At 45.0% G+C, this 125,005-nt stretch overlaps 1 protein-coding gene and 1 long non-coding RNA gene across 5 annotated transcripts; both read left to right on the forward strand.

The window, feature by feature from the left end:
- Positions 1-42,120: 42,120 nt before the first annotated feature.
- Positions 42,121-111,884, forward strand: LOC110500611 (LHFPL tetraspan subfamily member 3 protein). 4 transcript variants are annotated; one of them, XM_036960170.2, is made up of 5 exons: positions 42,131-42,420; positions 43,006-43,894; positions 105,725-105,961; positions 109,084-109,112; positions 110,903-111,247. In XM_036960170.2, the coding sequence occupies exons 2-4, from the start codon at positions 43,462-43,464 to the stop codon at positions 109,098-109,100; spliced, it is 687 nt and encodes a 228-aa protein (XP_036816065.1). In that variant the 5' UTR covers positions 42,131-42,420; positions 43,006-43,461; the 3' UTR covers positions 109,101-109,112; positions 110,903-111,247. The 4 variants fall into 4 exon arrangements, with proteins under 4 accessions (XP_036816055.1, XP_036816065.1, XP_090069489.1 ...); XM_090213363.1 differs by having other exon boundaries at positions 42,309-42,420; positions 42,645-43,894; positions 109,087-109,112; positions 110,903-111,884; XM_090213367.1 differs by having other exon boundaries at positions 42,332-42,420; positions 109,087-109,112; positions 110,903-111,884.
- Positions 111,885-120,363: 8,479 nt separating this feature from the next.
- LOC110533938 (uncharacterized) lies at positions 120,364-121,283 on the forward strand. Its single transcript, XR_002475063.3, has 2 exons — positions 120,364-120,607; positions 120,768-121,283. It is a non-coding gene; the product is annotated as an uncharacterized LOC110533938 (long non-coding RNA).
- Positions 121,284-125,005: the final 3,722 nt, after the last annotated feature.

The following is a 125,005-nucleotide window of genomic DNA, read 5'->3' on the forward strand; positions in this document are numbered from 1 at the left end:
TCGAGTCTCATAACAATGGGTTTGAATACATATTTAAATAAGGTATTTCTGTTTTTATTTTTAATACATTTGCCAAAAGTTCTAAAAACCTGTTTTCATTTTGTCATTGTGGGGTATTGTGATGTCATTATTGGGTATTGTGATGTCATTATGCGGTATTGTGATGTCATTATGCGGTATTGTGATGTCATTATGGGGTATTCTGTTTAGATTGATGAGGAAAACATTTTATTAGAATATGGCTATAATGTAAAGACATGTCTGCAAACAGACTTAATGATATATAAATAATATTATATGAGGTTATCATAAATCTGTTGCGTAATTTTGCATCTTGTAAGGGAATAAATCAGTAGCTCAGACACACACATACACACACACACCACCTGTTTGTCCTGTGCCGTGATTCAGTGTGCGTAGCTCAGAGCAGGCCCTCATCATTATCCCCCAAGTATCCAGAGCTGTGTGAGAATGAGACAGAATACTGTATGTGACAGGCAGATAGTAGCTAGCGCGCGCGTGTGTGTGTGTGTGTGTGTGTGTGTGTGTGTGTGTGTGTGTGTGTGTGTATTCCTGACAAGGCGAGGGTCGTCACCATTTCACACGACTGACCTTGTCCTTGACCTGACAGATGTTTTTGAAGTTGCTGACAGGTTGTGGAACAGACACACACTGAGGGTGAGAAGGGGAAGCGCAGGTACTGAGTTCTTACAGGTTCACCTGACGCATAGCAAACTAGTCAGCAGGGGAGACGATACACGTACGGCAGGAAAGTTTTAGGAATTCAAATCGTTCCAGGAGTTCAGTGAATATCATTAAGCCACTTTCCTTCCCTACTTCAACAACAGATGAGACAGGCTGTGTCGTCTTCAATGCACATCTACGGATCAACCTGTCCTTCCTCGCTGTTCGCTCCCCGCTCCCTCATCCCCCCCCCCCCCCGTCCTCTCACACTACCTTTTCTCTTTTCTTCAGACACACTTTATTTCAAGGTGGTGATACACCAAGGCATTCATAACATACGGCATAAAACTTACCCTCATGCCTCTCCATCCACACTTTCCTGCACCTCATCTCTCTCCCTCTCCATCCACACTTTCCTGCACCTCATCCCTCTCCCTCTCCATCCACACTTTCCTGCAACTCATCCCTCTCCCTCTCCATCCACACTTTCCTGCACCTCATCTCTCTCCCTCTCCATCCACACTTTCCTGCAACTCATCCCTCTCCCTCTCCATCCACACTTTCCTGCACCTCATCTCTCTCCCTCTCCCCCTCCTTAAACCTTTCTCCTACACCTCATCTCTCTCCCTCTCTCCCCCCCTCCCCTTAACCCTTTCTCCTGCACCTCATCTCTCTCCCTCTCCCCCCCTAACCCTCTCTCCTGCACCTCATCTCTCTCCCTCTCCCCCCTCCTTAAACCTTTCTCCTGCACCTCATCTCTCTCATTCTCTCCCCCCCTAAACCTTTCTCCTGCACCTCATCTCTCTCTCTCCCCCCTAAACCTTTCTCCTGCACCCCATCTCTCCCTCCTCCTAAACCTTTCTCCTGCACCTCATCTCCCTCTCTCTCTCCCCCCTAACCCTTCTCCTGCACCTCATCTCTCCCCCTCTCTCTCCCCCCTAACCCTTCTCCTGCACCTCATCTCTCCCCCCTCTCTCTCCCCCCCTTACCCTTCTCCTGCACCTCATCTCTCTCCCTCTCTCTCTCCCCCCTAACCCTTCTCCTGCACCCCCATCTCTCTCCCTCTCTCTCCCCCCTAAACCTTTCTCCTGCACCTCATCTCTCTCCCTCTCTCTCTCCCCCTAAACCCTTCTCCTGCACCCCATCTCTCTCCCTCTCTCTCCCCCCCCCCTAAACCCTTCTCCTGCACCTCATCTCTCTCCCTCTCTTCCCCCCTAAACCTTTCTCCTGCATGGGAGTTTTTCCATCACTGATATTATGCTGGTCTACTTGTCATCTGGTCACCTGTCTGTCCACTTGCACTCTCATCTCTCTCCGTCTAATCTATCATCTCGTTCCTTTGTCTTCTACCTCTCCACCTCCCTTTCATCTCTGAGGTCAGGCTGTTTGGGTCTCTCTCTTCTTTCTCGTGACTCTTGAGTGTTGTACCCTTCGAAAGGTTTACCAGTTGGTTCAGCCACAGAATGACTGATGATACATATTTGATGTGTGGTATTAAAAATTAAAACGATCCGTTCTCCTTCTTTATTGTCAAGGGGGGGAAAAAGAAGTTTCAATAATGGATGAGAGAAAGATTTGCTAAGAAAAGACAGAAAAGAGAAGCCAGGGCGAGGAGATTGAGCTGAGGGAGATAAGGGGGAGGAAAAAAAACAGAGAGGATGGGGTTTTGAGCAATGAAGAGAGGAGAGAGGGAGAGAAGGGGGAGTTAAAAAACAGAGAGGGTGGGGTTTTGAGCGATGGAGAGAGGAGAGAGGGAGAGACAGAGGTACAGAGATGGATAAATGGAAAGAGGAGAGGGCAGGGAGAGAAAGGATAATGTATGGATGGACAGATTTAGAGAGAGAGGGGGGCAGAGAGAGGTATGCAGAGAGAGAAAGTTAGAGAGTGAGGGAATAGAGTCAGTGTGGTTCAGTGGGGTTGCTTGTTGGTGAAGGTGGTGGTGGTGGTGGGGGTGATGGTGGTGGGGTGATGGGGGGTTGATGGTGGTGGTGGTGGTGGTGGTAGTGGTGGGGGTGGTGGTAGTGGTAGGGTGGTGGTGGTAGTGGGGGTGGTGATGGTGGTGGGGGTGGGGGTGGTAGTGGGGGTGGTGGTAGTGGGGGTGATGGTGGTGGTGGTGGGGGTGGTGGTAGTGGGGGTGGTGATGGGGGTGGTGGGGGTGGTGGTGGGGGTGGTGGGGGTGGTGGTGGGGGTGGTGGGGGTGGTGGTGGGGGTGGGGGTGGTGGTAGTGAGGGTGGTGATGGGGGTGGTGGGGGTGGTGGGGGTGGTGATGGTGGTGGGGGTGGTAGTAGTGGGGGTGGTGATGGTGGTGGAGGTGGTGGTAGTGGGGGTGGTGATGGGGGTGGTGGGGGTGGTGGTAGTGGGGGTGGTGATGGGGGTGGTGGGGGTGGTGATGGGGGTGGTGGGGGTGGTGATGGTGGTGGGGGTGGTGGTAGTGGGGGTGGTGATGGTGGTGGAGGTGGTGGTAGTGGGGGTGGTGGTGGTGGTGGTGGGGGTGGTGATGGTGGTGGGGGTGGTGGGGGTGGTGATGGTGGTGGGGGTGGTGGTAGTGGGGGTGGTGATGGTGGTGGAGGTGGTGGTAGTGGGGGTGGTGATGGTGGTGGAGGTGGTGGTAGTGGGGGTGGTGGTGGTGGTGGTGGGGGTGGTGGTGGGGGTGGTGGTGGGGGTGGTGATGGTGGTGGGGGTGGGGGTGGTAGTGGGGGTGGGGGTGGTGGTAGTGGGGGTGATGGTGGTGGAGGTGGTGGTAGTGGGGGTGGTGATGGTGGTGGAGGTGGTGGTAGTGGGGGTGGTGGTGGTGGTGGTGGGGGTGGTGGTGGGGGTGGTGGTGGGGGTGGTGATGGTGGTGGGGGTGGGGGTGGTAGTGGGGGTGGGGGTGGTGGTAGTGGGGGTGATGGTGGTGGTGGTGGGGGTGGTGGTAGTGGGGGTGGTGATGGGGGTGGTGGGGGTGGTGGTGGGGGTGGGGGTGGTGGTAGTGAGGGTGGTGATGGGGGTGGTGGGGGTGGTGGGGGTGGTGATGGTGGTGGGGGTGGTGGTAGTGGGGGTGGTGATGGTGGTGGAGGTGGTGGTAGTGGGGGTGGTGATGGGGGTGGTGGGGGTGGGGGTGGGGGTGGTAGTGGGGGTGGGGGTGGTGGTAGTGGGGGTGATGGTGGTGGTGGTGGGGGTGGTGGTAGTGGGGGTGGTGATGGGGGTGGTGGGGGTGGTGGTGGGTTGGGGGTGGTGGTAGTGAGGGTGGTGATGGGGGTGGTGGGGGTGGTGGGGGTGGTGATGATGGTGGGGGTGGTGGTAGTGGGGGTGGTGATGGTGGTGGAGGTGGTGGTAGTGGGGGTGGTGATGGGGGTGGTGGGGGTGGTGGTAGTGGGGGTGGTGATGGGGGGTGGGGGTGGTGATGGGGGTGGTGGGGGTGGTGGTAGTGAGGGTGGTGATGGGGGTGGTGGGGGTGGTGGGGGTGGTGATGGTGGTGGGGGTGGTGGTAGTGGGGGTGGTGATGGTGGTGGAGGTGGTGGTAGTGGGGGTGGTGATGGGGGTGGTGGGGGTGGGGGTGGGGGTGGTGATGGGGGTGGTGGGGGTGGTGATGGTGGTGGAGGTGGTGGTAGTGGGGGTGGTGGTGGTGGTGGTGGGGGTGGTGATGGTGGTGGGGGTGGTGGGGGTGGTGGGGGTGGTGGGGGTGGTGATGGTGGTGGGGGTGGTGGTAGTGGGGGTGGTGATGGTGGTGGAGGTGGTGGTAGTGGGGGTGGTGATGGTGGTGGAGGTGGTGGTAGTGGGGGTGGTGGTGGTGGTGGTGGGGGTGGTGGTGGGGGTGGTGATGGTGGTGGTGGTGGGGGTGGTGATGGTGGGGGTGGGGGTGGTGATGGTGGTGGGTGTGGTGGTAGTGGGGGTGGGGGTGGGGTGGTGGTAGTGGTAGTGGGGGTGGTGGTAGTGGGGGTGGAGGTAGTGGAGGTGGTGGTAGTGGGGGTGGTGGTAGTGGTGGTGGTGGTGGTGGTAGTGGGGGTGGTGGTAGTGGGGGTGGAGGTAGTGGGGGTGGTGGTGGTAGTGGTAGTGGGGGTGGTGGTAGTGGGAGTGGAGGTAGTGGGGGTGGTGGTGGTAGTGGTAGTGGGGGTGGTGGTAGTGGGGGTGATGGTGGTGGTGGTGGGGGTGGTGATGAAGGTGGGGGTGGTGATGGTGGTGGGGGTGGTGATGGTGGTGGTGGTGGGGGTGGTGGTAGTGATGGTGGTGGTGGTGGGGGTGGTGGTAGTGGGGGTGGTGGTAGTGGGTGTGATGGTGGTGGTGGTGGGGGTGGTGATGGTGGTGGGGGTGGTGTTGGTGGTGATGGTGGGGGTGGGGGTGGTGATGGTGGTGGGTGTGGTGGTAGTGGGGGTGGGGGTGGGGGTGGGGGTGGTGGTAGTGGTAGTGGGGGTGGTGGTAGTGGGGGTGGAGGTAGTGGAGGTGGTGGTAGTGGGGGTGGTGGTAGTGGTGGTGGTGGTGGGGGTGGTAGTGGGGGTGGTGGTAGTGGGGGTGGTTGATAGTGGGGGTGGAGGTAGTGGGGGTGGTGGTGGTAGTGGTAGTGGGGGTGGTGGTAGTGGGGGTGGAGGTAGTGGGGGTGGTGGTGGTAGTGGTAGTGGTAGTGGGGGTGGTGGTAGTGGGGGTGGAGGTAGTGGGGGTGGTTGTAGTGGTGGTGGTAGTGGTAGTGGTGGTGGTGGTAGTGGGGGTGGTGGTGGTGGTGGTGGTGGTAGTGGTAGTGGGGGTGGTGGTAGTGGGGTGGGGGTAGTGGGGGTGATGGGGGTGGTGGTGGTGGTGGTAGTGGTAGTGGGGGTGGTGGGGGTGGTGGTGGTGGTAGTGGGGGTGGTGATGGTGGTAGTGGTAGTGGGGGTGGTGGTAGTGGGGGTGGGGGTGGTAGTGGTGGTGGTGGTAGTGGGGGTGGTGGTAGTGGGGGTGGTGTTGGTAGTGGTAGTGGGGGTGGTGATGGTGGTGGTGGGGTGGTAGTGGTATTGGTGGTGGGGGTGTTGGGTTTGACCTGGTGGTACAGTGAAACGTGTCTTTGTCCCTGGGTAGAGGAGAGGTACACACAGCTGGCTGCTTATGATGCTATGTTCTCATTCAGTCACGCACAGCAAGCTAACGCAGAGAATCAGACTGGCCCATACAGTTGCAATGTCAGCCAACAACACACACACAACCATGACCACAATTCAACCTCTATCTAGCTTTGTGTGTGTGTGTGTGTGTGTGTGTGTGTGTGTGTGTGTGTGTGTGTGTGTGTGTGTGTGTGTGTGTGTGTGTGTGTGTGTGTGTGTGTGTGTGTGTGTGTGTGTGTGTGTGTGTGTGTGTGTGTGTGTGTGTACTACTGATGTCACCAACTCACTTTAGCTCTGCACACACGCACACTCACGCGAACGCGCTCACACACACCTCACCTCCATTCCCTATACATGACCAAGACACTGTATCATTGTCCCAATGCCTGTTGAACCTTACATAGTCTACATCAATCACTGTCATTTTACATTTGATAGGAAGGCTCTTCAACCATCTGTTTGGCTGGGATTTGTCAATGGCCCAGCTTCACAATCACCGGCAGTGAAGAAAACAAGAGCACATTTACTCACTGTAGTGTGGTGTGGTGTGGTGTAGGGTAGTGTGGTGTGGTGGTGTGGTGTGGTGTGGTGTGGTGTAGTGTGGTGTGGTGTGGTGTAGGGTGGTGTAGGGTGGTATGGTGTGGTGTAGGGTGGTGTAGTGTGGTGTGGTGTGGTGTAGGGTGGTGTAGGGTGGTGTAGTGTGGTGTAGGGTGGTGTAGGGTGGTGTAGGGTGGTGTAGTGTGGTATAGTGTGGTGTGGTGTGGTGTAGTGTGGTGTAGTGTGGTGTGATGTGGTGTAGGGTGGTGTAGGGTGGTGTAGGGTGGTGTAGTGTAATGTAGTGTGGTGTGGTGTAGTGTGGTGTAATGTGGTGTAGGGTGGTGTAGGGTGGTGTAGTGTGGCATAGTGTGGCGTGGTGTGGTGTAGTGTAGTGTGGTGTAGTGTGGTGTGGTGTGGTGTAGTGTGGTGTGGTGTGGTGTGGTGTGGTGTGGTGTGGTGTGGTGTAGTGTAGTGTGGTGTGGTGTGGTGTAGGGTAGGGTGGTGTAGGGTGGTGTAGGGAGGTGTAGTGTAATGTAGTGTGGTGTGGTGTAATGTAGTGTGGTGTAATGTGGTGTAGGGTGGTGTAGTGTGGTGTGGTGTAATGTAGTGTGGTGTAATGTGGTGTAGGGTGGTGTAGGGTGGTGTAGTGTGGTATAGTGTGGTGTGGTGTGGTGTAGTGTGGTGTGGTGTGGTGTGGTGTAGTGTGGTGTGGTGTGGTGTGGTGTGGTGTGGTGTGGTGTAGTGTGGTGTGGTGTGGTGTGGTGTAGGGTAGGGTGGTGTAGGGTGGTGTAGGGAGGTGTAGTGTAGTGTAGTGTGGTGTAATGTGGTGTAGGGTGGTGTAGGGTGGTGTAGTGTGGTGTAGTGTGGTGTGGTGTGGTGTGGTGTGGTGTGGTGTAGTGTGGTGTGGTGTGGTGTGGTGTAGTGTGGTGTGGTGTGGTGTAGGGTGGTGTAGGGTGGTGTAGTGTGGTGTAGTGTAATGTAGTGTGGTGTGGTGTAATGTAGTGTGGTATAATGTGGTGTAGGGTGGTGTAGGGTGGTGTGGTGTCATGTAGTGTGGTGTAATGTGGTGTAGGGTGGTGTAGGGTGGTGTAGTGTGGTATAGTGTGGTGTGGTGTGGTGTAGTGTGGTGTGGTGTGGTGTGGTGTGGTGTGGTGTGGTGTAGTGTAGTGTGGTGTGGTGTGGTGTGGTGTAGTGTGGTGTGGTGTAGTGTGATGTGGTGTGGTGTGGTGTGGTGTGGTGTAGTGTGGTGTGGTGTGGTGTTGTGTAGTGTGGTGTAGTGTGGTGTAATGTAGTGTGGTGTAGTTTAATTTCATGTAGTGTAGTTTAATGTCATGTAATGTAGGGTGGTGTTGTGTAGTGTGGTATAGTGTTCCGTAGTGTGGTGTGGTATAATGTAGTGTGGTGTGGTGTATTGTAGTGTGGTGTGGTGTATTGTAGTGTGGTGTATTGTAGTGTGGTGTAATGTGGTGTAGTGTAATGTAGTGTGGTGTAATGTGGTGTAGTGTAATGTAGTGTGGTGTAATGTAGTGTAGTATGGTGTAGTGTAATGTGGTGTAGTGTGGTGTGGTGTAGTGTTATGTAGTGTAGTGTGGTGTTGTGTAGTGTAGTGTGATGTAGTGTAGTGTGTTGTGGTGTAATGTGGTGTGTTGTGTAGTGTAATGTACTGTAGTGTGGTGTAGTGTAGTGTGGTGTGGTGTAATGTAGTGTGGTGTAGTGTGGTATAGTGTAATGTAGTGTGGTGTAGTGTGGTATAGTGTAATGTAGTGTGGTGTAGTGTAGTGTGATGTAGTGTGGTGTGGTGTAGTGTAATGTAGTGTGGTGTGGTGTAGTGTGGTGTGGTGTGGTGTAGTGTAATGTAGTGTAGTGTGGTGTAGTGTGGTGTGGTGTATTGTAGTGTGGTGTAGTTTAATTTCATGTAGTGTAGTTTAATGTCATGTGCTGTAGTGTAATGTAGGGTGGTGTTGTGTAGTGTGGTATAGTGTAATGAAGTGTAGTGTGTTATAATGTAGTGTGGTGTGGTGTATTGTAGTCTGGTGTGGTGTATTGTAGTGTGGTGTGGTGTATTGTAGTGTGGTATAGTGTAATGTAGTGTGGTGTGGTGTATTGTAGTGTGGTGTGGTGTATTGTAGTGTGGTGTGGTGTATTGTAGTGTGGTGTGGTGTAATGTAGTGTGGTGTAATGTGGTGTAGTGTGGTGTGGTGTATTGTAGTGTGGTGTGGTGTAATATTGTGTCATGTTGTGTGGTATAGTGTAATGTAGTGTGGTGTGGTACAGTGTAATGTAGTGTGGTGTAGTGTGGTGTGGTGTAATGTAGTGTGGTGTGGTGTATTGTAGTGTGGTGTGGTGTATTGTAGTGTGGTGTGGTGTATTGTAGTGTGGTGTGGTGTATTGTAGTGTGGTGTGGTGTAATATTGTGTCATGTTGTGTGGTATAGTGTAATGTAGTGTGGTGTGGTACAGTGTAATGTAGTGTGGTGTAGTGTGGTGTGGTGTAATATTGTGTCATGTTGTGTGGTGTGGTGTAATGTAGTGTGGTGTATTGTAGTGTGGTGTGGTGTATTGTAGTGTGGTGTGGTGTATTGTAGTGTGGTGTGGTGTAATGTAGTGTGGTGTAGTGTGGTGTGGTATAGTGTAATGTAGTGCAATGTAATGTGGTGTGGTGTAATATTGTGTCATGTTGTGTGGTGTGGTGTATTGTAGTGTGGTGTAGTGTGGTATAGTGTAATGTAGTGTGGTGTAGTGTGGTATAGTGTAATGTAGTGTAATGTAGTGTGGTGTGGTGTAGTGTAATGTAGTGTGGTGTGGTGTTGTGTGGTGTAGTGTAATGTAGTGTAGTGTGGTATAGTGTGGTGTGGTGTAATGTAGAGTACTGAGTGTAGTTTGGTGTGGTGTGGTGTAATGTGGTGTGGTGTGGTGTAATGTGGTGTGTTGTGGTGTGGAGTAATGTAGTGTGGTGTAGTGTAGTGTGGTGTAGTGTGGTGTAGTGTAGTGTGGTGTCGTGTAGTGTAGTGTGATGTAGTGTGGTGTAGTGTAGTGTAGTGTGATGTAGTGTAGTGTAGTGTAGTGTAGTGTAGTGTAGTGTAGTGTGGTGTGGTGTAGTGTAGTGTAGTGTGATGTAGTGTAGTGTAGTGTAGTGTAGTGTAGTGTAGTGTAGTGTGATGTAATGTGGTGTAGTGTAGTGTGATGTAGTGTAGTGTAGTGTGATGTAGTGTGGTGTAGTGTAGTGTGGTGTAGTGTAGTGTAGTGTGATGTAGTGTGGTGTAGTGTAGTGTGATGTAGTGTAGTGTAGTGTAGTGTAGTGTAGTGTAGTGTAGTGTGATGTAATGTGGTGTAGTGTAGTGTGGTGTGGTGTGGTGTAGTGTAGTGTGGTGTAGTGTAGTGTAGTGTGATGTAGTGTAGTGTAGTGTGATGTAGTGTGGTGTAGTGTAGTGTGGTGTAGTGTAGTGTAGTGTAGTGTGGTGTAGTGTAGTGTGGTGTAGTGTAGTGTAGTGTGATGTAGTGTGGTGTATTGTAGTGTGGTGTGGTGTAATGTAGTGTGGTGTGGTGTAATGTAGTGTGGTGTGGTGTATTGTAGTGTGGTGTGGTGTAATGTAGTGTGGTGTGGTATATTGTAGTGTGGTGTGGTGTATTGTAGTGTGGTGTGGTGTATTGTAGTGTGGTATAGTGTAATGTAGTGTGGTGTGGTACAGTGTAATGTAGTGTGGGGTAGTGTGGTGTGGTGTAGTGTAGGGTAGTGTGATGTAGTGTGGTGTATTGTAGTGTGGTGTGGTGTAATGTAGTGTGGTGTGGTGTAATGTAGTGTGGTGTGGTGTATTGTAGTGTGGTGTAATGTAATGTGGTGTGGTGTAATATTGTGTCATGTTGTGTGGTATAGTGTAATGTAGTGTGGGGTAGTGTGGTGTGGTGTAATATTGTGTCATGTTGTGTGGTGTGGTGTAATGTAGTGTGGTGTAGTGTGGTGTAATGTGGTGTGGTGTATTGTAGTGTGGTGTGGTGTATTGTAGTGTGGTGTGGTGTATTGTAGTGTGGTGTGGTGTAATGTAGTGTGGTGTAGTGTGGTGTGGTATAGTGTAACGTAGTGCAATGTAGTGTGGTGTGGTGTAATATTGTGTCATGTTGTGTGGTGTGGTGTATTGTAGTGTGGTGTAGTGTGGTATAGTGTAATGTAGTGTGGTGTAGTGTGGTATAGTGTAATGTAGTGTAATGTAGTGTGGTGTGGTGTAGTGTAATGTAGTGTGGTGTGGTGTTGTGTGGTGTAGTGTAATGTAGTGTGGTGTGGTATAGTGTGGTGTGGTGTAATGTAGAGTACTGAGTGTAGTTTGGTGTGGTGTGGTGTAATGTGGTGTGGTGTGGTGCAATGTGGTGTGTTGTGGTGTGGAGTAATGTAGTGTGGTGTAGTGTAGTGTGGTGTAGTGTGGTGTAGTGTTGTGTAGTGTGATGTAGTGTGGTGTAGTGTAGTGTAGTGTGGTGTAGTGTAGTGTTGTGTATTGTAGTGTAGTGTGATGTAGTGTGGTGTAGTGTAGTGTAGTGTAGTGTAGTGTGGTGTGGTGTGATGTAGTGTAGTGTGGTGTAGTGTGGTGTGGTGTAGTGTAGTGTAGTGTAGTGTGGTGTGGTGTGATGTAGTGTAGTGTGGTGTAGTGTGGTGTGGTGTAGTGTAGTGTAGTGTAGTGTGGTGTGGTGTGATGTAGTGTAGTGTGGTAGTGTGGTGTGTTTTGTTGTAGTGTGGAATAACGTTGCGTGGTGTAGTGTGGTGTGGTGTAGTTTGGAGTAATGTAGTGTGGAATTAAGTGGTGTTTTGTGGTGTGGTGTAGTGTAATGTGGTGTGGTGTATTGTGATGTGGTGTATTGTGATGTGGTGTGGTTTAGTGTGGTGTAGTGTATAAACCAGAATGCAGGGCAAACCACCTCATAATTACATATATATAGTCCCTAATTATATATATATAACAAGACATCTAATTAGCACACCACTATGTATTATCAGTCTAATGAGGGACATCCACACTACATTACTCCAAACTACACCACACCACACTACACCACGCTACATTACTCCACACCACAACAAATCACAACACAATACCACACTACACTACATTACTCCACACCACTACATTACTCCACTACACTACATTACTCCACACCACAACAAATCACAACACAATACCACACTACACTACATTACTCCACACCACTACATTACTCCACACCACTACATTACTCCACACCACTACATTACTCCACACCACTACATTACTCCACACCACTACATTACTCCACACCACTACATTACTCCACTCCACTACATTACTCCACACCACTACATTACTCCACACCACTACATTACTCCACACCACTACATTACTCCACACCACAACAAAACACAACACAATACCACACTACACTACATTACTCCACACCACTACATTACTCCACACCACTACATTACTCCACACCACTACATTACTCCACTACACTACATTACTCCACACCACTACATTACTCCACACCACTACATTACTCCACACCACTACATTACTCCACACCACTAAATTACTCCACACCACTACATTACTCCACACCACTACATTACTCCACACCACTAAATTACTCCACACCACTACATTACTCCACACCACTACATTACTCCACACCACTACATTACTCCACACCACAACAAAACACAACACAATACCACACTACACTACATTACTCCACACCACTACATAGTCCATAATTATCCCACTGAGTAAAAAATGACAATGTTGAAGCAATGTAATATTTTGTCATGTTTCAATCTGACATTAGTACAGACAGCTTTTTGGTTCCTTTGGTTTGTTGTTATTTTTTGTTGTTTTTGTGCCCACGTTTATTTCGTCATGAGACAGGAACACGTGGATGTTTAATCGTACAGTTAATAATATAAACCTGTAGATATTATACATACTTTCAGGAGCTGTTGCTGTTTATGATTTGATTTGAGCTGTCGCATATCAATGGTTAAGCACTGCCAGTGTCCAAACAAGACTACTCTGCCATCTAGTGGCACAAAAGAAAACATTCACTCAAATCTTATCTCAGGTTTACCCATAACTGAAGTCTTGCATCATTGACCAGACGCTCGATTGAGTTCTGGGTCCATACATCATGACGAGATGAGATGGAGAGATGCTCGAACGAGGAGTGGAACCGGATCGAGGAGTTTCACCCACTCTCCTTGCAAGCTACGAGCACGTTTTATTGGGCCAAATGTCCCTTCTCCTTCCGAAATTCGAAAGATACTAACAAGAGGCAAAATGGGGATTTGTCAAGATAATCAGTAAAGAAAAATCCCAAGCAGTGGAACTATTGCTGCTCGTTATCAATCGGTGCCCGTAGCATATCGACAGATCTACATTAGCATTTATGTTTACGTAGTCTGTCCACAAAGAGATGAACTCAGTACACATCGTGCTCAATAGCTTTAAAAACTGCAAAAAAATATCTCCAATATCTCTTTTAAGTGTATAAATATTTCCAAAACATGTGAGGCGTTTATGATAATGGACTACATGGTTTTGTGAAGTTATGATACTGGAGGGGGGTGGGGGGGGGGGACCCAGCGAAAATAGTGATGGAAAATAATATCTGGCCTCAAGCTAATAATGTCCTGGATATTTCTTAGCTGGCAGAATAAGCCCCCACTAACCTCCAAAAAAGCCAAGGCATTAAGGGTAGAGACCATAGAGACTATGTCAGTGTTAGAGACAGGCGGGGGGAGGGAGGGGGGGGGGGGGGTAAAGGGGCTGAAACTAGGACAAGTGAGAAAGAGGTATGCTGAGTCCACCACTAATTCCAACCACAGCCATTCAATTCTCTGGTTCGCTCCAAGGCAGAACACGTTGTACAGACAAAGAGCGACACACACACACACACACACACACACACACACACACACACACACACACACACACACACACACACACACACTCATAGGAAAACAAGACATCTAATTAGCACACCACTATGTATTATCAGTCTAATGAGGGACATCCAGCAGTAAACAGAAGACAGTCTGAGATAACTAGAGAGGGTCAGAGGGTCTGGAGAGGAGACCGAGACAGTAACACTTCCCAACCGGGAGGAGACAGACAGTAGACTAGAAACAGGCAGGCAGTCAGGCAGGCAGACAGACACAGACAGACATACACTTCAACACTCTCTGGAACACGATACTGTATCAGAGTCAGCGATGGGAACACGATACTGTATCAGAGTTAGTGATGGGAACACGATACTGTATCAGAGTTAGTGATGGGAACACGATACTGTATCAGAGTTAGTGATGGGAACACGATACTGTATCAGAGTCAGCGATGGGAACACGGTACTGTATCAGAGTTAGTGATGGGAACACAATACTGTATCAGAGTTAGTGATGGGAACACGATACTGTATCAGAGTTAATGATGGGAACACGATACTGTATCAGAGTTAGTGATGGGAACACGATACTGTATCAGAGTTAGTGATGGGAACACGATACTGTATCAGAGTTAGTGATGGGAACACGATACTGTATCAGAGTTAGTGATGGGAACACGATACTGTATCAGAGTTAGTGATGGGAACACGATACTGTATCAGAGTTAGTGATGGGAACACGATACTGTATCAGAGTTAGTGATGGGAACACGATACTGTATCAGAGTTAGTGATGGGAACACGATACTGTATCAGAGTTAGTGATGGGAACACGATACTGTATCAGAGTTAGTGATGGGAACACGACACTGTATCAGAGTTAGTGATGGGAACACGATACTGTATCAGAGTTAGTGATGGGAACACGATACTGTATCAGAGTTAGTGATGGGAACACGATACTGTATCAGAGTTAGTGATGGGCCTTTGACATCCTCCCTTCATACCTACAGTTGATACTGTATCAGAGTTAGTGATGGGAACACGATACTGTATCAGAGTTAGTGATGGGAACACGAAACTGTATCAGAGTTAGTGATGGGAACACGAAACTGTATCAGAGTTAGTGATGGGAACACGATACTGTATCAGAGTTAGTGATGGGAACACGATACTGTATCAGAGTTAGTGATGGGCCTTTGACATCCTCCCTTCATACCTACAGTTGGCCACAATGAGGTTCCTCTTACACATCCAAATTACTGTAAGTTCTGTCATTTAAACATAGTGTCATTTGAGGTCTCAGTTGCAACATCATAAAGCTGACTTACAGTAAATGTATGACAGTGTATCAGATGGTTCTGATTGACCTTTGACATGCTAACTCCCTCCACAACTTACTAGGGGGTATCGTGAGGTGACTGGTACTTTACTTACCCAAATCACTGTAATGTCTGTAATAGATTGGGCTTTTCAGTTGCAACTTCTAAAACTGACTTACCTTTAAACATTGACTATTTGACATCTCATAGCATCGTTTAACCAAACAAAGCAGACAGTTCCACGAAAGGCAGGCCCAAACCCCCATAACCACGGAGGCAGGCCCAAACCCCCATTACCGCGAAGGCAGGCCCCAAACCCCCATTACCACGAAGGCAGGCCCCAAACCCCCATTACCACGAAGGCAGGCCCAAACCCCCATAACCACGAAGGCAGGCCCAAACCCCCATAACCACGAAGGCAGGCCCAAACCCCCATTACCACGAAGGCAGGCCCCAAACCCCCATTACCACGAATGCAGGCCCCAAACCCCCATTACCACGAAGGCAGGCCCAAACCCCCATAACCACGAAGGCAGGCCCAAACCCCCATTACCACGAAGGCAGGCCCAAACCCCCATAGCCACGAAGGCAGGCCCAAAGCCCCATTACCACGAAGGCAGGCCCAAACCCCCATTACCACGAAGGCAGGCCCAAACCCCCATAACCACGAAGGCAGGCCCAAACCCCCATTACCACAAAGGCAGGCCCAAAGCCCGATAACCACGAAGGCAGGCCCAAAGCCCGATAACCACGAAGGCAGGCCCAAAGCCCGATAACTAGCCCATGTAGTTCTTCACCAAAGATGAGAAAGACTCAAGATTTACACACTCTAGTCCTTTAAGATAATCAAGAAGCACAGCAGCACACACACACACACCGACAGTCAGCACAGCATCCATCCTACAGACCTTTCATTGTGTTGACTTTACTCCTCTCCTCTCCCCTCCCCTCCCCTCTCTTCTCCTCTCCTCTCCTCTCCTGTTTCTATTTATCTTTTGTTTACTACTGGGTTTATTCTCCTCGGCTCGGGAGTCAGGAGAGTATCGCAACCGCAACCGCACTCACACACACACACACACACACACACACACACACACACACACACACACACACACACACACACACGCACACACGCACGCACACACACGCACGCACGCACGCACGCACGCACGCACGCACGCACGCACGCACGCACACACACACACACACACACACACACACACACACACACACACACACACACACCAAACTTTTGGCAGCCTCTCTGTATGATCTTCAAGTCACAGATGAAAGGAACCGGGGGGGGGCAAAACGAACGACAGGGCTTTAGGATATAATGAACACACTAGCTAGCCTTGCGCTAATATCAATGAAAATACATAACGATGAGAGAGAATGACAGTTACAGTGAGGGAAAGTGCCAGAGCCAGTATTGTGATGATAAACAGGACTGTGAGAGAGGGGTTCTGGGTAACTGTAGGGGTCACCTCTACTATAGAACAGAATGTTTTCATAAACAATACACTAATACACACACACACACACACACACACACACACACACACACACACACACACACACCACACACACACACACACACACACACACACACACACACACATACACTCTAGGGGTCCCCCTACAATAGACCAGTCTGTTTTCAACATCAAGGCTGGAAAGTCACTCTCTCTCGACTAACAAGAAAACTCACTTGAAAAACGTTCTGCCTTCTAGGCTTCGTTCTCTGAGTTGTTGTTTTTATATCTAACAATTGAGAAGATCAACGTTACGAGTGATCCTCTTATACAGTGCATTTGGAAAAAATTCATACCCCTTGACTTTTTCCCAAATGATGCTGCGTTACAGCCTTATTCTAAAATGGATTAAATTAGATTTTTTTCCCTCATCAATCTACACACAATATCCCACAATGATATCACAATACCTCATAATGACATCACAATACAATATAATGACATCACAATACCCCAATACCCCACTGTTTTAAGAACTGTTCTAAGAATCCTCTCTTCTTAGAGCTCAGTGATGGTAGAATGTAACTTAATGACATCACAATACCCCATAATGACATCACAACACCCCATAATGTCAAAACAAAAACAGGTTTTTAGACATTTTTGCACATTTATTTAAAAAAATACCCCCAGAAAGAACAAGAACACAGTGGCCTCCATCATTCTTAAATGGAAGAAGTTTGGAACCACCAAGACTCTTCCTAGAGCTGGCTGCCCGGCCAAACTGAGTAATCGGGGGAGAAGGGCCTTGGTCAGGGAGGTGACCAAGAACCAGATGGTCACGTTGATATCAAGGCAGGTTCAGATTGCACCAAAATAAATGTTACAAAAACTATGCGGCCGGTCCAGACAAGACCCAAAAATGTGCTTAGTGGGTTGACTCTTGGAGCTAGTGGACAAAATGTTAATCAACAACTGACCAAACTAAGAATTCTACCATTCTACCATCACTGAGCTTTAAGAAGAGAGGATTCTTAGAACAGTTCCTAGAACAGTATTTTTCAAGACAGAGGATTCTTAGAACAGTTCTTAGAACAGTATTTACAAGACCAAGGATTCTTAGAACAGTTCCTAGAACAGTATTTTTCAAGACAGAGGATTCTTAGAACAGTTCCTAGAACAGTATTTACAAGACCGAGGATTCTTAGAACAGTTCTTAGAACAGTATTTACAAGACCGAGGATTCTTAGAACAGTTCTTACGATGTCAGAAGAGTGATTAAAGTGTGCCAACACCATAACAAACATGTAAACAGGCACCAGACCGAGCGAACACAAGATAAGAGACGCTTTAAGCAACAAGAAAAAAGGGGCGTGCATCAGGAAAAAAAACTAATCACAAGGTCCACTTTAAGAGAAGAAGAAACAGACATCTGGACGAGAGAGAGAAAGATGGAGAGAGAGAGGGAGAGAGAAAGAGGGAGAGTGAAAGGGAGAGATGGCGAGAGGGTGAGATGGAGAGAGTGAGACACGCTTATCGAGAATGGCGCCATTGAGTTCTGACATTTCAAAGAGGACTGTGCGGTCCCAAATCACCAATCAACAAACCAGCCGTCCCACTTCAACCACACACATCAACACACACACACACACCACACACACACACACACAGAAAACAAAACAAACCTCCCCGCGACCTCTCCCTTATCTCTCCACACCCAGGCATTCTGTCTCTGGCACTCACTTGTACACACCAACACACACACACACACACACACAGCACACACACACACATTATGCTCAGCAATACACTGCCACTGCTTTCCCAGCCAAGTGTCGTCAATGGCTGTTTACTGGCTATCTTTCATAACCTAAAATTGTCGAGGCAGATGCCCCCAAATCTCTCTCATCCTCTCCCAGCCATTTCTCACTAACGCTCACAGTCCCCATCTCTGTCCTCTTCTTCTCTCTAATTCCATCCCTCTTTTTTTTTCTCCTGTCTATTCATTGCCTTCTCCCAGATCTGGGTTCAAATTGTATTTTATTTTGAGGTGTTTGCTTGACACTAGAATAACATATGAGCAGGGGTTGCCCTTTTGGGACTATTCTATTAGTTCCATTTTGCCATGCAAGCTCAATCTTACGGTACTATTTGAATATTTCAACCTTGTCTGTTGTCTCCATCCTTTGTCTCATTGCTGTGAACCCAGTCTGTCTGTAATACCTGGGTTTCTGTCTGTTATACCTGGGTTTCTGTCTGTTGTACCTGGGTTTCTGTCTGTTATACCTGGGTTTCTGTCTGTTATACCTGGGTTTCTGTCTGTAATACCTGGGTTTCTGTCTGTTATACCTGGGTTTCTGTCTGTAATACCTGGGTTTCTGTCTATTATACCTGGGTTTCTGTCTGTTATACCTGGGTTTCTGTCTGTTATACCTGGGTTTCTGTCTGTTACACCTGGGTTTCTGTCTGTAATACCTGGGTTTCTGTCTGTTATACCTGGGTTTCTGTCTGTAATACCAAATCAAATCAAATCAAATGTATTTATATAGCCCTTCGTACATCAGCTGATATCTCAAAGTGCTGTACAGAAACCCAGCCTAAAACCCCAAACAGCAAGCAATGCAGGTGTAGAAGCACGGGTCCCTGGGTTTCTGTCTGTAATACCTGGGTTTCTGTCTGATATACCTGGGTTTCTGTCTGTAATACCTGGGTTTCTGTCTGTAATACCTGGGTTTCTGTCTGTAATACCTGGGTTTCTGTCTGTTATACCTGGGTTTCTGTCTGTTATACCTGGGTTTCTGTCTGTAATACCTGGGTTTCTGTCTGTTATACCTGGGTTTCTGTCTGTTATACCTGGGTTTCTGTCTGTTATACCTGGGTTTCTGTCTGTAATACCTGGGTTTCTGTCTGTAATACCTGGGTTTCTGTCTGTTATACCTGGGTTTCTGTCTGTTATACCTGGGTTTCTGTCTGTTATACCTGGGTTTCTGTCTGTTATACCTGGGTTTCTGTCTGTTATACCTGGGTTTCTGTCTGTAATACCTGGGTTTCTGTCTGTAATACCTGGGTTTCTGTCTGTAATACCTGGGTTTCTGTCTGTAACACCTGGGTTTCTGTCTGTAACACCTGGGTTTCTGTCTGTAATACCTGGGTTTCTGTCTGATTAGACCACTTTTCCTTAAACCTTGCTCCTATTCCTAGCAAGCTGTAGTGGGACAATCCCAGAAGTTGAATGAAACCTGTCTCTTCAAGACAAAACAGCGGTGTAAGTTACTGACACGGCAGCTCTCTCTCTCCAGGAAGAAGGTTTCGTGCAAGACACAACATGGTTTAGACTAAAACAACATGGTTTAGACTAAAACAACATGGTTTAGACTAAAACAACATGGTTTAGACTACAACAACATGATTTAAAGTACACCTTTTCTATCGGTTTAAACCATAATTCCATTAATCATTCACTAAACCCTAAACCTCAACTAAATCTTCTAATGAATAATGTGGAAATTGAGCAGGTTGAGGAGACTAAACATCTCAGAGTAACCCTGGATTGTAAACTGTCATGGTCAAAACATGCTGCTAAGATCTCTTCACAAGCCCCAAGTCCAGAACAGACTACGGGAGGCGCACAGTACTACATAGAGACATGACTACATGGAACTCTATTCCACAGTACTACATAGAGACATGACTACATGGAACTCTATTCCACAGTACTACATAGAGCCATGTCTACATGGAACTCTATTCCACAGTACTACATAGAGCCATGACAACATGGAACTCTATTCCACAGTACTACATAGAGCCATGACTACATGGAACTCTATTCCACAGTACTACATAGAGCCATGACAACATGGAACTCTATTCCACAGTACTACATAGAGACATGACTACATGGAACTCTATTCCACAGTACTACATAGAGACATGACTACATGGAACTCTATTCCACAGTACTACATAGAGCCATGACTACATGGAACTCAATTCCACAGTACTACATAGAGCCGTGATTACATGGAACTCTATGCCTTGGCTAATGGGGATCCATAATAAACCCCAGGAAGAGTAGCTGCTGCCTTGGCGGGAACTAATGGGGATCCCTAATAAACCTCAGGAAGAGTAGCTGCTGCCTTGGCTTATGGGGATCCATAATAAACCCCAGGAATAGTAGCTTCTGCCTTGGCTAATGGGGATCCCTAACAAACCCCAGGAATAGTAGCTGCTGCCTTGGCTAATGGGGATCCCTAGTAAACCCCAGGAACAGTAGCTGCTGCCTTGGCTAATGGGGATTGCTAATAAACCCCAGGAATAGTAGCTGCTGCCTTGGCTAATGGGGATCCCTAACAAACCCCAGGAATAGTAGCTGCTGCCTTGGCTAATGAGGATCCCTAATTAAAACACAGATACAATTCATTCAGCTACTGACTGCAACACCAAAGCGGTGTTACTTTGTCTAGTTGCTGATGTTCTAAGAATTCTGATGTTCTATGAGAATGTGTCTGTGACATCATAATATACTCATGATGACACTGTGTTCCTCTGTAATTACTTACCTGATGTTTAGTTTATTTATTTAAAATGATGGACTGTCCCTGTTTGGAAATGTATCATTGTTGTATTTGTATTTTCTTTCACCTTTATTTAACCAGGTAGGCAAGTTAAGAACAAGTTCTCATTTACAATTGCGACCTGGACAAGATAAAGCAAAGCAGTTCGACAGATACAACAACACAGATTTACACATGGAGTAAAACAAACATACAGTCGATAATGATGTGAGCAAATGAGGTGAGATAAGGGAGGTAAAGGCAAAAAAAGGCCATGGTGGCGAAGTAAATACAATATAGCAAGTAAAACACTGGAATGGTAGATTTGCAGTGGAAGAATGTGCAAAGTAGAAATAAAAATAATGGGGTGCAAAGGAGCAAAATAAATAAATAAATACAGTAGGGGGAGAGGTAGTTCTTTGAGTTAAATTATAGATGTGCTATGTACAGGTGCAGTAATCTGTGAGCTGCTCTGACAGCTGGTGCTTAAAGCTAGTGAGGGAGATAAGTGTTTCCAGTTTCGGAGATTTTTGTAGTTTGTTCCAGTCATTGGCAGCAGAGAACTGGAAGGAGAGGCGGCCAAAGGAAGAATTGGTTTTGGGGGTGACCAGTGAGATACACCTGCTGGTTCTAAATTTCTTGAATGTGGCTTATTTAAGATGGTGAGGAAGGCATTATTTTTTATTTTTTATGATTATAGTATTAAAATAAATATATATATATTATAGTGTTATCGTTGTAAATAAAGTGTTAGTATCTATGAATCAAATCCAGACAGTAAAATAAGAATCTCTAGATGATATGTCCTTTACTGGTCCTTAATCCAGAACATTCTCCAAGGTGGAGCTTGGGCTCTCTCTAGTGTGAGTCTTATACTGCCCCTAACTGGCGAACTAGGAGTACTGCACCTTTGTTAACAGAGCCTTCATAACAGGAGCAATAGCACCATCTAGAGAATCATTTGGGAGACTAGTTCCAGCACACAGTAACCCTTTGAGAGAGAGAGAGAGAGAGAGGGACAGAGACAGAGAGACTGAGGAAACAGAGAGACTGAGGAGGCAGAGAGAGAGAGACTGAGGAGACAGAGAGACATAGAGACTGGGGAGACAGAGAGAGAGAGAGAGAGAGAGAGAGAGAGAGAGAGAGAGAGAGAGAGGAGACAGAGAGACTGAGGAGACAGAGAGAGAGAGAGAGAGAGACTGAGGAGACAGAGAGAGAGAGAGAGAGAGAGAGACTGAGGAGACAGAGAGAGACAGAGAGAGGGAGAGAGAGAGAGAGTGACAGAGAGAGAGAGAGAGAGAGAGGGAGAGAGAGAGAGAGACAGAGAGACAGAGAGACAGAGAGAGAGAGAGACTGAGGAGACAGAGAGAGACAGAGAAAGAGAAAGAGAGAGAGACTGAGGAGACAGAGAGGGGAAACCTACACTGCTGCCCCCACTAGAGAATTAGATCTAATCAAAGTGTAGCATCATTCACTAAACACAGCACTCCAGTGTCTGCACAGAGATGACAGCACATGATCAACGTCACTTTGAGAGGCAGTAGCATCCTACACACTTCCCTAAGTCAGAAGGGGGGAGGGTAGGGGGGGTAGAAACCACAATGCTGTACAGGCTGTACTATCCTTCACCATACCATCACAATCACTCACAATATGTGCTGGGGTACACTGTGCAGATAATGACAATTTCGTTTTAGTACGTAGGTCTGCTTTTATTGTCATAATTCTTGCCCTGGAGGCAGAACAGAGTGATTGAGGTTTAAAATCAGATAGTGGAGCTAGTGACCAGGAATGCCTCCAGAACAAGATTAAACCACTAACCTTTAATACTGTCAGCTCTGTGATCTTTCTCCTGACACGTTAGTGGTTTAAGGTTCGGAAACAAGACGCCGCTGTGAATGTGAAAATTCCATACTCACAGAAACATCACTGCTGTTGAGGGTGAACAACTCCTGTACCCCCAGGTGGATGGCCCCTGGTGAAAGATCAGGTAACAGATTCTGCTTCATGGTCTGACATCAACATAACTAATCCGCACTTGTTAATATGGGGTCTAATATGTTTTTTTCAAAATACCTACCACATAGAGAGGCATGGATGGTCGATTATAGATTTTCTTTTTACATACATTTTAACCGATGTCATTACCATCAATCAAAATGGGGCCAGTGCCTTTGGCGTAGGCTAGCGAATTGTCGCCACCATTTGGTTCAGTTTGGTATAGCCTTTCCAACAAGGACAAGGTTTCCCTCGGGTTTGTTAAAACCCTTAACTAGGACTTAAGTCCTTTCCTAGTTACATCAAAAACACACAAAATGACAAAGAAATTCTAAGACCAAGGACAGATTATAATGACTAAGATAAACCTACTTACTCCGTTAGTCCATTTCGAAGTTCCCCTTTCATCATCAATGTAAGACCGAAGCAAAAACACATCGAACACAACATGCCTAACCAGTCAAATATCACCTGGCATGAGAGGCAAGTCAATAATGGCAGAAAAGAAAAGAGGCCTCACGGTAGCCAAAGATGTAATATCTCATAATATACAGTACCAGTATACCTACTCAATTAAGTTTTTATTTTACTATATTTTCTACATTGTAGAACAATAGTGAAGACATAAACACCATGAAATGACACATATGGAATCATGTAGTAACCAACAAAGTGTTAAACTAATCAAAATGTGTTTTATACTTGAGATTCTTCAAAGTAGCCACCCCCCCCCCCCCCCCCCTTTGCCTCGATGACAGCTTTGCACACTCTTGGCATTCTCTTAACCAGATTCACCTGGAATGCTTTTCCAACAGTCTTGAAGGACTTCCCACATATGCTGAGCAGTGCCCACTCCTACTATTTTAAAGTCAACAGCCTTCTGTCCCTGCTCTGGATGGAACGGGCCATCTTCATCTGAAACGTGGGAGTGGGCAGATTTCCTCGTCCTTCTCGACCAGCCGAGATTTTGGGCAGCTCCGTGGTAATAAATGTGACCGTTCCTGGTACAAAAACAATGTCTTATCCCGGATCTCGAGTAAATGACATTACTAAGCTGCACCCGAATGTACTACGTCAGGACATGGAAAAAGATTCTATTGTAGTCCATGTGGGTTTAAATGACATTATGAAGGGCAACTCTGAACAGTTGAAACTGGATTTGGGTTGGCACCCCCCCCCCCCCTTGGGCTGTGCCGTGGTGGAGATCTTTGTGGGTTATACTCGGCCTTGTCTCAGGATGGTAAGTTGGTGGTTGAAGATATCCCTCTAGTGTGGGGGCTGTGCTTTGGCAAAGTGGGTGGGGTTATATCCTTCCTGTTTGGCCCTGTCCGGGGGTGTCCTCTGATGGGGCCACAGTGTCTCCTGACCCCTCCTGTCTCAGCCTCCAGTATTTATGCTGCATTAGTTTATGTGTCGGAGGGCTAGGGTCAGTTTGTTATATCTGGAGTACTTCTCCTGTCTTATTCGGTGTCCTGTGTGAATTTAAGTGTGCTCTCTCTAATTCTCTCTTTCTTTCTCTCTCTCGGAGGACCTGAGCCCTAGGACCATGCCTCAGGACTACCTGACATGATGACTCCTTGCTGTCCCCAGTCCACCTGGCCGTGCTGCTGCTCCAGTTTCAACTGTTCTGCCTTATTATTATTGGACCATGCTGGTCATTTATGAACATTTGAACATCTTGGCCATGTTCTGTTATAATCTCCACCCGGCACAGCCAGAAGAGGACTGGCCACCCCACATAGCCTGGTTCCTCTCTAGGTTCCTTCCTAGGTTTTGGCCTTTCTAGGGAGTTTTTCCTGGCCACCGTGCTTCTACACCTGCATTGCTTGCTGTTTGGGGTTTTAGGCTGGGTTTCTGTACAGCACTTTGAGATATCAGCTGATGTACGAAGGGCTATATAAATAAATTGGATTTTGATTTGATTTTAAAGAGCTGATTGACTCTCTGCTAGACACTAATAAAAAAAACATTATATCTGGCCCTGGGCCCTCTCTGAATCTACTAGACACTAATAAAGACCCATTATATCTGGCCCTGGGCCCTCTCTGAATCTACTAGACACTAATAAAGACCCATCATATCTGGCCCTGGGCCTTCTCTGAATCTACTAGGCACTAATAAAGACCCATTATATCTGGCCCTGGGCCCTCTCTGAATCTACTAGACACTAATAAAGACCCATTATATCTGGCCCTGGGCCCTCTCTGAATCTACTAGACACTAATAAAGACCCATTATATCTGGCCCTTGGCCCTCTCTGAAACGTGGCCTCTCCGAAACGTGGCCTTGAAGGATGTAGCATGATTCTTTCTCTTCACAACTGGCTACGTGATTATTGCAGCTGAATGAGTGTAACCTTTGTTGACAATTTCAATACATTTTGGAAACAAAACACGTTTTTATAAGGAGGATGGGATCCACCCAAAATCATTTGGGTTCCTGGATCCTTTCACAGCATTATAAGGCTGCGTTGAGACAATGACTTATCAATGTCAAATCAGCTATTGTATGCAGTAATCATGTGTCTATGAACCAGAGTTATACTGTTAGTACTGAGGTGGTGTGCCCTAGGAGGAAGTCTACTGTGTGCAACTCACCCTGCACTAACATAAATAACATCAGCATGTCTACTTCTGCTAAGATTCCCAGTAAAGCAATGAAAACAAGTAAGCATCTCATAAAAGTGCTCAAATTAGCCCACGTTAACACATATAGCTTAAGAAACAATGTTCATGAAATCAATAATTTGCTAGTAACAGATGACGTTCATATTCTGACTATCCCTGAAACTCACTTAGATAATACTTTTTGATTATACAGTGGTAGCAATACATGGTTATAACATCTACAGAAAAGACAGAAATTCCAAAGGTGGAGGTGTTGCTGTTTTATATTATGTTATATATACATATATATATAACATAATATAAAACATATATATATATGAGTTATATGTTAGACTGTAAACTCTCCTTCCAGACTCACATTAAGCATCTCCAATCCAAAATTAAATCTAGAATCGGCTTCCTATTTCATAACAAAGCATCCTTCACTCATGCTGCCAAACATACCCTCGTAAAACTGACCATCCTATTGATCCTCGACTTCGGCGATGTCATTTATAAAATAGCCTCCAACACTCTACTCAACAAATTGGATGCAGTCTATCACAGTGCCATCCGTTTTGTCACCAACGCCCCATATACTACCCACCACTGCGACCTGTATGGTCTGGTTGGCTGGGCCTCGCTTCACTCCCGTCGCCAAACCCACTGGCTCCAGGTCATCTACAAGTCTCTGCTAGGTAAAGCCCCGCCTTATCTCAGCTCACTGGTCACCATAGCAGCATCCACTCGTAGCACGCGCTCCAGCAGGTATATCTCACTGGTCACCCCCAAAGCCAATTCCTCCTTTGGCCGCCTTTCCTCCCAGTTCTCTGCTGCCTATGACTAGAACGAGCTGCAAAAATCACTGAAGCTGGATACTCATATCTCCCTCATTAACTTTAGGCACCAGCTGTCAGAGCAGCTCACAGATCATTGCACCTGTACATAGCCCATCTGTAAATAGCCCATCCAACTACCTCATCCCCATATTGTTATTCATTTATTTTTTGCTCCTTTGCACCCCAGGATCTCTACTTGCACATTCATCTTCTGCACATCTATCACCCCAGTGTTTAATTGCTAAATTGTAATTATTCGCCACTACGGCCTATTTATTTCCTTACCTCCCTAATCTTACCTCATTTGCACACACTGTATATAGACCTTTCTATTGTGTTATTGACCTTATGTTTGTTTATTCCATGTGTAACTCCGTGTTGTTGTTTGTGTCGCACTGCTTTGCTTCATCTTGGACAGGTCGCAATTGTAAATGAGAACTTGTTCTCAACTAGCCTACCTGTTTAAATAAAGGTAAAATAAATAAAAATGTTAATAAAAAAAGCAGGAATTCCCCAGGGTAGCTGTCTAGGCCCCTTAGTTTTTTCAAGCTTTACTAACGACATGCCACTGTCTTTGAGTAAAGCCAGTGTGTCTATGTCGGCGGACACCCATGCATACCCCACAAGACATGCCACCAGAGGTCTCTTCACAGTCCCCAAGTCCAAAACTGACTATGGGAGGAGCACAGTACTACATAGAGCCATGACTACATGGAACTCTATTCCACATCAAGTAACTGAAGTAAGCAGTAAAATTTGATTTAAAAAACATATACAAATACACCTTACGGAACAGCGGGGACTGTGAAGTAACACAAACATAGGTGCAAACACATACATATACGCGCACTATACACATAAGTACACATGGATTTTGCTGAGTAGATATGTGGTAGTGGTGGAGTAGGGTCCTGAGGGCTCACAGGTGTGAAATAATGTATGTGATATCAACAGAGAATGTATTGTAATGTTTTTAAAATTGTATAACTGCCTTAATTTCTCTCACTAGGCAGTAGTGGGCCTTTATGGATCTCACTAGGCATTTGTGGGCCTTTATTGATCTCACTAGGCAGTAGTGGGCCTTTATGGATCTCACTAGGCAGTAGTGGGCCTTTATGGATCTCACTAGGCAGTAGGGGGCCTTTATGGATCTCACTAGGCAGTAGGGGGCCTTTATGGAACTCACTAGGCAGTAGGGGGCCTTTATGGATCTCACTAGGCAGTAGTGGGCCTTTATGGATCTCACTAGGCAGTAGTGGGCCTTTATGGATCTCAAATTGGGCAGTCTGTTTACATTAGCCTCTACAGAATACATCACACTGTAACTAGTTATCATGGGTGGACCTAGGCTAGACTGTGGTAATGCGGTTCTCCCTCTCGTTTGGACTGTAGATATTTTGTGGACTGGCCATAATAATGGTCCAATGAAACAATGTGAAAAGTATCAGATAATTCCAGCAGCTGGCATAAGTGTCTTTTTACATTGTTTATCTCTTCCTACACTACTTGATCAAAAGTATGTGGACACCTGCTCATCGAACATCTCACTCCAAAATCATGGGGATTAATATGGAGTTGGTCCCTCCTTTGCTGCTATAACAGCCTCCACTCTTCTGGGAAGGATTTCCACTAGAAATGGGAACATTGCTGCAGGGACTTGCTTCCATTCAGCCACAAGAGTATAGGCGACTAGAGAGGTCGGGCACTGATGTTGGGTGATGTTGGGTGATTAGGCCTGGCTGGAAGTTGGCGTTCCAATTCAAGTTGGCGTTCCAATTCATCCCATGGGTGTTTCGATGGGGCTGAGGTCAGGGCTGTGTGCAGGCCAGTCCAGTTCTTCCACACTGACCTTGACAAACCATTTCTGTATGGACCTCAATTACTGCACTGGGCCTTGTCATGCTGAAACAGGAAAGGGCCTTCCCCATATTTTCCATGTTTTTTCCACAAAGTTGGAAGCACAGATTCATCTAGAATGTCACTGTAGCGTTAAGATTTCCCTTCCCTGGAACTAAGGGGCCTAGCCCGAACCATGAAAAACAGCCCCGGACCATTATTCCTCCTCCACCAAACTTTACAGTTGGCACTGTAGTGTTCTCCTGGCATCAACCAAACTCAGATGCATCCGTTGGACTGCCAGATGGCGAAGCGTGATTCATCGCTCCAGACAATGCATTACCACTGCTCTGGAGTCCAATGTCGGCGAGCTTTACACCACTCCAGCCGACGCTTGGCGTTACATATGGTGATCATAGGCTTGTGTGCGGCTGCTCGGCCATGGAAACCCATTTCATGAAGTTGCCAACGAACAGTTCTTGTGCTGACGTTGCTTCCAGAGGCAGTTTGAAACTCGGTAGTGAGTGTTGCAACCGAGGAAATACCATTTTTACCGTTACGCGCTTCAGCACTCAGCGCTTGTGTGGACTTCACGACCGAGTCGTTGTTTTTTTTTTGTTGTTTTTTTTATTATTTATTGAATATTCAAAACATACAGTCAATATACTTGCAGTGAAGCCGCTCAACAACTACATCATACCAGTCATCCAACAGATTCCCATTCAGAGCGACACACAGAAGCATCCAGGGTCAATGCCCTGCTCCAGGGCACGTTGACAGATCTCCCACCAGGCCAAAAAACGTGACCCGAACCCTCCAAGATCCCCCCCACAGTTCCCCAATAGCTGTCCCTCAACCATTCGAGACCCCTCCCACAGAACCCCCCCCCCCCCAGGAATCAAAATAAAATGAAAAATCGAATTAATTCCATTCCCCACCCCCAAGAAACCCCCAATGCACCAACAACCAAGAGAACTAAAGAGAAAAAAGGAAAAGACAGAAACAGCAAACAACAATGCAAACTAAAATATAATAATAATACATTTAAAACAAAGGACATCAAGAACAACTGAAATCATAACAGCAATGCCAACTGTATATGTTTGTGTGCATGTCTGGTACTATTACATGTATGTGTGTGTTCTTGCATGTGTTTATTTGAATGAGAGTGTGTGTATATGCATGTGTACAAACACCTGCACGGCCTCAGCCTCAGGCAAACCGGCATTAGATTGTGTTGAGGAACAGATTTGGGGAAGGGTACCAAAACATTTCTGCGGCATTGAAGGTCCCCAAGAACACAGTGGCATCATTCTTAAATGGAAGAAGTTTGGAACCAGCAAAACTCTTCCTTGAGCTGGCCGCTCGGCCAAACTGATCAATTTGGGGAGAAGGGCTTTGGTCAGGGAGGTGATCAAGAACGCGATGGTCACTCTGACGGAGCTCTAGCGTTCCTCTGTGGATATGGGAGAACCTTCCAGAAGGACAACCATCTCTACACCACTCCACCAATCAGGCCTTAATGGTAGAGTGGCAAGACGGAAGCCACTCCTCAGTAAAAGGCACATGAAATCCCGCTTGGAGTTTGCCAAAGGCCACCTAAATGACTATCAGACCATGTGAAATAAGATTATTTAGCCTGAATGCCAAGCATCACATCTGGAGGAAACCTGGCATCATCCCTACGGTGACGCGTGGTGGTGGCAGCAGCATCGTGCTGTGGTGATGTTTTTCAGGGACTGGGAGACTAGTCAGGACCAGTGGTGACCTGTCATTCAGGGCAGGTGGGGCAGCTAGAAAGCTCAGTGCTTTCTGTCGTGGTCTGGTAGCCAGCTGAAAATATGTATCGTAGGGGTTGGTAATGTTCTCTAGTTGCGCCGTCATTGGTTCAGTGTTCTGTCACTCGTGGGGACTCTACGTCACCGAAAAATCTACGGGAAGAGCTTGAAAAATTCAAGACCCTTGGGCGCTGCCATAGAGTTTCATTAGAAGTGCCCATCCAAGAAGGCTCATGATCATTGGCCACAGATAAAAATGATGTTAAATCACGTTATACAGTGCCTTGCGAAAGTATTCGGCCCCCTTGAACTTTGCGACCTTTTGCCACATTTCAGGCTTCAAACATAAAGATATAAAACTGTATTTTTTTGTGAAGAATCAACAACAAGTGGGACACAATCATGAAGTGGAACGACATTTATTGGATATTTCAAACTTTTTTAACAAATCAAAAACTGAAAAATTGGGCGTGCAAAATTATTCAGCCCCTTTACTTTCAGTGCAGCAAACTCTCTCCAGAAGTTCAGTGAGGATCTCTGAATGATCCAATGTTGACCTAAATGACTAATGATGATAAATACAATCCACCTGTGTGTAATCAAGTCTCCGTATAAATGCACCTGCACTGTGATAGTCTCAGAGGTCCGTTAAAAGCGCAGAGAGCATCATGAGCTCGAGCTGTTTTGCAAGGAGGAATGGGAAAAAATGTCAGTCTCTCGATGTGCAAAACTGATAGAGACATACCCCAAGCGACTTACAGCTGTAATCGCAGCAAAAGGTGGCGCTACAAAGTATTAACTTAAGGGGGCTGAATAATTTTGCACGCCCAATTTTTCAGTTTTTGATTTGTTAAAAAAGTTTGAAATATCCAATAAATGTCGTTCCACTTCATGATTGTGTCCCACTTGTTGTTGATTCTTCACAAAAAAATACAGTTTTATATCTTTATGTTTGAAGCCTGAAATGCGGCAAAAGGTCGCAAAGTTCAAGGGGGCCGAATACTTTCGCAAGGCACTGTATCTACCGTAGCTTTGATTGGACTGATCATGTCAACATCATACTTTCAAAATCTTAGCTAGCAAGCGAGCAGTCATCATCATGAATCAAGTCAACAATCTACTGGCAAATGATTTTTAATCCTTGTCATCTGAAGAGAAATTATGAAGAGAAATTATAGATAAACGTATCAGTGCTCATCGGTCAATGGACATAATCATTACAGAACAAGTTGGAAATTGCAAATTCAACAATGAGTGGTTTGGAAGGAATCTGTGGCTAACTGCAAGCATTGCAAAGCAATCACTCGTCTGCTATTCAGTGGAGTGGGTGTGTGGTCCAAGTCTGGGTTAAAGGGTTTATTTTCCAAGTTTTAAAGGATAAACATTCAACATTGGCCATGCTGTCAATCCAGCATGACTTCTGCCGCGCTCAAACAACTGGAAACTAGGAACAGGGAAACCTCAGATTTCAGTGAGTTCAAGACAACTGGGAACTCTGAAAAAGAACAAACTCAGACTGTGAAAATACGTGTTGAACAGTCATTCAACTCGGAATTGCAATTCGAAAATGCTGGCCTCTCTCTAGAGCTCCGACTTGAAGATCACTGATGTCATCATGATTCGAACCTTGTTTTTTTTTCCAGATTCCCAGTTGTCTTGAAAGCACCATAAATCCAGAGAAAGACAGAATTTGATGACAAAGTTTAATGACAAAATTTGCCCACGAAGGATTTGCCGCACCACCTTCCTGTTCAAGTGAGCACGGCACAACAAGGTGAGTCCAAAAATGTCTTGTATGCTGCTGCATTAATGATGTATTATGCTTACTAAACTGTTAGTAGCCTCACCCTAATAATTTGGTCATTTTTCCACTCATTATTTAGCCTACTGTTCTGACTTGGTGATGCACATGTAACCTATAGCCTGTTTTAGATAAATGTCATCATTTAATATTTTAAGAGCTTTCATTGTCTGCTTATATGCCTGCTTTATTTATCCCACAGTTCTGACTTGGTGTACAGGGAGAATACTGTAAGAACGGCCCATGTTCTGAATTCTGTCGCTGTACATTTCAAATAACTGTATTGACTACATCCGCTCGCTCATTAATGTCTTAATCGAAATTACTGATTGCCTCTTATCCACTCATCATTCCCTTATGCCATAGTTTGGACATCTCAATTGCCAGTAGAAACCACATTTGTTTAAGCAAGTCAGCCGTATCAGCTATGTTTTTTTTAAAAAGGCAATAAATGAGGCTGAAAAAACTGTTGCCAGACAAGGCTCCGCTGATAGCCAGGTGTAGCAGTGGTAAGGTGTTGGGACTCTGCTGTTGGGACAGCTTTATGTAGGCACTAACAGTTTGTGGGCACCGTTTGTCACCGTTATAGTGCAATTAATGTATTGTTTAGTATTGTGTTGTGTAGCTTTTTTAAAAATGTATTTCACCTTTATTTGTGTTGCTTTGTGTTGTGTAGTGGATTTGCTGGCATGCATCAACAACAACAAAAATAATGTGTTTACCCCACCAAGATTTACATGCTAAAATTGCCACTGGTCAGGATCAAAGGAAAGATGAATGGAGCAAAGTACAGAGAGATCTTCATGAAAACCTGCTCCAGAGCGCTCAGGACCTCAGACTGGCTGTAATCGCTGCCAAAGGTGCTATGTATGTATCGTAGGGGTTGGTAATGTTCTCTAGTTGCGCCGTCATTGGTTCAGTGTTCTGTCACTCGTGGGGACTCTACGTCACCGAAAAATCTACGGGAAGAGCTTGAAAAATTCAAGACCCTTGGGCGCTGCCATGGAGTTTCATTAGAAGTGCCCATCCAAGAAGGCTCATGATCATTGGCCACAGATAAAAATGATGTTAAATCACGTTATACAGTGCCTTGCGAAAGTATTCGGCCCCCTTGAACTTTGCGACCTTTTGCCACATTTCAGGCTTCAAACATAAAGATATAAAACTGTATTTTTTTGTGAAGAATCAACAACAAGTGGGACACAATCATGAAGTGGAACGACAGTTATTGGATATTTCAAACTTTTTTAACAAATCAAAAACTGAAAAATTGGGCGTGCAAAATTATTCAGCCCCTTTACTTTCAGTGCAGCAAACTCTCTCCAGAAGTTCAGTGAGGATCTCTGAATGATCCAATGTTGACCTAAATGACTAATGATGATAAATACAATCCACCTGTGTGTAATCAAGTCTCCGTATAAATGCACCTGCACTGTGATAGTCTCAGAGGTCCGTTAAAAGCGCAGAGAGCATCATGAGCTCGAGCTGTTTTGCAAGGAGGAATGGGAAAAAATTTCAGTCTCTCGATGTGCAAAACTGATAGAGACATACCCCAAGCGACTTACAGCTGTAATCGCAGCAAAAGGTGGCGCTACAAAGTATTAACTTAAGGGGGCTGAATAATTTTGCACGCCCAATTTTTTAGTTTTGGATTTGTTAAAAAAGTTTGAAATATCCAATAAATGTCGTTCCACTTCATGATTGTGTCCCACTTGTTGTTGATTCTTCACAAAAAAATACAGTTTTATATCTTTATGTTTGAAGCCTGAAATGCGGCAAAAGGTCGCAAAGTTCAAGGGGGCCGAATACTTTCGCAAGGCACTGTATCTACCGTAGCTTTGATTGGACTGATCATGTCAACATCATACTTTCAAAATCTTAGCTAGCAAGCGAGCAGTCATCATCATGAATCAAGTCAACAATCTACTGGCAAATGATTTTTAATCCTTGTCATCTGAAGAGAAATTATGAAGAGAAATTATAGATAAACGTATCAGTGCTAATCGGTCAATGGACATAAACATTACAGAACAAGTTGGAAATTGCAAATTCAACAATGAGTGGTTTGGAAGGAATCTGTGGCTAACTGCAAGCATTGCAAAGCAATCACTCGTCTGCTATTCAGTGGAGTGGGTGTGTGGTCCAAGTCTGGGTTAAAGGGTTTATTTTCCAAGTTTTAAAGGATAAACATTCAACATTGGCCATGCTGTCAATCCAGCATGACTTCTGCCGCGCTCAAACAACTGGAAACTAGGAACAGGGAAACCTCAGATTTCAGTGAGTTCAAGACAACTGGGAACTCTGAAAAAGAACAAACTCAGACTGTGAAAATACGTGTTGAACAGTCATTCAACTCGGAATTGCAATTTGAAAATGCTGGCCTCTCTCTAGAGCTCCGACTTGAAGATCACTGATGTCATCATGATTCGAACCTTGTTTTTTTTTCCAGATTCCCAGTTGTCTTGAAAGCACCATAAATCCAGAGAAAGACAGAATTTGATGACAAAGTTTAATGACAAAATTTGCCCACGAAGGATTTGCCGCACCACCTTCCTGTTCAAGTGAGCACGGCACAACAAGGTGAGTCCAAAAATGTCTTGTATGCTGCTGCATTAATGATGTATTATGCTTACTAAACTGTTAGTAGCCTCACCCTAATAATTTGGTCATTTTTCCACTCATTATTTAGCCTACTGTTCTGACTTGGTGGTGCACATGTAACCTATAGCCTGTTTTAGATAAATGTCATCATTTAATATTTTAAGAGCTTTCATTGTCTGCTTATATGCCTGCTTTATTTATCCCACAGTTCTGACTTGGTGTACAGGAAGAATACTGTAAGAACGGCCCATGTTCTGAATTCTGTCGCTGTACATTTCAAATAACTGTATTGACTACATCCGCTCGCTCATTAATGTCTTAATCGAAATTACTGATTGCCTCTTATCCACTCATCATTCCCTTATGCCATAGTTTGTACATCTCAATTGCCAGTAGAAACCACATTTGTTTAAGCAAGTCAGCCGTATCAGCTATGTTTTTTTTAAAAAGGCAATAAATGAGGCTGAAAAAACTGTTGCCAGACAAGGCTCCGCTGATAGCCAGGTGTAGCAGTGGTAAGCTGTTGGGACTCTGCTGTTGGGACAGCTTTATGTAGGCACTAACAGTTTGTGGGCACCGTTTGTCACCGTTATAGTGCAATTAATGTATTGTTTAGTATTGTGTTGTGTAGCTTTTTTAAAAATGTATTTCACCTTTATTTGTGTTGCTTTGTGTTGTGTAGTGGATTTGCTGGCATGCATCAACAACAACAAAAATAATGTGTTTACCCCACCAAGATTTACATGCTAAAATTGCCACTGGTCAGGATCAAAGGAAAGATGAATGGAGCAAAGTACAGAGAGATCTTCATGAAAACCTGCTCCAGAGCGCTCAGGACCTCAGACTGGCTGTAATCGCTGCCAAAGGTGCTATGTATGTATCGTAGGGGTTGGTAATGTTCTCTAGTTGCGCCGTCATTGGTTCAGTGTTCTGTCACTCGTGGGGACTCTACGTCACCGAAAAATCTACGGGAAGAGCTTGAAAAATTCAAGACCCTTGGGCGCTGCCATGGAGTTTCATTAGAAGTGCCCATCCAAGAAGGCTCATGATCATTGGCCACAGATAAAAATGATGTTAAATCACGTTATACAGTGCCTTGCGAAAGTATTCGGCCCCCTTGAACTTTGCGACCTTTTGCCACATTTCAGGCTTCAAACATAAAGATATAAAACTGTATTTTTTTGTGAAGAATCAACAACAAGTGGGACACAATCATGAAGTGGAACGACAGTTATTGGATATTTCAAACTTTTTTAACAAATCAAAAACTGAAAAATTGGGCGTGCAAAATTATTCAGCCCCTTTACTTTCAGTGCAGCAAACTCTCTCCAGAAGTTCAGTGAGGATCTCTGAATGATCCAATGTTGACCTAAATGACTAATGATGATAAATACAATCCACCTGTGTGTAATCAAGTCTCCGTATAAATGCACCTGCACTGTGATAGTCTCAGAGGTCCGTTAAAAGCGCAGAGAGCATCATGAGCTCGAGCTGTTTTGCAAGGAGGAATGGGAAAAAATGTCAGTCTCTCGATGTGCAAAACTGATAGAGACATACCCCAAGCGACTTACAGCTGTAATCGCAGCAAAAGGTGGCGCTACAAAGTATTAACTTAAGGGGGCTGAATAATTTTGCACGCCCAATTTTTCAGTTTTTGATTTGTTAAAAAAGTTTGAAATATCCAATAAATGTCGTTCCACTTCATGATTGTGTCCCACTTGTTGTTGATTCTTCACAAAAAAATACAGTTTTATATCTTTATGTTTGAAGCCTGAAATGCGGCAAAAGGTCGCAAAGTTCAAGGGGGCCGAATACTTTCGCAAGGCACTGTATCTACCGTAGCTTTGATTGGACTGATCATGTCAACATCATACTTTCAAAATCTTAGCTAGCAAGCGAGCAGTCATCATCATGAATCAAGTCAACAATCTACTGGCAAATGATTTTTAATCTTTGTCATCTGAAGAGAAATTATGAAGAGAAATTATAGATAAACGTATCAGTGCTAATCGGTCAATGGACATAAACATTACAGAACAAGTTGGAAATTGCAAATTCAACAATGAGTGGTTTGGAAGGAATCTGTGGCTAACTGCAAGCATTGCAAAGCAATCACTCGTCTGCTATTCAGTGGAGTGGGTGTGTGGTCCAAGTCTGGGTTAAAGGGTTTATTTTCCAAGTTTTAAAGGATAAACATTCAACATTGGCCATGCTGTCAATCCAGCATGACTTCTGCCGCGCTCAAACAACTGGAAACTAGGAACAGGGAAACCTCAGATTTCAGTGAGTTCAAGACAACTGGGAACTCTGAAAAAGAACAAACTCAGACTGTGAAAATACGTGTTGAACAGTCATTCAACTCGGAATTGCAATTTGAAAATGCTGGCCTCTCTCTAGAGCTCCGACTTGAAGATCACTGATGTCATCATGATTCGAACCTTGTTTTTTTTTCCAGATTCCCAGTTGTCTTGAAAGCACCATAAATCCAGAGAAAGACAGAATTTGATGACAAAGTTTAATGACAAAATTTGCCCACGAAGGATTTGCCGCACCACCTTCCTGTTCAAGTGAGCACGGCACAACAAGGTGAGTCCAAAAATGTCTTGTATGCTGCTGCATTAATGATGTATTATGCTTACTAAACTGTTAGTAGCCTCACCCTAATAATTTGGTCATTTTTCCACTCATTATTTAGCCTACTGTTCTGACTTGGTGGTGCACATGTAACCTATAGCCTGTTTTAGATAAATGTCATCATTTAATATTTTAAGAGCTTTCATTGTCTGCTTATATGCCTGCTTTATTTATCCCACAGTTCTGACTTGGTGTACAGGGAGAATACTGTAAGAACGGCCCATGTTCTGAATTCTGTCGCTGTACATTTCAAATAACTGTATTGACTACATCCGCTCGCTCATTAATGTCTTAATCGAAATTACTGATTGCCTCTTATCCACTCATCATTCCCTTATGCCATAGTTTGTACATCTCAATTGCCAGTAGAAACCACATTTGTTTAAGTAAGTCAGCCGTATCAGCTATGTTTTTTTAAAAAAGGCAATAAATGAGGCTGAAAAAACTGTTGCCAGACAAGGCTCCGCTGATAGCCAGGTGTAGCAGTGGTAAGGTGTTGGGACTCTGCTGTTGGGACAGCTTTATGTAGGCACTAACAGTTTGTGGGCACCGTTTGTCACCGTTATAGTGCAATTAATGTATTGTTTAGTATTGTGTTGTGTAGCTTTTTTAAAAATGTATTTCACCTTTATTTGTGTTGCTTTGTGTTGTGTAGTGGATTTGCTGGCATGCATCAACAACAACAAAAATAATGTGTTTACCCCCACCAAGATTTACATGCTAAAATTGCCACTGGTCAGGATCAAAGGAAAGATGAATGGAGCAAAGTACAGAGAGATCTTCATGAAAACCTGCTCCAGAGCGCTCAGGACCTCAGACTGGCTGTAATCGCTGCCAAAGGTGCTATGTATGTATCGTAGGGGTTGGTAATGTTCTCTAGTTGCGCCGTCATTGGTTCAGTGTTCTGTCACTCGTGGGGACTCTACGTCACCGAAAAATCTACGGGAAGAGCTTGAAAAATTCAAGACCCTTGGGCGCTGCCATGGAGTTTCATTAGAAGTGCCCATCCAAGAAGGCTCATGATCATTGGCCACAGATAAAAATGATGTTAAATCACGTTATACAGTGCCTTGCGAAAGTATTCGCCCCCCTTGAACTTTGCGACCTTTTGCCACATTTCAGGCTTCAAACATAAAGATATAAAACTGTATTTTTTTGTGAAGAATCAACAACAAGTGGGACACAATCATGAAGTGGAACGACATTTATTGGATATTTCAAACTTTTTTAACAAATCAAAAACTGAAAAATTGGGCGTGCAAAATTATTCAGCCCCTTTACTTTCAGTGCAGCAAACTCTCTCCAGAAGTTCAGTGAGGATCTCTGAATGATCCAATGTTGACCTAAATGACTAATGATGATAAATACAATCCACCTGTGTGTAATCAAGTCTCCGTATAAATGCACCTGCACTGTGATAGTCTCAGAGGTCCGTTAAAAGCGCAGAGAGCATCATGAGCTCGAGCTGTTTTGCAAGGAGGAATGGGAAAAAATGTCAGTCTCTCGATGTGCAAAACTGATAGAGACATACCCCAAGCGACTTACAGCTGTAATCGCAGCAAAAGGTGGCGCTACAAAGTATGAACTTAAGGGGGCTGAATAATTTTGCACGCCCAATTTTTCAGTTTTTGATTTGTTAAAAAAGTTTGAAATATCCAATAAATGTCGTTCCACTTCATGATTGTGTCCCACTTGTTGTTGATTCTTCACAAAAAAATACAGTTTTATATCTTTATGTTTGAAGCCTGAAATGCGGCAAAAGGTCGCAAAGTTCAAGGGGGCCGAATACTTTCGCAAGGCACTGTATCTACCGTAGCTTTGATTGGACTGATCATGTCAACGTCATACTTTCAAAATCTTAGCTAGCAAGCGAGCAGTCATCATCATGAATCAAGTCAACAATCTACTGGCAAATGATTTGTAATCTTTGTCATCTGAAGAGAAATTATGAAGAGAAATTATAGATAAACGTATCAGTGCTAATCGGTCAATGGACATAAACATTACAGAACAAGTTGGAAATTGCAAATTCAACAATGAGTGGTTTGGAAGGAATCTGTGGCTAACTGCAAGCATTGCAAAGCAATCACTCGTCTGCTATTCAGTGGAGTGGGTGTGTGGTCCAAGTCTGGGTTAAAGGGTTTATTTTCCAAGTTTTAAAGGATAAACATTCAACATTGGCCATGCTGTCAATCCAGCATGACTTCTGCCGCGCTCAAACAACTGGAAACTAGGAACAGGGAAACCTCAGATTTCAGTGAGTTCAAGACAACTGGGAACTCTGAAAAAGAACAAACTCAGACTGTGAAAATACGTGTTGAACAGTCATTCAACTCGGAATTGCAATTCGAAAATGCTGGCCTCTCTCTAGAGCTCCGACTTGAAGATCACTGATGTCATCATGATTCGAACCTTGTTTTTTTTTCCAGATTCCCAGTTGTCTTGAAAGCACCATAAATCCAGAGAAAGACAGAATTTGATGACAAAGTTTAATGACAAAATTTGCCCACGAAGGATTTGCCGCACCACCTTCCTGTTCAAGTGAGCACGGCACAACAAGGTGAGTCCAAAAATGTCTTGTATGCTGCTGCATTAATGATGTATTATGCTTACTAAACTGTTAGTAGCCTCACCCTAATAATTTGGTCATTTTTCCACTCATTATTTAGCCTACTGTTCTGACTTGGTGGTGCACATGTAACCTATAGCCTGTTTTAGATAAATGTCATCATTTAATATTTTAAGAGCTTTCATTGTCTGCTTATATGCCTGCTTTATTTATCCCACAGTTCTGACTTGGTGTACAGGGAGAATACTGTAAGAACGGCCCATGTTCTGAATTCTGTCGCTGTACATTTCAAATAACTGTATTGACTACATCCGCTCGCTCATTAATGTCTTAATCGAAATTACTGATTGCCTCTTATCCACTCATCATTCCCTTATGCCATAGTTTGTACATCTCAATTGCCAGTAGAAACCACATTTGTTTAAGTAAGTCAGCCGTATCAGCTATGTTTTTTTAAAAAAGGCAATAAATGAGGCTGAAAAAACTGTTGCCAGACAAGGCTCCGCTGATAGCCAGGTGTAGCAGTGGTAAGGTGTTGGGACTCTGCTGTTGGGACAGCTTTATGTAGGCACTAACAGTTTGTGGGCACCGTTTGTCACCGTTATAGTGCAATTAATGTATTGTTTAGTATTGTGTTGTGTAGCTTTTTTAAAAATGTATTTCACCTTTATTTGTGTTGCTTTGTGTTGTGTAGTGGATTTGCTGGCATGCATCAACAACAACAAAAATAATGTGTTTACCCCACCAAGATTTACATGCTAAAATTGCCACTGGTCAGGATCAAAGGAAAGATGAATGGAGCAAAGTACAGAGAGATCTTCATGAAAACCTGCTCCAGAGCGCTCAGGACCTCAGACTGGCTGTAATCGCTGCCAAAGGTGCTTCAACAAAAGTACTGAGTACAGGGTCTGAATACTTATGTAAATGTGATATATCTGTTTTCAAGGATGATCAATGGATACAGGTAGAACCTGAGCTCAATTTTGAGTCACAATTCCTTTGACCTCATGACTTGGGTTTTTGCTCTGACATGCACTGTCAACTGTGAGACCTTATGTAGACAGGTGTGTGCCTTTCCAAATCATGTCCAAACAATTTAATTTACCACAGGGTCTCCAATGAAGTTGTAGAAACCTCTCAAGGATAATCAATGGAAACAGGATGCACCTGAGCTCAATTTCGAGCCTCATAGCAAAGGGTCTGAATACTTATTTAAATAAGGTATTTAAGTTTTTTTTTTTCTAAAAAAAATATTTTTGCTTTATCATTATGGGGTATCGTGTTTAGATTAATGAGTGTGGGGAAAAATAATAAATTATATTTATTTTAGAATAAGACTGTAACGTAACAAAATGTGGAAAATGTCAAGGGGTCTGAATACTTTCCAAATGCCAGTGGTGGGAAAAGTACCCAACTGTCAAACTGTAGTAAACGTAAAGACACATTAATGTGAAGTTACTCAAGTGAAAGTTACCCAGTAAAATACTACTTGTGAAAAAGTCTAGAAGTAGTTGGTTTTAAATATACTTAAGTATCAAAAGTAGAAGTAAAAAGTATAAACCATCTCAAATTCCTTATATTAAGCAAAGCAGACGACGTCATTTTCTTGTTTAAAAAAAATGTACGGATAGCCAGGGGCACACTCCAACACTCACACATTATTTACAAAAGATGCATTTGTGTTTAGTGAGACCATAGGCAGTAGGGATGGCCACGTGTGCTCTTGATAAGTGCGTCAATTTCACAATTTTCCTGTCCTGCTAAGCGTTCAAAATGTAACGAGTACTTTTGGGTTGTCAGGGGAAAATGTATGAAGTAAAAAGTACAATATTTTCTTTAGAAATGTAGTGAAGCAAAAGTAAAAGTTGTCAAAAATATAAATAGTAAAGTACAGACAACCCCCCAAAAAAACGACTTACTTTAAAGTATTTTTTACTTAAGTACTTTAAACCACTGCCAAATACACTGTACATGGCTCTTCATTCAGCACCACGGAGAGCGCCAATCCTGTGCCTTAAAACACAGCATTAAACCCCCAAATCCATCAAATATTGTGTATAAACGTGTAATAATACCAGAGCAGCAGTTCTATATTAGCTACTCTGGTTCCATGGCTTAGTCCCAAACGGCACCCTAATTCTCTATATATAGTGCACTGCGTTTGATCAGATCCTTACCGGCCCCAGGTCAAACGTAGTGCACTATGTAGGTAACAATGTACCATTTGGGACACATTAGTGATCCGGGCTAAACCCTGGGTGATGAGTCATAATGGTGATGATGTAACAGGGGGCTAGTTTGTCAGAACCCTGTTTTATCCAGATTCAAATGATCCTCATCCTGTGTTGTGGATGCCCCCCCCCCCATTCAAATGATCCTCTTCCTGTGTTTTGGATGCCCCCCCCCCCCCAATCCTCTTCCTGTGTTGTGGATGCCGATGCCCCCCCCCCCCCCAATCCTCTTCCTGTGTTGTGGATGGATGCCCCCCCCCATCCTCTTCCTGTGTAGTGGATGCCCCCCCCCCCCCCTAAAAGCTTGTGGATTAAAGATTTTACAGTGACAATCACTGACCCAAATGTGTATGTTTACCACATCACTATGTGCAAAACCAATATGGGTTTGTGTGGGCTACTGCACAAACGATATAGTATTGTCTCTGTTGTATTCATACATGGTGAAATGTAGGTATGTTTGTTACATGTGAAGGTACTTTATTTTTGAAGATTAAAGTTGCAGTCATCCAAACACAATATGGCCAAACAGGTGAATAAGTCGCTCCAGTAATAATGGCCAATGATGTCTGTTTCATTCTAGTAAATTGGTATGTGGGAAGGTGCCTGTTTCCTCGTGCACCAGCATACTTGAATGTCCTTCCTCATCTAATCTGACATCCTCCTGTGAGGCGTTCAGTCCTGCACGACAGGTAGACTACCATCTTTAACTCAGTCATAGAGACCGAGTGACCGGGAGAGGCGCGCCGCGTGCACTAACCGGACCACTGAATCTGAGAGGCCATTTTCGCCCCGACCGAGCCGCGTGAGCATTTGAAATTTGTTTTGCGATTATTGTACAGCCTCCATTTCGACGCGCAAGCTGTCAAGCGCAGATCATGTGATTGCGAGGATGTGGGCTTGTCTTGTCGTCCGGATCTGTCCGTAACCTACAGACGGTACCAAAGCCAGAACGCGAGGTTGTGGGATTGATGCAGCAGTGTTTGGACGGCTAGTCACGAATGTAGGGCTACACATCTCTTTGAAATTAATTGCTTGGATAGAATGTAACAGGCTATATTTAAACACCTCATGGGGCAGACAGATGCAATGTTGTTATAGGTTGAGAGAACTGAACATCGTCAGCGTTGACAAGCACACTGTCCGCTTCATCTGGTGCGGTTATTGAATCGTGTCTCTCCTCTTTTCACTCCTCCTCTCTTCCTCTTCTCCTCTCCTTTCTTTCAGCATCACTGACAGAGGCTGCTGATGCTGCCGTAGCTCGTGAAAATATTATCCTTAGCAAAATACCGGGACAGGGCTGTGTGTAATTTATCCCGGGCTAGATGCTGTGAATTATCTCGCAGGATTGTGATTTGGGTTTACGGGAGGGAATGCATCATAGACATTGTGTTTCGTTTGCTCCGGTTTGATTCTGTCGCTGTCGTCTACGTTGCTTAGGAAATTGGAGGCATAGCCTATTGCAGTCACTGCTGTTCTGTAAGCTATTGGTAGGCCAAAAAAATGTATATCGATTTAAATTTGATAATTTGTGAAATGTCATGTGTAATATCCGAATGACAATCTGATATTTGCTGTGTTTTTCAAGGAGGTATTCCGGGGACATACGCAAGTGACACGTGCCCAGAGAGCGATGTGTCTGACAGACGGGCATTCGTAGCCTACGAGAGAGGTGGGAGGGAATTATTTCTCACAGACACTAGTTCAGGAGTCGCCAAGTTCTCAGAGTTATCAGTTAGGCTAAATATAGGAGCGAGCTTGCAGATAAACGTTTTGACTATCCAGTGTATGCACCAGCATCGGGATGCGACGTCATGAGTTGAATATGCTGGCCAGATGTTGCCTTTGATGTGATTCATTCAATCTAGGCTAGGCCTACTGTTGGGTGCTTTTAACAGCAGAAATAACTACGGACTCCTGCATTTCTCAACTAATTAATTAGTCAGTTAATTATCCCTCCCGTTGCTTGTCTACCTAATTTAAATAAGCATATCTAGGCTACTTCATAATACCCGGACTGGGATACAACACAAACTGTGCTACAATGATTCCCGGATCGGCCGCGTCGATGCTCCCATCCATGTCGACGGATGACATTAAACTATACCAGCATAACTACGTCCGCAACTCCCGTGCCATCGGACTCCTGTGGGCCATTTTCACCATCCTGTTCGCCATCTTGAACGTGGTGATCTTCAGCCAGCCCTATTGGATCGGAGACGGCGTGGACACCCCTCAGGCCGGCTACTTCGGCCTCTTCCACTTCTGCACCGGGGACGGAATCCAGAGAGAGCTCGACTGCACAGGGACCTTCACAGAGTTCGCTCAGATCCCTTCCACCGCGTTCAAGGCCGCGTCGTTCTTCGTAGGAATGTCGATGATGTTGGTGATGGCTTGCATCGCTTCCTTCACTCTCTTCTTCCTGTTCTCCACCACCACCGTCTATAAGATCTGCGGCTGGATGCAGGGGGCCTCGGGTAAGTGATGACTGCCACTAGGACCTAGGCAGCTTGTTTTGAGTAATGTCTTGGAAGTAGGCCTAAACCTTCCCCACTGCATGGTTGGTGTATAGCCTTTTAGGTTAACTGTAGGACTACAAATGAACGGAATATGATCTATTACTTTTTACCTGGCCAGGTTAAGTGATCAAAAGTTAATACATATATTGTCATATTTCGTATTTGAGTTTTATTAGGGATTCCCATTAGCTGCTGCCAAGGTGTGCTGAAAGTCTGTCGTCAGTTCGTTTACTGTAAAATAGCATTGTATTTGGTCAAACTTTGGCTAGTCATTGTTGATAGACGATCATTTTTTTCACCTCTTCCACACTCACTTTACGGAATTCAAAATTACAACGCTTGTCTTTCGTCATTTGGTCTGATATACTTAGATGTGTGGTGTCAATAATCAGTTTATTTTAGGGATCCTGAGTGGCACAGCGGTCTAAGACACTGATATCACAGAGCTAGAGGCGCGACTGCAGACCCGGGTTCGATCCCGGGCTGTATCGCAACCGGCCATGATCGGTAGTCTGATCACTAGGGCGGCGCCCAATTGGCCCAGAGTGTTGGGGTAGGCCGTCATTGTAAATCAGATGGATTTCTTAACGGACTTGCCTAGTTAAATAAAGACATCCAATAAAAAATAGTATCAGTGGTTGTTGCCGGCATGTCATGCCTAAGTTCGCCGGAAATCTGTAAAGTAGTTGGCAATATCAGAGGGTTTTGTGATGAATGAGCCATCTGATTCAAATGAATGATGGAGCTGAGTTTGCCTTTTTGCCCAAAACTTCCTTTAAGGTGCTCCAAAGCTTTTTACTATCATTCTTTATGTCATTGATCTTTGTTTCATGGTGTGGTTTCTTCTTCCTCTTATTCAGATTAGTCACATGATTTCTCAATTTGCAGTACGTTTGCCAATCGGTTGTGCCGCCAGACTTATTTGCCATTCCTTTTGCCTCATCCCTCTCAACCATACCATTTTTCCATTTCTCATCAATCCTCAGGGGATTTAACAGTTTTTACAGTCATTTTCTTAATGGGTGCATGCTTATTAATAACTGGGATAAACAATTTCATAAATGTGTCAAGTGCAGGGTCTGGTTGCTCCTCATTACACACCACAGACCAACACATATTCTTTACATCATCAGCATAGGAATCACTACAGAACGTATTGTATGACCTTATTCACTATAATAGGCCCAGCCTTTGGAACTTTGGTTTAACTAGATATGGCTACTATATTGTGATCACTACATCCTATCAATTTGTATACTGGTTTAAAGCAAATGTCTGTGGTATTAGTAAAGATGGGATCGATACATGTTGATGATTTCATTCTTGTGCTGTTTGTAACTTCCCTGGTAGGTTGACTGATAACCTGAACCAGGTTGCAGGCATTGGTTACAGTTTGAAGCTTTTTCCTGAAAGCCAGTCAATATTTAAATCACCCAGAAAATATACCTCTGTTGATATAACATACATTATCAAGCATTTCACACGTTATCCAGATACTGTGTTAGCACTTGGTGGTCTATAGCAGCTTCCCACCAGAATGGGCTTTAGGTGAGGCAGATGAACCTGTAGCCATATTACTTCAACAGTATTTTAACATGAGATCGTCTCTAAGCTCTACAGTAATGTGGTTCTAAATATAAACAGCAACACCTCCACCTTTGGCATTTCTGTCTTTGCTGTAAACCTTGTATTGCTACTACTGTATAATCAAAAGTATTATCTAAATGAGTTTCAGAGATCAGTCAGAATATGAATGTCATCTGTTGCAAGCAAATTATTTAAATCACCCGGAAAAATATACCTACTTTTTAATATCAGTGTCTTAAATGCATGGTTCAAGTCAAGTGTTTGGTTTTAATTTTCCATGTTTCCCCTTGAAAGAAAGTGTTAGGAGTGCCCACTCTTGTCATAATCGGCAACGCTGGTTAGGAGCTGTCTAGTGTAATGCCAGCTGTAAGGTGGCAGACAGGTAGTGCTGAATGAATGGCCTTAAATAACAGTTGGTGCTGTCCATGGTGCTGAAATGACAGCTGTGTCACTTGCCTCCAGTCAATGGTGTTGAATGCATGGCCGTGCAGTTTGGCGCTGTCCACGGTGCTGAAATGACAGCTGTGTCACTTGCCTCCTGTCAATGGTGTTGAATGCATGGCCGTGCAGTTTGGCGCTGTCCACGGTGCTGAAATGACAGCTGTGTCACTTGCTTCCTGTCAATGGTGTTGAATGCATGGCCGAGCAGTTTGGTGCTGTCCACGGTGCTGAAATGACAGCTGTGTCACTTACCTCCTGTCAATGGTGTTGAATGCATGGCCGAGCAGTTTGGTGCTGTCCATTGGTGCTGAACCAATATGTTGCAATTCTGTTGTCGTGTCAGTTGACCCTGTCCGTGGTGCTGAAGAGACAGCAACGAAAGTATGGTATGTAAGCGAGGAGTTTGGAAAGTCGTGTCAGCTGACGCTGTCTGTGGTGCTGAATTGGACTATTGGGGGGGGGGGGGGGTCATGTTGTTGTCACAGGTGTATAAAGGTAAACCAGAACAAAAGAAGAAGATGTCTGGACATATCGCAGCATTATGAACATACAGTAGTGGGAGAGAAGAGAGAGAGAACTCTTCAGCTATATCTCAGGATCAGCTTTGTCTCTTGAAATAAAAATAAAAAAAATGGGTTTTGAACACTACACTTTTTTTCTCAGCTTTGTTCATTACGCAGCTATTTAGCCAGTAAAACTGACTCATTCTGATTGGCTCCACAGCGTGAACGCAATTACACAACCCCATGCCAGGCTTCCTTCCCTTCAATTGAACTCAATACTGGCAGGAGTCACCTGATTGAACATGAATACTAAATGGCTTACAGCGATCATTACCAGAACAGCCTTAGTACTTCCCACTGGCACAACAGTATAGCTACTTAGGCTATGTTCCAAATGGCAACTTGTTCCCTTTATAGTGCACTACTTTAGACCAGCAGCCCATGGGGCTCTATATAGGAATAAGGGTATGATTTGGGACTCACCCGTAGAGATGATTGTACACCATCAACATATCATTCCTTAGCATTGTAATGCTAATATGATACATTCTAAAAGTCGATTTTCTAGAACCCTCTATATCAGAGAAGATTCCATTCCTGGAATCTTCCATCTTCTCTTTCAAATCAATCTACACATGTAAACATTGCATCACAGACCGCAGCTGCTTCTATTTGGCCCTGTTCCTTTTCACACACACACACACACACACACACACACACACACACACACACACACACACACACACACACACACACACACACACACACACACACACACACACACACACACACACACACACACACACACACACACACACGATGGTGAATGAGAGAACAGGCCTTTTCACCTCCATTACATTTAGCTCAAGGTTAAGTTGGGTTAGGTTGGGTCAGGTTAGGTTGGGTTAGGTAAGGTTAGATTGGGTCAGGTTAGGTTGGGTTAGGTTAGATTGGGTCAGGTTAGGTTGGGTCAGGTTGGGTTGGGTCAGGTTAGGTTGGGTTGGGTTAGGTTAGGTTAGGTTAGGTTAGGTTAGGTTAGATTGGGTCAGGTTAGGTTGGGTTAGGTTGGGTTGGGTTAGGTTAGGTTGGGTTGGGTTAGGTTGGGTTGGGTTGGGTTGGATTAGGTCAGGTTGGGTTGGGTTGGATTAGATTAGGTCAGGTTGGGTTGTGTTTGGTCAGGTTGGGTTGTGTTTGGTCAGGTTGGGTTGGGTTGGGTTAGATTAGGTCAGGTTGGGTTGGGTTAGATTAGGTCAGGTTGGGTTGGGTCAGGTTTGGTTAGATTAGGTCAGGTTTGGTTTGGTTTGGTTAGATTAGGTCAGGTTGGGTTAGGTTAGGTCAGGTTGGGTTGGGTTAGATTAGGTCAGGTTGGGTTGGGTTAGGTCAGGTTGGGTTGGGTTAGATTAGGTCAGGATTGGTTGGGTTAGGTTAGGTCAGGTTGGGTTGGGTTAGATTAGGTCAGGTTGGGTTGGGTTAGGTCAGGTTAGGTTGGGTTAGATTAGGTCAGGTTCGGTTAGATTAGATTAGGTCAGGTTGGGTTAGGTTAGGTCAGGTTGGGTTGGGTTGGGTTAGATTAGGTCAGGTGGGGTTGGGTTAGGTTAGGTCAGGTTGGGTTGGGTTAGAGTAGGTTGGGTTAGGTCAGGTTGGGTTGGGTTATATTAGGTTGGGTTATATTAGGTCAGGTTGGGTTAGATTAGGTCAGGTTAGGTTAGGTCGGGTTGGATTAGGTCAGGTCGGGTTAGATTAGGTCAGGTTGGGTTGGGTTAGATTAGGTCAGGTTTGGTTTGGTTCGGTTAGATTAGGTCAGGTTGGGTTAGATTAGGTCAGGTTTGGTTCGGTTAGATTAGATGAGGTCAGGTTGGGTTAGGTCAGGTTGGGTTGGATTAGGTCAGGTTGGGTTGGATTAGGTCAGGTTGGGTTGGGTTAGATTAGGTCAGGTAGGGTTGGGTTAGATTAGGTCAGGTTGGGTTTGGTTAGATTAGGTCAGGTTGGGTTAGGTTAGGTCAGGTTGGGTTAGATTAGGTCAGGTTGGGCTAGGTCAGGTTGGGTTGGGTTAGATTAGGTCAGGATTGGTTGGGTTAGGTTAGGTCAGGTTGGGTTAGGTCAGGTTGGGTTGGGTTAGATTAGGTCAGGTTTGTTTGCTTTAGATTAGGTTGGGTCAGGTTTGGTTGTATTAGGTCAGGTTAGGTTGGGTTGGGTTAGGTTAGGTTGGGTTGGGTTAGGTTGGGTTGGGTTGGGTTGGATTAGGTCAGGTTGGGTTGGGTTGGATTAGATTAGGTCAGGTTGGGTTGTGTTTGGTCAGGTTGGGTTGTGTTTGGTCAGGTTGGGTTGGGTTGGGTTAGATTAGGTCAGGTTGGGTTGGGTTAGATTAGGTCAGGTTGGGTTGGGTCAGGTTTGGTTAGATTAGGTCAGGTTGGGTTGGGTTAGATTAGGTCAGGAACGGTTGGGTTAGGTTAGGTCAGGTTGGGTTGGGTTAGATTAGGTCAGGTTGGGTTGGGTTAGGTCAGGTTGGGTTGGGTTAGATTAGGTCAGGTTCGGTTAGATTAGATTTGGTCAGGTTGGGTTAGGTTAGGTCAGGTTGGGTTGGGTTGGATTAGATTAGGTCAGGTGGGGTTGGGTTAGGTTAGGTCAGGTTGGGTTGGGTTAGAGTAGGTTGGGTTAGGTCAGGTTGGGTTGGGTTATATTAGGTTGGGTTATATTAGGTCAGGTTGGGTTAGATTAGGTCAGGTTAGGTTAGGTCGGGTTGGGTTGGATTAGGTCAGGTCGGGTTAGATTAGGTCAGGTTGGGTTGGGTTAGATTAGGTCAGGTTTGGTTTGGTTCGGTTAGATTAGGTCAGGTTGGGTTAGATTAGGTCTGGTTTGGTTCGGTTAGATTAGATTAGGTCAGGTTGGGTTAGGTCAGGTTGGGTTGGATTAGGTCAGGTTGGGTTGGATTAGGTCAGGTTGGGTTGGGTTAGATTAGGTCAGGTAGGGTTGGGTTAGATTAGGTCAGGTTGGGTTAGGTCAGGTACGGTTAGATTAGGTCAGGTTTGGTTTGGTTAGATTAGGTCAGGTTGGGTTAGGTTAGGTCAGGTTGGGTTAGATTAGGTCAGTTTGGGCTAGGTCAGGTTGGGTTGGGTTAGATTAGGTCAGGATTGGTTGGGTTAGGTTAGGTCAGGTTGGGTTAGGTCAGGTTGGGTTGGGTTAGATTAGGTCAGGTTTGTTTGCTTTAGATTAGGTTGGGTCAGGTTTGGTTGTATTAGGTCAGGTTGGGTTGGGTTAGATTGGGTCAGGTTTGGTTCGGGTAGATTAGGGCAGGTTGAGTTAGATTAGGTCAGGTTGGGTTGGATTAGGTCAGGTTGGGTTAGATTAGGTTGGGTTGGGTTAGGTCAGGTTTGGTTTGGTTAGATTAGGTCAGGTTGTGTTTGGGTTAGGTTAGGTCAGGTTGGGTAGGGTTAGATTAGGTTGGGTTGGGTTAGATTAGGTCAGGTTTGTTTGCTTTAGATTAGGTTGGGTCAGGTTTGGTTATTTTAGGTCAGGTTGGGTTGGGTTAGATTGGCTCAGGTTTGGTTCGGGTAGATTAGGGCAGATTGAGTTAGGTTAGGTCAGGTTGGGTTGGATTAGGTCAGGTTGGGTTAGATTAGGTTGGGTTAGGTCAGGTTTGGTTAGATTAGGTCAGGTTGGGTTTGGGTTAGGTTAGGTCAGGTTGGGTAGGGTTAGATTAGGTCAGGTTCGGTTAGATTAGGTCAGGTTGGGTTAGGTCAGGTTTGGTTAGATTAGGTCAGGTTGGGTTAGGTTAGATCATGTTGGGTTGGGTTAGATTGGGTCAGGTTGGGTTAGGTTAGGTCGGGTTGGGTTGGGTTAGATTAGGTCAGGTTTGGTTTGGTTAGATTAGGTCAGGTTTGGTTTGGTTAGATTAGGTCAGGTTGGGTTTGGGTTAGGTTAGGTCAGGTTGGGTAGGTTTAGATTAGGTTGGGTTGGGTTAGATTAGGTCAGGTTTGTTTGCTTTAGATTAGGTTGTGTCAGGTTTGGTTATATTAGGTCAGGTTGGGTTGGGTTAGATTGGCTCAGGTTTGGTTCGGGTAGATTAGGGCAGGTTGAGTTAGGTTAGGTCAGGTTGGGTTGGATTAGGTCAGGTTGGATTAGGTTGGGTTGGGTTAGGTCAGGTTTGGTTTGGTTAGATTAGGTCAGGTTGGGTTTGGGTTAGGTTAGGTCAGGTTGGGTAGGGTTAGATTAGGTTGGGTTGGGTTAGATTAGGTCAGGTTTGTTTGCTTTAGATTAGGTTGGGTCAGGTTTGGTTATATTAGGTCAGGTTGGGTTGGGTTAGATTGGGTCAGGTTCGGTTAGATTAGATTAGGTCAGGTTGGGTTAGGTTAGGTCAGGTTGGGTTGGGTTGGATTAGATTAGGTCAGGTGGGGTTGGGTTAGGTTAGGTCAGGTTGGGTTGGGTTAGAGTAGGTTGGGTTAGGTCAGGTTGGGTTGGGTTATATTAGGTTGGGTTATATTAGGTCAGGTTGGGTTAGATTAGGTCAGGTTAGGTTAGGTCGGGTTGGGTTGGATTAGGTCAGGTCGGGTTAGATTAGGTCAGGTTGGGTTGGGTTAGATTAGGTCAGGTTTGGTTTGGTTCGGTTAGATTAGGTCAGGTTGGGTTAGATTAGGTCTGGTTTGGTTCGGTTAGATTAGATTAGGTCAGGTTGGGTTAGGTCAGGTTGGGTTGGATTAGGTCAGGTTGGGTTGGATTAGGTCAGGTTGGGTTGGGTTAGATTAGGTCAGGTAGGGTTGGGTTAGATTAGGTCAGGTTGGGTTAGGTCAGGTACGGTTAGATTAGGTCAGGTTTGGTTTGGTTAGATTAGGTCAGGTTGGGTTAGGTTAGGTCAGGTTGGGTTAGATTAGGTCAGTTTGGGCTAGGTCAGGTTGGGTTGGGTTAGATTAGGTCAGGATTGGTTGGGTTAGGTTAGGTCAGGTTGGGTTAGGTCAGGTTGGGTTGGGTTAGATTAGGTCAGGTTTGTTTGCTTTAGATTAGGTTGGGTCAGGTTTGGTTGTATTAGGTCAGGTTGGGTTGGGTTAGATTGGGTCAGGTTTGGTTCGGGTAGATTAGGGCAGGTTGAGTTAGATTAGGTCAGGTTGGGTTGGATTAGGTCAGGTTGGGTTAGATTAGGTTGGGTTGGGTTAGGTCAGGTTTGGTTTGGTTAGATTAGGTCAGGTTGTGTTTGGGTTAGGTTAGGTCAGGTTGGGTAGGGTTAGATTAGGTTGGGTTGGGTTAGATTAGGTCAGGTTTGTTTGCTTTAGATTAGGTTGGGTCAGGTTTGGTTATTTTAGGTCAGGTTGGGTTGGGTTAGATTGGGTTGGGTTGGGTTAGATTAGGTCAGGTTTGGTTTGGTTAGATTAGGTCAGGTTTGGTTTGGTTAGATTAGATCATGTTGGGTTGGGTTAGATTGGGTCAGGTTGGGTTAGGTTAGGTCGGGTTGGGTTGGGTTAGATTAGGTCAGGTTTGGTTTGGTTAGATTAGGTCAGGTTTGGTTTGGTTAGATTAGGTCAGGTTGGGTTTGGGTTAGGTTAGGTCAGGTTGGGTAGGTTTAGATTAGGTTGGGTTGGGTTAGATTAGGTCAGGTTTGTTTGCTTTAGATTAGGTTGTGTCAGGTTTGGTTATATTAGGTCAGGTTGGGTTGGGTTTGATTGGCTCAGGTTTGGTTCGGGTAGATTAGGGCAGGTTGAGTTAGGTTAGGTCAGGTTGGGTTGGATTAGGTCAGGTTGGATTAGGTTGGGTTGGGTTAGGTCAGGTTTGGTTTGGTTAGATTAGGTCAGGTTGGGTTTGGGTTAGGTTAGGTCAGGTTGGGTAGGGTTAGATTAGGTTGGGTTGGGTTAGATTAGGTCAGGTTTGTTTGCTTTAGATTAGGTTGGGTCAGGTTTGGTTATATTAGGTCAGGTTGGGTTGGGTTAGATTGGCTCAGGTTTGGTTCGGGTAGATTAGGGCAGGTTGAGTTAGGTTAGGTCAGGTTGGGTTGGATTAGGTCAGGTTGGTGTAGATTAGGTTGGGTTGGGTTAGGTCAGGTTGGGTTTGGGTTAGGTTAGGTTAGGTCATGTTGGGTTGGGTTAGATTGGGTCAGGTTGGCTTAGGTTAGGTTGGGTTGGGTTGGGTTAGATTAGGTCAGGTTTGGTTAGATCAGGTTTGGTCAGGTCAGGTTGGGTTTGATTAGGTCAGGTTGGGTTGGGTTGGGTTAGATTAGGTCAGGTTTGGTTGAGTTAGGTTGGGTTAGATTAAGTCAGGTTGGGTTGGGTTAGGTCAGGTTGGTTGGGTTGGGTTAGGTCAGGTTTGGTTTGGTTAGATTAGGTCAGGTTGGGTTTGGGTTAGGTTAGGTCAGGTTGGGTAGGGTTAGATTAGGTTGGGTTGGGTTAGATTAGGTCAGGTTTGTTTGCTTTAGATTAGGTTGGGTCAGGTTTGGTTATATTACGTCAGGTTGGGTTGGGTTAGATTGGCTCAGGTTTGGTTCGGGTAGATTATTGCAGGTTGAGTTAGGTTAGGTCAGGTTGGGTTGGATTAGGTCAGGTTGGGTTAGATTAGGTTGGGTTGGGTTAGGTCTGGTTTGGTTTGGTTAGATTAGGTCAGGTTGGGTTTGGGTTAGGTTAGGTCAGGTTGGGTAGGGTTAGATTAGGTTGGGTTGGTTAGATTCGGTCAGGTTTGTTTGCTTTAGATTAGGTTGGGTCAGGTTTGGTTATATTAGGTCAGGTTGGGTTGGGTTAGATTGGGTCAGATTTGGTTTGCGTAGATTACGGCAGGTTGAGTTAGGTTAGGTCAGGTCGGGTTGGATTAAGTCAGGTTGGGTTAGGTCAGGTTTGGTTAGATTAGGTCAGGTTGGGTTTGGGTTAGGTTAGGTTAGGTCAGGTTGGGTAGGGTTAGATTAGGTCAGGTTCGGTTAGATTGGTTCAGGTTGGGTTAGGTCAGGTTTGGTTAGATTAGGTCAGGTTGGGTTAGGTTAGATCATGTTGGGTTGGGTTAGATTGGGTCAGGTTGGGTTAGGTTAGGTCGGGTTGGGTTGGGTTAGATTAGGTCAGGTTTGGTTAGATCATGTTTGGTCAGGTCAGGTTGGGTTTGATTAGGTCAGGTTGGGTTGGGTTAGATTAGGTCAGGTTTGATTAGGTCAGTTTGGGTTGGATTGGGTTAGATTAGGTCAGTTTTGGTTAGATTTGGTCAGGTTGGTTTGGGTTAGGTTAGGTCAGGTTGGGTTAGATTGGGTCAGGTTGCATTGGGTTAGATTAGGTCATGTCGGGTTCGGTTAGATTAGATTAGGTCAGGTTGGGTTGGGTTAGGTGAGGTTGGGTTGGGTTTGGTTGGGTTAGGTTCGGTCAGGTCGGGTTGGGTTAGATTAGGTAGGTTGGGTTAGGTTTGGTTGGGTTAGGTTATTTCAGGTCAGGTCGTATTGGGTTAGATTAGGTCAGGTTGGGTTAGATTAGGTCAGGTTTGGTTGGGGTAGGTTAGGTTAGGTCAGGTCGTATTGGGTTAGATTACGTCAGGTTTGGTTGGGTTAGGTTGGGTTGGGTTAGATTAAGTCAGGTTGGGTTGGGTTAGGTCAGGTTGGTTGGGTTTGGTTAGATTAGGTCAGGTTGGGTTAGATTAGGTCAGGTTTGGTTAAATTAGGTCAGGTCGGGTTGTGTTAGATTAGGACAGGTTGTGTTAGATTAGGTCAGGTTTGGTTTGGGTTAGGTCAGGTCGGGTTGTGTTAGATTAGGACAGGTTGTGTTAGATTAGGTCAGGTTTGGTTTTGGTTAGGTCAGGTCGGGTTGGGTTAGATTAGGTCAGGTTGGGTTGGGTTAGATTAGGTCAGTTTTCGTTGGGTTAGATTAGGTCAGGTTGGGTTGGTTTAGGTCAGGTTTGGTTATATCAGGTCTGGTTTTGTTAGGTTGGGTCAGGTCGGGTTAGATTAGGTCAGGTTGGGTTAGATTATGTCAGGTTGGGTTAGATTAGGTCAGGTTGGATTAGTTCGGTCAGGTTGGGTTAGATTATGTCAGGTTGGGTTAGATTAGGTCAGTTGGGTTAGATTAGGTCAGGTTGGGTTAGATTAGGTCAGGTTGGGTTAGATTAGGTCAGGTTGGGTTAGATTAGGTCAGGTTTGGTTGGGTTAGGTTGGGTCAGGTTGGGTTACATTAGGTCAGGTTGGTGTACATTAGGTCAGGTTGGGTTACATTAGGTGTGGTTTGGTTGGATTACATTAGGTGTGGTTTGGTTGGGTTACATTAGGTGTGGTTTGGTTGGGTTACATTAGGTGTGGTTTGGTTGGGTTACATTAGGTCAGGTTGGGTTACATTAGGTCAGGTTGGGTTACATTAGGTCAGGTTGGGTTACATTAGGTCAGGTTGGGTTACATTAGGTCAGGTTGGGTTACATTAGGTGTGGTCAGGTTGGGTTACATTAGGTCAGGTTGGGTTACATTAGGTCAGGTTGGGTTACATTAGGTGTGGTCAGGTTGGGTTACATTAGGTCAGGTTGGGTTACATTAGGTCAGGTTGGGTTACATTAGGTCAGGTTGGGTTACATTAGGTAAGGTTTGGTTGGGTTATATTAGGTCAGGTTGGGTTACATTAGGTGTGGTTTGGTTGGGTTACATTAGGTGTGGTTTGGTTGAGTTACATTAGGTGTGGTTTGGTTGGGTTACATTAGGTCAGGTTGGGTTACATTAGGTGTGGTTTGGTTGGGTTACATTAGGTCAGGTTGGGTTACATTAGGTGTGGTTTGGTTGGGTTACATTAGGTCAGGTTGGGTTACATTAGGTGTGGTTTGGCTGGGTTACATTAGGTGTGGTTTGGCTGGGTTACATTAGGTCAGGTTGGGTTACATTAGGTCAGTTTGGGTTACATTAGGTCAGGTTGGGTTACATTAGGTCAGGTTGGGTTACATTAGGTAAGGTTTGGTTGGATTACATTAGGTCAGGTTGGATTACATTAGGTCAGGTTTGGTTGGGTTACATTAGGTCAGGTTTGGTTGGATTACATTAGGTCAGGTTGGGTTACATTAGGTCAGGTTGGGTTACATTAGGTCAGGTTGGGTTACATTAGGTGTGGTCAGGTTGGGTTACATTAGGTCAGGTTGGGTTACATTAGGTCAGGTTGGGTTACATTAGGTGTGGTCAGGTTGGGTTACATTAGGTCAGGTTGGGTTACATTAGGTCAGGTTGGGTTACATTAGGTCAGGTTGGGTTACATTAGGTAAGGTTTGGTTGGGTTATATTAGGTCAGGTTGGGTTACATTAGGTGTGGTTTGGTTGGGTTACATTAGGTGTGGTTTGGTTGGGTTACATTAGGTGTGGTTTGGTTGGGTTACATTAGGTGTGGTTTGGCTGGGTTACATTAGGTCAGGTTGGGTTACATTAGGTCAGTTTGGGTTACATTAGGTCAGGTTGGGTTACATTAGGTCAGGTTGGGTTACATTAGGTAAGGTTTGGTTGGATTACATTAGGTCAGGTTGGATTACATTAGGTCAGGTTGGGTTACATTAGGTAAGGTTTGGCTGGGTTACATTAGGTCAGGTTGAGTTACATTAGGTGTGGTTTGGCTGGGTTACATTAGGTCAGGTTGGGTTACATTAGGTGTGGTTTGGTTGGGTTACATTAGGTGTGGTTTGGTTGAGTTACATTAGGTGTGGTTTGGTTGGGTTACATTAGGTCAGTTTGGGTTACATTAGGTCAGGTTGGGTTACATTAGGTCAGTTTGGGTTACATTAGGTCAGGTTGGGTTACATTAGGTCAGTTTGGGTTACATTAGGTCAGGTTGGGTTACATTAGGTCAGGTTGGGTTACATTAGGTGTGGTTTGGTTGGGTTACATTAGGTCAGGTTGGGTTACATTAGGTGTGGTTTGGTTGGGTTACATTAGGTCAGGTTGAGTTACATTAGGTGTGGTTTGGCTGGGTTACATTAGGTCAGGTTGGGTTACATTAGGTGTGGTTTGGTTGGGTTACATTAGGTGTGGTTTGGCTGGGTTACATTAGGTGTGGTTTGGTTGGGTTACATTAGGTGTGGTTTGGTTGGGTTACATTAGGTGTGGTTTGGTTGGGTTACATTAGGTCAGGTTGGGTTACATTAGGTGTGGTTTGGCTGGGTTACATTAGGTCAGGTTGGGTTACATTAGGTGTGGTTTGGTTGGGTTACATTAGGTGTGGTTTGGCTGGGTTACATTAGGTGTGGTTTGGTTGGGTTACATTAGGTGTGGTTTGGCTGGTGTAGTTTGGTGGAAATCATCCATCCGTTATTATGTAGAATTGATGTTGAATAATAACAAACTACATTTGTCAATCTGACTCCATGGTTACATGAATACATATAGCAAGCCCTGTGTTTCTCTGGAGGATCTAGTCTTGCATCACCTCTCAGTATGACTATAGTAAACATGTATCTATCTTACACTGTAATGCAATTATTAAAGAGGCTAGATACGAATAGCTAATCCTGGCGACCCAATGTTTTACGATTCATTTATTGAGGCAAGCAGTTTAGGGATGTCAAATTGGTACCCAAAGCATGTGCTCTGTGTATAGTGGAATTAACAACTATCAATAGACCTAGGAAATTACAGGCATGTAGTCAATCAAATAATTACTCTGTAAAAAGAGGAATGCATTTACTCAATTAAACTAATAGAATTTATTAGTCACGAAATAATTGACACTCAAACAATTCCGGTGTGCATTATATGCCTGATACATTCCAGAATAACACAGAGTGACTGTTACCAACAGGCTGATTTAAACGTGGTTACACGTGTCTTCAGAATAATGTCTAAGAGAAAACACAGTGTGTGTCTTATACACACAGGAGCTTGGTAGCAAGTTCTCAAAGTATCAGCCTTTTCACCGCCGGTTCACCAAATTCAAGCAACCCCCCCCCCCCCCCCCCCCCGACCCCCCGACCCCTGACCCCGACAGGCGGGAACATCACACCCAGATTCTAATCTAATCAACTCAATGTGAATGTTCTGACCAGACAGCAGGAATGTGTTTGATAAACCAGTCAACCCAACACACAGTTTCAATCCAGACAGCAGGAATGTGTTTGATAAACCAGTCAACCCAACACACAGTTTCAATCCAGACAGCAGGAATGTGTTTGATAAACCAGTCAACCCAACACACAGTTTCAATCCAGACAGCAGGAATGTGTTTGATAACCCAGTCAACCCAACACACAGTTTCAATCCAGACAGCAGGAATGTGTTTGATAAACCAGTCAACCCAACACACAGTTTCAATCCAGACAGCAGGAATGTGTTTGATAAACCAGTCAACCCAACACACAGTTTCAATCCAGACAGCAGGAATGTGTTTGATAAACCAGTCAACCCAACACACAGTTTCAATCCAGACAGCAGGAATGTGTTTGATAAACCAGTCAACCCAACACACAGTTTCAATCCAGACAGCAGGAATGTGTTTGATAACCCAGTCAACCCAACACACAGTTTCAATCCAGACAGCAGGAATGTGTTTGATAAACCAGTCAACCCAACACACAGTTTCAATCCAGACAGCAGGAATGTGTTTGATAAACCAGTCAACCCAACACACAGTTTCAATCCAGACAGCAGGAATGTGTTTGATAAACCAGTCAACCCAACACACAGTTTCAATCCAGACAGCAGGAATGTGTTTGATAAACCAGTCAACCCAACACAATCTGGACACTGTAAAAAAAATACATCAACCATAAAACACACAATGCAATAAAGACATCAAAATGTGCAGCTCCTTATAAACTCTTGAAACAAAACAAACATGACAATTTAATTGTCAAACAGTAACACAAATCATTACAGGTGATTATAGAAGACCAGTAATACAACCTTCTCAGATATGCCAAGAATATAGCAAGGTCATGCATGTTGGCTCACTATACTATATATGGCTGGTGTCAGTATAATGTACATAGCTTTCTACTGCATAAACATTTCTAGTAATCCCATGAAGACTCATCCATTTGCCTTTGGTCAGAGGGTGAGTGAGTCACTTTGAGCAATTCTTGTGTCTGTGTGTGGTTATGTGTGTCTGTGCATGGTTGTGTGTGTCTGTGTATGGTTGTGTGTGGTTGTGTGTGTCTGTGTGTGGTTGCGTGTGGTTGCGTGTGGTTGTGTGTGTCTGTGTGTGGTTGTGTGTGTCTGTGTGTGGTTGTGTGTGGTTGTGTGTGTCTAAATCAAATCAAATCAAATGTATTTATATAGCCCTTCTTACATCAGCTGATATCTCAAAGTGCTGTACAGACACCCAGGCTAAAACCCCAAACAGCAAGCAATGCAGGTAGGCCAGAACCAAGGAAGAAACCTAGAGAGGAACCAGGCTATGAGGGGTGGCCAGTCATCTTCTGGCTGTGCCGGGTGTCTGTGTGTGGTAGTGTGTGGTTGTATGTGTAGTGTGTGTGTGTGTGTGTGTGTGTGTGTGTGTGTGTGTATGTAGGTCTGGGCGATATGACCTAAAAATTATATCTCAATTTTTTCAAACTTATGGACGATTGATAATATGAATTTGAAAAGTATTCAGATCCCTTGATTTTTTTCCACATTTTGTTACGTTACAGCCTTATTTTAAAATGGTTCAAATTATTTTGTTTTCCTCATTAATATAAACACAAGTTTAACAAAAAGCACCAAAAGGTGGACTCAAATGAAGTTGTAGAAACATCTCAAGGATGATCAATGGAAACAGGAAGCACCTGAGCTCAATTTAGAGTCTCATAGCAAAGGGTCTGAATAAGGTATTTATGTTTTTAATTTTTGAATACACTTGGAAACATTTCTAAAAAACCTGTTTTTGCTTTGTCTGTATGGGTTATTGTGATGTCATTATGGGGTATTGTGATGTCATTATGGGGTATTGTGATGTCATTATGGGGTATTGTGATGTCATTATGGGGTATTGTGATGTCATTATGGGGTATTGTGATGTCATTATGGGGTATTGTGATGTCATTATGGGGTACTGTGTGTAGATTGTTGCGGATTTGTATTTATTTAATCAATTTTAGAATAAGGCTGTAATGCATGTGAATGTGTGTCAGTTAACAGTCTGAGTATCTCACTGGATCTCGGAGGAGCATTTCTCTCTCGGTTGAAAGGGCAGCAAGAGAGGCTGCCAGGAAAACCCAGGGGAAACAAAGGCTGCGTCTTTAATCAGCGAGTAAAAAACACCAAGAGACATTATAGAAGGAGCTACTCAAAAATGTCCGCCATCCACAGGAGGTTGGTGGCACCTTAATTAGGGAGGATGTGCTGGTGGAATAGGTGGAAATATATCAAACACATGGTTTCCATGGCCTGCTGTGGACCTGTACTGACTTGTGTTTCCATGGCCTGCTATAGACCTGTACTGACTTGTGTTTCCATGGCCTGCTATAGACCTGTACTGACTTGTGTTTCCATGGCCTGCTATAGACCTGTACTGACTTGTGTTTCCATGGCCTGCTATAGACCTGTACTGACTTGTGTTTCCATGGCCTGATATAGACCTGTACTGACTTGTGTTTCCATGGCCTGCTGTAGACCTGTACTGACTTGTGTTTCCATGGCCTGCTATAGACCTGTACTGACTTGTGTTTCCATGGCCTGCTATAGACCTGTACTGACTTGTGTTTCCATGGCCTGCTATAGACCTGTACTGACTTGTGTTTCCATGGCCTGCTATAGACCTGTACTGACTTGTGTTTCCATGGCCTGCTATAGACCTGTACTGACTTGTGTTTCCATGGCCTGCTATAGACCTGTACTGACTTGTGTTTCCATGGCCTGATATAGACCTGTACTGACTTGTGTTTCCATGGCCTGCTGTAGACCTGTACTGACTTGTGTTTCCATGGCCTGCTATAGACCTGTACTGACTTGTGTTTCCATGGCCTGCTATAGACCTGTACTGACTTGTGTTTCCATGGCCTGCTGTGGACCTGTACTGACTGGTGTTTCCATGGCCTGCTATAGCCCTGTACTGACTTGTGTTTCCATGGCCTGCTGTGGACCTGTACTGACTTGTGTTTCCATGGCCTGCTATAGACCTGTACTGACTTGTGTTTCCATGGCCTGCTATAGCCCTGTACTGACTGGTGTTTCCATGGCCTGCTATAGACTGACTGGTGTTTCCATGGCCTGCTATAGACCTGTACTGACTTGTGTTTCCATGGCCTGCTGTGGACCTGTACTGACTTGTGTTTCCATGGCCTGCTGTAGACCTGTACTGACTGGTGTTTCCATGGCCTGCTATAGACCTGTACTGACTTGTGTTTCCATGGCCTGCTATAGCCCTGTACTGACTGGTGTTTCCATGGCCTGATATAGCCCTGTACTGACTTGTGTTTCCATGTGTTTGATGCCATTCCATTTGCTCCATTCTTCCCATTATTATGAGCCATCCTCCTCTGAGCAGCCTCCTCTGGGCAGCCTCCTCTGGGCAGCCTCCTCTGAGCAGCTTCCTCTGAGCAGCCTCCTCTGGGCAGCCTCCTCTGGGCAGCCTCCTCTGAGCTGCCTCCTCTGAGCTGCCTCCTCTGAGCTGCCTCCTCTGAGCTGCCTCCTCTGAGCAGCCTCCTCTGAGCAGCCTCCACTGAGCAGCCTCCTCTGCACACGTTTCTTGCAGAGGCGCTGAGGACATAGGCGCTCCTCTTCGGCAGTGTTCCATGGTATACTGAAACGTCAGTCATTTTTCGGTACTAGAATCTGTGTTACTTTCGGTACTTCTGTCAAATGTGTCCCACTGATCAAGCCTGTCCATCAGCACAGCCAATCCCTTATTATAGTGCAGCCTGCCTGCTCCACTAACTCAATGCTAGTCTAGGAGTCTGGGCTGCATCATGTTAACTCCACTAACACACTGCTAGCCTGGGAGTCTGGGCTGTATCATGTTAGCTCCACTAACTCACTGCTAGTCTGGGAGTCTGGGCTTCATCATGTTAACTCCACTAACTCACTGCTAGCCTGGGAGTCTGGGCTTCATCATGTTAGCTCCACTAACTCACTGCTAGCCTGGGAGTCTGGGCTGTATCATGTTAGCTCCACTAACTCACTGCTAGCCTGGGAGTCTGGGTTGCATCATGTTAGCTCCACTAACTCACTGCTAGCCTGGGGGTCTGGGCTGTATCATGTTAGCTCCACTAACTCACTGCTAGCCTGGGAGTCTGGGCTGTATCATGTTAGCTCCACTAACTCACTGCTAGCCTGGGAGTCTGGGCTGCATCATGTCAGCTCCACTAACTCACTGCTAGCCTGGGAGTCTGGGCTGCATCATGTTAGCTCCGCTAACTCACTGCTAGCCTGTACTGGGAGTCTGGGCTGCATCATGTTAGCTCCGCTAACTCAGGGGTAGAGAGAGAAAGAGAGTGGTAGAGGGGTAGAGAGTGGTAGAGGGGTAGAGATTGGTAGAGGGGTAGAGGGGAAGAGAGTGGTAGAGGGTTAGATGGGGAGAGGGGTAGAGAGGGGTAGAGAGGGGGAGAGGGTTAGAGAGTGGTTGAGGGTTAGAGAGGGGAGAGGGGGAGAGAGGTAGAGAGGGTTAGAGAGGGGTAGAGAGTGGTAGAGAGTGGTAGAGGGTTAGAGAGTGGTAGAGGGTTAGAGACGGGTAGAGAGTGGTAGACGGGTAAGAGAGATGCTCCAGAGATCCATTTCCATTTCATCCACCAGTTGATGCTGATATGGCTATGGAGTTGGTAAGTGTGGAGTGTGTGTGGTGTGTGGACGGCCATGTGCATGCCTAAGTGTGTTTGTGGATTAGCATGCAGAAAGCAGGGTTGTGACTCCCGTTGATTTGATTGAAACAGGTTGAAGGTCAGAACAGACAGTTTCAGGCAGCACTAGACGATTTAAGAAGGAACTCCTGCAGAGAATACAGATTGCTTTTGCAATTATCCCCAAACTTCTCTTCCTTTCCATCTCTCGTTTTACTTAGCGACTAAATTCTCCTACTTGAGCAGGGGCTTTGTGTGCTTCAGATTTGGGGTTCTTCTGTAGTCAGAGCAGTGTCATGGTACTTCATAACTTCAACATTTCTCCTTTACCTTAGTGCCTGTGTCTCACTTCTGATTCACAGTCAAAATGATTCAAAACACAAAGCATGTTATTCAACCAGTGAATCAGATCAGGGAGATCTATGTTTTAATGGTATGTTATGTACAGGAGTAGACAGACACCCATCGAATAAAGCTTTCTACCTACTTCAGGTATCTCTCTCTCTATCTCCTTCTCTCATCCTCTCAATCTTTTCTGTATCCCCCCCCCCCCTCTCTCTCTGTGTCTTTCTCTACCTCCTCTCTCTCTCTTTCTCTCTCTCTCTCTCAATTCAATTCAAGGGGCTTTATTGGCATGGGAAACGTGTGTTAACATTGCCAAAGCAAGTGAAGTAGATAATATACAAAAGTGAAATAAACAATAAAAATGAACAGTAAACATTACACTCACAGAAGTTCCAAAAGTTTTCACAGAAGTTCTCTCTCCTGCTCTGTATAATGCTGTCTCTCTATAATAATAATGATCTCTCTCTGAGTCTCTATAATGCCCTCAGTCTGAGTCTCTATAAGGCTCTCTCTCTGAGTCTCTATAAGGCTCTCTCTCTGAGTCTCTATTAGGCTCTCTCTCTCTGAGTCTCTATAAGGCTCTCTCTCTGAGTCTCTATAAGGCTCTCTCTCTGAGTCTCTATAAGGCTCTCTCTATGAGTCTCTATAAGGCTCTCTCTCTCTGAGTCTCTACAAGGCTCTCTCTCTGAGTCTCTATAAGGCTCTCTCTATGAGTCTCTATAAGGCTCTCTCTCTCTGAGTCTCTACAAGGCTCTCTCTCTGAGTCTCTATAAGGCTCTCTCTCTGAGTCTCTATTAGGCTCTCTCTCTCTGAGTCTCTATAAGGCTCTCTCTCTGAGTCTCTATAAGGCTCTCTCTCTGAGTCTCTATAAGGCTCTCTCTCTCTGAGTCTCTACAAGGCTCTCTCTCTGAGTCTCTATAAGGCTCTCTCTCTGAGTCTCTACAAGGCTATCTCTCTGAGTCTCTATAAGGCTCTCTCTCTGAGTCTCTATAAGGCTCTCTCTCTCTGAGTCTCTACAAGGCTCTCTCTCTGAGTCTCTACAAGGCTCTCTCTCTGAGTCTCTATAAGGCTCTCTCTCTGAGTCTCTATAAGGCTCTCTCTCTCTGAGTCTCTATTAGGCTCTCTCTCTCTGAGTCTCTATAAGGCTCTCTCTCTGAGTCTCTATAAGGCTCTCTCTCTCTGAGTCTCTACAAGGCTCTCTCTCTGAGTCTCTACAAGGCTCTCTCTCTGAGTCTCTATAAGGCTCTCTCTCTGAGTCTCTATAAGGCTCTCTCTCTCTGAGTCTCTATTAGGCTCTCTCTCTCTGAGTCTCTATAAGGCTCTCTCTCTGAGTCTCTATAAGGCTCTCTCTCTGAGTCTCTATAAGGCTCTCTCTCTGAGTCTCTATTAGGCTCTCTCTCTCTGAGTCTCTATAAGGCTCTCTCTCTGAGTCTCTATAAGGCTCTCTCTCTGAGTCTCTATAAGGCTCTCTCTATGAGTCTCTATAAGGCTCTCTCTCTCTGAGTCTCTACAAGGCTCTCTCTCTGAGTCTCTATAAGGCTCTCTCTATGAGTCTCTATAAGGCTCTCTCTCTCTGAGTCTCTACAAGGCTCTCTCTCTGAGTCTCTATAAGGCTCTCTCTCTGAGTCTCTATTAGGCTCTCTCTCTCTGAGTCTCTATAAGGCTCTCTCTCTGAGTCTCTATAAGGCTCTCTCTCTGAGTCTCTATAAGGCTCTCTCTCTCTGAGTCTCTACAAGGCTCTCTCTCTGAGTCTCTATAAGGCTCTCTCTCTGAGTCTCTACAAGGCTATCTCTCTGAGTCTCTATAAGGCTCTCTCTCTGAGTCTCTATAAGGCTCTCTCTCTCTGAGTCTCTACAAGGCTCTCTCTCTGAGTCTCTACAAGGCTCTCTCTCTGAGTCTCTATAAGGCTCTCTCTCTGAGTCTCTATAAGGCTCTCTCTCTGAGTGTCTATAAGGCTCTCTCTCTGAGTCTCTACAAGGCTCTCTCTCTGAGTCTCTACAAGGCTCTCTCTCTGAGTCTCTATAAGGCTCTCTCTCTGAGTCTCTACAAGGCTCTCTCTCTGAGTCTCTATAAGGCTCTCTCTCTCTGAGTCTCTACAAGGCTCTCTCTCTGAGTCTCTATAAGGCTCTCTCTCTGAGTCTCTACAAGGCTCTCTCTCTGTGCAAATAGTTCAAGTACAAAATAAATAAACATAAATATAGGTTGTATTTGAAATTGTGTTTGTTCTTCACTGGTTGCCCTTTTCTTGTGGCAACAGGTCACACATCTTGCTGCTGTGATGGCACACTGTGGTATTTCACCCAGTAGATATGGGAGTTTTTCAAAATGTGATTTGTTTTCGAATTCTTTGTTGATCTGTGTAATCTGAGGGAAATATGTGTCTCTAATACGGTTATGCATTTGGCAGGATAGGAAGTGCAGCTCAGTTTCCACCTCATTTTGTGGGCAGTGTGCACATAGCCTGTCTTCTTCTCTTGAGAGCCATGTCTGCCTACGGCGGCCTTTCTCAATAGCAAGGCTATGCTCACTGAGTCTGTACATAGTCAAAGCTTTCCTTAATTTTGGGTCAGTCACAGTGGTCAGGTATTCTGTCGCTGTGTACTCTCTGTGTAGGGCCAAACAGCATTCTAGTTTGCTCTGTTTTTTTGTCAATTCTTTCTAATGTGTCAAGTAATTATCTTTTTGTTTTCTCATGATTTGATTGGGTCTAATTGTGTTGCTGTCCTGGGCTCTGTGGGGTGTGTTTGTGAACAGAGCCACAGGGCCAGCTTGCTTATTTAGGGGACTCTTCTCCAGGTTCATCTCTCTGTGGGTGATGGCTTTGTTATGGAAGGTTTGGGAATCGCTTCCTTTTAGGTGGTTGTAGAATTTAACAGATATTTTCTGGATTTTGATCATTAGCGGGTATCGGCCTGATTCTGCTCTGCATGCATTATTTGGTGTTTTACATGGTACACAGAGGATATTTTTTTGCAGAATTCTGCATGCAGTCTCAATTTGGTGTTTGTCCCATTTTGTGAAATCTTGGTTGGTGAGCGGACCCCAGACCTCACAACCATAAAGGGCGATGGGTTCTATAACTGATTCAAGTATTTCATTCAGGTATCCCACCACCAGATGGGATGGCGTATCGCTGCAGAATGCTGTGGTAACCATGCTGGTTAAGTGGGCCTTAAATTCTAAATAAATCACAGACAGTGTCACCAGTAAAGCACCATCACACCACCTCCTCCAAGCTTCACTGTGGGAACCACACATGTGGAGATCATCTGTTCACCTAATCTGCGTCTCACAAAGACACGGCGGTTGGAACCAAACATTTTACATTTGGACTCATCAGACCAAAGGACAGATTTCCACCAGTCTGATGTCCATTTCTCATGTTTCTTGGCCCAAGCAAGTCTCTTCTTATTGGTGTCCTTTAGTAGTGGTTTCTTTGCAGCAATTCAACCATGAAGGCCCGATTCACACAGTCTCCTCTGAACAGTTGATTTTGAGATGTGTCTGTTACTTGAACTCTGAAGAAATGTATTTGGGCTGCAATCTGTGTAGAAGATGTAGGTGCTGCTGTCCTCCTTGGTTGGGGACAGAGGCCCCAGATCATCAGCAAACCGCAGACATTTGACATCAGATCCTAGTAGGGTGAGGCCGGGTGCTGCAGACTGTTGAGGTGCCCTCGCCAATTCGTTGAAATATATGTTGTAGAGGGTGGGGTTTAAGCTGCATCCCTGTGCAGTTAACTCTAATGAACTTATCCTCTGCAGCAGAGGGAACTCTGGGTCACACTCCAGCTCCCCTGCTCTCCATCTCCCCTGCTCTCCAGCGACCCTGCGACCCTGCTCCCCTGCTATCCAGCTCCCCTGCTATCCAGCTCCCCTGCTCCCCTGCTCCCCAGCTCCCCTACTCCCCACCTCCCCTACTCTCCAGCTCCCCTGCTATCCAGCTCCCCTGCTATCCAGCTCCCCTGCTCCCCTGCTCCCCAGCTCCCCTACTCTCCAGCTCCCCTACTCTCCAGCTCCCCTACTCTCCAGCTCCCCTACTCTCCAGCTTCCCTACTCTCCAGCTCCCCTGCTCCCCAGCTCCCCTACTCTCCAGCTCCCCTACTCTCCAGCTCCCCTACTCTCCAGCTCCCCTACTCTCCAGCTCCCCTACGCTCCAGCTCCCCTACGCTCCAGCTCTCCTACGCTCCAGCTCTCCTTACACCCAGCCCTCTGGTCCACAATGTTTCCCCTCTCTAAGAAATCAAAGGGTTCTCCTTTGCTCCTCACTGCAGCACTGCAGCCCTGCTGGGTTAGACAATCACCATGCTCTATTGAAAGAGGCCTGGCCATCCCCATCCTCTGTGGATTGAGGTGGTATACCGGGGCGGGGCTGAAGACGCATCTGAACCAGTTTATATATATATATATATATATATATATATATATAGTGAGAGAGAGTGAGAGAGAGAATGCAGAAATACACTATGGAAAAAGAACGAACAGCACGTCAGAAATCAGCTCAGTGTAATTGAAGAATCCATAGACTAACTACTTCTGGGATAATTGGAAAACACTAAACAAACAACACAAAGAATTATCTACCCAAAAATGGAGATGTATGGACAAACCACTTCTCCAATCTTTTGGGCTCTATAACAAAGAACAAATAGCAAAAACATATACAGTTGAAGTCAGAAGTTTACATACACCTTAGCCAAATACATTTAAACTCAGTTTTTCACAGTTCTTGACATTTTATCCTTCCCTGTCTTAGGTAATTTAGGATCACCACTTTATTTTAAGAATGTGAAATGTCAGAATAATAGCAGAGAATGATTTATTTCAGCTTTTGTTTATTTCATCAAATTCCCAGTGGGTCAGAAGTTTACATACACTCATTTATAATTTGTTAGCATTGCCTTTTAATTGTTGCTTCAATATATCCATTTTCCTCTCTCATGATGCCATCTATTTTGTGAAGTGCACCAGTCCCTCCTGCAGCAAAGCACCCCCACAACATGATGCTGCCACCCCCATGCTTCACGGTTGGGATGGTGTTCTTCGACTTGCAAGCCTCCCCTTTTTTCCTCCACACATAACGATGGTCATTATGGCCAAACAGTTCTGTTTTTGTTTTATCAAACCAGAGGACATTTCTACAAAAAGTACAATCTTTGTCCCCATGTGCAGTTGCAAACCGTAGTCTGTCTTTTTTAGGGTGGTTTTGGAGCAGTGGCTTCTTCCTTGCTGAGCGGCCTTTCATGTTATGTCGATATAGGACTCGTTTTACTGTGGATAGATACTTGTATACCTGTTTCCTCCAGCATCTTCACAAGGTCCTTTGCTGTTGTTCTGGGATTGATTTTCACTTTTAGCACCAAAGTACGTTCATCTCTAGGAGACAGAACACGTCTCCATCCTGAGCGGTATGATGGCTGCGTGGTCCCATGGTGTTTATACTTGCATACTATTGTTTGTACAGATGAACGTGGTACCTTCAGGCATTTGGAAATTGCTGCCAAGGATAAACCAGACTTGTGGAGGTCTACAGTTTTTTTTCTGAGGTATTGGCTGATTTCTTTTGAATTTCCCATGAAGTCAAGCAACGAGGCACTGAGTTTGAAGGTAGGCCTTGAAATACATCCGCAGGTACAGAGCTAAGGATGATGTTAAAGAGTTTAAGTATAGCCAATTGGGATTTGTTGTCTGTATATTTGATAATTTCATTGAGGATACCATCAACACCACAGGCCTTTTTGGGTTGGGGGGTTTTTATTTTGTCCTGTAGTTCATTCAAGGTAATTGGAGAATCTAGTGGGTTCTGGTCGTCTTTAATAGTTTATTCTAAGATCTGTATTTGATCCCATACAGTTGAAGTCAGAAGTTTACATACACTTAGGTTGGAGTCATTCAAACTAGTTTTTCAACCACTCCACAAATTTCTTGTTAACAAACTATAGTTTGGGCAAGTCGGTTAGGACATCTACTTTGTGCATGACACAAGTATTTTTTCCAACAATTGTTTACAGACAGATTATTTCACTTATAATTCACTGTATCACAATTCCAGTGGGTCAGAAGTTTACATACACCAAGTTGACTGTGCCTTTAAACAGCTTGGAACATTCCAGAAAAAAATGTAATGGCATTAGAAGCTTCTGATAGGCTAATTGACCTAATTGGAGTCAATTGGAGGTGTACCTGTGAATGTATTTCAAGGCCTACCAACTCAGTGCTTCTTTGCTTGACATCATGGGAAAATCTAAAGAAATCAGCCAAGACCTTGTAGACCTCCACAAGTCTGGTTCATCCTTGGGATCAATTTCCAAAGTATAAACGCAAGTATAAAGTACAAACACCATGGGACCACGCAGCCGTCATACCACTCAGGAAGGAGACGTGTTCTGTCTCCTAGAGATGAACGTACTTTGGTGCTAAAAGTGAAAATCAATCCCAGAACAGCAGCAAAGGACCTTGTGAAGATGCTGGAGGAAACAGGTACAAAAGTATCTATATCCACAGTAAAATGAGTCCTATATCGACATAACCTGAAAGGCCGCTCAGCAAGGAAGAAGCCACTGCTCCAAAACCGCCAATAAAAAGCCAGACTACGGTTTGCAACTGCACATGGAGACAAAGATCGCACTTTTTGGGGAAATGTCCTCTGGTCTGTTTGGCCATAATGACCATTGTTATGTTAGGAGGAAAAATATGGGATGCTTGCAAGCCAAAGAACACCATCCCAACCGTGAAGCACGAGGGTGGCAGCATCATGTTATGGGGGTGCTTTGCTGCAGGAGGGACTGGTGCCCTTCACAAAATATATGGCATCATGAGGCGGGAAAATTACGTGGATATATTGAAGCAATATCTCAAGACATCAGTCAGGAAGTTAAAGCTTGGTCGCAAATGGGTCTTCCAAATGATCAATGACCTCAAGAATACTTCCAAAGTTGTGGCGAAATGGCTTAAGGACAACAATGTCAAGGTATTGGAGTGGCCATCACAAAGCCCTGACCTCAATCCTATAGAAATTGTCTGGGCAGAACTGAAATAGCATGCGAGCAAGGAGGCCTACAAACCTGACTCAGTTACACCAGCTCTGTCAGGAGGAATGGGACAAAATTCACCCAATTTATTGTGGGAAGCTTGTGGAAGGCTGCCCGAGACGTTTGACCCAAGTTAAACAATTTAAAGGCAATGCTACCAACTACTAATTGAGTGCATGTAAACTTCTGACCCACTGGGAATGTGATGAAAGAAATAAAAGCTGAAATAAATCACTCTGCTATTCTCTCTGACATTTCACATTCTTAAAATAAAGTGGTGATCCTAAATTACCTAAAACAGGGATTTTTTTACTAGGATTAAATGTCAGGAATTGTGAAAAACTGAGTTTAAATGTATTTGGCTAAGGTGTATGTAAACCTCCGACTTCAACTGTATATATAATTATACGTCCAAAAATGGATGGAGCAACTACAGATTGCACTTTAAGTCTATCAAAAGTGTGTCCAGTAGTACTATGGATGTTTTAATTTATTTATCAGCATTGTTGGGCTAGACTTAGAACATTGAGATATTACATACATGATAGATCAGACGCATAGTATATAAAGGAGTGAGAAGTTAATGGTTCTATGTGGAAAGACAGAGTGGCTGTGGACGAGAGGGTGTCACAGGAGTGCGATAGGTGATACGAGAGGACATCTGTGGATTAGGCAAAGGAGGGGTTGAGGTCAGGAGGTCAGGTCAGATCCCCTGAAGGGAGAAATAATGGTTATATTATTCTGTTACCCTCTTCCTGTCGAACCATAAGATGTTAGGATTGGAGAGAAGGAGAAGTGTCCAAAGTGGAGTATATATACTTGTGATAGTGGGAACGTGTCTTTGTGTGAATTACAGCTGTAACGACCCTTTGGAAAGAATTAAACTTAATTAAAAGAATTAAACTTAGCTGGTGTCCGTGAGTTGTTTACTTTGAAAAATTAGAACCTAACAGCATAAATTCGAATGAGCAATAAAAGCCTCACTTTTATTCTATAGGCTGGGATCCTCACTATGCAGCTGTTATTCTATAGGCTGGGATCCTCACTATGCAGCTGTTATTCTATAGGCTCGGATCCACACTATGCAGCTGTTATTCTATAGGCTGGGATCCACACTATGCAGCTGTTATTCTATAGGCCCCGATCCTCACTATGCAGCTGTTACTCTATAGGCCCCGATCCTCACTATGCAGCTGTTATTCTATAGGCTGGGATCCTCACTATGCAGCTGTTATTCTATAGGCCCCAATCCTCACTATGCAGCTGTTATTCTATAGGCTGGGATCCTCACTATGCATCTGTTATTCTATAGGCTGGGATCCTCACTATGCAGCTGTTATTCCATAGGCTGGGATCCTCACTATGCAGCTGTTATTCTATAGGCTGGGATCCTCACAATGTAGCTGTTATTCTATAGGCTGGGATCCTCACTATGCAGCTGTTATTCCATAGGCTGGGATCCTCACTATGCAGCTGTTATTCTATAGGCTGGGATCCTCACTATACAGCTGTTATTCCATAGGCTGGGATCCTCACTATGCAGCTGTTATTCTATAGGCTGGGATCCTCACTATGCAGCTGCTATTCTATAGGCTGGGATCCTTACTATGCAGCTGTTATTCCATAGGCTGGGATCCTCACTATGCAGCTGTTATTCTATGGGCCCTGATCCTCACTATACAGATGTTATTCTATAGGCTGGGATCCTCACTATGCAGCTGTTATTCTATAGGCTGGGATCCACACTATACAGCTGTTATTCTATAGGCTGGGATCCTCACTATGCAGCTGTTATTCTATAGGCTGGGATCCTCACTATGCAGCTGTTATTCTATAGGCTGGGATCCACACTATACAGCTGTTATTCTATAGGCCCCGATCCTCACTATACAGCTGTTATTCTATAGGCTGGGATCCACACTATACAGCTGTTATTCTATAGGCTGGGATCCTCACTATGCAGCTGTTATTCTATAGGCTGGGATCCACACTGTTATTCTATAGGCTGGGATCCTCACTATGCAGCTGTTATTCTATAGGCTGGGATCCTCACTATGCAGCTGTTATTCTATAGGCTGGGATCCTCACTATGCAGCTGTTATTCTATAGGCCCCGATCCTCACTATACAGCTGTTATTCTATAGGCTGGGATCCTCACTATACAGCTGTTATTCTATAGGCTGGGATCCTCACTATACAGCTGTTATTCTATGGGCTGGGATCCTTACTATGCAGCTGTTATTCTATAGGCTGGGATCCTCACTATGCAGCTGTTATTCTATAGGCTGGGATCCTCACTATGCAGCTGTTATTCTATAGGCCCCGATCCTCACTATGCAGCTGTTACTCTATAGGCCCCGATCCTCACTATACAGCTGTTATTCTATAGGCTGGGATCCTCACTATGCAGCTGTTATTCTATAGGCTGGGATCCTCACTATGCAGCTGTTATTCTATAGGCCCCGATCCTCACTATGCAGCTGTTACTCTATAGGCCCCGATCCTCACTATACAGCTGTTATTCTATAGGCTGGGATCCTCACTATGCAGCTGTTATTCTATAGGCTGGGATCCACACTATACAGCTGTTATTCTATAGGCTGGGATCCTCACTATGCAGCTGTTATTCTATAGGCTGGGATCCTCACTATGCAGCTGTTATTCTATAGGCTGGGATCCACACTATACAGCTGTTATTCTATAGGCCCCGATCCTCACTATACAGCTGTTATTCTATAGGCTGGGATCCACACTATACAGCTGTTATTCTATAGGCTGGGATCCTCACTATGCAGCTGTTATTCTATAGGCTGGAATCCACACTGTTATTCTATAGGCTGGGATCCTTACTATGCAGCTGTTATTCTATAGGCTGGGATCCTCACTATGCAGCTGTTATTCTATAGGCTGGGATCCTCACTATGCAGCTGTTATTCTATAGGCTGGGATCCTCACTATACAGCTGTTATTCTATAGGCTGGGATCCTCACTATACAGCTGTTATTCTATAGGCTGGGATCCTTACTATGCAGCTGTTATTCTATAGGCTGGGATCCTCACTATGCAGCTGTTATTCTATAGGCTGGGATCCTCACTATGCAGCTGTTATTCTATAGGCTGGGATCCTCACTATGCAGCTGTTATTCTATAGGCTGGGATCCACACTATACAGCTGTTATTCTATAGGCCCCGATCCTCACTATACAGCTGTTATTCTATAGGCTGGGATCCACACTATACAGCTGTTATTCTATAGGCTGGGATCCTCACTATGCAGCTGTTATTCTATAGGCTGGGATCCACACTGTTATTCTATAGGCTGGGATCCTTACTATGCAGCTGTTATTCAATAGGCTGGGATCCTCACTATGCAGCTGTTATTCTATAGGCTGGGATCCTCACTATGCAGCTGTTATTCTATAGGCTGGGATCCTCACTATACAGCTGTTATTCTATAGGCTGGGATCCTCACTATACAGCTGTTATTCTATAGGCTGGGATCCTTACTATGCAGCTGTTATTCTATAGGCTGGGATCCTCACTATGCAGCTGTTATTCTATAGGCTGGGATCCTCACTATGCAGCTGTTATTCTATAGGCCCCGATCCTCACTATGCAGCTGTTACTCTATAGGCCCCGATCCTCACTATACAGCTGTTATTCTATAGGCTGGGATCCTCACTATGCAGCTGTTATTCTATAGGCTGGGATCCTCACTATGCAGCTGTTATTCTATAGGCCCCGATCCTCACTATGCAGCTGTTACTCTATAGGCCCCGATCCTCACTATACAGCTGTTATTCTATAGGCTGGGATCCTCACTATGCAGCTGTTATTCTATAGGCTGGGATCCACACTATACAGCTGTTATTCTATAGGCTGAGATCCTCACTATGCAGCTGTTATTCTATAGGCTGGGATCCTCACTATGCAGCTGTTATTCTATAGGCTGGGATCCTCACTATGCAGCTGTTATTCTATAGGCTGCGATCCTCACTATACAGCTGTTAATCTATAGGCTGGGATCCTCACTATGCAGCTGTTATTCTATAGGCTGGGATCCTCACTATGCAGCTGTTATTCTATAGGCCCCGATCCTCACTATGCAGCTGTTATTCTATAGGCTGGGATCCTCACTATACAGCTGTTATTCTATAGGCTGGGATCCTCACTATGCAGCTGTTATTCTATAGGCTGGGATCCTCACTATACAGCTGTTATTCTATAGGCTGGGATCCTCACTATGCAGCTGTTATTCTATAGGCTGGGATCCTCACTATGCAGCTGTTATTCTATAGGCTGGGATCCTCACTATACAGCTGTTATTCTATAGGCTGGGATCCTCACTATACAGCTGTTATTCTATAGGCTGGGATCCTCACTATGCAGCTGTTATTCTATAGGCTGGGATCCTCACTATGCAGCTGTTATTCTATAGGCCCCGATCCTCACTATACAGCTGTTATTCTATAGGCTGGGATCCTCACTATGCAGCTGTTATTCTATAGGCTGGGATCCTCACTATACAGCTGTTATTCTATAGGCCCCGATCCTCACTATGCAGCTGTTATTCTATAGGCTGGGATCCACACTATGCAGCTGTTATTCTATAGGCTGGGATCCTCACTATGCAGCTGTTATTCTATAGGCCCCGATCCTCACTATACAGCTGTTATTCTATAGGCTGGGATCCTCACTATGTAGCTGTTATTCTATAGGCTGGGATCCACACTATGCAGCTGTTATTCTATAGGCCCCGATCCTCACTATGCAGCTGTTGCAAGAGCGCATTTTTCACTGGCTGTCCACTGGTTTCAAAAACAATGATTGATAGGCAGTTTAAACTTCTCGAATTCAACCAATTATTGGGTTCAAATACACATTTAGATTTGTGAACAGCCGTCCAGAACAACCACAATCAATACGCTGTGTAGATATCAATAATAAGTGATATCCGTATCGCCATAGACGATACCACTGTTGTCAGCCTTTCCTCCAAGCGTTTATTCATGTTGGATAATCTTTGGATGCCGACAGTCGCGCCATTGGAAGACACAGCTTGGACTGTAGCCAACAAAAAACCTATTCCTGCTCTTTTCCCGCGATCCATCAAACACATTTGGTGTTTCATCATAGTGTGGTCTCTGACATCATAGTGTGGTCTCTGACATCATAGTGTGGTCTCTGACATTATAGTGTGGTCTCTGACATCATAGTGTGGTCTCTGACATCATAGTGTGGTCTCTGACATTATAGTGTGGTCTCTGAGATCATAGTGTGGTCTCTGACATCATAGTGTGGTCTCTGACATCATAGTGTGGTCTCTGACATCATAGTGTGGTCTCTGACATCATAGTGGTCTCTGACATCATAGTGTGGTCTCTGACATCATAGTGTGGTCTCTGAGATCATAGTGTGGTCTCTGACATCATAGTGTGGTCTCTGACATCATAGTGTGGTCTCTGAGATCATAGTGTGGTCTCTGAGATCATAGTGTGGTCTCTGACATCATAGTGTGGTCTCTGACATCATAGTGTGGTCTCTGACATCATAGTGTGGTCTCTGACATCATAGTGTGGTCTCTGACATCATAGTGTGGTCTCTGAGATCATAGTGTGGTCTCTGACATCATAGTGTGGTCTCTGAGATCATAGTGTGGTCTCTGAGATCATAGTGTGGTCTCTGACATCATAGTGGTCTCTGACATCATAGTGTGGTCTCTGACATCATAGTGTGGTCTCTGACATCATAGTGTGGTCTCTGACATCATAGTGGTCTCTGACATCATAGTGTGGTCTCTGACATCATAGTGTGGTCTCTGACATCATAGTGTGGTCTCTGACATCATAGTGTGGTCTCTGACATCATAGTGTGGTCTCTGAGATCATAGTGGTCTCTGACATCATAGTGTGGTCTCTGACATCATAGTGTGGTCTCTGACATCATAGTGTGGTCTCTGAGATCATAGTGTGGTCTCTGACATCATAGTGGTCTCTGACATCATAGTGTGGTCTCTGACATCATAGTGTGGTCTCTGACATCATAGTGTGGTCTCTGAGATCATAGTGTGGTCTCTGACATCATAGTGTGGTCTCTGACATCATAGTGGTCTCTGAGATCATAGTGTGGTCTCTGACATCATAGTGTGGTCTCTGACATCATAGTGTGGTCTCTGACATCATAGTGTGGTCTCTGACATCATAGTGTGGTCTCTGACATCATAGTGTGGTCTCTGACATCATAGTGTGGTCTCTGACATCATAGTGTGGTCTCTGACATCATAGTGGTCTCTGACATCATAGTGTGGTCTCTGACATCATAGTGTGGTCTCTGACATCATAGTGTGGTCTCTGACATCATAGTGTGGTCTCTGACATCATAGTGTGGTCTCTGACATCATAGTGGTCTCTGACATCATAGTGTGGTCTCTGACATCATAGTGTGGTCTCTGACATCATAGTGTGGTCTCTGACATCATAGTGTGGTCTCTGACATCATAGTGTGGTCTCTGACATCATAGTGTGGTCTCTGACATCATAGTGTGGTCTCTGACATCATAGTGTGGTCTCTGACATCATAGTGTGGTCTCTGAGATCATAGTGTGGTCTCTGAGATCATAGTGGTCTCTGACATCATAGTGTGGTCTCTGAGATCATAGTGTGGTCTCTGACATCATAGTGTGGTCTCTGACATCATAGTGTGGTCTCTGACATCATAGTGTGGTCTCTGACATCATAGTGTGGTCTCTGACATCATAGTGTGGTCTCTGACATCATAGTGTGGTCTCTGACATCATAGTGTGGTCTCTGAGATCATAGTGTGGTCTCTGAGATCATAGTGGTCTCTGACATCATAGTGTGGTCTCTGACATCATAGTGTGGTCTCTGACATCATAGTGTGGTCTCTGACATCATAGTGTGGTCTCTGACATCATAGTGTGGTCTCTGACATCATAGTGTTGTCTCTGACATCATAGTGTGGTCTCTGACATCATAGTGTGGTCTCTGACATCATAGTGTGGTCTCTGACATCATAGTGTGGTCTCTGATATCATAGTGTGGTCTCTGACATCATAGTGTGGTCTCTGACATCATAGTGTGGTCTCTGACATCATAGTGGTCTTTGACATCATAGTGGTCTCTGACTTGTGATCAGACTTGCTCAGGTGAAACAAACTTAAACTTGCGGCTTTTTTCAATGCTGGTTTGAATGTCATTGAAAAAACAGAGAGGTGTCAAAGATTTTTTTTTTTTTCCCGCAAACATCCTTTCTGAATTTAACAGTAATCCTTGAAGTAATCATCTACTTTTTTCTTCTCTTCTGTCATAACGTGTTGCCCAAGAAGGTTAAATAAAGTAGTGCTCACCAGAATAATGTCTTACATCAATAGAATGAATGCAGTCATCTAGTTAATAACACCGGTAAAGTTGTCTGTTTCAATTTTTTAGGGACCGGGAGAAATCGCATGAACTCCTAAACTTTGCAAAGATTGGTCCTGTGCAAAATGTTTAATGTCATCAGTTTGACCGGTTTAAAGGAAATGAAAAGCTGAGAAAACGATGAAACACATTTCTGATAAGACTTCGGTTCATCTTGGGTGCATATTTTATGTGGTTGAAATACTGTCTTTGAAAAAGAAAAAGGAGAGTCTCACACTCTAGGAGCCCAGATGCAATAATTGAATAACCTACGTTTCGAAATAATACTGAATGCTGAAAAAAATGAATCGTATTATATTACACTACATGTGAGAGGTTATTACAGTGGTTGCTCCACTAAAAGTTTAGTGATTAGGTTGCGGGACTTAGAGGTCATTTGTGGTTTAGTACGGTACCCTGCGTCACCACTTCATTGCTCCAGACCACCACAAGGGGGAGTTAGAGTACTGATTATGCTTTTGGGTCGCTACTGTGTCTCTAACTGACAATGAATGGGCGACATAAACCTCAATAGAAACTGATAATTGTGCACGACTTCAGTATTACTTACTAAAACTGTTATTACACTAAGGTTTTTATTATTTTATTTTGTTAAGATAATTTTGCTCTTACTGTAGTAGTGTAGACCACTCCTGACCGGTCACATTGTACAGCACCATGTCCCTCTGCATAGCAGTGCAACCTGTGTTGCTACAGATGCTGGTTCTATACCTGTATTGTAAACTAAAACAACATCAGATATAGAAACACCATGTCCCTAGTTAAGCATCGGATATAGAAACACCATGTCCCTAGTTTAACATCAGATATGGAAACACCATGTCCCTAGTTTAACATCAGCCCTAGCTATAGAAACACCATGTCCCTAGTATAACATCAGATATGGAAACACCATGTCCCTAGTATAACATCAGATATAGAAACACCATGTCCCTAGTTTAACATCAGATATGGAAACACCATGTCCCTAGTTTAACATCAGCCCTAGCTATAGAAACACCATGTCCCTAGTATAACATCAGATATGGAAACACCATGTCCCTAGTTTAACATCAGCCCTAACTATAGAAACACCATGTCCCTAGTTTAACATCAGATATGGAAACACCATGTCCCTAGTTTAACATCAGATATAGAAACACCATGTCCCTAGTTTAACATCAGATATAGAAACACCATGTCCCTAGTTTAACATCAGCTATAGAAACACCATGTCCCTAGTTTAACATCAGATATAGAAACACCATGTCCCTAGTATAACATCAGATATAGAAACACCATGTCCCTAGTTTGACATCAGCTATAGAAACACCATGTCCCTAGTTTAATATCAGATATAGAAACACCATGTCCCTAGTTTAACATCAGATATAGAAACACCATGTCCCTAGTTTAACATCAGATATGGAAACACCATGTCCCTAGTTTAACATCAGATATAGAAACACCATGTCCCTAGTTTAACATCAGATATAGAAACACCATGTCCCTAGTTTAACATTAGCCCTAACTATAGAAACACCATGTCCCTAGTTTAACATCAGCCCTAACTATAGAAACACCATGTCCCTAGTATAACATCAGCCCTAACTATAGAAACACCATGTCCCTAGTTTAACATCAGCCCTAACTATAGAAACACCATGTCCCTAGTATAACATCAGCCCTAACTATAGAAACACCATGTCCCTAGTTTAACATCAGCCCTAACTATAGAAACACCATGTCCCTAGTTTAACATCAGCCCTAACTATAGAAACACCATGTCCCTAGTATAACATCAGATATAGAAACACCATGTCCCTAGTTTAACATCAGATATAGAAACACCATGTCCCTAGTTTAACATCAGATATAGAAACATCATGTCCCTAGTTTAACATCAGCTATGGAAACACCATGTCCCTAGTTTAACATCAGATATAGAAACACCATGTCCCTAGTTTAACATCAGATATGGAAACACCATGTCCCTAGTTTAACATTAGCCCTAACTATAGAAACACCATGTCCCTAGTTTAACATCAGCCCTAACTATAGAAACACCATGTCCCTAGTTTAACATCAGATATAGAAACACCATGTCCCTAGTTTAACATCAGATATAGAAACACCATGTCCCTAGTTTAACATCAGATATAGAAACACCATGTCCCTAGTTTAACATCAGATATAGAAACATCATGTCCCTAGTTTAACATCAGCTATGGAAACACCATGTCCCTAGTTTAATATCAGATATAGAAACACCATGTCCCTAGTTTAATATCAGATATAGAAACACCATGTCCCTAGTTTAACATCAGATATAGAAACATCATGTCCCTAGTTTAACATCAGCTATGGAAACACCATGTCCCTAGTTTAACATCAGATATAGAAACATCATGTCCCTAGTTTAACATCAGCTATGGAAACACCATGTCCCTAGTTTAACATCAGATATGGAAACACCATGTCCCTAGTTTAACATCAGATATGGAAACACCATCTCCCTAGTTTAACATCAGATATAGAAACATGTCCCTAGTTTAACATCAGATATAGAAACACCATGTCCCTAGTTTAACATCAGCTATGGAAACACCATGTCCCTAGTATAACATCAGATATAGAAACACCATGTCCCTAGTTTAACATCAGATATAGAAACACCATGTCCCTAGTTTAACATCAGCTATGGAAACACCATGTCCCTAGTATAACATCAGCTATAGAAACACCATGTCCCTAGTTTAACATCAGCTATAGAAACACCATGTCCCTAGTTTAACATCAGCTATAGAAACACCATGTCCCTAGTTTAATATCAGATATGGAAACACCATGTCCCTAGTTTAACATCAGATATGGAAACACCATGTCCCTAGTTTAACATCAGATATGGAAACACCATCTCCCTAGTTTAACATCAGATATAGAAACACCATGTCCCTAGTTTAACATCAGATACAGAAACACCATGTCCCTAGTTTAACATCAGATACAGAAACACCATGTCCCTAGTTTAACATCAGCTATAGAAACACCATGTCCCTAGTTTAACATTAGCCCTAACTATAGAAACACCATGTCCCTAGTATAACATCAGATATAGAAACACCATGTCCCTAGTTTAACATCAGAGATAGAAACACCATGTCCCTAGTTTAACATCAGATATAGAAACACCATGTCCCTAGTTTAACATCAGAGATAGAAACACCATGTCCCTAGTTTAACATCAGAGATAGAAACACCATGTCCCTAGTTTAACATCAGATATAGAAACACCATGTCCCTAGTTTAACATCAGCCCTAGATATGGAAACACCATGTCCCTAGTTTAACATCAGATAAAGAAACACCATGTCCCTAGTTTAACATCAGCCCTAACTATGGAAACACCATGTCCCTAGTTTAACATCAGCTATAGAAACACCATGTCCCTAGTTTAACATCAGCCCTAACTATAGAAACACCATGTCCCTAGTTTAACATCAGATATAGACACACCACGTCCCTAGTTTAACATCAGATATGGAAACACCATGTCCCTAGTTTAACATCAGATATGGAAACACCATGTCCCTAGTTTAACATCAGCCCTAACTATAGAAACACCATGTCCCTAGTTTAACATCAGATATAGACACACCACGTCCCTAGTATAACATCAGATATGGAAACACCATGTCCCTAGTTTAACATCAGCTATAGAAACACCATCTCCCTAGTTTAACATCAGATATGGAAACACCATGTCCCTAGTTTAACATCAGCTATAGAAACACCATGTCCCTAGTTTAACATCAGATATGGAAACACCATGTCCCTAGTTTAACATCAGCTATAGAAACACCATGTCCCTAGTTTAACATCAGCTATAGAAACACCATGTCCCTAGTATAACATCAGATATAGAAACACCATGTCCCTAGTTTAACATCAGATATAGAAACACCATGTCCCTAGTTTAACATCAGATATAGAAACACCATGTCCCTAGTTTAACATCAGCTATAGAAACACCATGTCCCTAGTTTAACATCAGATATGGAAACACCATGTCCCTAGTTTAACATCAGCTATAGAAACACCATGTCCCTAGTTTAACATCAGATATGGAAACACCATGTCCCTAGTTTAACATCAGCTATAGAAACACCATGTCCCTAGTTTAACATCAGATACAGAAACACCATGTCCCTAGTTTAACATCAGATATAGAAACACCATGTCCCTAGTTTAACATCAGCCCTAACTATAGAAACACCATGTCCCTAGTTTAACATCAGATATGGAAACACCATGTCCCTAGTTTAACATTAGCCCTAACTATAGAAACACCATGTCCCTAGTATAACATCAGATATGGAAACACCATGTCCCTAGTTTAACATCAGATATAGAAACACCATGTCCCTAGTTTAACATCAGCTATAGAAACACCATGTCCCTAGTTTAACATCAGCTATTGAAACACCATGTCCCTAGTATAACATCATGGTGTATGCATTTTGTTCCAGTAGAAAAACAGCTTTAGATCCCCAAGGCAAAAAAGTATTTAGTCAGCCACCAATTGTGCAAGTTCTCCCACTTAAAAAGATGAGAGAGGCCTGTAATTTTCATCATAGGTACACTTCAACTATGACAGACAAAATGAGAGAAAAAAATCCAGAAAATCACATTGTAGGATTTTTAATGGATTTATTTGCAAATTATGGTAGAACATAAGTATTTGGTCACCTACAAACAAGCAAGATTTCTGGCTCTCACAGACCTGTACCACCTTCTTTAAGAGGCTCCTCTGTCCTCCACTCGTTACCTGTATTAATGGCACCTGTTTGAACTTGTTGTCAGTATAAAAGACACCTGTCCACAACCTCAAACAGTCACACTCCAAACTCCACTATGGCCAAGACCAAAGAGCTGTCAAAGGACACCAGAAACAAAATTGTAGACCTGCACCAGGCTGGGAAGACTGAATCTGCTATAGGTAAGCAGCTTGGTTTGAAGAAATCAACTGTGGGAGCAATTATTAGGAAATGGAAGACATACAAGACCACTGATAATCTCCCTCGATCTGGGGCTCCACGCAAGATCTCACCCCGTGGGGTCAAAATGATCACAAGAACGGTGAGAAAAAAATCCCAGAACCACACGGGGGGACCTAGTGAATGACTCGTCGTGTTTGGAGGACAAAGAATGCTGAGTTGCATCCAAAGAACACCATACCTACTGTAAAGCATGGGGGTGCTTTGGGGCTGTTTTTCTGCAAAGGGACCAGGACGACAGATCCGTGTAAAGGAAAGAATGAATGGGGCCATGTATCGTGAGAATTTGAGTGAAAACCTCCTTCCATCAGCAAGGGGATTGAAGATGAAACGTGGCTGGGTCTTTCAGAATGACAATGATCCCAAACACACCGCCCGGGCCACGAAGGAGTGGCTTCCTAAAAAGCATTTCAAGGTCCTGGAGTGGCCTAGCCAGTCTCCAGATCTCAACCCCATAGAAAATATTTGGAGGGAGTTGAAAGTCCGTGTTGCCCAGCAACAGCCCCAAAACATCACTGCTCTAGAGGAGATCTGCATGGAGGAATGGGCCAAAATACCAGCAACAGTGTGTGAAAACCTTGTGAAGACTTACAGAAAATGTTTGACCTCTGTCATTGCCAACAAAGGGTATATAACAAAGTATTGAGATAAACCTTTGTTATTGACCAAATACTTATTTTCCACCATAATTTGCAAAGAAATTCATAGATTTTTTTTTTCATTTTGTCTGTCATAGTTGAAGTGTACCTATGATGAAAATTACAGGCCTCTCTCATCTTTTTAAGTGGGAGAACTTGCACAATTGGTGGCTGACTAAATACTTTTTTGCCCCACTGTAATGTAAACTTCCGACTTCAACTGTATATGTTTGTGATCCCTGAGGGAATTGAACCCATGACCTTGGTGTCACTGGTACATCCATGCTCTTACCAATAGAGTCACACAGCTCCCGGTACCCAGCACCAGCTCCCACTCCCCCACAGTCTAGGGCACCATGAAGCCTCTGGGATGTTACTCATCCAGTCATCTTCTAGAACCAGACTCATGGAGGCCAGTACCTGCAGGTCCTAGACTGGCCATTCCATGCCAGACACCAGGAGGGGGCAAAGGGACTCACAGTGTCTGGAGGACACAGCACATTTTCAACAGTCTAGAGAGCAAAGCTCCTAGGGATGCGCCATAGTTCCCATACCAGGGAGGAAACTCATACCTAATGAACCACAACTAGTGAGCAACTACACATATGTATGAAGTAATGCAAAATGTCCACAGGGCTCAACATTCAAATCTGTACAATTATTTTGTCATCCAGAGAAATGTTTTGTTTTTACCTTTAAATACTATCCTGACGGCCTTCAGGCGTTTCATACACCGGCGAATACGTGTGTTCCTAGGGACACTGTCTTCTACGGAAACATGCTAATTTATTTACCAGCACAGAGACGTTGTGTCACCGCCAGACGTGACTGATTATGTTAAACACAACGGCGCGGCGGTTCCATTTTGTACAAAGACAACGAGCATCGATGTAATGGCAGTCCATATGCAGTGAGAGGTGTGTGTGTGGGTGTGTGTGTGTGTGTGTGTGGGTGTCTGTACGTGTGTGTGTGTGTGTACGTGTGTCTGTACGTGTGTGTGGGTGTGTGTGTGTGTGCGTACGTGTGTGGGTGTGTGTGTGTGTGTGTGTACGTGTGTGTGGGTGTGTGTGTGTGTGTGCGTACGTGTGTGTGTGTGTGTACGTGTGTGTGGGTGTGTGTGTGTGTGGGTGTGTGTGTGTGTGTGTGTACGTGTGTGTGTGCGTACGTGTGTGTCGGTTTGTCACAGCTCTTTAAACAGAGAGCGCTGCATAAAATGTGCTCCACAAAGGCCAGTGGGATCTGTGCTATGATATAATCCCATTTCATGGCTTCCTTAGATGTGCTGCTGTAAATGATGCAGAGAGTACTGAGAGAGAGAGAGAGAGAGAGAGAGAGAGAGAGAGAGAGAGAGAGAGAGAGAGAGAGAGAGAGAGAGAGAGAGAGAGAGAGAGAGAGAGAGAGAGAGAGAGAGAGAGAGAGAGAGAGAGAGAGAGAGAGAGAGAGAGAGAGAGAGAGAGAGAGAGAGAGAGAGAGAGAGAGAGAGAGAGAGAGAGAGAGAGAGAATTGTAAATACAACCCATATTTCTGCTTATTTATTTTCCCTTTTTAACTTTAACTATTTGCACATCGTTACCACGCTGTATATATACATAATATGACATTTGTAATGTCTTTATTCTTTTGGAACTTCTATGAGTGTAATGTGTACTGTTCATTTTTATTGTTTATTTCAATTTTGTATATTATCTACCTCACTTGCTATGGCAATGTTAACATATGTTTCCCATGCCAATAAAGCCCTTGAATTGAATTGAATTGAGAGAGAGACAGAGGCAGAGAAAGACAGAGAGAGTTGAGTCTTAAATAATCTTTATCGGGTCTGGGAGCCCACAACACAATAAACACTCAAACAAAACCATAGTTAAACATCAATTAAAAACACAACTCCAATTCCTCCTCCACAGTAACTAAACACAACAGCCTCTGAATACCCCATATACTCAAAAACAGATCAATATTGTTGACAAGTTTATGATATGGCAAACTCAACCCTTAGTCTCGCTGCCAACATTCCCTCCAGCATTCCCACCACATCCACAGACCCCTGTCCCTGAATACTGTTCTTTTGGGTCTTCCATATCGCTAATTTAGCTGCCCCGAACACAAAATTAAGCAAAATAACTACACCCCTTCGACTAAACATGTACTTTAGCCCAAATATAAACAGTTGGGAAGAGAAAACCTCTCCCAAAGCTAAGAACCAAGAATTAATCAGGTCAATCATCCCGACCAGCCTGGGACACTGTAAAAACATATGTGCCAGAGTTTCAGACTCAGCACAGAATGGACACCCCTCCTCAACTGTCGGATCCAGGTGTACCAGATGCATATTGGACAACCCTCCCCAACAGGAGGATCCAGGTGTACAAGATGCATATTGGACACCCCTCTCCAACAGTAGGATCCAGGTGTACCAGATGCATATTGGACACCCCTCTCCAACAGGAGGATCCAGGTGTACCAGATGCATATTGGACACCCCTCCCCAACAGTAGGGTCCAGGTGTACCAGATGCATATTGGACAACCCTCCCCAACAGGAGGATCCAGGTGTACAAGATGCATATTGGACACCCCTCTCCAACAGTAGGATCCAGGTGTACCAGATGCATATTGGACACCCCTCCCCAACAGGAGGATCCAGATGTACCAGATGCATATTGGACAACCCTCCACCAACAGTAGGATCCAGGTGTACCAGATGCATATTGGACACCCCTCCACCAACAGTAGGATCCAGGCGTACCATATGCATATTGGTGGCTATAGCTCCATGTATTATCCTCCATTGGAGGTCAGCTGTCCTCTTTTCAATAGGCAGTTTGTATAATGATCGCCAACATCCTTTTGGGGATGCACCTGGACCAAACACACCCACCCACCTCTTTGATTTGACCCCTTCCAGGGAAGAGCCATGGGACACTTTTATAAAATATTTTGTACATGGCCTTCTTTCCCACCTCCGGGGTATCGAAGGAAAGCAGCATCCCCACGTCCTCCTCGAATACCCCCATCGCAGCACTAACAATCAGTGCAGGGAACACATAATCCAGACCCTACTTCCACCGATCAGAATTGGAAGTGTCAGTCACATACTGCAGATGAAGTACTGGCAAGGAATCACAGACCTCATCAACGACCTTCCTCAGTAGGCGAGATGATCGGATTCCCGCTCTTTCTCCCAGCTCCTCCAACGGTCTGCTCCTGCTCCGCATCAGATGACCCAGCTCTGTACACCCCACGCCTAACAGGCATGAACGTAGGCTAGCTGAACCCAAAACACGGGACTGGATGGCAGTGTTGTGAAAAAGAGGCTCTTCAAAAAGCCACATCCCTGGTGGCGTGCCGGCCTTACGGGACTTGACAAGAACTCTCCAAGCCTGCATAACAGACTCATAAAATGGAGTCAGGCCAGACAAATCACCCCCTCCAGCTTTAAGAGGAAAAGATGTTTGTCTAAGCCCAAACAGCCCGCTCTCCTCATCAATGTGTAGGCTGTGTCGACCCAGCTAGAACAGTCCCTCTACAACAGTCTCTGGGCTGCTAGAACCGTCCCTGTACAACAGTCTCTGGGCTGCTAGAACCGTCCCTGTACAACAGTCACTGGGCTGCTAGAACCGTCCCTGTACAACAGTCTCTGGGCTGCTAGAACTCTGGGCTGCTTTAATCCAGTGTTGTCCAGACCAGAAGAAATTGACAAAGGTCCTCTGAAGCTCTTGTATCAGACCCCCCTCCAGTGGCTGTAAAATCATTAGTCTATTCCACAGGGTAGAGGCGGCAAGATTATTATCTACCAGTACCCTTCCCCTATAAGACAGCTGGGGCAGCACCCATTTCCATCCTGACAGTCTGGCACACACTTTCTCCACTACACCCTCCCAGTTCTTTATCTGAAATACATCCAAAGTCTTCATCCCATCTCTGCCCCACTGAAACCCCCCTGGTAACCATGGAGTGGACCCCATCTGAAGCCCCCCTGGTGACCGTGGAGCGGACCCCATCTGAATCCCCCCTGGTAACCGTGGAGCGGACCCCGTCTGAAGCCCCCCTGGTAACCGTAGAGCGGACCCAGTCTGAAGCCCCCCAGGTAACCGTAGAGCGGACCCAGTCTGAAGCCCCCCAGGTAACCGTGGAGCGGACCGCGTCTAAAGCCCCCCTGGTAACCGTGGAGCAGACCCCGTCTGAAGCTCCCCTGGTAACCGTGGAGCAGACCCCGTCTGAAGCTCCCCTGGTAACCGTGGAGCAGACCCCGTCTGAAGCCCCCCTGGTAACCGTGGAGCAGACCCCGTCTGAAGCCCCCCTGGTAACCGTGGAGCAGACCCCGTCTGAAGCCCCCCTGGTAACCGTGGAGCAGACCCCGTCTGAAGCTGACCTGCCCACAGTGATTCACTCTTTTCCCAATTGACTCTAGCTGAGGAGGCCCCCTCATACACCATTAGAGCGTTTGAGAGAACCTTAACATCCTCACCCCCTGTAATAAAAACTATCACATCATCTGCAGATGGTGCTATCATGGGACCCTTCATTACTCCTGGAACAGAGAAACCAGTAAGCCTCGCTCTTAAAAAAACAAAGCATTGGTTCAATCGCCAGACTATATAACTGCCCTGAAATTGGGCATCCCTGCCTGATTCCCCTTTGGACGGGGATGGGGCAACTCAAACCACCCCACACCTTCACCATACATGAGGCCCCAGTATACAGTAAACTCATCCAAGACATGAAAACATCCCAAAAGCCAAAGACTTTCATTGTCTTGAACAAGTACTGGTGGTCCACACGATCAAAAGCCTTCTCCTGATCCAACGAAAGTAAACCCACATTTACATCAGACAGTTGACAAATGTCTAAAACATCTCTTATTAGAAACAAGTCATCAACTATAGAGCGGTCAGGTACACAGTCAGACTGGTCCTTGTGGACCAACAGCCCCAGATACTCTTTCAACCTGTTTGAGAGACATTTAGATACAATTTTATATTCTGCACACAGCAATGCAACAGGTCGCCAATTTTTTTTATAAGAACCAAATCCCCTTTTTTGGCAACAGTGAAAGCACCGCACGTTGACAGGATACAGGAAGAGAACCCTCATGAAAAGATTCACACACCACTTCATGAAAAATCCTCCCCAATAGACAACGAAAAGTGCTTATAAAGCTCAGATGGTAAACCGTCGATGCCAGGGGCTCGGCCTGTTGAGAGTTGCATAACTGCAGTGGATAGCTCCTGCAGAGTAATGTCAGAGTCCAAAACAGCTCTCTGTTCAGGGCCCAATTGAGGAAGACCGTGTAACAACTGTTCAGTACACAGAGAATCACAATCCTCCGCCTTATGGAAGGCAGAGTAAAAATCCACCGCATGTTGGCGCATTTCACTGTCATCTGTGGTCACCTTCCCATCAGGGAGACGAAGAGTGACCATCTGTTTACGTTGCAATGTCGACTGTCCGAGGTTTCTTTTTTTAAAGCGCTAGGAGCATCCATATCCTTGAGGGAAGCGAAATGAGACCTAATCAAGGCACCCGTCATTCTTTAGTGTCGAAAGTACCTCAGTTCATGTCTCTTGTCCTGTAAGTTCATGACTAGTCCGGGGTCGTTCTGAATGAGCAACTTCAAGTCAATAGATTTGATTGCCTGTTCAAGGGCGTTGATAGTCTCTTTAAGTTGAATATGAGACAGAGCAGTATACTGTTGACAAGACACACGTATTTGGGCCTTCCCAACCTCCCACCATTGTCTCAAGGACTCAAAATTCCCTTTTGTAACTCTCCATTTTTCCCAAAACAACAAAAAACCTTTCACAAAACTGGACATTATGTAACAACTTAACATTAAAATACCAGTAGGGTGATGACCTTCATGGACAAGTGAACATCAACAGTAACATTATGGTGATCAGAGAAACCCACAGGAGTAATATCACACCTTCCAACCCTTCTACAGTAGTGTTCAGATACATACCACCTGTCTAACCTTCCAACCCTACTACAGTAGTGATCAGATACATACAACCTGTCTAACCTTCAAACCCTACTACAGTAGAGATCAGATACATACAACCTGTCTAACCTTCAAACCCTACTACAGTAGAGATCAGATACATACAACCTGTCTAACCTTCCAACCCTTCTACAGTAGTGTTCAGATACATACCACCTGTCTAACCTTCCAACCCTACTACAGTAGTGATCAGATACATACAACCTGTCTAACCTTCCAACCCTACTGCAGTAGTGATCAGATACATACAACCTGTCTAACCTTCCAACCCTACTACGGTAGAGATCAGATACATACAACCTGTCTAACCTTCCAACCCTTCTACAGTAGTGATCAGATACATACAACCTGTCTAACCTTCCAACCCTACTACAGTAGTGATCAGATACATACAACCTGTCTAACCTTCCAACCCTACTACAGTAGTGATCAGATTCATACAACCTGACTACAGTAGTGATCAGATATATACAACCTGTCTAACCTTCCAACCCTACTACAGTAGTGATCAGATACATACAACCTGTCTAACTTTCCAACCCTACTACAGTAGTGATCAGATACATACCACCTGTCTAACCTTCCAACCCTACTACAGTAGTGATCAGATTACATACAACCTGTCTAACTTTCCAACCCTACTACAGTAGTGATCAGATACATACAACCTGTCTAACCTTCCAACCCTACTACAGTAGTGATCAGATTACATACAACCTGTCTAACCTTCCAACCCTACTACAGTAGTGATCAGATACATATCACCTGTCTAACCTTGCTGCACTGACACGACCTTCATTAACTTTTAGCCATGTGTACTGCCTAACTTTTTAATTCCTAACTCTCCACACATCAGAAAACTCAAACTCAGTTAATAGGCCAGACAGACAAGTAGCTGACCGCAGGTGAGGTTCTTCAGCAATGCGATCAACAGTAAAATCCACTGTACAGTTCCAGTCCACCCCTAAAACCACAGCTGACCTCACAAACTTATCAACATCCCAAAATAATCTGCCAATTTGACAGATTTCCCAAAAGTCTGATCCAGAAATCCATTTACCTCCTCTAGATTGTAAAATGAGTCGTCACCAGCTGCTGTCATATCAGTAGAGATATCCATATCCTTCTCCTGATCCTCCTCAGCGGAGGCCACAGACCCCTGACAGCCCTCTACCACATTCCTCTCAACACTCTCCACTTGCACCCCATCACTCGTAGTGGGCATCTCCTCCACTACCTGGGAGACTAGCCCCACCTGAACCCCCTCCTGTACCCCATTACTCGTAGTGGGCATCTCCTCCACTACCTGGGAGACTAGCCCCACCTGAACCCCCTCCTGTACCCCATTACTCGTAGTGGGCATCTCCTCCACTACCTGGGAGACTAGCCCCACCTGAACCCCCTCCTGTACCCCATTACTCGTAGTGGGCATCTCCTCCACTACCTGGGAGACTAGCCCCACCTGAACCCCCTCCTGTACCCCATTACTCGTAGTGGGCATCTCCTCCACTACCTTAGAGACAAGCTCCACATGAATTTTTCTGCTGCATAACATTTCCCTCTAATACAAGTTGCAACTCCGAGACCTCAACACGGACGACTTGTTCCTCAGCAACAGGTGAGCAACAGGCTGCTCTACCGCTGTCGGCCCACCTCTCGCTACATCAGTGGGCCCAGGCGTTACGAGGCCCACCTCTCCCTACATCAGTGGGCCCAGGCGTTACGAGGCCCACCTCTCCCTACATCAGTGGGCCCAGGCGTTATGAGGCCCACCTCTCCCTACATCAGTGGGCCCAGGCGTTACGAGGCCCACCTCTCCCTACATCAGTGGGCCCAGGCGTTACGAGGCCCACCTCTCCCTACATCAGTGGGCCCAGGCGTTACGAGGCCCACCTCTCCCTACATCAGTGGGCCCAGGCGTTACGAGGCCCACCTCTCCCTACATCAGTGGGCCCAGGCGTTACGAGGCCCACCTCTCCCTACATCAGTGGGCCCAGGCGTTACGAGGCCCACCTCTCCCTACATCAGTGGGCCCAGGCGTTACGAGGCCCACCTCTCCCTACATCAGTGGGCCCAGGAGTTACGAGGCCCACCTCTCCCTACATCAGTGGGCCCAGGAGTTACGAGGCCCACCTCTCCCTACATCAGTGGGCCCAGGCGTTACGAGGCCCACCTCTCCCTACATCAGTAGGCCCAGGCCTTACGAGGACCACCTGCCCCCCCCCCTCTACCTTTTCGGGCAAGCATGTCGCTTATGGCCAACATCATCACACTCAAAACACCGTTGACTACCCGTACTAGCATAAGCCATGTACAGTCTATTGTCATACTTGATTGTAAACGATAACTCTTAAGTCTGCTCCGGTGAGTCCAAAAACATAAACACCTGTCGCCGAAACGACATAACCTGTTTCAACGCCGGGTGTTTGCAACCCAACGGGACAATCTTAATTGAACTTGAGAACTTCCCAAACCGCAATAACTCGTGCTCCAATAGCTCATTGGGAATAAACGGCGGTACATTGCGTAACTTGAATAAACACTCCTATAAGAAGTACGCCATGCTCAACCATCCGATCAACCAGACTCTCTTCTTTAAGAAAAAACACCACCTCTTTATTCATCCGTGACGCATAAGCAACATTTTCATGTCCTACCTTCTCTCCTACGGCGACCAGAAACTCCTCCACAGTGACAGTAGCTTCAGTAACACACCTAAAGCCGTGCCGAAGTGACAGGGACGGCGTCCCCATGTGGGTCGCCATCCCCGCCAAACCCAGGGTAATTTCGTCACGAAAAACAATATACTTAGTTATACCACAACAACCAAATAAAAATAATTCTAACCTTAATCGTGCATACGACCAAAAGAAGGAAACGTAAAAGAAAAACCAAGATATCTAACTCTACACAACACTCGCACTCACTCACACAATTCCCAGCATGCACCAAACACTCCCAGCATGCAGCGAGAGAGAGAGAGAGAGAGAGAGAGAGAGAGATGCTTACACACATAGATGCAGACCAGTGAACAGACATGAGCACACACGCAAACACATGCATGCGACCAGTCATACAGACATACAAATGTGAGCGTGCAGGCACTCATGCACAAGCATGCACAGTGATTGCACACACAGACATGCATGCACATGCACACACTCACGACTAATACACATGTATTTAGGCACTCACCCTCACAGGCATAGTGCACCCTCAGGCATACTGCGCACTCAGGCATACTGCATACCCAGGCATACTGCACCCTCAGGTATACTGCACCCTCAAGCATACTGCACCTTCAGGCATAGTGCACCCTCAGGCATACTGCACCCTCAGGTATACTGCACCCTCAAGCATACTGCACCTTCAGGCATAGTGCACCCTCAGGCATACTGCACCCTCAGGCATACTGCATACCCAGGCATACTGCACCCTCAGGCATACTGCATCCTCAGGTATACTGCGCCATCAAGCATACTGCACACACCCCATCTCACCGAGACCTATAATATAATCATCCATGCTCTAATACTAAAACAAACACACTTACACATGGAACCACGCCTCTATCACAGCCATGCAACCACGCCTCTATCACAGCCATGGAACCACGCCTCTATCAGAGCCATGCAACCACGCCTCTATCACAGCCATGCAACCACGCCTCTATCACAGCCATGCAACCACGCCTCTATCACAGCCATGGAACCACACCTCTATCAGAGCCATGCAACCACGCCTCTATCACAGCCATGCAACCACGCCTCTATCACAGCCATGCAACCACGCCTCTATCACAGCCATGCAACCACGCCTCTATCACAGCCATGGAACCACGCCTCTATCAGAGCCATGCAACCACGCCTCTATCACAGCCATGCAACCACTCCTCTATCACAGCCATGCAACCACGCCTCTATCACAGCCATGCAACCACGCCTCTATCAGAGCCATGCAACCACGCCTCTATCACAGCCATGCAACCACGCCTCTATCACAGCCATGCAACCACGCCTCTATCACAGCCATGCAACCACGCCTCTATCAGAGCCATGCAACCACGCCTCTATCAGAGCCATGCAACCACGCCTCTATCAGAGCCATGCAACCACGCCTCTATCACAGCCATGCAACCACGCCTCTATCACAGCCATGCAACCACGCCTCTATCACAGCCATGGAACCACGCCTCTATCAGAGCCATGCAACCACGCCTCTATCAGAGCCATGCAACCATGCCTCTATCAGAGCCATGCAACCACGCCTCTATCAGAGCCATGCAACCACGCCTCTATCAGAGCCATGCAACCACGCCTCTATCAGAGCCATGCAACCACGCCTCTATCACAGCCATGGAACACCTGACAGACACAGAGTGGAAATGCAAACATACGATTTACATTAACAAGAGAGCTCTGCTCTCCATGTTGTGCTGCCTGCGATGTGACACTCTTGAGCAATGGACTGACTTCTATCGCTGTGTCTAAGGAATTCTATTAATATCTGAGACCCTTGGTGCTTTCAGTCCAAGTCACATGTTGCCCACTGGGTACTGTCCTCTCGTCTCTGAATGACACTGCATGTTTTAAAAGGATTCGTCCCTTTAGACAACATGAAACGACATGACAAACAACTCCCCATCTGTTGTCTTGCTTTCAAACATCCCTCCATCTCTGGTTGTCCTCCCTTCCCATCTCTCTCTGTCTCTCTCTCCATCCTTCTCTGGTTGTCCTCCCTTCCCATCTCTTTCTGTCTCTCTCTCCACCCTTCTCTGGTTGTCCTCCCTTCCCATCCCTCTCTCTCTCTCCATGCTTCTCTGGTTGTCCTCCCTTCCCAACCCTCTCTCTCTCTCTCTCGCTCTCTCTCTCTCTCTCTCTATCCTTCTCTCTTTCTCCATCCCTCTCTCTCTCTCCATCCCTCTCTCTCTCTCTCTCAATCCCTCTCTCTCTCTCTCTCCATCCCTCTCTTTCTCTCTCTCTCTCTATCCTTCTCTATCTCTCCATCCCTCTCTCTCTCTCCATCCTTCTCTTTCTCTCTCTCCATCCCTCTCTTTCTCTCTCTCCATACCTCTTTCTCTCTCTATCTCCATCCCTCTCTTTCTCTCTCTCTCTCTCTCTCTCTCTCCATCCCCCTCTCTCTCCCTTTCTCTCTCTCTCGCCATCCCTCTCTCTCTCTCTCCATCCTTCTCTCTCTCTCCATCCCTCTCTCTCATTCCTCCCTCTCTCTCTATCCTTCTCTCTCTCCATCCCTCTCTCTCAATTTCAATTCAATTCAATTCAAGGGCTTTATTGGCATGGGAAACATGTGTTAACATTGCCAAAGCAAGTGAGGTAGACAACATACAAAGTTAATATATAAAGTGAAAAACAACAAAAATTAACAGTAAACATTACACATACAGAGGTTTCAAAACAGTAAAGACATTACAAATGTCATATTATATATATATATATACAGTGTTTTAACAATGTACAAATGGTTAAAGGACACAAGATAAAATAAATAAGCATAAATATGGGTTGTATTTACAATGGTGTGTGTTCTTCACTGGTTGCCCTTTTCTCGTGGCAACAGGTCACAAATCTTGCTGCTGTGATGGCACACTGTGGAATTTCACCCAGTAGATATGGGAGTTTTTCAAATTTGGATTTGTTTTCGAATTCTTTGTGGATCTGTGTAATCTGAGGGAAATATGTCTCTCTAATATGGTCATACATTGGGCAGGAGGTTAGGAAGTGCAGCTCAGTTTCCACCTCATTTTGTGGGCAGTGAGCACATAGCCTGTCTTCTCTTGAGAGCCATGTCTGCCTACGGCGGCCTTTCTCAATAGCAAGGCTATGCTCACTGAGTCTGTACATAGTCAAAGCTTTCCTTAATTTTGGGTCAGTCACAGTGGTCAGGTATTCTGCCACTGTGTACTCTCTGTTTAGGGCCAAATAGCATTCTAGTTTGCTCTGTTTTTTTGAAAATTCTTTCCAATGTGTCAAGTAATTATCTTTTTGTTTTCTCATGATTTGGTTGGGTCTAATTGTGCTGTTGTCCTGGGGCTCTGTAGGGTGTGTTTGTGTTTGTGAACAGAGCCCCAGGACCAGCTTGCTTAGGGGACTCTTCTCCAGGTTCATCTCTCTGTAGGTGATGGCTTTGTTATGGAAGGTTTGTGAATCACTTCCTTTTAGGTGGTTGTAGAATTTAACGGCTCTTTTCTGGATTTTGATCATTAGTGGGTATCGGCCTAATTCTGCTCTGCATGCATTATTTGGTGTTCAACGTTGTACACGGAGGATATTTTTGCAGAATTCTGCGTGCAGAGTCTCAATTTGGTGTTTGTCCCATTTTGTGAAGTCTTGGTTGGTGAGCGGACCCCAGACCTCACAACCATAAAGGGCAATGGGCTCTATGACTGATTCAAGTATTTTTTAGCCAAATCCTAATTGGTATGTTGAAATGTATGTATATTTATATTTATGTATATATTTATGTATATATGTATATATTTATATTTATATTCTCTCTCTCTCTCCATCCCTCTCTCTCTCTCTCCATCCCTCTCTCTCTCTCTCTCTCTCCATCACGCTCTCTCTCTCCATCCCTCTCTCTCTCTCCATCCCTCTCCCTCTCTCCATCCCTCTCCCTCTCTCTCTCGCCATCCCTCTCTCTCTCGCCATCCCTCTCTCTCTCCATCCCTCTCTCTCTCTCCATCCCTCTCTCTCTCCATCCATCCCTCTCTCTCTCCATCCCTCTCTCTCTCCATCCCTCTCTCTCTCATCTCTCTCCATCCCTCTCTCTCCATCCCCCTCTCTCTCTCTCCATCACTCTCTCCCTCTCTCTCCATCCCTCTCTCTCTCCATCCCTGTCTCTCTCTCTATCCCTCTCTACCCATCCCTCTCTCTCCATCTCTCTCTCTCTCTCTCTCTCATCTCTCCCTCTCTCTCCATCCCCCTCTCTCTCTCTCCATCCCTCTCTCTCTCTCTCCATCCCTGTCTCTCTCTCCATCCCTCTCTCTCCATCCCTCTCTCCCTCTCTCTCCATCCCCCCCTCTCTCTCTCCATCCCTCTCTCTCTCCATCACTCTCTCTCTCTCTCCATCCCTCTCTCTCTCTCTCCATCCTTCTCTCTCTCTCCATCCCTTTCTCTCTCCATCCCTTTCTCTCTCCATCCTTCTCTCTCTCCATCTCTCTCTCTCCATCCCTCTCTCTCCATCCTTCTCTCTCTCTCCATCCTTCTCTCTCTCTCCATCCCTTTCTCTCTCCATCCTTCTCTCTCTCTCTCTCCATCCCGCTCTGTCACTTTTCCCATCCATCAGAGATCCCTACTATGGTCCTCCTCCCTTCTTCCCATTTGACACCACAGTTATACAAGATCTTTTTAGTCAACAGAGTTTGGCTTTCCAATTCCAGTTTTCCGAAGAATCCCTTTATCCACAGTTAAACGTAAATAAATAAATGTTCCCAAAAAAATATATGCACGGTTGCAACGATGTGCAAATAACTAAAGTACAAAAGGGAAAATAAAGAAACATAAATATGGTTATCAAAAAGAAAGGAGGATTAATTAAAAATGCCTTTATTTGTATGGCATGTTCAATAGAAACAAAGTATTAAAACTCTGACACATTTGGGCTGCATGGCCTTCGTCAGGTGGTACGATAAACATAAATATGGGTTGTATTCACAATGGTGTTAGTTCTTCACTGGCCGCCCTTTTCTAGATATGGGAGTTTAACAAAATTGGGTTTGTTTTCAAATTCTTTGTGGGTCTGTATAAACTGAGGGAAATATGTGTCTCTAATATGGTCATACATTGGGCAGGAGGTTAGGAAGTGCAGCTCAGTTTCCACCTCATTTTGTGGGCAGTGTGCACATAGCCTGTCTTCTCTTGAGAGCCATGTATGCCTACGGCGGCCTTTCTCAACAGCAAGGCTGTGCTCACTGAGTCTGTACATAGTCAAAGCTTTCCTTAAGTTTGAGTCAGTCACAGGGGTCAGGTATTCTGCCACTGTGTACTCTCTGTTTAGGATCAAATAGCATTCTAGTTTGCTCTGTTTTTTGTTAATTCTTTCCAATGTGTCATTTTGATTGCTCATGATTTGGTTGGGTCTAATTGTGTTGCTGTCCTGGGGCTCTGTGGGTTCTGTTTGTGTTTGTGAACAGAGCCCCAGGACCAGCTTGCTTGGGGGACTCTTCTCCAGGTTCATCTCTCTGTAGGTGATGGCTTTGTTATGGAAGGTTTGGGAATCACTTCCTTCTAGGTGGTTGTAGAATTGAATGGCACTTTTTGGGATTTTGATAATTAGCGGGTATCGGCCTATTTCTGCTCTGAATACATTATTTGTTGTTTTACATGGTATACAGAGGACATTTTAGCAGAATTCTGCTTGCAAAATCTCAATTTGGTGTTTGTCCCATTTTGTGAATTCTTGGTAGGTGAGCGATAGATACACCAGAACGCTCTCCTTCCAACCATCTGATGCAGTAGATAGATACACCAGACCTCTCTTATTGACCTCTGAAACTGTGTGTAGATGTGTTTTGACTGGCTAGAGCCAGAGGTACTGGGAGGAGAGGAGAAGAGAGGATGAAACAAAGAGAATATCTCTTCTGTTGTTTTATTCTGTTTGGTATGCAGTTAGACTGTAGCTCTGCAGTAGCATATAGCTCTGCTCTGTCTCTCTCCTTCCTCTCTATCTCTGTCTGTCGCTATCTTCTCTCTCTCTCCTTCCTCTCTATGTCTGTCTGTCGCTATCTTCTCTCTCTCTCCTTCCTCTCTATGTCTGTCTGTCGCTATCTTCTCTCTCTCTCCCTCTCTCTCTCTCTATGCTCTCTCTCCTTCCTTTCTATCTTTGTCTGTCGCTATCTTCTCTCTCTCCCTCTCTCTGCTCTCTCCTTCCTCTCTATCTCTGTCTGTCGCTATCTTCTCTCTCTCCCTCCTCCTGATGTCTTTCAGGAATATTAAAGACCGCAACATTACTGTAACAAGCCGCAGTGTGTGTGTGTGTGTGTGTGTGTGTGTGCACCCCCCCTGGGTAGCTGGGTAGTTCAGTAGCTCCTTTCCCTCTTCTGTAGAACCACAACCATTGTGAGAGGAAGGGGAGGAGGGGAAGGAGAGGGGAGGGGAAGGGAAGGAGAGGAGGGGAAGGAGAGGAGAGGAGAGGAGGGAAAGGAGAGGAGAGGAGAGGAGGGGAAGGAGAGGATGGGAAGGAGAGGAGGGGAAGGAGAAGGGAAGGGAAGCAGAGGAGAGGAGAGGGGAAGGGAAGGAGAGGAGAGGAAGGGGAGGAGGGGAAGGAGAGGGGAGGGAAAGGGAAGGAGAGGAGGGGAAGGAGAGGATGGGAAGGAGAGGAGGGGAAGGAGAGGACGAAGGAGAGGACGAAGGAGAGGAGGGGAAAGAGAGGATGAAGGAGAGGAGGGGAAGGAGAGGAGTGGAAGGAGAGGAGAGGAAGGAGAGGATGGGAAGGAGAGGAGGGGAAGGAGAGGATGAAGGAGAGGAGGGAAAGGAGAGGATGAAGGAGAGGAGGGGAAGGAGTGAAGGGGAAGGAGAGAAGGGGAAGGAGGGGAAGGAGAGAAGGGGAAGGAGAGGAGAGGAGGGGAAGGAGAGAAGGGGAAGGAGAGGAGGGGAAGGAGGGGAGGAGGGGAAGGCATTAATACACATCCCCATTCACACTGTATCATAAAGACATTAATACACGAACAGTGTCAGGGGATGTGAAAGAAGTTGTGACAAAAGTTTTGGGGGTGAGGAAGTGGAGGAACGTGTTCTATTATTCATGTAGAAATGCTTTCTGGGTAATTTCACCTCCTTATTCTACTGCCGCAGAGTCACCTCGCACACACATACACACCCCTCAGAGAAGAACCTCATTCAAATTGAAGATGAGGAAAATTCTTCCCCCTAGGCGGAAACCAAACCGCGATTGAGAAGCAGCTACTAAATATTGAAGAGGGAGAGGCGAAGGGGCAACAGCCAAAGTCAAAGCTGTGTGTGTGTGTGTGTGTGTGTGTGTGTGTGTGTGTGTGTGTGTGTGTGTGTGTGTGTGTGTGTGTGTGTGTGTGTGTGTGTGTGTGTGTGTGTGTGTGCGTGTGTGTGCGGAGTTGTAGAGAGGGGGCTATGAATAAGAACTAATGTAGCAAAACAAGACACTAACATGCTGGCTCAGTCCTAACTGTCACTTCACTGTCCATCATAGAAGATAGAAGATAGACTACAGGGCCTTGGAAGAATGATTTCCTACCATCAACCTCCTGTTACTCTTAGCTTCTGGCGCATCTTTTTAGCCTTGTTGTTTCTGCTGCCTCTGATGTTGTTTGTAGTTGTTTTCTCTGCTATTTCCTTGCAAGCTTGCTGTTACGTTTACACCGGGAGTCAGGAAACAGGTATAGAAGGTCAGTTTCATAACAATAAATGCAGATTAACAAAACATGAGAAGAGTACAGAACGTGAATCAAAAGCAATACTACCTAGTGACTGATGGCTACTGAAATGAAGGGAGAGTAATCAAGGAATTAATGATGTTCAGGTGTGGGTGATGATGAGGACCAGGTGTGGGTGATGATGAGGACCAGGTGTTGGTGAGGATGAGGACCAGGTGTGTGTGATGATGAGGACCAGGTGTGTGTAATGATGATGACCAGGTGTGGGTGATGATGAGGACCAGGTGTGGGTGATGATGAGGACCAGGTGTGTGTAATGATGAGGATCAGGTGTGTGTGATGATGAGGACCAGGTGTGTGTAATGATGATGACCAGGTGTGTGTGATGATGAGGACCAGGTGTGTGTAATGATGATGACCAGGTGTGGGTGATGATGAGGACCAGGTGTGTGTAATGAAGAGGACCAGGTGTGTGTAATGAAGAGGACCAGGTGTGTGTAATGAAGAGGACCAGGTGTTGGTGAGGATGAGGACCAGGTGTGTGTAATGATGAGGACCAGGTGTGTGTAATGAAGAGGACCAGGTATGTGTAATGAAGAGGACCAGGTGTGTGTAATGATGAGGACCAGGTGTGTGTAATGAAGAGGGCCAGGTGTGTGTAATGAAGAGGACCAGGTGTGTGTAATGATGAGGACCAGGTGTGTGTAATGAAGAGGACCAGGTGTGTGTAATGATGAGGACCAGGTATGTGTAATGATGAGGACCAGGTGTGGGTGATGATGAGGACCAGGTGTGGGTGATGATGAGGACCAGGTGTGGGTGATGATGAGGAACAGGTGTGTGTAATGATGGGAACCAGGTGTGTGTAATGATGAGGACCAGGTGTGTGTAATGATGAGGACCAGGTGTGTGTAATGAAGAGGACCAGGTGCGTGTAATGATGAGGATCAGGTGTGGGTGATGATGAGGACCAGGTGTGTGTAATGATGAGGACCAGGTGTGTGTAATGATGAGGACCAGGTGTGGGTGATGATGAGGACCAGGTGTGGGTGATGATGAGGACCAGGTGTGGGTGATGATGAGGAACAGGTGTGTGTAATGATGGGAACCAGGTGTGTGTAATGATGAGGACCAGGTGTGTGTAATGATGAGGACCAGGTGTGTGTAATGAAGAGGACCGGGTGTGGGTAATGAAGAGTACCAGGTGTGGGTGATGATGAGGACCGGGTGTTGGTGATGATGAGGACCGGGTGTGGGTGATGATGAGGACCAGGTGTGGGTAATGAAGAGGTCCAGGTGTGGGTGATGACGAGGACCAGGTGTGGGTGATGACGAGGACCAGGTGTGGGTGATGACGAGGACCAGGTGTGTGTAATGATGAGGACCAGGTGTGGGTAATGATGAGGACCAGGTGTGTGTAATGATGAGGACCAGGTGTGTGTAATGATGAGGACCAGGTGTGTGTAATGATGAGGACCAGGTGTTGGTGATGATGAGGACCAGGTGTTGGTGATGATGAGGACAAGGTGTGGGTGATGATGAGGACCAGGTGTGTGTAATGATGAGGACCAGGTGTTGGTGATGATGAGGACCAGGTGTGGATGATGATGAGGACCAGGTGTGTGTAATGATGAGGACCAGGTGTGTGTAATGATGAGGACCAGGTGCGTGTAATGATGAGGATCAGGTGTGGGTGATGATGAGGACCAGGTGTGTGTAATGATGAGGACCAGGTGCGTGTAATGATGAGGACCAGGTGCGTGTAATGATGAGGATCAGGTGTGGGTGATGATGAGGACCAGGTGTGTGTAATGATGAGGACCAGGTGTGTGTAATGATGAGGACCAGGTGTGTGTAATGATGAGGACCAGGTGTGGGTAATGATTGTTGCCAGGAGCAGGGGGTAGTAAACTGGAGAGGGAGAGAGAGAGAGAGAGAGAGAGAGAGAGAGAGAGAGAGAGAGAGAGAGAGAGAGAGAGAGAGAGAGAGAGAATAAATCAGCTCAATGTAATTAAAGAATCCATAGACTCTAACCACTTCTGGGATTATTGGAAAACACTAAACAAACAACAACACAAAGGGTTATCTATCCAAAATGGAGATTCTCCAATCACTTCTCCAATCTTTTTGGCTCTTTAACAAAGAACACACAGCAAAAACATATACATTATCAAATACCAGCTACCAGAAACCACTGGATTCTCAAAGTAAAGTGAATGAACTCCAGGAGAAAATACAAAACCTCCCCAAAAACCCTGTGGTGTTGATGGTATCCTAAATATACAGACCACGGATTCTGATTGGCTAAACATAAACTCTTTAACATCGTCCTTAGCTCTGGCATCTTCCCCAATATTTGGAACCAATGACTGATCACCCTAATTCACAAAGTGGATATGTGTGGGGTATGCATCAGCAGCAACCTTGGGAAAATCCTCTGCGTTATCATTAACTGCAGACTCTTACATTTCCTCAGTGAACACAGTGTTCGCAGAGAGACAGAGAGAGAGAGAGAGAGAGAGAGAGAGAGAGAGAGAGAGAGAGAGAGAGAGACAGAGAGAGAGAGAGAGAGAGAGACAGAGAAAGAGACAGAGAGAGAGAGACAGAGAGAGAGAGAGAGACAGAGAGAGACAGAGAGAGAGTCCTTTACCATTTGTACATTGTTAAAACACTGTATATATATAATATGACATTTGTAATGTCTTTATTGTTTTGAAATTTCTGTATGTGTAATGTTTACTGTTAATTGTTATTGTTTATTTCACTTTATATATTATCTACCTCACTTGCTTTGGCAATGTTAACACATGTTTCCCATGCCAATAAAGCCCCTTGAATTGAATTGAATTGAATTGAGAGGGAGGGAGGGAGGGAGGGAGGGAGGGAGGGAGAGAGAGAGAGAGAGAGAGAGAGAGAGAGAGAGAGAGAGAGAGAGAGAGAGAGAGAGAGAGAGAGAGAGAGACAGAGAGAGAGAGAGAGAGACAGAGAGAGAGACAGAGAGAGAGAGAGAGACAGACAGACCGCTCGCCAACCAATAATTCACAAAATGGGACAAAACACCAAATTGAGACTCTGCATGCAGAATTCTGCAAGAATATCCTCCGTGTACAATGTAAAACACCAAATAATGCATGCAGAGCAGAATTAGGCCGATACCCACTAATTATCAAAATCCAGAAAAGAGCCATTCAATTCTAAAACCACCTAAAAGGAAGCGATTCCCAAACCTTCCATGATAAAGCCATCACCTACAGAGAGATGAACCTGGAGAAGAGTCCCCTAAGCAAGCTGGTCCTGGGGCTCTGTTCACAAACACACCCCACAGAGCCCAGGACAGCAGCACAATTAGACCCAACCAAATCATGAGAAAACAAAAAGATAATTACTTGACACATTGGAAAGAATTAACAAAAAAACAGAGCAAACTAGAATGCTATTTGGCCCTAAACAGGGAGTACACAGCGGCAGAATACCTGACCACTGTGACTGACCCAAAATTAAGGAAAGCTTTGACTACGTACAGACTCAGTGAGCATAGCCTTGCTATTGAGAAAGGCCGCCGTAGGCAGACCTCTCAAGATAATACAGGCTATGTGCTCACTGCCCACAAAATGAGATAGAAACTGAGCTACACATCCTAACCTCCTGTCAAATGTATGACCATATTAGAGACACATATTTCCCTCAGATTACACAGATCCACAAAGAATTCAAAAACAAACCTGATTTTGATAAACTCCCATATCTACTGGGTGAAATCCCACAGTGTGCCATCACAGCAGCAAGATTTGTGACCTGTTGCCACAAGAAAAGGTCAACCAGTGAAGAACAAACACCATTGTAAATACAACCCATATTTATGCTTATTTATTTTATCTTGTGTCCTTTAACCATTTTTACATTGTTACAAGACCGTATATATATATATAATATGACATTTGTAATGTCTTTTTTCTTTTGGAACTTCTGTATGTGTAATGTTTACTGTTAAATTTGACTATAGGAGGTGATGGAAGACTATGGAAGACTATAGGAGACTATAGAAGACTATAGAAGACTATAGGAGACTATATGAGGTGATGGAAGACTATAGAAGACTATAGGAGACTATATGAGGTGATGGAAGACTATAGAAGACTAAAGAAGACTATAGGAGACTATAGAAGACTATAGGAGGTGATGGAAGACTATGGAAGACTATAAGAGACTATAGAAGACTATAGGAGACTATAGAAGACTAAAGAAGACTATATGAGACTATAGAAGACTATAGGAGACTATAGAAGACTATAGGAGGTGATGGAAGACTATGGAAGACTATAGGAGACTATAGAATACGATAGAAGACTATAGGAGACTATATGAGGTGATGGAAGACTATAGAAGACTAAAGAAGACTATAGGAGACTAAAGAAGACTATAGGAGACTAAAGAAGACTATAGGAGACTATAGAAGACTATAGGATGTGATGGAAGACTATGGAAGACTATAAGAGACTATAGAAGACTATAGGAGACTATAGGAGACTATAGAAGACTAAATAAGACTATAGGAGACTATAGAAGACTATAGGAGGTGATGGAAGACTATGGAAGACTATAGGAGACTTTAGAAGACTATAGAAGACTATAGGAGACTATAGGAGACTATAGGAGACTATAGAAGACTATAGAAGACTATAGCAGACTAGGAGGTGATGGAAGACTATAGGAGACTATAGGAGACTATAGGAGACTATAGAAGACTATAGCAGACTAGGAGGTGATGGAAGAATATAGGAGACTAAATGAGACTATAGGAGACTATAGGACGTGATGGATGACTATAGGAGTCTATATGAGGTGATGGAAGACTATAGAAGACTATAGGAGACTATATGAGGTGATGGAAGACTATAGAAGACTAAAGAAGACTATAGAAGACTATAGGAGACTATAGGAGACTATAGAAGACTATAGCAGACTAGGAGTTGATGGAAGAATATAGGAGACTAAATGAGACTATAGGAGACTATAGGACGTGATGGATGACTATAGGAGTCTATAGGAGGGGACGGAAGTCTATATGAGACTATAGGAGGGGAGGGAAGACTATAGAAGACTATAGGAGACTATAGGAGGTGATGGATGACCATAGGAGACTATAGGAGGGGATGGTAGACTATAGGAGACTATAGGAGGGGATGAAGACTATAGGAGACTATAGGAGGGGATGAAGACTATAGGAGACTATAGCAGACTATAGGAGGGGACGGAAGACTATATGAGACTATAGGATAGGAGGGAAGACTATAGAAGACTATAGGAGACAATAGGAGGTGATGGAAGACTATAGAAGACTATAGGAGGCAATAGGAGACTATAGGAGGGGAAGGAAGACCATAGGAGACTATAGGAGGGGATGGAAGACTATAGGAAGTGGTGGAAGACTATAGGAGACTATAGGAGGTGATGGAAGACTATAGGAGACTATAGGAGGTTATGGAAGACTATAGGAGACTATAGGAGGTGATGAAGACTATAGAAGACTATAGGAGACAATAGGAGACTATAGAAGACTATAGCAGACTAGGAGGTGATGGAAGAATATAGGAGACTAAATGAGACTATAGGAGACTATAGGACGTGATGGATGACTATAGGAGTCTATAGGAGGGGACGGAAGTCTATATGAGACTATAGGAGGGGAGGGAAGACTATAGAAGACTATAGGAGACTATAGGAGGTGATGGATGACCATAGGAGACTATAGGAGGGGATGGTAGACTATAGGAGACTATAGGAGGGGATGAAGACTATAGGAGACTATAGGAGGGGATGAAGACTATAGGAGACTATAGCAGACTATAGGAGGGGACGGAAGACTATATGAGACTATAGGAGGGGAGGGAAGACTATAGAAGACTATAGGAGACAATAGGAGGTGATGGAAGACTATAGAAGACTATAGGAGGCAATAGGAGACTATAGGAGGGGATGGAAGACCATAGGAGACTATAGGAGGGGATGGAAGACTATAGGAAGTGGTGGAAGACTATAGGAGACTATAGGAGGTGATGGAAGACTATAGGAGACTATAGGAGGTGATGGAAGACTATAGGAGACTATAGGAGGTGATGAAGACTATAGAAGACTATAGGAGACAATAGGAGACTACAGGAGGGGATGGAAGACCATAGGAGACTATAGGAGGGGATGGGAGACTATAGGAGGTGATGGAAGACTATAGGAGGTGATGGAAGACTATAGGAGACTATAGGAGGTGATGGAAGACTATAGGAGGTGATGAAGACTATAGAAGACTATAGGAGACAATAGGAGGGGATGGAAGAATATAGGAGGTGATGGAAGAATTTAGGATGTGATGAGAGACTATAGAAGACTCTAGGAGGTGATGAAAGACTATAGGAGACTATATAAGACTATAGGAGGTGATGGAAGTATATATGAGACTATAGAAGAATATAGGAGGTGATGGAAGAATATAGGAGACAATATGAGACTATAGGAGGTGATGGGGGACTATAGAAGACTATAGGAGGTGATGGAAGACTATATGAGACTATAGGAGGTGATTGAAGACTATAGAAGACTATAGAAGGGGATGGAAGGTCAAAGAGTTAGAAAGCTTGAAATAACATCTTTCTCTCTCTCCATTATTTTCCCATACCTTCCTTATCCCACTACTTTCCCTCGCTACCCCTACTCTTCCTCCTCTCCTCTCCCTCCTCCTCCTCTCCTTCCTCCAGGTGTATGTCTGGTGATGGGCTGTATAATCTACCCTGACGGCTGGGACAGTGACGAGGTGCGGAGGATGTGTGGGGAGCAGACGGACAAGTACAGCCTGGGAGCGTGCTCCATGCGCTGGGCTTACATCCTGGCTATCATGGGGGTTCTGAATGCCCTCATGCTCTCCTTCCTGGCTTTTGTACTGGGCAACAGACAGGACGGACTCATGACCGAGGAACTACTGGCTGAGAGCAAGGGTGAGACTGGAGAGCATTCCATTAGGACCTGTATACACTTTTGTCTCTCTCTCTCGCTCGCTCTCTCTCTCTCTCCCTCTCTCTATTAACTTGATATGGTCTTGATCCATAGTGTTAGGTAACCAGCCAGATAAAGGTGGAGCAGCACAACACGCACAACAGCACACACAGTTCACTTTTGTTTATTGTCTATATCCATTTGCTTTGGCAATGTTAACATATGCTTCCCATGCCAATAAAGCCCTTTGAATTGACACACACACACTCGTGTGAGGACCAGTAGCACAGATTGAAAACATTAAACAGTGAAATACTTCACTTGTCTGCTGAATGTTGAGATCGAGGAGCCATCAAGTCACCGACAGAGTTGACAAGTCACCGACAGAGTTGACAAGTCACCGACAGAGTTGACAAGTCACCGACAGAGTTGACAAGTCACCGACAGAGTTGACAAGTCACCGACAGAGTTGACAAGTCACCGACAGAGTTGACAAGTCTCTGACAGAGTTGACAAGACACTGACAGAGTCGACAAGTCACTGACAGAGTCGACAAGTCACCGACAGAGTTGACAAGTCACCGACAGAGTCGACAAGTCACCGACAGAGTCGACAAGTCACCGACAGAGTTGACAAGTCACTGACAGAGTCGACAAGTCACTGACAGAGTTGACAAGTCACTGACAGAGTTGACAAGTCACTGACAGAGTTGACAAGTCACTGACAACAGTCAAGTCAATAACATGACATTTGTAATGTTGGAATGTTGGAACGTTGGAACGTCTGTGAGTGTAATGTTGTAATGTTGGAACGTTGGAATGTTGTAATGTTGGAACGTTGGAATGTTGGAATGTTGGAACGTCTGTGAGTGTAATGTTGTAATGTTGTAATGTTGGAACGTTGTAACGTTGTAATGTTGTAATGTTGGAACGTCTGTGAGTGTAATGTTGTAATGTTGTAATGTTGGAACGTTGGAATGTTGGAATGTTGGAACGTTGGAACGTTGTAATGTTGGAACGTCTGTGAGTGTAATGTTGTAATGTTGGAACGTTGGAATGTTGTAAAGTTGTAATGTTGGAACGTTGGAATGTTGTTATGTTGGAACGTCTGTGAGTGTAATGTTGTAATGTTGAAACGTTGTAATGTTGTAATGTTGGAACGTTGGAATGTTGGAATGTTGTAATGTTGGAACGTCTGTGAGTGTAATGTTGTAATGTTGTAATGTTGGAACGTTGGAATGTTGGAACGTTGGAACGTTGTAATGTTGGAACGTCTGTGAGTGTAATGTTGTAATGTTGTAATGTTGGAACGTTGGAACGTTGGAATGTTGTAATGTTGGAACGTTGGAATGTTGTAATGTTGGAACGTCTGTGAGTGTAATGTTATAATGTTGTAATGTTGTAATGTTGGAACGTTGGAATGTTGTGATGTTGGAACGTCTGTGAGTGTAATGTTGTAATGTTGGAACGTCTGTGAGTGTAATGTTGTAATGTTGTAATGTTGGAACGTTGGAATGTTGGAATGTTGGAACGTCTGTGAGTGTAATGTTGTAATGTTGTAACGTTGGAATGTTGGAACGTTGGAATGTTGTAATGTTGGAACGTCTGTGAGTGTAATGTTGTAATGTAATGTTGTAATGTTGTAATGTTGGAACGTTGGAACGTTGTAATGTTGGAACGTCTGTGAGTGTAATGTTGTAATGTTGTAATGTTGGAACGTTGTAATGTTGGAACGTTGGAATGTTGGAATGTTGGAACGTCTGTGAGTGTAATGTTGTAATGTTGGAACGTCTGTGAGTGTAATGTTGTAATGTTGTAATGTTGGAACGTTGTAATGTTGGAACGTTGGAATGTTGGAATGTTGGAACGTCTGTGAGTGTAATGTTGTAATGTTGTAATGTTGTAACGTTGGAATGTTGGAATGTTGGAACGTTGGAATGTTGGAATGTTGGAACGTCTGTGAGTGTAATGTTTACTGTACAGTTTTTGTTGTTTATTTCACTTTTGTTTATTATCTACCTCACTGGCTTTGACAATGTTAACATATGTTTCCCATGCCAATAAAGCCCTTCAGTGGAATTTAATTGAGTGAACATGAGAGGGTGTCCAGGGAGGAGAGAACAAGAGAGGGGAGGTAGAGATAAGAGAACAGAGAGAGGGGAAAAAGGGATGACATAAGAGAGAGAGAGAGAGAACAGAGAGAACAGAGAGAGGGGAAAAGGGATGACATAAGAGGAGAGAGAGAGAGAGAGAGAGAGAGAGGGGAAAGGGAAAGACAAGAGGAGAGAAAGAAAAATAGTAGATAAGACAAAGGTAGAAAGAAGAGGAGATGGAGAGGAGGTGAGACAGAAAGAGAGAAAGAGAGACAGACAGACTGATGTTGCAGCAGATGCATAACTTGCAGCCAGGGGTCCAGGGGTCCAGGGGTCCAGGGGTCCAGGGAACCAGGGGTCCAGGGGTCCAGGGGTCCAGGGGTCTTTTGAATGGGGGGATGGAGAAAAATGTAGGGATGGATGACAAATGGATGATTGCTCAGCTCACTGTTATCCTGTCTCAATGAAAACCATCCACCTCTCAAACACACGCTACCATGAATACCAGAAGACTGCACTGGTCCAGAATGACACGCCTGCTGGTTGTCATTGGTACTACACACATAGAACTTCACATCCCATAATATACAATAGGTTGTTACACATTTTGTGTCTTTGATGATTCAACACAAATCCAGGAATATTAACTAATAACTATGAACCTATCTCCTCCCTCCCCATCCCCCCCTCTCTCTCTGCCCACCCCCTTCTCTCTGCCTGCCCCATCTCCCCCTCCCTCTCTCTGCCCACCCCATCTCCCCTTCCCTCTCTCTGCCCACCCCATCTCCCCCTCCCTCTCTCTGCCCACCCCATCTCCCCACCCCCTCTCTCTGCCCGCTCCATCTCCCCACCCCCTCTCTCTGCCCGCCCCCATCTCCCCCTCTTTCTGCCTGCCCCCATCACCCCCATCTCCCCCTCCCTCCCCGCACCCATCACCCCCATCTCCCCCTCCTTCCCCACCACCCCCATCTCCCCCTCCCTCCCCACCACCCCCATCTCCCCACCCCCCCTCCCTCTCTCCTTCTCACATAGAAGCTGGGAATGCCTAAAACAACCCATAGGTGAGTGATGAAATACAGTCAAACTGGCTTCCTTGACAAAACAGGCCGATTCAAACAAAACTCTTGTGCCTGAAACATGTGTCTGTGATGTGGCTGAAACATGTGTCTGTGATGTGGCTGAAACATGTGTCTGTGATGTGGCTGAAACATGTGTCTGTGATGTGGCTGAAACATGTGTCTGTGATGTGGCTGAAACATGTGTCTGTGATGTGGCTGAAACATGTGTCTGTGATGTGCCTGAAACATGTGTCTGCTAATGTGGCTGAAACATGTGTCTGCTAATGTGCCTGAAACATGTGTCTGCTAATGTGCCTGAAACATGTGTCTGCTAATGTGCCTGAAACATGTGTCTGTGATGTGGCTGAAACATGTGTCTGCTAATGTGCCTGAAACATGTGTCTGTGATGTGCCTGAAACATGTGTCTGTGATGTGGCTGAAACATGTGTCTGTGATGTGGCTGAAACATGAGTCTGTGATGTGGCTGAAACATGTGTCTGCTAATGTGGCTGAAACATGTGTCTGCTAATGTGCCTGAAACATGTGTCTGCTAATGTGGCTGAAACATGTGTCTGTGATGTGCCTGAAACATGTGTCTGTGATGTGGCTGAAACATGTGTCTGCTAATGTGGCTGAAACATGTGTCTGCTAATGTGCCTGAAACATGTGTCTGTGATGTGGCTGAAACATGTGTCTGTGATGGGGCTGAAACATGTGTCTGTGATGTGCCTGAAACATGTGTCTGCTAATGTGCCTGAAACATGTGTCTGTGATGTGGCTGAAACATGTGTCTGTGATGTGGCTGAAACATGTGTCTGTTATGTGGCTGAAACATGTGTCTGTGATGTGAATTATTCAGTGTGCGTCTCTTTAGTATGTGTAAAATGGTCATGTCCTATTTAATGTCATATCAGGTTTGGCCTGGAAATGTAGTACGTGTCCTCGCTGTGCTATTATGGTAAATGGGTCGTACATTTTCATCGTCAGAGCATATATCCCCTTGCATGTCCCCTTTTCCCCCCTCTCTCTCGCTCTCTCCATCTCTCTCTTTCTGTCACTCTCTCTCTTTCTGTCACCCTCTCTCTCTCCATCTCTCTCCGGTCTCTGTCTCTCTCTTCCTGTCACCCTCTCTCTCTCCATCTCTCTCCGGTTTCTGCCTCTCTCTTTCTCTCACTCTCTCTTTCTCTCACCCTCTCTTTCTCTCTCTCTCTCTCCAGTCTCTCTCTTTCTCTCACCCTCTCTTTCTCTCTCTCCATCTCTCTCCGGTCTCTGTTTCTCTCTTTCTCTCTCTCCTGTCTCTGTCTCTCTCTTTCTCTCACCCTCTCTTTCTCTCTCTCCAGTCTCTGTCTTTCTCTTTCTCTCACCCTCTCTCTCTCCATCTCTCTCCGGTCTCTGTCTTTCTCTTTATCTCACCCTCTCTCTCTCCATCTCTCTCCGGTCTCTGTCGTTCTCTCTCTCTCACCCTCTCTCTCTCCATCTCTCTCCGGTCTCTGTCTTTCTCTTTCTCTCACCTTCTCTCTCTCCATCTCTCTCCGGTCTCTGTCTTTCTCTTTCTCTCACCCTCTCTCTCATCATCCCTCTCCGGTCTCTGTCTTTCTCTCTCTCTCACCCTCTCTCTCTCCATCTCTCTCCGGTTTCTGTCTTTCTCTCTCTCTCCATCTCTCTCCGGTTTCTGTCTTTCTCTCTCTCTCACCCTCTCTCTCCATCTCTCTCCGGTCTCTGTCTCTCTCTTTCTCTCACCCTCTCTCTCTCTCTATCTTTTTTTATCCAATCCCCTCTCTCTCTCTCTCAGGTGTCTGCGTTTCCTAGTGTGTATGTGTAACTTTCATCATCACGCTCCAGAGTTTTACCCATCATCCCCCAGAAGAGGACGACACTGGCACACCATGGCTGTGTGAGAGAGAGAAGAGAGAGATCGAGAGGAGAAGAGAGTAAAAGAGAAAGAGAGGTGGACAATGAGTGAGCGAAACAGACAGGAGAGAGGGAGAGAAATGCTATGTAGCCAGATGCCTCCCATTCATTCACACATGTACTGTATTCTAGTTCTCACCTTCTAGTCTATGCTGGATCTGCCAATGATATGTACATCTCTATTATATTGGCCCTGCTCACAGTCCTACAGTCTCTCTACCTCCACACTATTCCACTATCACTGAACCCCTAGGAACCCCAGCAGAGACAAGACAATCTTCACACAGCCGATCATCGACCAAGACGGGGACAGAGACTGACCAACAGAAAACGTATGGATTATCTGCAAGAATATGGATGAAGAAGACTGGGTTGAATTATTGTTCTTGAAATCACGTATTGTAGTGAGAGAAAACACACACACACACACACACTCAGACACACACTCAGACACACACACACACACACACACACACTCAGACACACACTCAGACACATACTCAGACACACACACACACTCACACTCAGACACACACTCAGACACACACTCAGACACACACACACACACACTCAGACACACACACACACACACACACACTCAGACACACACACACACAGACACACACACACTCAGACACACACACACACACACACACACACTCAGACACACACTCACACACTCAGACACACACACACTCACACACACACACACACACACACTCTCTCACACACTCAGACACACACTCAGACACACACACACACACACACTCAGACACACACACTCAGACACACACACACAGACACACACACACTCAGACACACACACACACACACACACTCAGACACACACACACACACACACACTCACACACTCAGACACACACTCACACACTCAGACACACACTCACACACTCAGACACACACACACACACACACACACTCTCTCACACACTCAGACACACACTCAGACACACACACACACACTCAGACACACACACTCAGACACACACACACAGACACACACACACTCACACACTCAGACACACACTCACACACTCAGACACACACTCACACACTCAGACACACACACACACACACACACAGACACACACACACACACACAGACACACACACACACTCAGACACACTATCACACTCAGACACACTATCACACTCAGACACACACACACACACTCTCACACACTCAGACACACACACACACTCAGACACACACACAGACACACACACACACACACACACAGACACACACACACACACTCATGTAGACAGTCACATTTGAAAGCGTACAGTGCATTCGGAAAGTTTTCAGACCCCTTGACTTTCCACATTTTGTTACGTTACAGAATTATGCTACATTTTCTTTTCCCCTCATCAATCTACACACAATACCCCATAATGACATCACAATACCCCATAATGACATCACAATACCCCATAATGACATCACAATACCCCATAATGACAAAGCAAAAACAGTAAGTATTCAACCATTTGCTATGAGACTGGAAATTGAGCTCAGGTGAATCCTGTTTCCATTGATAACCCTTGAGATGTTTCTAGAACTTGATTGGAGTCCACCTGTGGTAAAGTCAATGGATTGGACAATATTTGGAAAGGCACACACCTGTCTATATATGGTCCCACAGTTGACAGTGCATGTCAGACCAAAAATCAAGCCATGAGGTCGAAGGAATTGTCCGTAGAGCTCTGAGACAGGATTGTGTCGAGGCACCAAAACATGCAGCATTGAAGGTCCCCAAGAACACAGTGGCCTCCATCATTCTGAAATGGAAGAAGTTTGGTATGTCCTTGAGTGACCCAGCCAGAGCCCAGACTTGAACCCAATCAAACATCTCTGAAAAGAGACCTGAAAATAGCTGTGCAGCAACACTCCCCATCCAACCTGACAGAGCTTGAGAGGATCTGCAGAGAAAAATGGGAGAAACTCCCCAAATACACGTGTTTCAAGCTTGTAGCGTCATACCCAAGAAGACTCGAGGCTTTAATCGCTGCCAAAGTAGTGAGGAAAGGGTCTGAATACTGATGTAAATGTAATATTTCAGTTTTGTATTTTTTTTTGTTATAAATTTGCAAACTTTTCTAACAACCTGTTTTGGCTATGTCATTATGGGGCATTGTGATGTCATTATGAGGTATTGTGATGTCATTATGGGGCATTGTGTGTAGATTTATGAGGGACAAAAATGATTGAATCCATTTTTAGAATAAAGCTGTAACGTAACAAAATGTGGGAAAAGTCAAGGGGTCTGAATACTTCCTGAATGTGCTGTATACATTGCATCCTTAGACACTGACCTTGTAATAAATCCCTAATGCTAACACATTAAGCAACACTAGATACTGTATATTCGTGTCATTTCCTGATTATGTGTTTATGTTTTACTTGTGAAAAGAAGGAAATCACCTAATTCTCATGTGATATTGGGTGTCTTATAACATAATGGGTGAACTCTTACAAACAAAACATCCTCCTTATCCGCCCCCCCCCCCCCCCCCCCCCCCTTCCTCAATAACCCTCTTTACCAGAACACTGTTGTCTAACGTGAGTTGCTACGGTTACTGTGTATAGATATTCACCGGAGAGAGAAAAAAAAATGGAAGTTTTACAAAGTTTGTTGGGGTGTAAACATGTATATTCTAAAATATCAAAGAAGCACTAATGTAGGAATTCATTTTGTAACTCCATTGCAAGCGTATGCTCAGCTCGATTTACACAGTACTTCATGAACTTGTGTCTCAATATTTTGTAGTTTATGGTATGGTATATTCTTCTTCACTGTGATGGGGTGAATGAATGACTGTACGTCTCCTTTGTATCTTGTAGCTGAGGGGTGAATGTGTGTGTGAATGAGTGTGTGTATGGGATATGTGTCTGTCCACACGTCACTGTGTGTGTGTTTAATGCACCTTTTTAGTGTACCAACACACTGGCCTCATCTCTCTCTCTCTCTCTCTCTCTCTCTCTCTCTCTCTATGTGTTTATCATTCATTATGGGGACATACTGCATACTAAGTGTGTAGAGGGTCATATATAATAATCTATTAATTGATTGGTTGAAAAATTGATAAGGCCTGATGAGGTAATTCTAGTCCTATACCTCCATCGTGAGTTAGGAGGAGGAAGAGGAGGAGGTGTGGTGAGCTTTAGTGTTAATACTGGAGAAAGGCCTGTCCCAGTCTCCTCTCTATATGTACCACTAATGTAAATGTAAATATCAAAACAGATACCAAACATTAAGAAACTATAAGGAAGAGAACGGTAACCGCAATGAAATAAATAAAGAAGAATATACGAGTATGATTAATAAAGGTTTTCACGTTAGAACAACGGTGTGTGTCCTGTGTTTTTATCTCATTGGTTTGGTGGTCCCTCTGTTATAGGCCAGGATTCAATCCCACCACTATTTGTCAACAATGCCGTTTTTTTTTTTTTTTTTTGGCAATGTTTGCGCTTTTGCGGAGACAAATTTCACGGGAAACTCTGCATATGTCCACTCAATCAGAGATGACCTTCTTTTTTTTTCACATTGACATTTAGGTTCGATCGGTTTGAATCCTGGCCATGGACTGTATTAAATAAAAGTAGTCCAGTACTGGGCCCTTGGTATCTAGTTGTCCAGTACTGGGCCCTTGGTATCTAGTTGTCCAGTACTGGGCCCTTGGTATCTAGTTGTCCAGTACTGGGCCCTTGGTATCTAGTTGTCCAGTACTGGGCCCTTGGTATCTAGTTGTCCAGTACTGGGCCCTTGGTATCTAGTTGTCCAGTACTGGGCCCTTGGTATCTAGTTGTCCAGTACTGGGCCCTTGGTATCTAGTTGTCCAGTACTGGGCCCTTGGTATCTAGTTGTCCAGTACTGGGCCCTTGGTATCTAGTTGTCCAGTACTGGGCCCTTGGTATCTAGTTGTCCAGTACTGGGCCCTTGGTATCTAGTTGTCCAGTACTGGGCCCTTGGTATCTAGTTGTCCAGTACTGGGCCCTTGGTATCTAGTTGTCCAGTACTGGGCCCTTGGTATCTAGTTGTCCAGTACTGGGCCTTTGGTATCTAGTTGTCCAGTACTGGGCCCTTGGTATCTAGTTGTCCAGTACTGGGCCCTTGGTATCTAGTTGTCCAGTACTGGGCCCTTGGTATCTAGTTGTCCAGTACTGGGCCCTTGGTATCTAGTTGTCCAGTACTGGGCCCTTGGTATCTAGTTGTCCAGTACTGGGCCCTTGGTATCTAGTTGTCCAGTACTGGGCCCTTGGTATCTAGTTGTCCAGTACTGGGCCCTTGGTATCTAGTTGTCCAGTACTGGGCCCTTGGTATCTAGTTGTCCAGTACTGGGCCCTTGGTATCTAGTTGTCCAGTACTGGGCCCTTGGTATCTAGTTGTCCAGTACTGGGCCCTTGGTATCTAGTTGTCCAGTACTGGGCCCTTGGTATCTAGTTGTCCAGTACTGGGCCTTTGGTATCTAGTTGTCCAGTACTGGGCCCTTGGTATCTAGTTGTCCAGTACTGGGCCCTTGGTATCTAGTTGTCCAGTACTGGGCCCTTGGTATCTAGTTGTCCAGTACTGGGCCCTTGGTATCTAGTTGTCCAGTACTGGGCCTTTGGTATCTAGTTGTCCAGTACTGGGCCCTTGGTATCTAGTTGTCCAGTACTGGGCCCTTGGTATCTAATTGTCCAGTACTGGGCCCTTGGTATCTAGTTGTCCAGTACTGGGCCCTTGGTATCTAGTTGTCCAGTACTGGGCCCTTGGTATCTAGTTCGGCTATGAAAAAAGCCAACTGACATTTACTCCTGAGCTGCTGACCTGTTGCACCCTCAACAACTACTGTGATTATTATTATTTGACCCTGCTGGTCATCTATGAACATTTGAACATCTTGGCCATGTTCTGTTATAATCTCCACCCGGCACAGCCAGAAGAGGATTGGCCACCCCTCATAGCCTGGTTCCTCTCTTGGTTTCTTCCTAGGTTTTGGTCTTTCTAGGGAGTTTTTCCTTGCCACCGTGCTTCTACACCTGCATTGCTTACTGTTTGGGGTTTTAGGCTGGATTTCTGGACAGCACTTTGAGATATCAGCTGATGTAAGAAGGGCTTTATAAATACATTTGATTTGATTAGTTAGAGAAGCTGAAGAACTGGATTAACATGACAGAGACATGCAAGTATACAGGTTTCTTACCCTATTTGCATCAAGTCCCCGATTCCGACCCAAGTTAAGCGTAAATAAATTGTAACGTTATTCCTATCTATGCACTTTTCTATCTATTCGTATTCTGACCTTGAACATGAGAATAGAATGCTATTCACCCACTATTGGCTCGGGGTGGAGGTGTGTCTACAGATAAACCATGACTGACCTTGACTTGAATCATGACTGACCTTGACTTAAACCACGACTGGCCTTGACTTAATTCTTGGAACTCTGGGGTCGGTATTTTATTATTGGATAAAAAAACATTCCCGTTTTAAGCGCGATATTTTGTCACGAAAAGATGCTCAACTATGCATATAATTGACAGCTTTGGAAAGAAAACACTCTGACGTTTCCAAAACTGCAAAGATATTGTCTGTGAGTGCCACAGAACTGATGCTACAGGCGAAACCAAGATGAAATTTCAAACAGGAAGTGCCCCAGATTTTGAATGCGCTGTGTCCCAATGAGCTTAGACTTTCTGTCGTTTCCCCATAGTGTCGACAGCATTGTGACGTATTTGTAGGCATATCATTGGAAGATTGACCATTTTACACTACATATACCAGGTGGTCGCTTGGTGTCCTCCGTCGCAATTATTGCGTAATCTCCAGCTGCGTGTATTTTTCCGTTTGCTTCTGAGGAGAAACCCAACTGCCACAAATGATTTATCATCAAATAGATATGTGAAAAACACCTTGAGGATTGATTCTAAACAATGTTTGCCATGTTTCTGTCGATATTATGGAGTTAATTTGGTAAAAAGTTTGGCGTTGTAGAGACTGCATTTTCAGATTTTTTTCTTAGCCAAACGTGATGAACAAAACGGAGCGATTTCTCCTACACAAATAATATTTTGGGAAAAAATGAACATTTGCTATCTAACTGAGAGTCTCCTCATTGAAAACATCCAAAGTTCTTCAAATGATTTTGTTTGAATGCTTTTCTTGTTTTTGTGAAAATGTTGCCTGCTGAATGCTAGGCTTAATGCTATGCTATCAATACTCTTACACAAATGCTTGTGTAGCTATGGTTGAAAAGCATATTTTGAAAATCTGAGATGACAGTGTTGTTAACAAAAGGCTAAGCTTGTGAGTGAATATATTTATTTCATTTCATTTGCGATTTTCATGAATAGTTAACGTTGCGTTATGGTAATGAGCTTGAGGCTATGATTACGCTCCCGGATACGGGTTTGCTCGACGCTAGAGGTTAAACCACGACTGACCTTGACTTAAACCACGACTGACCTTGACTTAAACCACGACTGACCTTGACTTAAACCACGACTGACCTTGACTTAAACCACGACTGACCTTGACTTAAACCACAACTGACCTTGACTTAAACCAAGACTGACCTTGACTTCATTCCCTTATACTTCCACCACCTTTAAGGAAATCATGAATAAGGTTGAGCCAACCTGAATAAGGTTGAGCGAACCTGAATAAGGTTGAGCGACCCTGAATAAAGTTGAGCGAACCTGAATAAATTAGAACAAACCTGAATAAGGTTGAGTGAACCTGAATAAGGTTGAGAGAACCTGAATAAAGTTGAGCGAACCTGAATAAGGTTGAGCGAACCTGAATAAGGTTGAGCGAACCTGAATAAGATTGAGCGAACCTGAATAACGTTGAGCGAATTTGAATAAAGTTGAGCGAACCTGAATAAGGTTGAGTGAACCTGAATAAGGTTGAGCGAACCTGAATAAGGTTGAGCGAACCTGAATAAGGTTGAGCGACCCTGAATAAAGTTGAGCGAACCTGAATAAATTAGAACGAACCTGAATAAGGTTGAGCGAACCTGAAGAAGGTTGAGAGAACCTGAATAAAGTTGAGCGAACCTGAATAAGGTTGAGCGAACCTGAATAAGATTGAGCGAACCTGAATAAGATTGAGCGAACCTGAATAAGGTCGAGCGAGCTTGAATAAGGTAGAACGAACCTGAATAAGGTTGAGCGAACTTGAATAAGGTTGAGCGACCCTGAATAAAGTTGAGCGAACCTGAATAAATTAGAACGAACCTGAATAAGGTTGAGTGAACCTGAATAAGGTTGAGCGAATTTGAATAAGGTAGAACGAACCTGAATAAGGTTGAGCGAACTTGAATAAGGTTGAGCGACCCTGAATAAAGTTGAGCGAACCTGAATAAATTAGAACGAACCTGAATAAGGTTGAGCGAACCTGAATAAGGTTGAGAGAACCTGAATAAAGTTGAGCGAACCTGAATAAGGATGAGCGAACCTGAATAAGATTGAGCGAACCTGAATAAGATTGAGCGAACCTGAATAAGGTCGAGCGAGCTTGAATAAGGTCGAGCGAGCTTGAATAAGGTAGAACGAACCTGAATAAGGTTGAGCGAACCTGAATAAATTAGAACGAACCTGAATAAGATTGAGCGAACCTGAATAAGGTCGAGCGAGCTTGAATAAGGTAGAACGAACCTGAATAAGGTTGAGCGAACCTGAATAAATTAGAACGAACCTGAATAAGATTGAGCGAACCTGAATAAGGTCGAGCGAGCCTGAATAAAGTCAAGCGAACCTTCCGGTTCCAAGTGGAAAAGGCATCTACTTTCTTTTTTAAAATTGAAATAACAGCATTCTCCATTCACTGGCATTTCTAAATGGATAAGGGCCTGTTTTGCATGTTTTTTTTTTACATTATATCATACAGTACATATAATAATGTCACATATCAGTTTGCAAACAATATAAAAAATAATAATATATATTTTTTAAATACGTATCGCAGGGGTTGGTAATGTTCTCTAGTTGTGCGGTGATTGGCTCAGTGTTCTGTCACTCTTGGGGACATTACGTCACCCCCAAATCTAAGGGTAGAGCTAGATAGTTCAAGCCCCTTGGGTGCTGCCATAGAGTTACATTCGTAGTGCCCACCCAAGAAGGCTCAAGGTCATTGGCCACAGATAAAATGATGTCAAATCACAATATATCTACACTAGTAGCTTTGATTGGACTGATCATGTCAACATCATACTTTCAAAATCTTAGCTAGTAAGCGAGCAGTCATCATCATGAATCAAGTCAACAATCTACTGGCAAATGCTTTTTAATCCTTGTCATATGAAGAGAAATAATGTTGGGGAATTATAGATAAAATGTATCAGTGCTCATTGGCTATTGGACATAAACATTACACAACAAGTTGAAAATCTGAAATTTAGCAATGAGTGGTTTGGAAGGAATCGTTGGCTAACTGTAAGCATTGCAAAGCAATCACCAGTCTGCTATTCAGTGGAGTGGGTGTGTGGTCCAAGTCTGGGTTTAAGGGTCTATTTTCCAAGTTTAAAAGGATAAACATTCAACATCATGTCAAACCAGCATGATATCTGCCGCGTTCAAAACAATTGGAAACATGGAAAATGGGAACTCTGACTTCAGTGACTTTAAGACAACTGGGAACTCTGGGAAAAAATTCAAGCTCCAACTGGGAAAATACGTTTTGAAATGTCATCCAACTCAGAATTGCAAGTCAGGAACTCGGGTCTCTTTCTAGAGCTCCAACCTGAAGATCACGTCATCAAGATTCAACCTTGTTTTTTTTCAGAGTTCCCCGTTGTCTTGAAAGCACCATAAATCCAGAGAATGACAGACTTTCATGAAACATTTTGCCCACGAAGAAGCCCCATGCCACCTTCCTGCACAACTGTGAGTCCAAAAATGTATTGTATGCTGCTGCATAAATTATGTAATATGCCAGGGAGATATGTATACTGTAGATAAGAAAGTAATACTAAGTGTATGTTGTGTAGTATGCTGTTAGTAGGCCATGTGCTTCACCCTAATAATTTCATCTACTGTTATGACTTGGTGGTGCACATGTAGTCTATAGCCTGTTTTAGAGAAATGTAATCATTAAATATTGTAAGAGCATTCATTGTCTGCTTATATGCCCCCTTTATTTATTCAAAGGTTCTGACTTGGTGTACAGGGAGAATACTGTAAGAACGGCCCATGTTCTGAATTCTGTTGCTGTACTTTTCAAAAGTGCTGAACAAATAGTTATATTGACTACGTCAGTCCTAGCTTCCTCATTAATGTCTTACGCCTCGTGTACACTAGCACACAGTGCCGTTCGGTGAAACACAGCTTCCCGTTCATTTTCAATGGAAGCAAAGCGGTGAGAAGCGGAGAAGACGGGATCGTTGGGCAACACGAACGTGGCATGGGAGTCAGTGAAAAAGTTCAATATTTCCCAACTTTATGCAAATCACCAGTCGCGACCGCTAGGCGATGACCTATCATATCGAGTGGTTCCCATGACGAATTTGACACTATGCGACCCAAGGCTGGAGACTTTCTTTAGCAGAGATGGCTGACAAAAATACCAGGTTGGAAGCAAATGTAAGTAATTATAATTTCATAACGAATCATGCAAAAAACTGTACAGTTGAGAGGAATATGTTAGTTAATGGCAAACGAATATGCATATTTTTTTGTCATAAAGTTAACTTGTGTTGTGAAATGAGAATGAAATTGTACTTATGGTTGTTTAATGTTTTAGGGACTCCTGAAACAACCAGCTACCCAGGCTGTCGTCTTGTGAAACAGTGGATGTAAAGAATCTAGCTAGCTAAAGCGTTTCCTGCCAATTTAATGGACAATTTTGTAAGCTCGCCTTGCTGATATTTGCCATGCAGCTGAAGTAACGCGGCTAGCTAACTACTTTCTTGCTTATTGTGCAGCGGAGGATAACAATACCTGTATGCCTATGGATGTGTAGCTAGCTATCTACCTGATCTGTGCATGGACCCAAACGTTTGGTATACATATTAGTTCAGAACCTAGCTATGAACCTGGGCTATCCTAGCAAGTTGTGTCAACTTCAAAACAGTCTGAATGACATTAATGAAGCCTATGGATTGAGTAGAATATAATATAACTTTGTGCCATGCATACAAGTCATATATACATGCAGTTATTACCATGCATGAGATCCCCACATTGTAGCCTGTACATTTAATATATTCACTGATCATGTACTCTACCTTGGCAAATAAAGGTGTGGTTCGGGTATGAATGTCTGTGAGATTCTTTTTCAGTCATATCCAATACCAGGAGTATCAAATTCCAGTCTTTGTATGATGCTGTGTCTGCATGTATGTATTACAATTATACCCTTCAACAGTTTTTACCAATCCTGGTCCTGGGACACATTGTAACTATGCAATAGACTAGAAACATGATTTAACTAATTAAAGGCTGATTTGTAATTTGTATATACATAAATATAATTTTAAAAACAGTACACTGTAGCAGTACACTGCATACAGGTATTGTTACTTCCTATGCATCATGTAAATACTCTAAAACTGGTTGATCTCGATATCTAATTTCCTTCACCTGCATTGATCTGATAATGTCACGACATCCACCAAAGTTGTTCCCTCTCCTTGTTCGGGCGGCGTTCGGTTCCCATCTCATAATTATGTTCCTTATTTAACCCTCTGGTTTCCCTTTCTGTTTGTGCGTGATTGTCTTTCGTGTGTTGGATTTCGATCCTGTTTTGTCCTTGTTTGATAACGGGATTTTTGTTACGTTCTTGGATTCAGTAAATACAGTGTTTATTTACTCTTACCTGTGTCCTGCGCCTGACTCCTTTGCTATCTTCTAGATAGACTCTGACAGAATCACACACCTCATACATGGAGTCAGCAGGTGCAGCCAGCCCTCCGCTTCAAATGGAGGAGCGCGTTCAGCAGCAAACCATGGACCGATGGGAGAGGGGTTTTTCCTGTGAACCCTGTGTCGTCTCCTCAGGTTCCACCACTACCTACCGTGATGTCCGCCTCTCCATCATCAGGATCCGGTGGGATTCAGCTCTCGCTCCCGAGGGCGTATGATTTTCCTTAGGTGTCACTACGGTGGAAAGTCCAAACCAGGTCTCCACCATGCACATTCCCCCAAATATGCCGATTTGGCACTCGCCATCTGTAAAAAGAAGGCGACTCAATTACCACCCCATCAACAGGGGGATTGTGCGATAGATCTCTTGGTAGAAGCTGCACTTCCCAGGAGTCACGTGTATCCTCTGTCACAGGAGGAGACGGCGGCTATGGAGACATATGTCACTGAATCTCTGGGACAGGGATACATTCAGCCTTCCATCTCACCTGTCTCCTCGAGTTTCTTTTTTGTGAAGAAGAAGGATGGAGGTTTGCGTCCGTGTATTGATTATCGAGGTTTGAATAAGATCACGGTAAAATACAGTTACCTGATACCGCTCATAGCCAGTATGACCGAGTCATTACACAGGGCGCGCTTCTTCACAAAATTGGACCTCAGGAGCGCTAACAACCTGGTGCGGGAGATGAGTGGAAGACAGCATTTAGCACCACTTCTGGGCATTATGAGTACCTCGTCATGCCGTACGGGTTAATGAATGCTCCATCAGTCTTCCAATCCTTCGTAGATGAGATTTTCAAGGACCTGCACGGGCAGGGTGTAGTGGTGTATATAGATGACATTCTAATATACTCCGCTACACGCGCCGAGCATGTGTCCCTGGTACGCAGGGTGCTTGGTAGACTGTTGGAACATGACCTGTACGTCAAGGCTGAGAAAAGTCTGTTCTTCCAACAGTCCGTCCCCTTCCTAGGGTACTGCTTTTCCGCATCAGGGGTAGAGATGAAGAATGACTGCATTAAGGCCGTGTGTAATTGGCCAACTCCCACCACGGTAAAGGAGGTGCAGCGGTTTTTAGGGTTTGCCAACTACTACCAGAGGTTTATCCGGGGTTTTGATCAGGTAGCGGCTCCCATTACCTCACTGCTGAAGAGGGGACCGGTGCAACTGCAGTGGTCGACTGGGGCGGACAGGGCTTTTGGTCACCTGAAGGCTCTGTTTACCTCAGCTCCCGTACTGGCTCATCCTGATCCCTCCTTAGCGTTCATAGTAGAGGTGGACACGTCCGAGGCAGGGATAGGGGCTGTGCTGTCTCAGCGCTCGGGTACGCCACCAAAGCTCCGCCCCTGTGCATTCTTTTCGAAGAAGCTCAGCCCAGCGGAGCGAAACTATGATGTGGGGGACCGGGAGTTGTTGGCTGTTGTCAAGGCTCTGAAAGCGTGGAGACATTGGCTTGAGGGGGCCAGACACCCTTTTCTCATTTGGGCTGACCACCGCAATCTGGAGTACATTCAAGCAGCGAGGAGACTGAACCCTCGCCAGGCAAGGTGGGCCATGTTTGTCACCCGCTTTTCTTTCACCCTCTCCTACAGACCAGTATCCCAGAATGTTAAGGCAGACGCACTGTCCCGGATGTATGACACAGAGGAGTGGTCCGCAGATCCCGCTGCCATTATTCCAGCTTCTTGCCTGGTGGCACGGGTGGTATGGGAGGTGGACGCGGACATGGAACGGGCGTCACGTTCAGAGCCCACTCCTACCCAGTGTCCGGTTGGGCGTAAGTATGTTCCGTTCGATGTCCGCAATCGTTTGATCTGTTGGGCCCACACTTCACCCTCCTCTAGTCATCCTGGCATCGGCCGGACAGCGCGCTGTCTTGCTGGGAAGTACTGGTGGCTCACGTTAGCCAAGGACGTGAGGGTTTATGTGTCCTCCTGTTCGGTGTGCGCACAGTGCAAGGCACCTAGGCACCTGCCCAGAGGGAAATTACAACCCCTTCCCGTTCCACAACGACCGTGGTCACACCTTTCGGTGGATTTCCTGATGGATCTTCCACCCTCGCGGGGTAACACCACGATCCTAGTCGTTGTGGATCGGTTTTCTAATTCCTTCCTTTGCCCGGTCTCCCTACGGCCCTACAGACTGCATAGGCCCTATTCACCCACATATTCCGGCACTATGGGGTGCCTGAGGATATAGTTTCTGATCGGGGTACCCAATTTGCGTCTAAAGTCTGGAGGGCGCTTATGGAGTGCCTGGGGGTCTCGGTCAGCCTTACCTCAGGTTTTCACCCCGAGAGCAACGGGCAGGTGGAAAGAGTCAACCAGGAGGTGGGTAGGTTTCTGCGGTCCTATTGCCAGGACCGGCCGGGGGAGTGGGCGGTGTTTCTCCCCTGGGCAGAGATGGCTCAAAACTCCCTCCGCCACTCCTCCACTAACCTGTCACCTTTTCAGTGTGTGCTAGGTTACCAGCCGGTCCTGGCACCATGGCATCAGAGCCAGATCGAGGCTCCTGCGGTGGATGAATGGTTTCGGCACTCGGAGGAGACATGGAACGCTGCCCTTGTGCTTGGCCATCAAGCGGCAGAAGATGAGTGCCGACCGTCACCTCAGTGAGGCCCCGGAGTATGCACCGGGGGACCGGGTCTGGCTCTCGACCCGAAACCTGCCCCTTCACCTGCCCTGCCGGAAGCTGGGTTCGCGGTCTATGGGGCCATTCAAAGTCCTGAGGAGACTGAACGAGGTTTGCTATAGGTTATAGCTCCCCCTGATTACCGTATTAACCCCTCATTCCATGTGTCTCTCCTCAGGCCGGTGGTGGCTGGTCCGCTCCAGCAGTCTGAGGTGCGGGAGGTTACTCCACCCCTTCTGGATATCGAGGGGGCCCCGGCATGGACTCAAGACGTCGGGCGAGAGTACCTCGTGAAGTGGGACGGGTACGGCCCAGAGGAGAGATGCTGGGTACCAGTGGGGGACATCCTGGACCCATTGTTACTCCAGGAATTTCACCGACTCCATCCGGATCGCCCTGCGTCTCGTCCCCCGGGTCATCCCAGAGGCCGGTGTCGGCGCACTGCTGGAGCCGCACGTCAAGGGAGGGGTACTGTCAAGACTTCCA

The sequence above is a fragment of the Oncorhynchus mykiss genome, chromosome 2, assembly GCF_057628025.1.
Source record: "Oncorhynchus mykiss isolate SJ-2025 chromosome 2, ASM5762802v1, whole genome shotgun sequence".
NCBI classification, from domain to species: Eukaryota; Metazoa; Chordata; class Actinopteri; order Salmoniformes; family Salmonidae; genus Oncorhynchus; species Oncorhynchus mykiss.

Excerpts from the sequence above, each read along its gene's own strand:
- LOC110500611 (XM_036960160.2), top strand. The coding sequence starts at position 43,462 with ATGATTCCCGGATCGGCCGCGTCGATGCTCCCATCCATGTCGACGGAT. Across the intron at positions 43,895-105,724 it reads CTGGATGCAGGGGGCCTCGG|GTGTATGTCTGGTGATGGGC; the intron begins GTAAGTGATGAC and ends TCCTTCCTCCAG.